Source organism: Mesoplodon bidens (assembly GCF_964165515.1).
Source record: "Mesoplodon bidens genome assembly, chromosome: 3".
Classification (NCBI taxonomy): domain Eukaryota; kingdom Metazoa; phylum Chordata; class Mammalia; order Artiodactyla; family Ziphiidae; genus Mesoplodon; species Mesoplodon bidens.
In genome coordinates, this window is record NC_138178.1 from 37230187 (window position 1) to 37359703 (window position 129517).

At 51.3% G+C, this 129517-nt stretch overlaps 7 protein-coding genes across 31 annotated transcripts; 5 read left to right on the top strand and 2 right to left on the bottom strand.

Annotated features, from left to right (window-relative positions):
- Positions 1–1358: 1358 nt before the first annotated feature.
- Positions 1359–17656, top strand: FURIN (furin, paired basic amino acid cleaving enzyme). Of its 8 annotated transcripts, none has more exons than XM_081227945.1 (16): positions 1359–1436; positions 9838–10177; positions 10557–10655; positions 10769–10864; positions 11186–11314; positions 11425–11501; positions 11797–11885; positions 12419–12591; positions 13035–13247; positions 13714–13814; positions 13936–14039; positions 14116–14233; positions 14345–14524; positions 14925–15049; positions 15142–15252; positions 15506–17656. In XM_081227945.1, exons 2-16 carry the CDS (start codon positions 10001–10003, stop codon positions 16090–16092), a joined length of 2379 nt encoding a protein of 792 aa, XP_081084071.1. In that variant the 5' UTR covers positions 1359–1436; positions 9838–10000; the 3' UTR covers positions 16093–17656. The 8 variants fall into 8 exon arrangements, with proteins under 8 accessions (XP_081084071.1, XP_081084066.1, XP_081084065.1 ...); XM_081227940.1 differs by lacking the exon at positions 1359–1436 and adding an exon at positions 4411–4496; XM_081227939.1 differs by lacking the exon at positions 1359–1436 and adding an exon at positions 5220–5322.
- A 1078-nt stretch (positions 17657–18734) lies between these two features.
- Positions 18735–29260, top strand: FES (FES proto-oncogene, tyrosine kinase). Its single transcript, XM_081227938.1, has 19 exons — positions 18735–18864; positions 19247–19468; positions 19660–19833; positions 21235–21331; positions 21462–21645; positions 23570–23707; positions 23780–23899; positions 24035–24157; positions 24291–24474; positions 24597–24680; positions 25198–25407; positions 25738–25860; positions 26211–26264; positions 27067–27185; positions 27482–27576; positions 27692–27815; positions 28062–28219; positions 28335–28457; positions 28885–29260. Exons 2-19 carry the CDS (start codon positions 19256–19258, stop codon positions 29025–29027), a joined length of 2466 nt encoding a protein of 821 aa, XP_081084064.1. The 5' UTR covers positions 18735–18864; positions 19247–19255; the 3' UTR covers positions 29028–29260.
- UNC45A (unc-45 myosin chaperone A) lies at positions 24581–81169 on the top strand. 4 transcript variants are annotated; one of them, XM_081227936.1, is made up of 21 exons: positions 24581–24584; positions 67672–67728; positions 67909–68070; positions 68303–68339; positions 68638–68813; positions 70678–70770; positions 71281–71448; positions 72924–73092; positions 73345–73515; positions 74394–74565; positions 75305–75605; positions 76414–76508; positions 76744–76885; positions 77270–77410; positions 77614–77741; positions 77950–78016; positions 78496–78609; positions 78834–78949; positions 79805–79922; positions 80032–80187; positions 80310–81169. In XM_081227936.1, the coding sequence occupies exons 2-21, from the start codon at positions 67678–67680 to the stop codon at positions 80565–80567; spliced, it is 2835 nt and encodes a 944-aa protein (XP_081084062.1). In that variant the 5' UTR covers positions 24581–24584; positions 67672–67677; the 3' UTR covers positions 80568–81169. The 4 variants fall into 4 exon arrangements, with proteins under 4 accessions (XP_081084062.1, XP_081084061.1, XP_081084063.1 ...); XM_081227935.1 differs by lacking the exon at positions 24581–24584 and adding an exon at positions 66130–66133; XM_081227937.1 differs by lacking the exon at positions 24581–24584 and having other exon boundaries at positions 67590–67683.
- Positions 37191–58173, top strand: MAN2A2 (mannosidase alpha class 2A member 2). 4 transcript variants are annotated; one of them, XM_081227356.1, is made up of 24 exons: positions 37191–37360; positions 37620–37822; positions 38679–38828; positions 39400–39657; positions 39729–39873; positions 41583–41754; positions 42204–42331; positions 42548–42721; positions 43063–43249; positions 45707–45884; positions 46194–46396; positions 46602–46784; positions 46957–47071; positions 47306–47373; positions 47539–47704; positions 48224–48460; positions 48674–48796; positions 49092–49206; positions 49468–49601; positions 49783–49924; positions 52290–52423; positions 54376–54570; positions 54728–54838; positions 55584–58173. In XM_081227356.1, the coding sequence occupies exons 3-24, from the start codon at positions 38697–38699 to the stop codon at positions 55734–55736; spliced, it is 3453 nt and encodes a 1150-aa protein (XP_081083482.1). In that variant the 5' UTR covers positions 37191–37360; positions 37620–37822; positions 38679–38696; the 3' UTR covers positions 55737–58173. The 4 variants fall into 4 exon arrangements, with proteins under 4 accessions (XP_081083482.1, XP_081083483.1, XP_081083485.1 ...); XM_081227359.1 differs by lacking the exons at positions 37191–37360; positions 37620–37822 and adding exons at positions 38289–38370; positions 52743–52817; XM_081227357.1 differs by lacking the exon at positions 38679–38828.
- On the bottom strand, positions 62576–64187 carry HDDC3 (HD domain containing 3). The gene is made up of 4 exons (XM_081227362.1): positions 64054–64187; positions 63690–63745; positions 63342–63582; positions 62576–63034 (listed from the first exon to the last, which is right to left on the bottom strand). Exons 1-4 carry the CDS (start codon positions 64163–64165, stop codon positions 62904–62906), a joined length of 540 nt encoding a protein of 179 aa, XP_081083488.1. The 5' UTR covers positions 64166–64187; the 3' UTR covers positions 62576–62903.
- A 677-nt stretch (positions 81170–81846) lies between the features above and the next one.
- Positions 81847–92192, top strand: RCCD1 (RCC1 domain containing 1). Of its 7 annotated transcripts, XM_081228482.1 has the most exons (9): positions 81847–82140; positions 82755–82805; positions 83327–83720; positions 83832–84231; positions 84410–84531; positions 87160–87255; positions 87904–88074; positions 88586–88615; positions 89186–92191. In XM_081228482.1, exons 3-9 carry the CDS (start codon positions 83546–83548, stop codon positions 89335–89337), a joined length of 1146 nt encoding a protein of 381 aa, XP_081084608.1. In that variant the 5' UTR covers positions 81847–82140; positions 82755–82805; positions 83327–83545; the 3' UTR covers positions 89338–92191. The 7 variants fall into 7 exon arrangements, with proteins under 7 accessions (XP_081084608.1, XP_081084606.1, XP_081084605.1 ...); XM_081228480.1 differs by having other exon boundaries at positions 82755–83720; XM_081228479.1 differs by lacking the exon at positions 82755–82805 and having other exon boundaries at positions 83424–83720.
- Positions 92193–98329: 6137 nt separating this feature from the next.
- On the bottom strand, positions 98330–126390 carry PRC1 (protein regulator of cytokinesis 1). Of its 6 annotated transcripts, none has more exons than XM_081228470.1 (15): positions 126195–126389; positions 114941–115073; positions 114457–114579; positions 112772–113005; positions 112526–112696; positions 111341–111490; positions 110888–111035; positions 109983–110119; positions 107575–107670; positions 106102–106248; positions 105772–105882; positions 102816–102926; positions 101415–101591; positions 101049–101090; positions 98330–99510 (listed from the first exon to the last, which is right to left on the bottom strand). In XM_081228470.1, exons 1-15 carry the CDS (start codon positions 126203–126205, stop codon positions 99439–99441), a joined length of 1863 nt encoding a protein of 620 aa, XP_081084596.1. In that variant the 5' UTR covers positions 126206–126389; the 3' UTR covers positions 98330–99438. The 6 variants fall into 6 exon arrangements, with proteins under 6 accessions (XP_081084596.1, XP_081084597.1, XP_081084599.1 ...); XM_081228474.1 differs by having other exon boundaries at positions 99422–99510; positions 101492–101591; positions 126195–126387; XM_081228471.1 differs by lacking the exon at positions 101049–101090 and having other exon boundaries at positions 126195–126388.
- Between the last annotated feature and the right edge of the window lie 3127 nt (positions 126391–129517).

A 129517-nucleotide genomic window follows, 5' to 3' on the forward strand; every position in this document is an offset into this window, starting at 1 on the left:
TGACATATAATTGACACGCTATAAACTGTACATATTTAAAACGTACACCTTGATCCATTTTGACGTTTGTGTGTACCCATGGAATCATCACCACAATCAGGATAATGAACATATCCATCACTCCCCAAAGTCTCCTCCCGCCCCACCCCTCTGCCCCCAGCCACCACTGATCTGCTTTCTAACTACATATTTAACACGAAGCTGGCTCACTCACTTCCCCACCCCAGTAAACAGAGGGTGATCAACGTGATTGTTCCTTTCCTCGATTCAGCATTATCATTAACCGTTCCTGAGAACGATGTCCTCAGGTGTCGTGGAGATGATACATAAGACTGTTTGCCCTGAACACTAAATGGCCCCATTTGTTGCATTGCCATGCCAGGCGGTTTGGGGTTTGGGCATTTTCTCCCTTGCTGCCTGCTCTCTCAGTGCATAGTCCCCAGCAGACAACCCCTGATGCCTGAAACCCTGGCACACCTACTGTCTCCCGCACCACTCCCAGTCCTCACTCCGGACCAGTGGTTCTCAGCCGGGGGCCATTTTACATGCCCCCTCCAGGGCACGTTTGGCAATGTCTGGGGACACTTTTGGTTGTCATAATGGGGGTGGGTGCGACTGGCCCCTAGTGTTTAGAGACCAGGGTTGTTGCTAAACATCCTACCATGCAAAGGACAGTTCCCAGAACAAGAATAACCTGGCCCAAGATGTCAATAGTGTGAGGTTGCAAAACCCTGTTCCAGTAACAAAACTGATAGGAAAATTCAACAAGAAGTCATGTTAACTGACTGTTTGACTTTTTTGTATCAAGAGGGAGAAGGAAGGGCAGAGCTTGTTGGAGCTGCAAGGCCAGAAGGGAGGGTGAAGCTTCAGAAGGAAGATACTGTCGTGTCTCAGATACCTCCTAAGTCTCCCAGAGGTGGTCGCTGGCTTCCTGAGGACAAGTTCTAAGGGACTCAGCTTGAGGTCCCAGGGCCCGGCATTCAGCAGGTGCTCAATGAATGTCTGCCAGACTAGACTGCACCCAAAGCACCTATTTGGTGCCCAATTGTGGGTAGCACTGCCTGGGCACTGAAGGCAAGGCAGAAGACACAGAGCCAGCAGAAGGGAAACATTAAGCTGACCAGTGACTTGGGGAGGTGGCAGAGCCAGCAGGTAAAAGGTAAGTGCGGAGCTAGCCCAGTAATTGGGAACGCGAGAAGGGCTGACCGTGCTGCAATCCTGTCCCAGTGTGACCAGATACATCACCACCACATCACTTCTAGCTCCTCCCCCCACCCACACAGACACCCTGTTTGCCTGTCCTATAAAGGAGGTTTTCCCAAAGTGGTTTAGCCAGAACTGGAAGGGCCCCGCCCAGTGATGGGATTGGAGGAGGCTGACTGTTGCCCCAGCAGCGTTCAGGAGGAACCCCAGGTGTTCTGGAGCTAGATGGTGAAGTATGGGCATGCTTTATTCAGTTTTGCATGACTTAAAATTTTAATTATCTTATTCTAAAAGTTATTGTAGAAATTCCTGAAAATGCAGGTAAGCAAAAAGAAGACAACAAAAAGCTCTCAAACCCCACCGTTTTAGAGAAAATACCAATTAAACTTTGTTGTCTGCTCTTCTATGCATGTGTGGATGTGGTGCAGACATTTTGATTAAAACCAGGTGTGGGAGGACTTCCCTGGCAGTCCAGTGGTTAAGACTCTGCGCTTCCACTGCAGGGGTCGTGGGTTCGATCCCTGGTCGGGAACTAAGATCCTGCATGCTGAGTGGTGCAGCCAAAAACAAAAAAAGAGAAAAAGCCCAGGTGTGGATGCTGCTGTGAAGGCTTTGTTTGAGGTGCCTGAGAGTGGGGCAGAGATTTTGAGAGAAAGGGACCCCCGGAGCACTCCAAGGGGACAATGAGAGTGCCTGAGGTAAGGGTGACTGGGTGGATTTTACCATAGGACAACGGTTGCTCTTGGGAGTCTCCCAGGTTAGCCCCAAATCCAAGGATAAACGGAGGACTGGCTGGCTGGACAGCTCCTCCGGCCCCCTGCTGGGAAGGTGGGAACTGGTCACAGCCCCTTTCTCCCTCAGGCCTTACCCATCAGGCCCTGCTCCACCCCACAGGTCGCCCCCCAACAAGTCTGTTGCCAGACTTCTGTCATGTGGTGCCTCCTGTCCTATTAACTGCTGTGTAAAACTGATAACTGTGATCCAGAGGCCCCTGGGCTCTTAGGGGCCCAAGTCAGTGGACCTGGGCTCTGCAAGCAGTTTAGCTCCTTCTGGCTTTTTTTTTTTTTTTTTTTTTTTCCCCCCGGTACGCGGGCCTCTCACTGTTGTGGCCTCTCCCGTTGTGGAGCACAGGCTCCGAACACGCAGGCTCAGCGGCCATGGCTCATGGGCCCTGCTGCTCTGCGGCATGTGGGATCTTCCCGGACCGGGGCACGAACCCGTGTCCCCTGCATCGAGGTGCAGACTCTCAACCACTGCGCCACCAGGGAAGCCCCGCTCCTTCTGGCTTTTAAGGCCTCAGACAAATTGTTGGGAGTGATAAAGAGAACAAAACCTGCCCACAGGACTTGTTCCAGGAGAAAAAGAAAGAAGTTGGCTAGCAGTCACCAGCTGTGGCAAGCTGGGATTCTCTCCAGAGGGCTTTTCGCAAGGAGGGTGTCTTCCACGTTCTTTTTTTTCTTTTGTATTTTGGGGTTTTTTTTGGCCACTCTGCATGGCATGAGGGATCTTAGCTTCCTGACCAGGGATTGAACCCTTGCCCCCTGCAGTGGAAGCACAGAGTCTTAACCACTGGACCACCTGGGAATTCCCTCCACATTCTTTTTAACAACCGAATCGTTGTAAAGTACAGTTGTATGGGAAACCCTAAAATAGGAGCAAGACTAAGGTGGAGATCCTCCGGAGCATGAGCTCACTCTCTCGGTCCTCTCCTCCTCCCCTTAGTGATGCACCTCTGAGCAACAGTTGAAAGAATTCTTATGCCAAAGGCAGGATTGGAGGGGCGGGCTGACGGGAGAAACTGGGAAGCTCCAGTGCGTCTGCAGGGTGGCAGCCGTCTGAGACAGGGCTAGCCCCTCCTCCTCCTCAGATCCACTGCGGCTCCCCTGGGGCCAGCCTCCAGGATGGGTGGGGCACCTAGAGGCAGACAGGATTGCTTTCTTTCCGGGTTGACCTTTCTTGTAAGTCAGAGGACAAGGGGGAAGGGCACTGGGAGACTCCGAGGCTAGATGGGACCAGCCCTGTCCCTATTTCCCCTAAATAGGGATCTCTTGCTCACAGACTTAGGAAGAACCGTGACTCACTTCCTGCCTAGGTCTGACTGAAGAAGTATTGTTTTCCCAACTGTGGCTGGTGCTGCTAGTTGGGGCCACCCCAGGGTGGCCCCTAGGAGTCTTTGCTCCCTGTGGGGGGCAGTTCCCATTCCAAGAGGGGGCCAACTGGACTTATCTCCCGGCTCAACTTTTAGGACCGCACATTCTTCCCTGAGTTTCCGGTTTTTGCACTGTTTGTACAGGTGCCCAAACAGTACCTTATCCCACTAGTTGAATATTATCTCCATTTTACAGAGGGGTAAATTGAGGCTCTGAGAATTAAGTAACTTGTCTAAGGTGGCATAGTATAAAATAGTACTGCAGGGTTTTGAACGCAGGTTTGCGGGTTGACTTGTCACCTAGTGAGTTACTTTACGAATGTTACTTAACTTCTCTGGGCCTCAGTTTCCTCCTCTGTAGATAGTGATACATGAAAGATCCCTAAAGGAAAATTGTATCCACCTTACAGGGTTTGTGGTAAGGATGAAATAATTTAACACACGGAAAGAGCTGAGAACCACTCCTGGCTCAGAGAACACGCTCTGCAGTGTTCGGTGCTCGTTTTTGTCGTTATCCCCAACCCGGTGTTGAAGAGGTCACAGGATAATATTGTTCTGCCAGGTTATCTCAAAGCGAGCAGGAAAGGATGGGCAGAGACTGCTCTGCGACCTTGGAATAACCCAGCCTGGGGAGCTTTTGGCCACATTTCCCCTCTTTTCTCTCTCAGCTCAAGCAGTGGTGGCCTCGGCCAAGTAGCACAGACGTTTTCTAGGGCAGGGACCCAGGGAGGGAGAGGAGCCGGCTGGTATGTTGCAAGTAGCTCAGATTCAGGCTCTGCCAAAGCCCTAGATCTCTTCCAGGCTCTGAGGCCTGCTAGTTGTGGTATCTTGGGCAAATTATTTAAACCTTGTGCACCTCAGTTTCCTTATCTGTAAAATGGGATTAATAATGTCAGCCTGAAAGGATTATGTAGATTAAATAATGTACATGAGAAGGAGATAATATAAAATGACTGGCCTGGTGCCTGGCAGGCGGTTGGAGTTAAAAAAAAAAGTTTTAAAAAAATTAAAAGGGGATGGGCTACTTGTTCTGCTTATCCACCTGTCTATATAAATGCAAATAAAATCGTGAGTCCTCTAACTGTAGGCGACGAGGAGGTCTGCCCAGGCGCGGTGAAGCCCGACCTCAGATGGGGTACCCCAGGTGCGTCATCCCAGGGCACTTAACTCGGTCGTGCCCAAACTTGTAGCTTAGGAGTGGGGAAGTGGGGGGAGAAGGCCAGCTTCCCCAGAATCCGGCCGAGACTGGGCTCGGAGTGACGCCTCGAGCCCTTCCCAACTCCTGCCGGGGGTTCCGAGTTCGGGTCTCCGCGGCCGTCGGCCCGGGGAGCTCGCGGCGCGAAGAGCCGAGCCCGGGGCGGGGGTGCGGGCAGTGGGGCCTGGGCGACGCGCCGGGCGGCCGCGAGGGCTTTGGGATCGCTAGCTCCACTTCCTACCTGCCCCGACCGGGAGCCAGAGGCAGCGGGCGCCCCGGAAGGCCGCAAGGCCGCCGCTCGGAGCCCGGAGCTCGGGGGCTGCGGCGCTCCGGCTCCGAACGCGGGCCCGGGGCCGGGCGGCATGGGCGGCGCGGCGGGCCAGGGCGGCGGGACGGCTGCGGCGGCTGCTGGGGAGCGCGGAGGTGGCGCCGCGAGGGGGAGGGGGCGCGGCGGCGGAGGAGGAGGAGCCCGGGCCGCCGCAGCCGCTGACAGCGGCCCGAGTAAACAAGCCGCGCCGCCGCCGCGGCCCGGCCGCTGCCCCCGCCCGCGCCGGAGCCGGAGCCGAGGCCGAGGCCGAGGCCGAGCCCTGCCCTGGTCGCCGGCCCGGCCGAGGCCGCGCCGCCGCTCCTCCCCGCCTCCGCGCGGTGACGCTGCTGCCGGGCGCGGGGACCGCGTAGAGCCCAGGCCCCGCCGCCGGGCTCTCCGCTCGGCCGAGGGGCGCCCGAGCCGCCGCGGCGCTCGCCTGGAAAAGTTTCCCCGCCCGGGCTCCCCAGGGTAAGCGGCGAGGGCGCGGGGCCCGGTGGAGGCAGCGCGCCGGGAGCCGGGCCCGAGGAGAGCCGGCCGGACTGGGCCGCTCTGCCGGAGGAGCGGGCTCCGCGGCCCGGGCGCCCAGGCCGGGGAGGGTCGGGGTCGCTGGCGCGGAGGCAGCCCGGGCCCGGCTGCCCGCCCGGCTTTCGAAACTGGCCCCCGGGCCGGCCCCGAGGATGAAGCCGCGGGGAGCAGGAAGGGCGCCCCGCAGCCCACCTGAGAGCGTCGGGCCCGGCTCGGCTCCCAGCCCTTGTAGGTGCCGGTACTTTTCCGCTTGGGGCCGGGGCGAGCCCTCTGACCTCAGGAAGCGCCAGCGGGGCCCCCGCTGGGGGCGGGATGGCGAGAGAATTCCAGAGGCGCCGGGTGCTCCCGCCTCCTGGCTGTCCTTCGGGGGCCGCCGCCGGCTCGCCCACTCCGCGGCCGGGGGAGCGCCGGGGGAGGGGAGGAGCGGCTGTTCGCGAGGCGGAGGGGATTATTCACCGCCCGGGCCTCGTCCCCGCCCGCACACCTGAGCGGCGAGACACTCAGGTGCGGGATCCGCGGGCGCTGGGAGGCTGGCTCAGGTAGGTTCCGGGGCTGCCTCCCGCGGAGGCCTGGCCGAGACCCCTGCTGCCCCCGTGGGGTGGCTGGACTGAGGGGCGGCCTGCTTGCCAGACAGGTCTTACAGCAGTCACTTGTCAGATCAGTACCTGCTTTCCCCGCCATCCCCTAGACCCTTGCCCCTGGGGGTGCAGACCCTCCTCCACCGGAGGGTGTCAGAATTCTTTCTGACTTGGGAAGCGGGAGGGGAACCCAGGTGATGTGGCCTAGTGAGGGCTGGGCAGCTGCTGGCCAGGTGTGGACACAGCATAGGAGAGTAGCCAAGCCTGACCCGTCTCAACCATAGTGGCCCAAGTTTTACGATTTCCTATATTGGGCTTCCACATAAGATCTGATTTTTTAAAGATTCTGTGGCTTAAAAAAAAAAAAGTTTGAAAACCCCTGGTCTAGCAGTTTTTACCATCTAGGAAACTGAGGCCTAGAGAGAGGAAGTGACTTAGATCACAGAGAAAATGAGTAAAGATTGGAATTCAGAATTTCAGCGCAGCCTTCAGTGCCTGTTACAGGACCTGGCTTGGTGTCTCTTTGCTGGAAAGAAAGATGGGACCAGGTTTCCCAGGCAGCCCTGTCCACGCCAGACCCCCAGTGCCTGGGAAACAGCAGCTGGACCTGGGGGAGGTTCAGTTTGGGTGCCTCGGAGTGGGTGTCTGTGTCAGGAGTTTCCTAGGACTGGAGAAAAGGGCTTTGACCTAGAACACAGCCACGAAGAGCACCCACAGGTCTCTCTGTGGCCACAGCCTGGAGCTGACTCCCATGTGAGAGGGCTTCACAGGAGGCTGGAAATACAGCAAGCCTCTGAGTTTGAGCCGAACTGGGACTCAGAGGGTGAGTCAGAGTCTGGGATGGGGGTGGGGAGAAGCCCATTCATTCATTGTTCTCAGCGCCTGCTCTTTTGGGAGGGGGTCCTCCTTCCTTCCCTCCCTCCCTCCCTCCCTCCCTCCCTCCCTCTCTCCCTCCCTCCCTCTCTCCCTCCCTCCGTCCCTCCCTCCCTCCAGGATGCTGAGGCAGGGCTGTCTGGAGGCTTCAGGCTCTGTGGAAGCCATATCTACAGCTCACCGTGGCTGGGGATGCTGAGCAGACGAAGCCTGGTCCTTTCTTGGGGGATTGGTTGGTTGTGCCTGAAGCCCGCTTTCTTTTTGGGTGCTGCAAGGTAATTAAATAATCACCTTTACCACCAAGCAGCTGCAGCTCCATCCACAATGTCCCGGAACTTGGGCTGGACGCAGATGAACCCAGTCTTGATTTGGGAGTTCCAGTACGGCTCACAGCACTGTGGTCAGGAGATGGCCTTTCTTGACATCTGGACCCAAGAGGCCGCTCTTGTGGCAAGAAGGGGAGAAGAGGGCTTGTTTCTATCTGGCTCTTCCCCTAGGGCTCCGCATCCTCTGCTAAATGAGGGGCTTGGGTTTCCTTCACCCCCTAGGGCTGGATGTCTGGCTGCCCAGCCATTGCTCAGACCAGCTTTCCGGAACTTGGTCGCCCAAGGCATCATGGGGCTGTGGCTTCCAGGCCTGTCCGGGAACCCTATGGACTCTGCCCATCCAGGGTGAGGAGGAGCTGCATTGTGGATGCCTCCTGCCATCAGCTGTCAGGTTATTTTGGTGTAAACTGAAAATACTCCAGGAATTGTGTGTTGAGTCTCTCCAGCCTGCAGGGTGGGACTGCAGCAGGAGCAGGCAGGGAGGCTGACTGTGGCTGAGGGCAGTCTCTGGAAAAGGAGTGTTCCCAGTGGTGAGCCCGCCTGTCCAGCTCTCCGGGGCCCGGGTGAGATGGGGAGCTTCATTTTGCCGTCCAGCGGAGTGGCCTCCTTTGGGGCTGGGCCCTGGGAGTGGTGGGGGCATCCGGGGCCGTGTGGGCAGGCGCTCTGCTCAACAAGCTTGGCACTGAGGCGGGACACCTCCAGCAGCCCCACCGGGACCTTCCCCAGCTTCTCCCCACCCCAGGGGCTTGGCTTCTGGCTAGCCAGGGGCCCTATGTGGGGACAGTTATGTGGCCCCAGGCAGAGAGGTCCTGCTGTCTGTTTGCTGAAGGAGGAAAAACAACACTCGGACTATTGATTCAGCTTCACCTTGGCGCTCCTGGCTCAGCAGCTAGTGTTTGCCCTGGCTGCCCGGGCTCAGATTACGCAAGGCTGGTGGGTGTGGAGCGACCGAGGGGGCTGCTGGAGGCCTGCAGGCCAGGGCTGGGTGGCCCCAGCGTTTCCCAGGAAACTGTAAAAAAAGAGCCTGAGCCCCTGACTTTGCTGATGGTGGGCCAAAGAGGGAGGGTGAAGCCACTGTGATCCCCCCTCCCCGTGCTCAGCCCCCAAAGCCCCCATCCCACCTTAGGTTACCCACTCTTTCTTGCCAGGGGCTGTGGGTCTTTGCAGGTAACTCCCTATGGCTGGTTGTGCTTTGCTGAACTAGGAAGCCCTAGTGAGCTGTGTAGACACCGCCCATTAAAAAACTTTAAAAAGCCAACATTTTATTCCTTTATAAAATATACCTGGGTAATTTGGAAAATATACATGACACAAAAGAAAATAACAATTACTTACAATTCTCACCACCTTGAGAGAACCATTGTTAGCATGTGTCCTTCCAGATTATGTTTTGTGGTTTTATATAAATATACATGTATAAATAGTTTTTTAAAAACAAAATGGGATTATAGGTACCTACAGCTTTATAACCCACCTTTTTAAAATAATTAATTAATTAATTAATTAGTTTTTGTCTGCGTTGGGTCTTCGTTGCTGTACGCGGGCTTTCTCTAGTTGTGGCGAGTGGGGGCTACTCTTGGTTGTGGTGCGAGGGCTTCTCATTACAGTGGCTTCTCTTGTTGTGGAGCCTGGGCTCTAGGAGTGCAAGCTTCAGTAGTTGTGGCACGAGGGCTCAGTAGTTGTGGCCCACGGGCTTAGTTGCTCCGCGACATGTGGGATCTTACCTGACCAGGGCTCGAACCCCTGTCCCCTGCAGTGGCAGGTGGTTTTTTTGTTTGTTTGTTTGTTTTTTGTTTATTTTTTGTTTTTTTTGCGGTACGCGGGCCTCTCACTGTTGTGACCTCTCCCGTTGTGGAGCACAGGCTCCAGACGCGCAAGCTCAGTGGCCATGGCTCACGGGCCTAGCCGCTCCGTGGCATGTGTGATCTTCCTGGACTGGGGCACGAACCCGTGTCCCCTGCATTGGCAGGCAGACTCTCAACCACTGTGCCACCAGGGAAGTCCCTATAACCCACCTTTAAAAAAAAATTATTATTATTTATTTATTTATTTATTTATATTCGGCTGTATTGGGTCTTTGTTGCTGCGCACCGGCTTTCTCTAGTTGCGGCGAGCAGGGGCTACTCTTCGTTGCGGTGTGCGGGATTCTCACTGCGGTGGCTTCTCTTGTTGCAGAGCATGGGCTCTAGGCGCATGGGCTGCAGTAGTTGTGACACGCGGGCTCAGTAGTTGTGGCACTCGGGCTCACTAGTTGTGGCTCGCAGGCTCTAGAGCGCAGGCTTAGTAGTTGTGGTGCATGGGCTTAGTTGCTCCGCGGCATCTTCCCGGACCAGGGCTCGAACCCATGTCCCCTGCGTTGGCAGGCGGACTCTTAACAACTGCGCCACCAGGGAAGTTCCTAACCCACCTTTTTGACTTTAATTCTGGCAAGCAGTTATTCAGTTGTTGCTTCTGATTTTGAGGGACTCAAGCCTTGGTCCTCTTCATCCCACTTCCGTATTCTTGCGTGTGGAGGCGGTCCTTCTGTCCATCTATCCGGCTCACCTTGGGGGGCTGGATTTTCACCCCTCCCCGCCAGAGCCCCTTTCAGGCCTGGAGTGAGCCATAGGGTGGGAAGGCAGCTTTAGTGCGTGGCTGGGGAGTGACTGACTCTCCCTCTTCTCCTCCCTTGTTCCTCTTAGAGCCGGCAGCCCTCATCCTCCCCGCACAGTCCTGCCCGTCTCGGTCCCATGCCCCCGCCAGTCAGCCCCGGGCCACAGGCAGTGAGCAGGCACGCGGGAGCCGAGGCCCTGTGACCAGGCCAAGGAGACGGGGGCTCCGGGGTCCCGGCCACCTGTCCCCCCCATGGAGCTGAGGCCCTGGTTGCTATGGGTGGTAGCAGCAGCAGGAGCCTTGGTCCTGCTGGCAGCCGATGCCTGTGGCCAGAAGGTCTTCACCAATACCTGGGCCGTGCACATTCCTGGAGGCCCAGCCGTGGCTGACAGTGTGGCACGCAAGCATGGCTTCCGCAACCTGGGCCAGGTAGGTGTTCTTCCCTCCTGCTGGCCGAGGCATAGGACATCGCCAGGGGGTGGGGCCAGTGAGGGCAGGGGTTCCAGCACCCAGAGCAGGAACTCTGGGGCTTGTCTTCTCAGGGGCATCTGGGTATTAGGCATGTTATGGGTGGCTTGTCCTGCCCTTGGGCTTCTAGCCTAAGTTGCTCAGTGGACCAGTATATCCCAGGGGGTTGAGTCCCCCTCGGCCCCCTGCACCTCCTTGCGGGGTCCTGGGTGGGGAGCAGATGCCCGCCACCCCCTGCCGTGGTGAGCCTCCCCTTGCAGCCGGTTGTCCACCCCCATCCCCCGCCTCCATGGGGACTGGCAGATGGAAAGCCCGGCTCAGTCTCCCTGCTCTGTTGCAGATCTTCGGCGACTATTACCACTTCTGGCATCGAGCGGTGACAAAGCGGTCCCTGTCACCTCACCGCCCGCGGCACAGCCGGCTGCAGCGTGAACCTCAAGTGAGTGCGGCCCCAGCCCCTCCTGCTGCCACCCTTCCCTTTCAGTTCTCAGGAGGCCTCGCTCTTCCTCCCCGCTCCTCCAGCCACACCATCTCTCCCGCACTCCCTCACAGGTACAGTGGCTGGAGCAGCAGGTGGCAAAGCGACGGACCAAACGGGATGTGTACCAGGAGCCCACGGACCCCAAGTTTCCCCAGCAGTGGTACCTGGTACGTTGCCTCCCTGGCTGCATCCATCCATCCACTGAGGGGTCCCGTGAGTGGGTGAGGCTGACTTCGAGGCCTCCTGTCCGTCTTCCTCTGTCTGCTGAGTAGTCTTTCTCCAGCCCATCCTGCTGAGCCCTGGGGAGTGCCCTCCCAGAGTTCTTTATAATCCCATGAGCCCAGACAACCAGTGGTGGCATTTGAGGAACAGGGGCGGGTGGAGAAGGAGCTTTTGGGGGTGGCAAAGGGATTCTCCAAGGTTCCTGTAACCTCACCCAGCAACCACATCTCGTAAGTGCTGGGTGACGGGGGTGGGTGTCTCTGCAGTCTGGTGTCACCCAGCGGGACCTGAACGTGAAGGAGGCCTGGGCCCAGGGCTACACGGGGCGTGGCATCGTGGTCTCCATTCTGGACGATGGCATCGAGAAGAACCACCCAGACTTGGCAGGCAATTATGTGAGGAGGTCAGGGAGGGAGGCAGCCATCCCTGGCGAGGGGAGTCCAGGGATGGTCCTGTTCTGCCCGTGTGTTCAGGCTGACCCTGATGATGGCCATGTCCTTTCCAGGATCCTGGGGCCAGCTTCGATGTCAATGACCAGGACCCTGACCCCCAGCCTCGGTACACGCAGATGAATGACAACAGGTAAGAATTAGCAGGTCCCTGGCCTCTGCTTCCCTTCTGTTTTCCTCTGAGGAAGCAGATGTGCCCTTCCTGAGAGGCTGAAGTCTTTTCAATAGTCCTGGTCTAGCTAGGTCTCTGAGGGAAGGTTCGGTTTGAGTGGAGGTGGCCATAGGCCAAGAGGAGTGGGGGTGTGTGTGGTCTGTGTACAGATGTGGGACAGCAAAGATAGAGGGGCGTGCATGTGGCCCTTCCTCCTCCTTAGGCTGCACCCACCATTCTCTGTCCACTGTTAATGCTGTGTTCTTGGCCCCGGCAGGCATGGCACACGGTGTGCAGGCGAGGTGGCCGCAGTGGCCAACAACGGTGTCTGTGGCGTAGGTGTGGCCTACAATGCCCGCATTGGAGGTGGGTGTAGGCCTTGACCACCCAGTCTTTGGGAGGACCCACCCTTCCAGTGGGATTCTTCTCTGTTCACTTCCCATCTAGCCAGTGTCTGCCACTTTCCCGCTGTGGATCCTTTTGACCGCATGACTCTTCTTTAGAGGGTTCTTAGTAACTCAAAAAGCTGAACCACCTGTGCTGGTGGCCCTGTGCTGTGGGGTGGAGGGAGTGTTTCTTAGCAGGAGTCTCCCTAACTCCTCACTGTCCACTCTGAGTCCTTACATGGCAGGCCTTGATCACCATGCTCCTTTGGGACCCCAGAGACTCATCCTAGTCCAGAATGTGTGGTTGGGGCCCAGGGACCTCTCCCCTTTTCCCCTGCGTCTTGTCTTCGAAAGGCAGGGGCTGGCCAGGGAGTTAGGGGCTCAGGGTTTCCCAGCACCGTCCTCTGCCCTCCCCTGCCCATCCTCTGGGTGCAAGGCTGGGTGTGCTCCAGGGAGTGCTCCTGGCAGCTGGACCCACGCAGCACCCCTCTCCCCGCCCTCCTCCGTGGTCAGGGGTGCGCATGCTGGACGGTGAAGTGACAGATGCGGTAGAGGCACGCTCGCTGGGCCTGAATCCCAACCACATCCACATCTACAGCGCCAGTTGGGGCCCCGAGGACGACGGCAAGACCGTGGATGGGCCAGCCCGCCTTGCTGAGGAGGCCTTCTTCCGGGGGGTCAGCCAGGTGAGGTGGGGGTTCTGGCCCCGCCCTAGACACCAGGCCCAGCCTCTGGGGGCAAACTAGGCGCTACCTTTTCCGTACTTCTTTGTGTTTTTCTGTTCCTATTTATTTATTCTTGTGTTTAATTTTAATTTACACAAAGTTTGTTTATTAAATGTTATTAAAATGTTAAGGAACTGGAAGGACAGGAAAAGAGAAAAGTAAATACTATTTACCCATAATTCCACCCTTTGGAATCACCACTCTGAGCATTTTGGTTGGTGGTCTGGGTCTCTTTTTTTGTGCAAAAAAGGATGAGATCCACCAGGGGTATCCCAGGGGAACAGGGGCTGGATAGAGAGTCCCCCGAGAAGGAGGCTCCAGCCTTCCCAGTCTCGAGCAGTGTCTTCCTGCCAGGCCTCCCCCAAGTCCTGTTCTCGAGTGACCCCAGCCCACTCTGTCCACAGGGCCGCGGGGGGCTGGGCTCCATCTTTGTCTGGGCCTCTGGGAACGGGGGCCGGGAACATGACAGCTGCAACTGCGACGGCTACACCAACAGCATCTACACGCTGTCCATCAGCAGCGCCACGCAGTCCGGCAACGTGCCCTGGTACAGTGAGGCCTGCTCGTCCACGCTGGCCACAACCTACAGCAGTGGAAACCAGAACGAGAAGCAGATCGTGAGTCCTGCCCCAGGTGGCGGCTGGGGAAACGGGGCTGCTTGCTGGCTCTGCCCGGGGCCCCCCTTTCTGACCCCATCTGCCTTCCACCCGCACGTGGCTGGGTGGTGGTGGCTAAGGCATCATGGGATGGGGGCTAGGGAGCTCTCCAAGACTCTTGGGGACTGTGGAGCCATCGATGAAGCCCCTGAGAAGACTCTCCCTAAAAACGTGCGTTGCTCTTCATGATCGCCAACCTTTAGTTCAATCCTCTGATTCCTCGGGAAACTGAGGCCCGGAAAGGGCCAGGCATCGGCCTGTCCACAGCAAGTTAGCAAGGCAGCAGGTGGGACCAAGGTTTCTTGGCCCTGGCTCCCCACTCCTGTTTATGGTGCTCAGGGCCTGTGGGCAGAGGGAGGGCAGGCAGGTGGCCCCCCTCTGGTGCCCTCCCCGCATAACAGGCCCAACATCACTGTCCTCCTGGTAGGTGACCACTGATCTGCGGCAGAAGTGTACGGAGTCTCACACAGGCACCTCTGCCTCTGCCCCCTTGGCAGCAGGCATCATCGCTCTCACCCTGGAGGCCAAGTAAGTGGGTGGGAACTGAGGCTCAACCCTGTCCCCACCAGCGCCCCCTGCAAGGCAGGCCTTGGTCTCCAGCTTCTCTCCGAAGAGACAGCCCCCAAGCCTCTCCGTCCCTCCTCTGCAGTAAGAACCTCACCTGGCGGGACATGCAGCACCTGGTGGTACAGACCTCAAAGCCAGCCCACCTCAATGCTAACGACTGGGCCACCAATGGTGTGGGCCGCAAAGGTGAGGACAGGGTTGGATTGGGGGTTGCGGGGGCCCTGTGTGCCTCCCAGCTGACCCCGCCTTCCCTGCCCCACAGTGAGCCATTCGTATGGCTACGGGTTACTGGACGCAGGTGCCATGGTGGCTCTGGCCCAGAACTGGACGACGGTGACCCCCCAGCGGAAGTGCATCATCGACATCCTCACTGAGCCCAAGTGAGGGCTGGACCCTGGCTGGGAGGGGGCAGGTGGGACCTGAGGGGCGCAGGGGTGCCCGCTGGTGCCCTTGGGCCAGGCTGATAGACCGTCATGGTGCTCTCCGCACAGGGACATCGGGAAGCGGCTGGAGGTGCGGAAGACTGTGACCGCCTGCCTGGGGGAGCCCAGCCACATCACGCGGCTGGAACACACTCAGGCACGGCTCACCCTGTCCTACAACCGCCGCGGTGACCTGGCCATCCATCTGGTCAGCCCCATGGGCACCCGCTCCACCCTGCTGGCCGCCAGGTGCTTGCCCTCTCCTCTGTCCAGCTTGTCCTGTCCCTCACATCCACGTGCATTCATTCATTGACTCACACAGCCCTGAAAGGCACCAAAAACTTTTCCACTGTTGGCATTTTGGGAAGGATGGTTTTTGTCCTATGGGACTGTCCCATGTTGTAGGAATCCCTGATTCTGCCCATTAAATGCCATGTCTGTGTGCCTTCCCATGTGTAGTACCCTTGCACATTTCCAGAATCTGGTTGAGAACACTTGGCCTCCTGGGAAACACCCAGCAGGCGTTTCCAGCCCAGCGGGGTTATGCTGCACCGGGGGGAGGGGGTGTGGTCCATGTGCTGTGGGCTCAGTGTCCCCTGGCTGGGGTCCCCCAGAGGCCTCAGGCAGCTACGTGCACCTTCCTCCCCAGGCCGCACGACTACTCTGCAGACGGGTTTAATGACTGGGCCTTCATGACGACCCATTCCTGGGACGAGGACCCCTCTGGCGAGTGGGTCCTGGAGATTGAAAACACCAGCGAAGCAAACAACTATGGTATTGGGGGTGCTCAAGGGCTAGGGATGGAGGAGGGATGCTGGTGGAGTCTGGGGTGCCGGGCTTCTGACTTTTGCCTCCCCCCTCAATAGGGACACTGACCAAGTTCACCCTTGTGCTGTATGGCACGGCCCCCGAGGGGCTGCCCACAGCTCCTGAGAGCATCGGCTGCAAGACCCTCACGTCTAGCCAGGCCTGTGTGGGTCAGTCGTGGGTGCTGCAAGGGCTTGGGAACCTGAGGCTGGGAACAGAGGGCACCTGTCCTAAAGGAGGAAAAGGAGTGTGAAGGGATGCTGGGACCCCAGGGTGACCACAGTCCTGGGGCGGGTGGGAGCTCCTGGGGATGGTGGTGACTGCCTGGGGCTGCAGGTCCACAGGCTGCCACTGTCGTGGGGCTCAGGACCCAGCAGCCATGGGCGGCTTGGCTGACGCCCACCTTCTGCTCCGTGCCGGCAGTGTGCGAGGAAGGCTTCTCCCTCCACCAGAAGAGCTGTGTCCAGCGCTGCCCTCCAGGCTTCACTCCCCAAGTCCTCGACACGCACTACAGCACCGAGAACAACGTGGAGATCATCCGGGCCAGCGTCTGTGCCCCCTGCCACGCCTCGTGTGCCACGTGCCAGGGGCCAGCCCCCACAGACTGCCTCAGCTGCCCCAGCCACGCCTCCCTGGACCCTGTGGAGCAGACGTGCTCCCGGCAAAGCCAGAGCAGCCGTGAGTCGCCGCAGCCGCAGCAGCCGCCGCCCGCAGAGGTGGAGGCAGAGCCGCGGCTGCGGGAGGGGCTGCTGCCCTCACACCTGCCCGAGGTGGTGGCCGGCCTCAGCTGCGCCTTCATCGTGCTGGTCTTCGTCACTGTCTTCCTGGTCCTGCAGCTGCGCTCGGGCTTCAGCTTCCGAGGGGTGAAGGTGTACACCATGGACCGTGGCCTCATCTCCTACAAGGGGCTGCCCCCCGAAGCCTGGCAGGAGGAGTGCCCGTCCGACTCAGAAGAGGACGAGGGCCGGGGCGAGAGGACCGCCTTTATCAAAGACCAGAGCGCCCTTTGACGAGCGCCTAACTGCCCGCCCCTTCGAGCCCATCCCCTCCTGGGGCACTTTTTAATTCACCAAAGTATTTTTTTATCTTGGGACTGGGTTTGGACCCCAGCTGGGAGGCAAGAGAGGCAGAGACGGCTTCCCACCCTACCCTTGGGACCCCGGCTGCCTGAGGTGGGACCCCGGGACCAGCTGGGGAGCAGGAGAGGGCCTCTGCCCACCCCCAGCATGCCTGCGTGTGGAGAAAGGAGTGAAACCTTTAGGGCAGCTTTCCAAGGTCCAGGCCCCAGCCAGAGTTCCCTGCGGAGTGAAGAGGGGCAGCCCTTCCCTTATGGGATTCCTGACCCGGGCTGCAGTTCTCTCCCCTTCCCTGTCCCTCTAAAGCAATAATGGTCCCCATCCAGGCAGCAGGGAGGCTGGCCTAGGGGGTATTTGAAGGAGGAGGCCACCTCTCTAAGGGCTTTTGCATCCCTGACCCCGTCCCCCACCTCTGGTGAGCCTCGGGCGGAAGCAGTAAGCGAAGGAAGGGACCAAGGCAAGGCAGGCACTTCCAGGGTGCACACGTGTGTGCACACGTGTGTTTGTTCCTTTGCCCACCTCCACTACAGCTGGCTGCCTGCTGAGCGAGGCTGGCCCGGCCCCATGCTGGTGTGCTGACCACCCTCCCCTCTCTGGCACCCTCTCCTCCTGCCAGGGCCCAAGTCCCTGTTTTCTGAGCCCGGGGCTGCCTGGGCTGTTGGCACTCACAGTCCCGGAGCCCCTGGGTGGGTGGTGGGGAGGGACGGTGGCCCAGCCGGCCTCTCCCGCCTCCCACCCGATGCTGCTTTCCCCTGTGGGGATCTCAGGGGCTGTTTGAGGATATATTTTCACTTTGTGATTATTTCACTTTAGATGCTGATTTTTTTTTTTTTTTGGTATTTTTAATGGGGGTAGCAGCTGGACCATCCACCTCCCCACACCCACTGTCCACCCTGCTGTTCCCCCCGGCTGCCCTGGCCCTGAGGTGTGGGGGTCTGCAGCGTGTTGCTGAGGAGTAGCCGAGCCCCAGGTCCTGAAGAGGCAGGCCAGGCCAGGCGGGCCCTAGGAAAGGAGGAGTACGGTAGAAGGGGCAGGCTGCCGTCCACTTCGGATGGGGCTCCTCGTGCCAAGGGCTCATGGGTCACTGGTTCTCCAAGTGCCAGGGGTGGGCAGGCAGTGGCACTGAGCCCCCTCCAACACCGTGCCCTGGTGGAAAAAGCACTGACCTGTCCTGCCCCCCAAGGCCCCCTCTTCTGACGTGCCTTTTGTACCCCTCCCATTAGGACAATCAGTCCCCTCCCGTTTGGGAGCCCCCTTTTCTTTCTCTCCCCTAGCCCCTCCTGGCACCCAGCCACCTGCCCAGGGGCGCCCCCGCCTCTCCCATCCCCCCCACCCTTGTGGCCAGCCCAGCTGGTTTTGTAAGATACTGGGTTGGTGCACAGTGATTTTTTTTTTTCTTGTAATTTAAACAGGCCCAGCATTGTTGGTTCTATTTAATGGACACGAGGTAATGTTAGAGGTTTTAAAGTGATTAAACGTGCAGACTATGCAAACCAGGCCTGGTCTCCAATGTGGTGATGTTCTTCCCAGGACCTGGGGCTGCGTCCAGAATGAGGTGCGGGTGAGGGCTGGGGCGAGTTACATGCCCACATGGTGTCCTGCCTACCTGTAAGTGCCCAAAGTCCACCTCCCGAGGCGTTCAGAGCCTTCTTTAGGTGGGGTGTGGAAGGGACAGTAGGTGGAGACAAGCTCCAAGCCCCAGGGGTGGGACTAGCTGAGCACCTCCACCCCCACAGGCCTGGACTCCAGCAGGGTGGAGAGTGATGGCCTGTGTCCAGTTGCTCAGGGTCTCCCTTGGCTGAAGTAGCCCGGCCGCCAGCTGTAGGGCTGAGGCCTTCGGTGGGGCCTAACTGGACCAAGATGGCTTTTGCTGGGGAGATCCTGAGTCCCACACTGGGAACGTCATACCTCTCCACTCCCCAGCCCAGGCCCCTCGCCTGCCACAGTTCTCCCTAGGGACAGGAAGCCCCTGCCTGGGGGTGGAGGAGCCGTGCCAGTTCCACCAGGATCTGTGCCTGAGAAGCAGGCCTCTCCTCGGGATATTTACTTGGAAATTTTATTCAAATGGAGGCTGGCGCCTGAGCTCTCCTTGGGGAATCCAGTGGGGTGGGGAAGGCCTGGCCTAGGCTTCCCCCTTCCTCTTCTGGGGCCGCCCTGGCCTGCTGCTCGGACTGCCCGCCCGCCCCCAAACCCTGGACCCCCAGACTCCCCGGCCCAACGCAATCCTGCAGCCCGGCCCTGTGCCAGGCGCCCACCGCCGCCCCCTTGGGCCGTTCCCCGTGTTCCTGGGCGCTGTCCGGGCCCTGGGGAGTGCCGGGCGCAGGCTGCTCTCTTCTGGGCCATTCTTTCCCAGCCCCCTCCTCCCTTCCGTTTCCGTGGCCGTGTAGCCGGCTGAGGCAGCGGCCTGCACTGGGCAGGGGGGCGGGCAGGCGTCGGGGGCTCCTGCCCGCCCCTTCCCCTCAGCCGGCCCGCCCCGGGGCCGGGGCCAACTGAAACCGCAGGAGGAGGAAACGCGGAATCAGGAACTGGCCCCGGCTGGTGCGGGCCTGAGTCTGAGTCTGTCCTCGGCAGCCCCAGGATCAGCTGCCCACGCGGTTAACTCCTGCCCCGAGACCCAGGAGGCAGCGGCGGCGGGCACGGGGAGCGGGGTCAGCAGGCAGTGGGCAGGGGCCCGGCAGGCGATCAGAGAGCGGGACACGGGACCAGGTAGGGCAGGGGCTGCGGAAGGGCAGGGTCCCGGGCGGCGGCTGCCTGGGGCGCAGGCAGGGGCAGCCTTGTGTGCACCTTGCCCCTGCAGCGGGTGCTGGGTGGAAGGGCCCAGGGAGGGAGGCTCCGGGAGGTTTCTGTTCCAGGGCTGGGAAGGAGACCCCTGGCACCAGGCCTCGACCTGGGACACAGGAAGCAATGAGGGCTTTCCCAGGCCAGGCCGTGTTCTGTACCCATGGCTGCATTTCAGCGGGACAGGCCCCCACCTCCTGCCTGTCTGCGGCTCCTCCTGGCCCGGCAGCCCCTAGCTTCCCTGTCCTGCCCGCCCGTCTCCAGCTTCTGCCTTGCCCCCAGTGGTGGCCTCTCCTCTCTTGGTCCCCAGGACCACACTATGGGCTTCTCTTCGGAGCTGTGCAGTCCCCAGGGCCACGGGGCAGTGCAGCAGATGCAGGAGGCCGAGCTTCGGCTGCTGGAGGGCATGAGGAAGTGGATGGCTCAGCGGGTCAAGAGTGACAGAGAATATGCTGGGCTGCTGCACCACATGTCACTGCAGGACAGCGGGGGCCAGAGCCGGGGCATCAGCTCCCAGAGCCCCATCACTCAGGTGGGATTCTACAGGGCCCTAGGCCTCCTCACCACCCTTCCCACCCTCGACCAACAAAGTCCTGTGGGTGCCGGGTAGATCTGCCCGCCCCTTCCTTTCCCGGAGCCCACTGGGGAGGGTTGGAGGTTGGGCAGGCCCAGGCGTGGGAGCCACTGTCCCCCACTCCCTGCCTTGCCCGCCCCATGCTGTAGTCCTGGGCAGAGATCACCAGCCAGACGGAGGGCCTGAGCCGGTTGCTGAGGCAGCACGCAGAAGATCTGAACTCAGGGCCACTGAGCAAGCTGAGCCTGTTGATCCGGGAGCGGCAGCAGCTGCGCAAGACCTACAACGAGCAGTGGCAGCAGCTCCAGCAGGAGCTCACCAAGGTGGGTGGGTGGGTGGCACCCGGGCTTCACCTGGTCATTTCTGCCTACATTTTGAGCTGAAAAGGGCTGGTTTTGCAAGGAACCCCTGGACTCACTGAAGAAGTGTAAGTATCTGACCACAGGCCCACCCCCAGCACCTGCTCCAGCCCAGCTTCCTCCCCTCACCCCACCTCCCGGCCCGTACGTTGGGCCGGGCTGCAGCAGGGCCTCTCTCTCCACGCCTTTTCTGTCACCCTACTGTGTGCCTGAGCAGAGTGCTGGGAGTACAAGGATGAGTGATCCAGCCATTGCCTGGGAGGAGCGCAGGACCTGTGACCTACCTCCTGCACTGCACCAGCTGGCCCTCGGGTCCGAGAGACAGTGAGAGGAATGAGGGCTACTCTCCCCGCCCTTGGCCCAGGCTGGCTTCTCCCAGGGACCCAGAGACTTCACAAGGCAGCAGTGTGGCCCCCTGACTCGGAGGTTAAGGACTGGGGCTGTGAAGTGGGTCTGCCTGCATTTGAATCCTGCCCAGCTCCTCTGACTAGAGGCTGTTTGATTGGAGCTATTTACGCGGATGCTTTAGCCTTCTTATTCAATGTGCTGGGCAGCCGCCTGCACCACACCCCTTCTACCAGAGCAAACCCAGCCTTGCTGCAGACCCACAGCGGCCCCTGGTGGCCAGCCTTCACCCACTCCTCTCTTCCCAGACGATCATCTAATTCAGGGGTCAGCCTGCTTTTGCAGGCAGTTTTACTGGAACACAGCCTTGCCCATATGTTTTCATATTATCTGTGGCTACTAAAGAGCTACAGTGGCAGAGCCCAGCAAGTTCAACAGAGATTGCATGGTCTACAAGCCTACAGTGTTTACCACCTGGCCCTTAAGAAAAGGGCTGATCTAGTCTGTGCATTTAGCTCTGTTACAGATGGGGAAGCTGAGGTTCAGAGGAGAGGAGTGGAGTTTGCCCTAAGCACCCCAGTGCAGAAACAGGCAACTGGGATGAGAACTCCGGTCTTGACCACCAGGAACATAATTGTGGGACCCAGTGCAAAATGAAAACGCAGGGCCCCTTGTCGAAAAATTATTAAGAATTTCAAGATGGCATCAACAGAGTGTTAAACCAAGCACACACGCCTGCCACTGGACCTTAGTTGCCACCAGATACCACTCTAGACCAAGGAAGGACAGTTGTCGCCTGCCCAGTCCGGCTCTCTGCTGCCCCCGGGGGCCTGTCCTTAGCCTGACTCCTCTGACCTTAACCTTAGCAGCAATGGCTAAGTCCCAGAGGTCTCCAGGCCCTTCCTGAAGGATGAACTTGGATGTGCTGTCCGCCTGGACTGCAGAACCTGTCCAGGGCTTCACCTTGGGCAGGAATCCTCTGGGGACCTGCTGTCCCACACTGGTCTCTCCTCTCTCCAGACCCACAGCCAGGACATTGAGAAGCTGAAGAGCCAGTACCGAGCCCTGGCACGGGACAGCGCCCAGGCCCGACGCAAGTACCAGGAGGCCAGCAAAGGTCCGGAGCTTCCCTCACTGGCAGGATGGGAATCCCAAGCCAGCCCAGACCTGTCCACAGGTACCCGGGGAGGGGGGTGCTACCCAGGCCTCTGTGCTGTCACCCACACCTCCTTCCCCAAACCTGGCAGACAAAGACCGTGACAAAGCCAAGGACAAGTACGTGCGCAGCTTGTGGAAGCTCTTTGCTCACCACAACCGTTATGTGCTGGGCGTGCGGGCTGCGCAGCTACACCACCAGCACCACCACCGGCTCATGCTGCCCGGCCTGCTCCAGTCCCTGCAGGACCTGCACCAGGAGATGGCGTGCATCTTGTAAGCCCACACCCTCCGACCCCCGTTACAGCCCTGAAGCCCAGAGGCAGGGTCCAGAAAACGAAGTCCTGTAAAAGTGACAAGTGTGTAGTCACGTGAGAACATGCCCTGGGCCAGTCAGTTTACATCCAAATTACATTTTTCTGGGCCCATTATTGCAGGGTTTTATTATGTTTATTGAACACCATTCTAGGCTCTGCTGTGTGATACAGCAGAGAACGTAGACAAAAATATCTGTCCTCTAGGATCATTCGTTTGTGGAGAAAGAAAAGGAAATCAATAAGTAAAGTAGAAAGCATGTTAGAGGTGATAGGTGCTATGGAGAAAAATAAAACAAGAGGATAGGGAGGCAGGGGGACAGGGCAGGAGGTTACTGTTTTATTTATTTATTTATTTATTTATAAGGAATATGTTCTTTTTTTGCCATTTTTATTTATTTGTTTGGTTGCGCCAGGTCTTAGTTACGGCAGGCAGGCTCCTTAGTTGCAGCTCGCCGGCTCCTTAGTTGTGGCACACAAACTCTTAGTTGCAGCATGCATGCGAGATCTAGTTCCCTGACCAGGGATTGGACCCGAGGCCCCTGCGTTGGGAGCGCGGAGTCTTAACCACTGTGCCACCAGGGAAGTCCCAGGTTTGCTGTTTTAAATGGAGTGGTCTGGGAAAGCCTCAGAAGTGCAGAAGTGAACCAGGGGGATTTTGAAGAAGGGCCATTCCAGAAAGAGGAATCGCAGGTGCACAGGCCGCAAGGTGGGAGAGCGCCTGAAATCAAGGAATAGCAAGGAAGCCAGTGTAGCCTTTGCAGAGTGAGGGAAGGGCAGAGTCAGACACGGGGCTGGAGGAGTCCAGGGATGATAGAGGGTCCCTCAGGCCGTTGTGAGGACTTTGGCTCTGGGTGGACCAGAAGAGCGGCATGATCTGAGCTGTCTTAATCAGGTCAGTTCGACTGCTGTGTTGAGAACAGACTTCAGGGGGCAAGACAGGACAAGGGAGACCAGGCAGGAAGCTACTGCAGTGATCCAGACCACAGACCACGCCACTGGACCTGGGCAGTAGCAATGGAGGGGAGAAGTGGTCAGGTCTTGGACGTACTTTGAAGGTGGAGCCAGTGAGAATTCCTCATGGACTGGAAGTAGGGTGTGGATAGAGCAGTCAAGGATGACTCCAAGGATTTGGCCTGGAGCCCCTGGGTGGTAGAGGTTACATGGAGAATGAGATGGGAGAAGCAGGTTCAGGAGATAAGAATAGGAGTTCATTTTTCTTTTTTAAAATATTTATTTATTTACTTTTGGCTATGTTGGGTCTTAAGTTGTGGCACGCGGGATCTTTCGTCGTGGTGTGCAGGCGTCTCTCTAGTTGCAGCGTGCGGGTTACAGAGCCCATGGGCTCTATAGTTGCGGCACGTGGGATCTTAGTTCCCCAACCAGGGATCGAACCCGTGTCCCCTGAATTGGAAGGTGGATTCTTAACCACTGCGCCACCAGGGAAGTCCCAGCAGTTCATTTTTCAACTGGTGGAGTTTGGGTGTCTGAGAGATGTCCAACAGGACATTTAGAGTAGGTGGATAGTTACATGAGACTGGAGCTCAGGGAGCTATAAGTGCGGGCTCAGCAGCACATCGATGGCTTACGTGTGTATCAGAGCCCCGGAGCCCCAGCTGTGGGGCTATGCCCAGGGCAGGCACATTTGTAGCTCACATTTACCGAGCACTTCCTCAAACCACACACTCTGCACATAGGCTCTCATTGGGGCCTTATTACAAACTCCCAGGAGACACTAAGTACCTTGCCTGTGGTCATTTGACTGGTAAATGATGGGTGGCGGGGATCAACCCCAGGGTGGGTCCAAATCCAGTGCCACGGGCCCCAAGCTTCCTAGCCTTTTCCAGCCTGAGGCCCCCCTGACCCGGGGTCCCGTCTGGGGGCAGGAAGGAGATCCTACAGGAATACCTGGAGATTAGCAGCCTGGTGCAGGACGAGGTGGTGGCCATTCACCAGGAGATGGCTGCAGCGGTTGCCCACATCCAGCCTGAGGCCGAGTACCAAGGCTTCCTGCAACAGTATGGGTAAGCCCCTCCTTGCAGCAGCTGGGTGCCAGGGCTGCTGGCCCGTGCACTGATGGGCAGTGTCCCCCGCAGGTCCACACCTGACGTCCCACCCTGTGTCACCTTTGATGAGTCGCTGCTTGAGGAGGCTGAACTGCTGGAGCCCGGGGAGCTGCAGCTGAACGAGCTGACTGTGGAAAGCGTGCAGCACACGTGTGTGGTGGTTCGGCTGGGGGTCGGGGGTAGACGCCGTCCACACAGAGCTGTGGCCAGCCCTCAGGCTTGCTTGGCCCCGCAGGGATGCATCTCAGGGGCTTGGCTCTAACACTGCCCTTCCTCTGGGCACAGGCTGACCTCAGTGACAGAAGAACTGGCCGTGGCCACTGAGATAGTGCTCAGCCGGCAGGAGGTGGTCACTCAGCTGCAGCACGAGCTCTGGACTGAGGAGCAGACCACCCACCCCCGGGAGCGGTGAGTGGGGCCCGCCTACAGCAGCCTCCTGGCCCTCCCTTCCCTCCGTCCGGCCTGCCTGACGCACTGCTGGCCATCAGCTACAGGCTGAGCCCCTCTCTCCCCCCACCCAACCACCCGCCCCTGCCCACAGGGTGCAGCTGCTGGGCAAGAAGCAGATGCTGCAGGAGGCACTGCAGGGGCTGCAGGTAGCGCTGTGCAGCCAGGCCAAGCTGCAGGCCCAGCAGGAGCTGCTGCAGGCCAAGCTGGAGCAGCTGGGCCCCGGTGAGCCCCTGCCCGTGCTGCTGCAGGACGACCGCCACTCCACCTCGTCCTCGGTGAGCCGCCCTCCCGCAGCCTGCGCCGCCAGCCCTGCCCGCCCACCGGGGGCCGCGCTCCTCATTTTCGCCCTCCCCCTCCCCAAGCCTGGCCACCCGCTGACGTCTGTCCCTGGCCTCAGGAGCAGGAGCGAGAAGGGGGAAGGACACCCACCCTGGAGATCCTTAAGAGCCACATCTCAGGAATCTTCCGCCCCAAGTTCTCGGTGAGTGGAGCCCAGCCTGGACCCGCACCTCTGCCCTTCTCTAAAGGGTGGACCAGGCCAACGGTCTCAGGGATGTCTCCCTAAGCCCCTCCTACCACGTGCTTTGGATTTAGTCGCGGGGTTGCCCTAGAGAGGAGGCTCTTCCAAGGCCACTTTTACTGGGGAGCCCCTCCCTTCCCTGGGATTCCGTGCCACCCCCGTACCCTCTTCCTCTCCACCACCCACGTGTGTGAAAGGGACCTGCAGCCTCGTTACCCCACGGCTCTCTCTGCTCCAGGAGTGGTTGGGGGCTGTGGCCTGGAGGAAAAGGCAAAAGCTTTGTTTGGGATCACCCAGCCTGGGTGAGTTTATTGCTGGCTCCAAGGGTTGCAGATGGCTCTTTGTGGCATTCGTGTGCTTTGTGAGGACGAGGAGTATATGAGAGAGAGGCGGACACCCCCCAGCTGGCCGGCCTGGTGGCCTCCGCTGATGGGCTGGCTGAGTGACCCCTCCTTGCTCCTCCTCTGTCCCTGTCTAGCTCCCCCCACCGCTGCAGCTTGTTCCAGAGGTGCAGAAGCCCCTGCATGAGCAGCTGTGGTACCACGGAGCCATCCCGCGGGCAGAGGTGGCTGAGCTGCTGACACACTCTGGGGACTTCGTGGTCCGGGAGAGCCAGGGCAAGCAGGAGTACGTGCTGTCTGTGCTGTGGGACGGCCAGCCCCGACACTTCATCATCCAGTACGCTGACGTGAGTGGGGCCTGAACCCCAGCCTTTCCCTTCCCTTCCCCTCCCTCCCCTCCTTTCCCCTTCACCAGGGAGCATAGAAAGGAGCTGCTATGTCTTAGATGTCTCCCCGGCAGGGCTGAAAGGGGCCCCAGAGACCACCCAGTCCCTGCACCCAAACAGGTGTGCGTCCTCCCATAGGACGGGGGAGCAGACTTGTTGTGCAGCATCAGGTCTCTGCCTCTCATCCCAGGCAGGCCCTTTCTCCCTGCCGTTCTTTCTTCCTCTCCTCTCCCAGGGCTCAGGCCCCCTCAGCAATGGAGGCTGTTGACCCCAGTTCCCCCTATCCCACAGAACCTGTACCGACTGGAAGGAGATGGCTTTCCCAGCATCCCCTTGCTCGTAGACCACCTGTTGCGCTCCCAGCAGCCCCTCACCAAGAAAAGCGGTATCATCCTGAACAGGGCTGTGCCCAAGGTGAGTCTGTGGCAGGACTGAGGCCCACACAGAATCAGAGCAGGAAGGGCTTTCCAGGTCCTATACACTCCCCAGGGGGCCGGCCTCCCTCTAGGTTTGGAATGTCAAGGTCATTCCCATTCCCTGGGCCACACACCCCTGGCTGGTGCTCACCCATTTAGTGCCCCTGCCTGGTCCCTGAGTCATCTAAGTGTGATCTTGTGTCCAACCCCCATTTTGCAGACCAACGATCCAAGGTGCCAAGAAATGAAAGACACAGCATTGGGAGGGGGTATTCAGTCCTTGATAGGGCCCAGCACTGCCTCCCTTCACTGACTTCTGACCCCCCCCCCGACTCCTCCCTTCCCCAGGACAAGTGGGCACTAAGCCATGAGGACCTGGTGTTGGGTGAGCAGATTGGGCGGGTGAGTTGAGTGCGTTCTGCCAGGCTCCTGGCCGCCTGCTTTTCCCCTCCCCCAGTATCACTTCCTTCCAACCCAAAGGCCGAGTGACACCAGGGCCCCACCCGCAGAGGGCTCTCAGCCTCCCTGCCTCAGTCTGAGTTCCAACTTGGACCCCTGACTCCCTGCCTAGCCACCGCCATACGCTGTCCTGCAGGAAACCGGGGGGGAAAGCACCTGCCCTGGAAGCTCCCCAGAGATGGCTCTGCCACCAGCACCCACCCCATGGCACTCACACACACACACTTCCCGCCCCACCCCTGCCTCCTCAGGGAAGAGAGACACGCTCCGTTCACATGAGCTATAAAATACCTGCTTAGGGGGCTTCCCTGGAGGTCCAGTGGTTAAGACTGTGCTTCCAACGCGACGGTGAGGTGGGGCGCAGGTTCGATCCCTGGTCAGGGAACTAGGATCCCACATGCTACGTAGTGTGGCCTAAAAATAAAAATTAAAAAAAAATAAAAATAAAATAAAATACCTACTCAGGAAAGAAGACACTTTCCTAAAAACCATAATGCTTTACCAACCCAAGCAAAAGTGATTGTTGGACTTCCGTGTCACTTCTCAGTGAACATGGTAAGTCAGAGGTGACTCTCCCTGCCTGTCCCATGTGTACACTTCGTCCCCCGACCAGGGAGCCGGGATGAGCAGGTCTGAGCATGGGGGCACTGAGGCAAGGGCCGGTGGGGACAAGGTGGGCTCTGCCCCGAGTGCAGGAGAGGACCACAGTCCAGGGAAGACAGATAGGAGCCCCAGACCGTTTCAGGGGAACTTTGGCGAAGTATTCAGCGGACGCCTGAGAGCGGACAACACCCTGGTGGCCGTGAAATCTTGCCGCGAGACGCTCCCACCCGACCTCAAGGCCAAGTTTCTGCAGGAAGCGAGGTGGGTGATGAAATACCCACCCCTGGAGGTTCCACATAGGAAGGGCTCCTCTGCGTGCACGGCAGGGTGCTTGACTTCGGAAGTGCTTGACTTCATTTCATCCTCACAACCCCACCCCCCCGTAGTGTGGAGGGGTCGAGGCTCTGGGACCCACCCAAAGTCACACTTCCAGGTCTGCTACCCTGCTCTCACCCTGCCTCAGGCTCCCTGGGCTCCTGGGGCCGACGAGGTGAATGTGTAAGGCCCCCCACCCAGCGGAGGTGGGAGCCTGAGCAGCCCTGCGCCCCCGCCCCCAGGATCCTGAAGCAGTACAGCCATCCCAACATCGTGCGTCTCATCGGCGTCTGCACCCAGAAGCAGCCCATCTACATCGTCATGGAGCTCGTGCAGGGTGAGCAGAGCGAGCTGACCTCCAGGGCTGGGGTGCGCCGCTGGGCTAGGTCTCCCCACCGCCTCCGACCCCCAGAAGGCTCATTGAGCTCCCCGTCCCCACCGCCCACTCCCAGGGGGCGACTTCCTGACCTTCCTCCGGACAGAGGGAGCCCGCCTGAGGGTGAAGACTCTGCTGCAGATGGTAGGGGATGCGGCTGCGGGCATGGAGTATCTGGAGAGCAAGTGCTGCATCCACCGGTGAGGGGGTGGGCGCGGCAGGCAGTCCCGACACCCGCCCCCCCGCCCCCGCACCAGATGCAGGCGCTGCTGCCCCTCACCAGCAGGCACTAGCTCCGGGGGTGGAGTTTGCCTCTCTGACGGACCAGGCATCCCAGGAGCAGGGGCAGCTTCGGCTCGTGGCTGTGTCTAGGGAGCCCGGGCCGGGCAGGTGGCAGGTGCTGCGTGGATATTGGCTAAGTGAGCCCCTGTCCTGCTTTCGCCCAGGGACCTGGCTGCTCGGAACTGCCTAGTGACAGAGAAGAATGTCCTGAAGATCAGTGACTTTGGGATGTCCCGGGAGGAAGCCGACGGGATCTACGCAGCCTCGGGGGGTCTCAGACAAGTTCCCGTGAAGTGGACCGCACCCGAGGCCCTGAACTACGGTACCTGGGCCTGATCCGCTCTGGCTGCAGGGCCCAAGACTGGGCATGGGTCCCACCACCTGCCCTTCTCTGGCCAATGGGTGTGGCCCACTCACGCCACCTCACCTCCTCGTAGGCCGCTACTCCTCCGAGAGCGACGTGTGGAGCTTTGGCATCTTGCTCTGGGAGACCTTCAGCCTGGGGGCCTCCCCCTACCCCAACCTCAGCAATCAGCAGACTCGGGAGTTTGTGGAAAAGGGTAAGGGAACCCTGCGGTGTGACGGTGGCCTCAGAGCCAAGCCCTCTTCCCAGCGCTCCAGCTGGACTCCTCCAGGCCTCCTAACGCCCTATCCTTCCCGCTGAGGCAGAGTAAGGATAATCCTAGAGCTACCATCCAGTGGAACCCTGTTGTGTGCCAGGCCATCTGTTTATTTCATTTACTCTTCATAACGTGTGAGGTTGGGATTCATAGGCCCCTTTTACAGAAGGAAACACTGAGGTTTGCAGGGATCACACAACTAGCACATGGTGGCTTGAGATTAGAATCTCTGTGCTTTTGGTGAAGAAACGGGGCTCCTTAAGAACACTGTACCTTAAGCAGCTCCCATTGCTCATGGCATGTCCCAGGGGCTGCCAGGGCCCCTCAGACCCCCTCCTCACGCCTGGTGTGCTGTGCCTGTCCTCAGGGGGCCGCCTGCCTTGCCCCGAACTGTGCCCCGACGCTGTGTTCAGACTCATGGAGCAGTGCTGGGCCTCCGAGCCCGGGCAGCGACCCAGCTTCAGCACCATCTACCAGGAGCTGCAGAGCATCCGAAAGCGGCATCGGTGAGACTGGGGCCCCACTTCTCAAGCCAGTGACCTCTGCAGGCAAGATTATACCTCCTCACCAGCTCCAGGTCACGCCGCTGGACAGCTCTTCATCATCCTGGACTCCAGCCAGCGGTATCTATGCTGCCGGCAGGGATGCAGCTCCGTGTCTGCTGTACATCCCTGTTCCTGCCAGGGATTCCTCTTCCAGGCAGAAATAATAAAAACCATTTGTGCCCATCAAGTGCTCTTGGCATGCGCGCTCCTCTGGAGGGCAGGTCTTAGAAGGAAAAGAGGCCCTGTACCGTGGCCGTGGGGAAGGAGGAGGACGGACAGTGTTCACAGGGCAGAACTGACATGGTTTGGTAGCTGTTGGATGTGCGACTTGGGGAAGAGGAGGAGAGATCAGGATGATATACAGGCTTCTTGACCAGATGGTGGTGTTATTTCTGAATTAGGATCCCAGGCAGAGGAGCCGAGCTGCAGGAAGTATGGTGAGTTTGGAGATGTTGCATTTCAGGGGCCTGTGGCGATGTAAGTGTGACATATAAGTCTGGAGGCTCAGATGGAAGTAAAGGCTGGCAACTGAGGTTTGAAAGTCATTAGCTTATAAATGTCAGAGACACTATGTCTGTGTACCACAGTCACATGAGAAACAGGAAGAGGAGAGTGTCAGGGGAAGTTAGAGTTCTACTCCAAGGGGACTGGAGTAGCTGAAGAGAAAGAAAATATTCCCATCTCTCAAGACAAGTTTACTGAGCAATGGGTAGCAGAGCGGGGAGCCCTCACCTCCTCCCTTAAATTCCCCCGAAACTGGGACTTCCCTGGTGGTGCAGTGGTTAAGAATCCGCCTGCCAGTGCAGGGGACACGGGTTCGAGCCCTGGTCCAGGAAGATCCCACATGCTGCAGAGCAACTAAGCCCGTGCACCACAACTACTGAGCCTGTGCTCTAGAGCCCATGAGCCACAACTACTGAGCCTGTGTGCCACAACTACTGAAGCCCATGCGCCTAGAGCCCATGCTCCGCAACAAGAGAAGCCCGCGCGCAGCAACGAAGACCCAATGCAGCCAAAAATAAATAAATTAATTAATTAAAAAAAAAATTCCCCCGAAACCTACAAAGTTATCTGAAAATTTTCTAGCAGCAATGGTGAAGGTCAAGAAGACAAAGAGGGACTTCCCTGGCGGTCCAGTGGTTAAGGCTCCACACTTCCACTGCAGGGAGTGCGGGTTCGATCCCTGGTCAGGGAACTAAGGTCCTGTATGCCACATGGTGCAGCCAAAAAAAAAAAGAAGAAGAAGACAAAGAAGTATGAATAGACTGGAAAACAGAAACCTGGAAAGATTTATAGCACCAAAGAGCAAAGCAGTAAGAACTCTGAGGTAAAATGGCCATGAAGTAGTTGATATCTATTTTCAAAGAGATAAAAGACAATACTTGTTTCAATAAGAGGAAATCAAGTTAGAGTGTGACTAAGTAAAAATACTAACAATTCAAATTGTATCTCCATTTGAAGTGGTAAAAAGCGGAACTGAAGAACTTCTGCTTCTGGGTAGGATGTGGTAGGTCCCCGCAGGTCCCCACGCCCATTGCAACAACTAGGAGGAAACATACGATGAAAATAATAATTTTTAAAGACAATGGCGAGGGGTGTTAAGAAAGAAAGAACATATGAATTAAAATTTCAAGGAGGAGAAAGCCCCTTCAAGGTGAACTGATGACGGGCAATTGTTTTCTTCCCTGAGACATTTGCTGAGATGGGACATCTCTGATAATCAGAATTGTCCCAAACAGAAAGACTCTACTGGGGAAAAAAAGAAATGGAGTTTCTGGTGCTTACAGGGACAGTGCTATGGATTGGTACCTGGAGGAACCCAAAATGCAATGCCAGTTTTCCCCCATGGAACATTTGCTGAGTTCTGGAGCAGTATGGGCAACTAGGAAGGGGCTGGGCTGGAAAGGCAGGTGTTTAGAGGGAGGGGGCCTGAAACAAACAATAATTGGTCTCCCCCTCAAGATATTGGCCAGACTTTGTTTGTTTCTTTTTTAAAAAATATTTATTTATTTGTTTATTTTGGCTGCATTGGGTCTTAGTCGCAGCACGCGGGCTCTTCGTCACGGAGCGCAGGCCTCTTTCTAGTTGTGGCACATAGGTCCTAGAGCGTTCAGGCTTAGTTGCCCCATGGCATATGGGATCTTAGTTCCCCCACCAGGGATCGAACCCGTGTCCCCTGCATTGGAAGGCAGATTCTTAACCACTGGACCACCAGGGAAGTCCCATTGGCCAAATTTTGAACCTGTCTGAGTTGGGAGGCTAAAGAGCTAACCTCAAAATCTCTTTAAAGCATCACTTGAAAGGCTGGAAGAGACAGAGACTGGCCAGGCTTTCCTAAATCTCAGAGGATGGGGGCGATCCAGGGGAGGACGGAGTTTTATCAGAACTATAACTCTGCCCCAACTCAACTCAATGCTTGATTACATCAAGGTAACTGGCTTCTCTGGGAACCCTCAGGGAGAAGTTGGGGAAGAGAATAACATCATATTTTACCTTTCTTTTATACCCAATATGTAACATACACTCAAATATTATAAAACATGCAAAAAGGGAGAAAAATGGGGCCAATACACAAGAGAAAAAATAAACTGTAGAAGCAGACCCACAAATGATAACTATGCTTGGGACTTCCCTGGTGGTCCAGTGGGTAAGACTCCACGCTCCCAATGCAGGGGGTCTGGGTTCAACCCTAGTTAGGGAACTAGATCCCACATGCATGCCGCAAGTAAAAGTTCGCATGCTGCAACTAAGAACTCCGCATGCCACAACTAAAGACCCCACATGCCGCAACTAAGACCCGGCACAGCCAAAATAAGTAAAATAAATAAATAAATAAATAAATAAATAAATACTTTAAAAATAATAAAATAACTATGCTTAATATGTTAAATGGAGAAAAAGGTGGACAAAATAGGTGCAAATATAGAGAATTTCAACAGGGTTGGAATCTATTTTAAAAGAATCAAAGGAGCAGGTAGAACTGAAAAATGCCATCTCTGAAATTACAAACTCTAAAAATTCATGGAGCTAAAGGATAAAGTCACAATCATAGAGACTGTGATCAACACACAGTCTCAGGATTAGTTCCCTAACCAGAAGACAGAACTAGTGAACTTGAAGATAGATTGAGTCTAAACTAAAATAGAGAGAGAGAAAAAAAGAAATGGAAAGAACAGAGCCTAAGAAACATGTGTGACTCCAAAATATGAGTAATTGAAGTTCCAGAAGGAAAAAGGGATGTTTGGACCAGAATAAACTGGAGATGACCCAAATGCCTACATAAGAATAAGAAAGGGCTTCCCTGGTGGCGCAGTGGTTGAGAGTCCGCCTGCCGATGCAGGGGACACGGGTTCGTGCCCCGGTCCGGGAGGATCCCACATGCCGGGGAGTGGCTAGGCCCGTGAGCCATGGCCGCTGAGCCTGCGCGTCCGGAGCCTGTGCTCCGCAACGGGAGAGGCCACAACAGTGAGAGGCCCGCGTACAGCAAAAAAAAAAAAAAAAAAGAAAGAACAAGCCATAAGTACATGTACCAACCCTGATGAATCTCAAAGACAGGTTGACAAACGCTATGTGAAAGAGTGCATACTTATGATTCCATTCATGAAGTTCAAGCACAGGCAAAACTAAGCTATAGAAAAATGAAAATAGTGGTTATGTCTGAGGGGTTCCAACAGTAAGCAGTATGAGCATGTAGGGGAACAGCTCCACTGTGGCATCCTTACAACCTTGCATGTCTCTACATTGGCCACGTAAGCAAGGCTTGAGTAGGGTGACTTGCGTCTTGACAGAATACACCACTATTATTCCTGGAGCAAGGGGACATAGTAGCCTGGAGAGGAGACTCCCTGTATTATGGGAGACCATTTTTCATCCATCTTTCTAGTTTCAGTTGAGTGCAGGGCTTTCCATTGGGCCCCCTCCTGTCGTAGAGTAAGGCCAGGTGCCATACAACTGCTTGGCCATAGTTTAGAGTTGGCTCCTTAGCCACAGAGTGACCTACCACCATGCCTCCTGTCACCTGTCCCTCCAGTTCAGTGTCATCCTGCGGCACTAGGGAGGGATGTGAGAAGCTGACAATATGCTGGTATTGCTTTTGCTTCAGTGTGAGTAATGAGCTGTCTGGATCCCCGTGACTTGTTGTTTCCTTACCAGCTGAGTCTGTGGAAGTGTGACAGGCCCACCCAGTGGCTGCAGTAGTAGATGCTTGTGGCCCTGTTAGCCACCATGCTGCGCTTAGGGACTGCTTGACCACTTGACCACTTTGGCACTTAATGTGGGGCTAAGGTCACAACCCATTTTTTGGAGAAGAGACAGGGATCTTAATATGGGCTGTCAAGTCAAGTATGGGCTAGAACTCTGGTGGACTTAGCGTCCACTAAGTGTCCACTTACTGCTGAGTTGTTTGGTGACATCAGAGACAAGTGGTCTATGACGATTGTTCCTGATCCCCAATGAGCTCCATTGGTGTTTAGCGTTGGAAATCAAAGAGGGTCTTACAGAGTTAAAGAAAGCATATGCTGGTTATTGCTCACCCTCCTACTGTGACTACAGATGGAACACTATCTGGTGAGTAAGGGCAGTCTGACACTCAGAAATGGGCTGAGATCCACTTTTACAATGAGTAAGAAAGGAGGGAAATTAGAGACAGACTTGGGCAAAAATCCAATGAAACCATAGAAGCATGGCTTATCCAACTAGCAAAGGCGAGTGCTATGCAAATTCTGATGTAAGATGACAAGGAATGGAAGTCATTTGGGTGTTAACAACTGACCCCATGCTCCAAGCCACTTTGGCCACAACCGTTCTGGTCAGTGAAGTGGATTTGGAGGAGGAAAATATACCGACAAATCAGGGCTTGTTGCAATGGGTCTTTACAGCTATAATGAAACCGTGACCTGTCCAAGATAAATTCCTGTCCTCTGATAAGCACCCTTGGACGATAATGGGAGAGTCTATCACTTCCTTTTAGTCCCCTGTGACCTCAGTCTGGATTCATATGGAGATCATGCATGCCCAGGTGATGAAACAGTCACCCAAAGTCAGATTGAACATTTGCTTGACACCAGCAGCCTATGGCTGAAACCAAATCTTCTCTTGCTCTTCGGGGATGTCTCTGGGAAACTCTTCAGCTACAGTGCAATCATTTCCCCAGAACGGAAACCTTGGCAAAGGTCAAGGTAATGCACTACAGGCCAAGGTAGGGGAAGAAACCAGCCATAAGGCCGTGTGACCTTGGCTACTATGCCAGGGGTCCCAAAAGAGGAAAGTGATAGTCTTTCCATGAAGAAAAATTGTCTCTTGTTATTGGGCTCTGGTAAGGCCATGGGGCTTAAGAGATCTGGGCTTTAACTGGGCAATTTTTGGCATTTCCTGGGGGCCAAGAAGAGGAGCACCAAGAGAGCCCCAAACTCCTGTAGAAGCATGGGGTTTGTTCTGTTTACTCTTTGACCCAACACTTTCAGCACTACCCCTGAACCCCTTCAGAGACAAACAGGACAAACTAGGTTAGAGGCCAAGGTCCCTCCATCCCCAGAGGAGACCAGAGGCCTTGTGCAGTGTGCTGGGAACTAACAGCAACCGTGGTTACCAAACATTCTCAGCCCTCCTGAACATGGTGGCACAGGCCACTGGGATACTCGGATGTGCCCAGAGGCATGGCTGAAAACTCACTCTTACTAGATTTGGAAATAGCTCTCAAATTGGACAACAGATTGAGGTAGTTTGGGGGGGGGACCTTTTTTTTTTTTTTTGGCCGCACCGTGTGGCATGCGTGATCTTAGTTCCCCGACCAGGGATTGAACCCACGCCCCATGCAGTGGAAGTGCAGAGTCCTAACCACTGGACTGCCAGCGAAGTCCCCGGGTGAGACTTTTTAAGCTAATACACACCCAAGTGGTTGTAAATAACATTGTTGAATGTATTGTGGGAATAGATGTTTGAAGTGTGTTCAAGACTTCTTTTGATTGTAAGGGTTGTTCCGGATGGAGAAGTGTCATGATTAGGATGGTGGTAATTAGGACAGGGACAACTGGTCACCTCTCCTGACCTAGCCAAGTGGTTACCAAGAAGCAGAGGGCTATGGATGGGGAAGTGGGGGGGACCACAGTCTTGATCAAGGAACTAGTGGCTTTAGGGGTGCTCAAGGAAATGAGATCTTTTTTTTAAATAAAGGAAATGTAATATTTAAATTAATTTATTTTTGGCTGCCTTGGGTCTTCGTTGCTGCGCACAGGCTTTCTCTAGTTGTGGCGAGCAGGGCTACTCTTCGTTGTGGTGCACGGGCTTCTCATTGGGTGGCTTCTCTTGTTGCAGAGCACGGGCTCTAGGCGTGCGGGCTTCAGTAGCTGTGGCACTCGGGCTCAGTAGTTGTGACTCGCGGGCTCTAGAGCGCAGGCTCAGTAGTTGTGGCGCACGGGCTTAGTTGCTCCGCAGCATGTGGGATCCTCCCGGAGCAAGGCTCAAACCCGTGTTCCCTGCATTGGCAGGTGGATTCTTATCCACTGCGCCACCAGGGAAGCCCCACAAGGCCACTTCTCATCCGTCTTCCTCGTTTCAGTTAAGTGTAGTCCTAAGTCCTCCCCCCACTGAGAGTGTAGCTGCAGGTCATAAAATTGTCTGACTGCAGTTGAGTTGGCTTCTCAGCCACAGACAGACCTACCATCGTGCTGCCTGTCATCTGGTCCCTCTGGTTCAGTGCTGCCCTGTGACAAGGGAAAGCTGACACCATGCTGGTCTTGCTTTTACTGTCTGTGTGAGTAATAGCTGTCTGGATCCACTGGGGCTTGTCATCCTCTTACTGGCTGGGTCTCATGGAATTGTGGTAGGCACACCTGGCAGCTGCACAGTGATTTGTGCAAAAGGATTTGTGGCCTTGTTAGCTACCAGGCTGCACTTAGGGAATGCTTGACCTCTTGATAGAGGGGAACTTTTTGGAGTGATGAGAAAGTGATATTTTGATCTGAGTGGTGATTATACTTGTATATCCATTTATATACATGAGCAGCACACTTAAGACTTGTGCCATATACTGTAAGTTGTATGTCAGTTAAAAAAAAAAAAAAGAAAAGAACCACCAGAGAATCAATAAGAGCTCTTGAAAATAAGATTATGATTGCCAAAATGGAAAATTCAGTAGACAGGTCGGAAGATAAATTTCCCGGAACACAGGACAAAACACAGAGACACAGAGGATGACGAACCCAGCCTAGGTCTACCACCTTAGTAACAGGCATGCTAGTTGGCAAATTAAACCTAGAAAAATGTTTCTGATGGTGATTAAAGAAATGGGAGTTAAAACGATGAGATGGGTCTGTAAATCTGGTTAATCAACCAAAAAGTTGCTTAAGCAATTTTCAACAGTTTGTAATTGGCGGTGGAAACTGGCACAACCCTTTTGGGGAGCAATAGAATGCCAAGTATCATCAGTCATATCAGTCCTTAACTTTGGCCCAGGTAACCTCACCGCTGAAAGTTTGTCCTAAGGTAATAGTTTAAAAAGAAGACATGTGGAATTCATGGAGATGTTCACTAGCGTGGTTTATTATGCTGCAAAATTATAAACAACCTAGATGTCCAGTAAAAGAACAAGCAAGAAAATTATAGGCCTTACAGGAGGCAAGCACGGAAAGGGAATGTGATTAACGCACGGTACCAACAGAAGGCAGCACCCCTTTGCCTGAGGAGCGTAACTGCATCTAATTAAGGATACCTACACCAGCACCGGGAGGGAGCTGGAAAATGTACTTCTTCACCGTTCGGTTGGTGAAATGGAGGAGGAATGTTTCTACTACTGCTAATTAATGAGCTTACTCTAGGAAGACTCAGTAAAACCTCAAGTTGCGCGCCCCTCGCGGACCCGCAGCTCTCCCAGGCCGCGTCCGGCCTGCGGCTGCGGCTGAGGCTGCGCACTGCGGACCCTCTGCCGGCGTCGGGGGCCACGGCGCAGACCGCACCGGAAGCGCCGGGCCGGCCTACCGGAGCTGAGCTAGGGACGCCAGTGGCTGGACTCGCCCGGCTCGGCGGGGCGCACCGCAGGCGGAGGCGGGGCCGAGGCGAGGAGGCGGGGCTGGGGTGGCGCGGGGGCGCGGCGAGGCTGTCCCCGCCCCGCACGCCGCTCTGCCGGGCGGCCTCCAGCGTGAGGAACCGGCGCCGGCGGCCTGGCCTCTGTGGGAGCGACTGGTGGGCGGACGCCCGCCTTTGCCTGCGTCGCTACCTCCGCGCGGGCCGCCACCACCGGGGATGTGAGGGGCGCAGCTCGGCCGGCGGGGCCCGGAGCGGCGCGGAAGCCGGCCGCAGACGGTAACGCGCTGGGCGGGCGCGGGCAGGGCTCCGGTTGCCCCGGCCGAGGCCGGGCTTGAGCGGCAGGAGCGCGTGCGGCGCTTTGGAGTCGGAGGCGGCCCGAGCTCCCGCACGGGGCACTTGCCATTGCGGTCCCGGGGCCCGGCAGAGCCGGGGAGGGTCGAGGGCCGGGTGGGGGCTGGGCCGGCGAGCGGGCGAGCAGCCGAAGACCCGGCGGCAGGTGCCGGCCCCCCTCTGAGATCCAACTCTCTCTCCCCAGCTCCACCTACTTTGGCCTGGACTCAGCCTCCCAGGGCTAAAAATATTGCCCAGAGGCTCCTGAGCGGAATAAGATCGCGTTAAATAGGGCACAACGCTGCAGAGGCGACAGAGCTCCTCAGCCCGAGGGCTGGAGGAAGACTCCTGAGCTGCCGCTCCCGCCGCCGCTCAGCCGGCAGCTAGCTGTCTCCCTCCGCCCAGCAGGCAAGTGCGGGCCGCGGGCGGTGGCGGAGGACACTGATTCTCTGAAGTTGCCCCACAGCCGAGCAGCTGTGCCTAGCTTTTCCCTACCCAGGTTATCTTTGACATCAATCACTGCTGGCTTCCAGGGGATCCCCTAAATGCTCTGTAAGCAGAGGCTGAAAGTTACCCACTGCAGGAGTCAGAGCTAACAGGGAGAGGACTCTTTATGTTAGAAACATAAGCTGTGGCTTCTTTTTTTATTCATTCTGCATTTCTGAATAAGAGAGCAGCTGTGCCAGTCACTCTTTCTGGTGAGTACCAGTCTGATGTAAGCGGGCAGGGAGAAAGGCTTTCTTGTTAGTCTCTTGGGGCTTTGTCTATATCCTTTAAATCAAAATAGATACCAGTATATTCCTCTGAAATTAGAGGCACATGGCCAGGGAGCTTGGACACCCACGTCCTTTAACTGGCTGTGTCTTTCTTGTAGGCAAGCTCTGTGGGCAGCTGATTATAATCAGGAAGTTGTATGGCGAACTCAGGAGTCACAGCTGGGAAGTTTTGTTTTCCGGGTGTGTTTTTTAATAACATCTGCCTGGGAGAGAGCATCATCTCCACCCTAGGGGCAAAACTGCTACCAGGACCAGGCAGGACCGGCCTCAGATATGCCTCTTACTAGTGCTTTCTGTGTCTCAGCCAAGAGAATACGATCCAGGTTGGGTCAGGATCCATAGCCAGTGTCGGGATTCGGTGCTTAGAAGCTTTCTTTTCTTTGGTGTTCCTCGGGAGCAGCCCTCAGGAACTCCTTGGGGCATTTGGTGGAAAGACCACCAAAGGGACTTTTGCCTGCTGGAGCTACATATGGTGTCCCTCCGGCCAGGTGTGTGTGGAGGCCAGTATGAAGCTGAAAAAGCAGGTGACAGTGTGTGGGGCTGCCATCTTCTGTGTGGCTGTCTTCTCACTCTACCTCATGCTGGATCGAGTGCAGCATGATCCCACCCGACACCAGAACGGTGGGAACTTCCCCCGGGTGAGTCATGCCTGATTGCTGATCTCTTCATACACAAATCATCTGGGATCGGGTTATTGCCCCAGCTGGAGAGTCATGTCAGCCCAGGGCAAGAACATTCCTTCCCAATAGGCAGATTTTCTAGAAACTCAAAGCTGAAAGCAGTGATGGCATAAAGAAAGGAGGGAGGGAAAATGGCAATATGTACTGCTGCTCTGTCCTCCTGAATTATTGGCAGACATTGCTAATGGATTGCAGTATCCCTTCCCACTAAGCCCCAGTGCAGTCCTTGTCAGCACAATGCTCCTGAGAGGCAACGCCAATTGTTGAGAATAGGCATGGGAGGTGAAATCTTTGCTATCCATAAGCTAGAGAGTGAGGGTACTCCCAACCCAGGTGGATTGCAGTTTTCAGTAGTGATTCACACCTCTTCCCTTACCTGACCAGAGCAATCCAGCCCTGTAGGCTCATGGTCTTGCCTTTGACTGGGGAGAGAAGGATCATAGTCAGGCTTCAGGTGGTGGGCCTCATGCAGAGATCCTTCTTGTGACATAAGGACCTGGGAGTGATTGCTTTCTGGTTTTTTTGGCAGAGTCAAATTTCTGTGCTGCAGAACCGCATTGAACAGCTGGAGCAGCTGTTGGAGGAGAATCATGAGATCATCAGCCACATCAAGGACTCTGTGCTGGAGCTGACGGCCAACGTGGAGGGCCCACCTGCCCTGCTGCCGTACTATATGTCCAATGGCTCCTGGGTGGTGCCACCAGAGCCCCGGCCCAGCTTCTTCTCCATCTCCCCTCAAGACTGCCAATTTGCTTTGGGGGTCCGGGGCCAGAAGCCAGAGCTGCAGGTAAGAGTCAGAGCTGGCAGGGACCCACAGTGCCCATGGCTGGGGCACTGAGCTGCTCTCCTGCCTGGCAGATGCTGACTGTATCAGAGGAGTTACCATTTGACAACGTGGATGGCGGTGTGTGGAAGCAAGGCTTTGACATCTCTTATAGCCCGCACGACTGGGACACCGAAGAACTGCAGGTGTTTGTGGTCCCCCACTCTCACAATGACCCAGGTGAGGGCCCAGCAGACCCTGGGAGCCAGGGTGTGGAGTGGACTTTCTTTTTTACTTTTTAAAATTTTTGTTGGAGTATAGTTGATTTAAAATGTTGTATTAGTTTCTGCTGTACAGCAAAGTGTATCAGTTATACATATGCACATATACAGTCTCTTTTAGATTCTTTTCCCATATAGGTCTTTTCAGAGTATTGAGTAGAGTTCCGTGTGCTATACAGCAGGTTCTTACTAGTTATCTGTTTTATGTATAGTAGTGTGTATATGTCAGTCCCAATCTCCCAATTTATCCCTCCCCCCTCTCCCCCCTGGTAACCATAAGTTTGTTTTCTATATCTGTGACTCTATTTCAGTTTTGTAAGTAAGTTCATTTGTACCATTTTTTTAGATTCTACATGTAAGTGATATCATATGGTATTTGTCTTTCTTTGTCTGACTTACTTCACTCAGTATGACAATCTCTAGGTCCATCCAAGTTGCTGCAAATGGGATTTCTTTCTTTCTTTTTTTATGGCTGAGTAATATTCCTTTGTATATATGTACCACATCTTCTTTATCCACTCCTCTGCTGATGGACATTTAGGTGGCTTCCATGTCTTGGCTATTGTGAATAGTGCTGCAGTGAACATTGAGGTGCATATATCTTTTTGAATTATGGTTTTCCCTGGATATATGCCTGGGAGTGGGATTGCTGGATCGTATGGTAGTTCTATATTTAGTTTTTTAAGGAACCTCCATACTATTCTCCATAATGGTTGTACCAGTTTACATTCCCACTAACAGTGTAGGAGGGTTCCCTTTTCTCCACACCCTCTCCAGCATTTATTATTTGTAGATTTTTTGATGATGGCCATTCTTACCGGTGTGAGGTGTTACCTCATTGTAGTTTTGATTTGTGTTTCTCTACTAATTAACGATGTCGAGCATCTTTCATGTGCTTTTTGGCCATCTGTATGTCTTCTTTGGAAACATGGCTATTTAGGTCTTCTGCCCATTTTTTCATTGGGTTCTTTTTTGATAGTGAGCTCCATGAGCTGTTTGTATATTTTGGAGATTAATCCTTTGTCTGTTGCTTCATTTGCAAATATTTTCTCCCATTCTGAGGGTTGTCTTTTCGTCTTGTTTATGGTTTCCTTTGCTGTGCAAAAACTTTTAAGTTTAATTAGTGCCCATTTGTTTATTTTTACTTTCATTACTCTAAGAGGTGGATCAAAAAAGATATTGTTGTGATTTATGTCAGAGTGTTCTGCCTATGTTTTACTCTAAGAGTTTTATAGTATCTGGCCTTACATTTAGGTCTTTAATCCGTTTTGAGTTTATTTTTGTGTATGGTATTAGAGAGTGTTTTAATTTCATTCTTTTACATGTATTTGTCCAGTTTTCCCAGCACCACTTATTGAAGAGACTGTCTTCTCTCCATTGTATATTCTTGTTTCCTTTGTCATAGATTAGTTGACCATAGGTGCATGGGTTTATCTTCAGACTTTCTATCCTGTTTTATTGATCTATATTTATGGTTTTGTGCCAGTGCCGTACTGTTTTGATTACTGTAGCTTTGTAGTATAGTCTGAAGTCAGGGCGCCTGATTCCTCCAGCTCTGTTTTTCTTAAGATTGCTTTGTCTGGGGTGGGCTTCCTGATGACAAAGGTAAGGGAGGGACAGTTGAAGAAGATGGTGGCATCCTCAGGGGACCCTATGTTGGCTCCCCAGGCTGGCTCAAGACCTTTGACAAGTACTACACAGAGCAGACCCAGCACATTCTCAACAACATGGTGTCCAAGCTGCAAGAGGACCCCCGGCGGCGCTTCATCTGGGCGGAAGTCTCCTTCTTTGCCAAGTGGTGGGACAACATCAATGCCCAAAAGAGAGCAGCAGTCCGAAGGCCAGTGCCAGTCGGGGAGGCAGGAGGGCTATTCTCTGGGCTCTAGGTTGGGTGTGAAGTCCTCTCCTGGAGCTGCAGGTGCCAGGGTGTCAGGGAGAGGCAAGGGGAACCTTGGCAGAGATGAGGAGTGATGGTAGCGGAGCCAGGAATGAGAAGGCAAGAACTGATTTGAGGGTCACTCGTGTTAGGAGAAATCACAGTAGTGTGAGCACAGGGAAGAGAAAGCATAGCGCCTGGCCCCTGGAAGCGCAGACAGAGGTCCAGGAATAAGCAGAGCCAGGACAGCATGGAGGTTGGCTGGAGAGAGAGAAGGGCGCATGTCTGTTGTCTTGGTCCTGGGTTTGGGTGAACTGGCTCAGTGAGGCCAGTGCACACAGGTCCCGGCATCTGGTTGGCAGGACTGAGCAGAGGGTCTCTGCCCCAGGCTGAGTGTGAGTCCTTAACTCCAGGCTGGTGGGAAACGGGCAGCTGGAGATTGCAACAGGAGGCTGGGTAATGCCGGATGAGGCCAATTCCCACTACTTTGCATTGATTGACCAGCTCATTGAGGGACACCAGTGGCTGGAGAAAAACCTCGGTGAGTCCGGGCTCAGCAGTGGGAGTCTGCCCCCATAGCTGGGCCCAGAAGACAGCAGGGGGCTCTAAGGCACAAGGATTGGCAGGGGGTGCTTCTTTTCTAGGCTAATTCCACCAGCGTGGGTGTGGTGTGATGGCAAGACGGGATCTGGGGCCCCTGTGCCGGGAGGCCAGGCCCTGAGGCATTCAGGCCTCTGGCTTCCATGCCCCTGCCCAGGTGCAACCCCACGCTCAGGCTGGGCGGTGGACCCCTTTGGATACAGCCCCACCATGCCTTACCTGCTGCGCCGTGCCAACCTGACCAGCATGCTGATTCAGAGGGTACATTATGCTATCAAGAAGCACTTTGCTGCCACCCACAGCCTGGAATTCATGTGGAGGCAGACCTGGGGTAAGGCCAGGTAGGGTGGAGGGGGGTCACAGCAGTGGTTCCCACTGGTAAAGGGCAGGGATATCAGAAATAAGACCCATCTGTCCTTTAGAGCAGACCAACAAACACTGGTGCAGACCGTCAGAAGCTCTCTCCTTCAGGTTAGGTGGGGATCACATTGATCTCTGGCCTCTGTGGAGCCTGCTGCCTGTCTCCTGGAGGAGCTGTGGGCTCCAGAGCCCTCCCTGTGTCTTTTGCAGCCTTAAGTCTATTTCACGCCTTTAGCTGGAGCAGATACACTCCCACCCCTGGCATCCCTGTGCCCAGCTCCAGGGGCTGACTGCTTGGTGTGTTTTCTATAGACTCGGACTCCAGCACAGACATCTTCTGCCACATGATGCCTTTCTACAGCTATGACGTCCCCCATACATGTGGCCCGGATCCCAAGATCTGCTGCCAGTTTGATTTCAAGCGCTTGCCCGGGGGGCGCATCAACTGCCCTTGGAAGGTGCCACCCCGGGCTATCACAGAGGCAAACGTGGCTGAGAGGTACTTGCTCCCAGACCTGGACTAGGTGTGGTGGTGTTATTTTCACTCTGCAGAGGAGTCAGGAGACCTGACTTCTGGTCTGGGCTCTGCTGCATGGGGGCTTCGGGTTCCACATTCATAAAATGGGGGTGGGCTCGGTTGGTGAATTCAGGCCCACAGCCCTTGCAGTGACAGTTCCTTTACTGTGTTTTCCTGGAAAACTAGAGTGAGTGGCTCTAAGGAACCACCTTTTCCAGAATCATTTTGTTTTCCCAAATGAGTATGTTTTCCAGTGTCCTAACAAACTGTCGGAGCCAGTGGACTGACTCAGAGGCGAATAATTCTCATATTAGATGTATTGCCTTACAACCTTCAGTCTGGTATGCCTGCATTAAGCTCGGGCCTCCTGCCTTGGCTTGAAGTCACCTGGGATCCTCAGTGCTCTGTGCACCCAGAATCCCATTCAGATCCACATTCCGTCCCGCCCAACAGCCTCCAGCCTCTGAGAAAACACACCTGTTCCCTTTGAGAGAATCCTTAGGGACCCCAAAAGATGTTGCTGAAATCAGCTCCCCTGGGAAAAGGTGGTTTAAGAGAAAGCTAAACAATTATTTAGCCAGAACTGGACTGGCCTTAAGAATATAACAAGTTGAACGGGTTTTCATGTTGCAATCCTCCGATTTCCATGATGTCTAAGAGGTGAAACATGTGACCAGAAGGGAAAGAAAGTGGTCTTTTGTTTCCAGAATCCAGAAATCTAAATGCTGATTCCAAGCAAGAATCTAGGGCTTTTAAGGCATGCTTTTTCTGAAAGCAGCAGCTGTGATCTACAGATGCCAGGCCAGGTTTACAGAGAGCAAGTCATGGGAGATTACCTCATTTTCTCCTTTAAATTTATTTATTTTATTTTTAGCTGCGTTGGGTCTTCCTTGCTGTGCGCGGGCTTTTCTCTGGTTGTGGCAAGCAGGGGCTACTCTTCGTTGCAGTGTACAGGCTTCTCACTGCAGTGGCTTCTCTTGTTGCAGAGCACGGGCTCTAGGTGCGCAGGCTTCAGTAGTTGTGGCTCACGGGCTCTAGAGCGCAGGCTCAGTAGTTGTGGTGTGCGGGCTTAGTTGTTCCACGGCATGTGGGATCTTCCCGGACCAGGGATTGAACCCGTGTCCCCTGCATTGGCAGGTAGATTCGTAACCACTGCGCCACCAGGGAAGCTCTCATTTTCTCCTTTAAAAGGCTTACAAGGATGTTAAATTAGGGGAAGTTGGTATTTGAGGAGTCCTTTCTTGAGAGCAAAATGGAACAGAACAAGCTGCACCAGCATGGCTAAGTACATTAGTGGCTGGTTGAACTGTAACACCCATAACATGCCAATTACCAGGGTGGTCTAAAAAGAGAAAGAGGCTTTAATGACACAGGTTTCTGTTTTTCTGTTGATTACATTAATGACTTGGATGAAAAAGGAAATAATAAATGTTTATGTAGAACAGTGCCAGGCACTGTTCTAAGTGTTTAACAAATATTAATTCACTCAGTTCATTGTAAATTCTCATAATACTATGACAGTAGGTACTGATGTTATTCTCATTTTATAGAAACTGAGGCCCAGAGAGGTTAATTAAGTTGTCCAAGGTCACACAGCTAGTGCATACAGAGCTAGTGTTGGTGTAGTCCAGTCCCCAAGTCCAGGCTCTTCATTCTAGGGCTGTACTGCATCACTAACTGGTGGCAAACAAAGCTGGAGTGTCAGAGTCAGGATCCCAAAAGATGTCAGTAGGTTGGGACGTGGGTTGAACCTAACCAGATAAGATTTATTAGATAAATGTAAGATTCTACCCTTAGCTTCAGCAAACAGAATAGGAAAGTTCAGGATGAGAAAAGATCTTGCTGGGCCGCATGCACAGAAAACAGGATCACTGGTGTCAGCATGGTGGGGTGACAGTGGGGGCTGCCAGACATACCTTTGTAGACACACGCTTGCTCCCACGGCAGCTCTGGCCAGACTAGGGGGTGTGGCCTGCCTTCCCCCGGACTCCCGTATTCAGCGCTGCGCCCCGCACTCTGGGATCCTGGCAGACGGGCTCCTCAAGAGAACTGCTGGTGACTGGATTCTCAACTGCTATGTAGGGACCAAATAGAGGGGCTGGGATTACAGAGGCTGATGAGGAAGCACAGGGGAATGCTTGCACGTCTTGGGTATGTCTGAGGGACCGTCATGGGGAAGGAGGACTGGTTTGTTCTCTGTGGTATCCAAGGGCAGAACTGGGGCCAGGGAATTGAAGCCACGCATCAGGAAGAACTCTCTAGTTGTTGGGAGAACACTGGGCTCCCTGGGACTGGGTTTCACCCCATGAGGTATCTACCCCCAAGCCGAGTGACTCTGTGATGAGGATGTATCAGAGGGCTCCTCTCAGGCTGGCTCTGCTCAGGATCCTATAATAATGTGAGACTCCATGTGGGGCCCGTCCCCCTTCCCACCCGCAGGGCAGGCCTGCTCCTGGACCAGTACAGGAAGAAGTCCCGGCTCTTCCGAAGCAACGTCCTCCTGGTGCCACTGGGCGATGACTTCCGATATGACAAGCCCCAGGAGTGGGATGCCCAGTTCTTCAACTACCAGCGGCTCTTCGACTTCCTTAACAGCAAGCCTGATCTCCACGTGCAGGTGTGAAGGGACACTCACCAGGGAGGGGGCCTCGGTGGTGCTGCAGCCCAGCCCTTCCTGTGAGGTTTCATGCTCCCCAATACTGCTCCAAAGCAGGGGTTCATTCCCAACTCTGGGCATAGTTTCCCTTTTATGTCACAGTTCTTTCCCAGGTTCCTCAGCTTCTCGAGGTCCAGAAGGTAGGACATACGGTGACTACTCTCTGCATAGGCAAACATCCCTGCCCCTAGCCTCCACTGCAGCACTGGGGGGCCACAATTCCCAGAAGACTCTGGAACTGATGGAAGCGGGTTTTGGGGGTCCCTACAGGCCCAGTTTGGCACCCTCTCCGACTATTTTGACGCCCTATACAAGAGGACAGGGGTGGAGCCAGGGGCCCAGCCTCCAGGGTTTCCTGTGCTGAGTGGGGATTTCTTCTCCTACGCGGACCGGGAGGACCATTACTGGACAGGCTATTATACTTCGCGGCCTTTCTACAAGAGCTTGGACCGCGTCCTGGAAGCGCACCTGCGGTGAGACCTGCCCCCCTTCCAGGCTGGAGGGATAGAGTAAGCCTTTGAGGTTTAAGGAGGGGCTGGATTGGCTCAGAAGGGACTAGAAGGGCATGGAGACCAAGACAAGTGGAGAAGGGGTGAAAGGAAGAGGAGTGGGGCTTGCAGAGTGAGGGTGGGCCCTAGGGAGCTGTATGGCAGGAGGCTGACTTCTCTCTCTGGGCAGGGGGGCAGAGATTCTGTACAGCCTGGCTGTGGCTCATGCCCGGCGCTCTGGACTGGCCAGCCAGTACCCGCTCTCAAACTTCGCCCTTCTGACGGAAGCTCGGCGCACACTGGGGCTCTTCCAGCACCACGACGCCATCACTGGCACTGCCAAGGAGGCAGTTGTTGTGGACTATGGGATCAGGTGGGAGCCCTCTCCTCTTCCCCATCAGCTCCATGCCTTGGCCCACTGTCCCAAAAGGGAGGATGCACCAGGCAGTCAGTGGGCAGGCCTGCCAAGGGCTCGCCCTGTTGGCAGGTAGACAGTCTCTCAGTGGTCACCTCTCCCATGGTCCCTCTCCTGCCCGCCCTCCCAGGCTTCTGCGCTCCCTTGTCAACCTGAAGCAGGTCATCATTAACGCAGCTCACTATCTGGTGCTGGAGGACAAGAAAAGCTACCACTTTGACCCTGAGTCGCCCTTCCTGCAAATGGTAAGCCCCACTCCTGCACCTGCTCAGGGTGACCCTCTGGTGTGCAGTCCTGTGCCGAGAACTGTGGTGCGAGGGCGTTGTCCTTCTTTTCCTTCCCGGTCCTGGAGTGAAAGATCTGTGCCTGGCGCAGCTGCTGGTCCCCATGTGGGACACGTTTGGGGGGTGGGGGGAGGCAAGACTCCGAGTCAGGCCGAGCCCCATGATAGTTCTTTTTTCCCACCCACTTCATTCTAGGATGACACCCGCTTAAATCACGATGCCCTACCAGAGCGCACAGTGATCCAGCTGGATTCCTCACCCAGGTGAGCCGGGCTGGGCCAGGCACAGAGGCAAAGCCCCTTCCTGGCTCTGGGCACCCTCCACCCCCACCCTGCCGAACCACTGAGGGATCCTTGGCCTGGCCACTGTTCCTGCTTTCACTGTTCCAGAGCAGTGGCCTCCTGGGTGAGCCTACTTTCTGCTCACAGATATGTGGTGCTGTTCAACCCACTGGAGCAGGAGCGGCTCAGTGTGGTGTCCCTTCTGGTCAGCTCACCCCGGGTGCGGGTCCTTACAGAGGAGGGTCAGCCCCTGGCCGTGCAGGTCAGCGCGCATTGGAGCTCTGCCACTGACATGGTCCCTGATGTCTACCAGGTGAGGCGGGGGCTTGGCAGGTGGGGCCCGGCCTCGGCCCTCTGTGCTGATCCTTGGCCTCTCCCCGGAGCCTCACACTGCCCACGGACACTGGCTTCCCACCCTCCTGCTTGCAACCCTCTTACTCCCCAGGTTGGGGACCAGAGTCTTGGGGAGAGGGGTTGTCCAGAGGACAGTCACTCCTGGGGTTTGAGTCTGTCCTTGAAAGGAAGGGGAAGTTTGGTATAGTATGATAATAGTAAAAATGGTAGTTATGTTGCCCCATCGTTTGTTCATTCAACAAATATTTATTGAAAGCTTAACGTGTGTTTACCATCTCATAGTTTTCCCAGTATCATTTGAGACTCATGAAAGTCTGACGAGGGGCAAGTAACATCACCTGCGCTTTGGGTGGAGGGCACCGAGGCCCCAGTGGGTGCAGGGACTTGCTCAGGCTCTCAGGGCCAGAACCCCAGGCCTGCATCCAAGACTGACACCCACGCCGTGGCCCACGCTTCCTCACCCTTCCTGTGCCTGCAGGTGTCTGTGCCCGTCCGCCTGCAGGCACTGGGCCTGGGCGTGCTGCAGCTGCAGCTGGGTCTGGATGGGCCCCGCACCCTGCCCTCCTCCGTGCGTGTCTACCTGCATGGGCGGCAGCTGTCCGTCAGCAGGCACGAGGCGTTCCCTCTACGTGTCATTGACTCTGGCACCAGCGACTTCGCCCTCAGCAACCGCTATATGCAGGTCTGGTTCTCAGGCCTCACCGGGCTCCTCAAGGTAAAGGGCCAGGGGCTGGGAGCCGGAGGAGGGCACGCATGTCGGGGGGGTCGTGCGAGCTGCCTCCGGCCCACAAGTGTGCTGCCACCTGACTCATGGTGGACCCGGGAGTGGGCCATCTGGGCTCCTCGGGGGAGGTTCGTCCACACCCTCCCGGGGGCGGGCCTGACACGCGGGTGTGGGGCCAGGGGTCAGGGCTGTGTCTCTTGGCAGAGCATCCGAAGGGTGGACGAGGATCAGGAGCAGCGGGTGGACATGGAGTTCCTCATCTATGGCACCCGCTCGTCCAAAGACAAGAGTGGAGCCTACCTCTTCCTGCCTGATGGCGAGGCCAAGGTACCCTAGAGACACCTTGCAAACCCCAGCAGGCCCTGGAGGCCTCAGGAGCAGAGGGCAGGAAGAAGGGAACGGACCTTCGTCCAGCCACCCTGCCTGCCAGGGTGCCTCGCCTGCACTGCCCCTGTGGGGGGTGGGAGACTGAAGAACGTCACCCGGGAGCCTGGGCCCGGCTCAGCCAGGGGTCTCAGCCCAGAGCCTGCTGGAAACAAGTCCTCCTGCTTGACCGTGGGCTGGCATCTCCCTGCTTTGCTCTCTGTGCCGTGGGTTCAGCAGCCACTTGCTCTTTCCCCAGCCCTACGTCCCCAAGGACCCTCCCGTGCTGCGCATCACGGAAGGCCCTTTCTTCTCAGAGGTGGTGGCCTACTATGAGCACGTTCACCAGGTAGTCCGGCTTTATAACCTGCCAGGTGAGCTGTGCAGACGAGGAAGGTCGGGGAGGAGGTGCGGGCTCCGTGGGCCGTGCCGTGCTCTTCTTCTGCCTGTCGTCTGTCCGTGCAGCTATTCCCAACAAACATGTCATTTGAGATGCGGGTGATTCTTAACTCTCTTGGAGTAGAGCTTGGCTAGAAATGCTGGGAATTGCCCGGGGCTTGGGCACAGCCTCTCCCAGCCCAGTCTCTCAGGCTGTGGCTCACGCCACTCGGCCTCTCCCTTTGTCCTGTGCCCAGGGGTGGAGGGGCTATCTCTGGACGTGTCATCCCTGGTGGACATCCGGGACTGCGTCAACAAGGAGCTGGCCCTGCGCCTCCACACAGACATCGACAGCCAGGGCACCTTCTTCACGGACCTCAATGGCTTTCAGGTGATGCCTCAGGCCTGGGGCCCCAGAGACTGTATGGAACAGAACTTGGACTGTGTTTACTGCCTGCATCACAGGCCCTGGCAGGTGATCTGCTCTGACGGAGCAGGAGGAATCGGAGGCAAGAGTGATCCGGGCCAAATGGTGCTCGGATTCTCTTGATCTGCTGGCCTTGCCCCCGCAGGTGCAGCCCCGGCGGTATCGGAAGAAGCTGCCCCTGCAGGCCAACTTCTACCCCATGCCGGTCATGGCCTGCCTCCAGGACACACAGAGCCGCCTCACGCTGCACGCTGCCCAGGCCCTGGGCGTCTCCAGCCTCCACGATGGTGAGGGAAGCAGGCGCTCTTTGGGGGGAGAGGGCAAGATCGAGAAGCCCATCCCCGCCACCGAGGCCCGTCCTCTCTGTGGGCCTCTTCGTCTTTCCTGTCCGTCAGTCACACACCAGCGGGAGATGAAAGGAAGGCAGACACCTGCTGTCACCCTCTCCCCTGGTGGAGGCAGCTGTGGAGGTGACTGGGGGTGGGTGGCCTGTTGGATCCCCTCAAGAAGCATCAGGGTATTGAAGGGTGATTCTTAGCTGAGGTGTGCAGCCACCTTCTCCTGACAGGGATGGCAGTAGGGACAGTTGGAAAAGTGTCGTCAGTGTTATAATGAAATATTTAGCAAAGGAGAAAAATACGTCCTGCCTTCCTACCAATGGTCATTAAAAGAGAGAATGACAAAAAAAAAAAGAGAGAATGACATTCTTAAGAATCTAAACGAGGGCTTCCCTGCTGGCGCAGTGGTTAAGAATCCACCTGCCAATGCAGGGGACACGGGTTTGAGCCCTGGTCTGGGAAGATCCCACATGCCGTGGAGCAGCTAAGCCCATCTGCCACAACTGCTGAGCCTGTACTCTAGAGCCCGCGAGCCACAACTACTGAAGCCCGGGTGCCACAACTACTGAAGCCCGCGTGCCTGGAGCCCGTGCTCCCAACAAGAGAAGCCACCGCAATGAGAAGCCCGCACACCGCAACAAAGAGTAGCCCCCACTCGATGCAACTAGAGAAAACCCATGCGCAGCAACGAACACCCAACGCAGCCAAACATAAATAAATTAAAAAAAAAAAAAAAAAGAAAACGAGGACATGAGGAGACTGACCTGGAGCTGGTCACACTGGGCCAGCCCAGGTGGCTCCCATAGCCTCAGGGTAAAGTGAACAGTTTGCACTTAGTGGCCTCTGAGGCCTTCAGGTCGTCTGTCCTTGGGGCAGAGCCTTTGTGCAGGACTGAGCCAAGAGTGCCCAGTCTAGGCTCTGCAGGGCCGGTGACGAGCACAGTGGGGACTTGACTCCCTTCTGGAAGGCATGAGGCTCTGCTGCCCCTTTGCCCAGTATCACTCCAGTTGTAGAACTCTTAGCCCAGTATCCTCCCTTGGTCTCTGCCCTTCTGGAAAACAGTGTGCTAACAGGCGATTGTTTTACATGCAAGGGGTCCATTTTAGGATTTGGTGTGCCTTTCTGTGGTTGCTCAGGGTAAAGACTGAGGAACTACGTAAGTCAGAATCTGGGCTGGGGTGATGGGAGTGCAGATAGAGCCGTCTGTATGGGCTCCTCTCAAGAGATTCTTGAAAAAAAACAGATGCTGGGAAAAATCCTCATTCCAACATATGTCAGCTTTGAGTGAGCCCCTTCCTCAGGCATATTTTTATTTTTAATTTATTTTTGGCTGCGTTGCATCTTCGTTGCTGCGCGCGGGGGCTACTCTAAGTTGCGGTGCACGGGCTTCTTATTGGGTGGCTCCTCTTGTTGCAGAGCACGGGCTCTAAGCATGCCAGTTTCAGTAGTTGTGGCATACGGGCTCAGTAGTTGTGGCACACGGGCTCAGTAGTTGTGGCACATGGGCTCAGTAGCTCCGCAGCCTGTGGGATCTTCCTGGACGAGGGCTTGAACCCATGTCCCCTTCATTGGCAGGCAAATTCTTAACCACTGTGCCGTGAGGAATGTCCCCCCAGACATATTTTTAAAAGAAAGGAAAGGTTAGGGACTTCCCTGGAGGTCCAGTGGTTAAGACTCCACGCTTCCAGTGCAGGGGGTGTGGGTTCAATTCCTGGTCGGGGAACTAAGATCCCACATGCCGTGTGTGGTGCAGCCAAAAAAAAAAAAGCAAAAGATCCTCTGCCATCTCTCATCTGCAGGGCAACCCCATATAACACCTAATCTGAGCCTCTGCCTGATATGCCATCTGGCTGTCCTCTTGCTCCCTCCTTTTGACAGACGCGGCAGGCAGACCTGGAGTCTGTCCCCACATAGAACCAGGGCCGGAAGCATGTGTTCCAGTCACAACAAAATCCGCCCCACCTGAGAAAACCTGCCCCGGGTCAGGGCCTCTGCAGCAGCTGCTGAGGGCTGTTGTGTTTGCTGTTCACTTTGTTGTATGTGGCCAGCCTAGAGACGGTTCTCTGCCTGGGCACCCAGGCTAGCCCCCACTCCTGAGCTGCGGAGCATGGGCAGTGAACTGCCAGGGTCACAGTCCTTCACTCAGCCCCTTCCAGCTCTAGGTTCCATGGCGGCTTTGTGTCCTGAGTGACTCAGCTTCCAGCCAGTTCCCTGGGCTCTTCCCTTGGGGCTTTGGTGGGCTGCTGCTTCCAGAGGTTGGTGTCTGCTTGGGGGTGAGACAGGCAGGCTGGGGGCTCACAGCTAACTTCCCTAGGCCAGCTGGAGGTGATCTTGGACCGGCGACTAATGCAGGACGACAACCGGGGCCTGGGCCAAGGGCTCAAGGACAACAAGAAAACCTGCAACCATTTCCGTCTCCTGTTGGAACGGCGAACCCTGGGCAGGGAGGTAAGTTCTGGGCCTCCCCCTAGGGAGACAGGTCAGGCTAGGCCCTGTGGGTGGCCCTGGGGTTCCAGCCTAGGGCTTGGGGAGCGTACTAGAGGTGCGCAAGGGTAGTAAGAGTAGGGCCTGATTCCCGGGTTGGCGGGGAAGCGAGTCTGCTGCTTTGCTGCTCCATCTAATGCAGCCTGACACCTCCCTCTCCACAGCACCCTGTCGCCTGTGCCCTCCTCATGCTCATCTCCCACCTTCCCACCCCCACCCCTGTGTCCTCTAACCTGCTCTGCTCGTGCCCCGCTCATCTCATGGCTTTCTTTGCCCCCACCAGCCTGGCTTTTTCTCCAAACTGGCAGCCATGTTTAGGGGCTTGATCTTTCACAGCAGCAGGAGCGGGCACCGAGAGGTAAGGGCCAGCGATGGGGTGTTGAAGTAGTGTTAGTTATTTGTAGCTGGAGTTGGAGCTGGCGGATGGCAGAGCCCGCTGCTCCATCTGCCTGTCTGGGGCTCAGTCACTCACTCATCAAATAGCTGCTGGGCACCCGCTATGCTGTAAGGACTGAGAGGGCTGCAAATGCATAAGATACTGCCTCAGAGCTCTAGGAATTGACTCGTGAGTATGGGTGGGGGCCAAGCTATGTGTGTGAAAATAGAAGGTTGAAAAGGGGTATGTCCACTGGTCCTGAGGAGTGAGAGAACATAGTGGGCCAAGGGGATCAAGGACAGGTTCCTGGAAGAGGTGTCATCCACGCACGTCTTTGATGAATGGGGGTCTGCCCTACACACTTGAACTGAGGCACAGTGTGGGAGGCAGGAAGGAACATGAATGGGAAGAGCCGTGAGTTCACTCAGCTAGACCAGAGCCGCCTGTGCAGTGTGATAGCCACTAGCCACATGTGGCCACTTAAACGTATTAAGACAAAACACAATAACCAATTTGATTCTTCATTCAAACTGGCCACATTTCAAGTGGCTCAGTGGCCACAAGTGGTTAGTAGCTGCTGTGCCAGTGCAGATATAGCATAATTCCCTGATTGCAGAAAGTTCTAGTGGCCGGTGCTGGGCTGCCATGGGGGTAGGTTGGGGCAGACTGTAGTGGGCCTTCAGTGCCTGGTGAAGAGTCTGGACTTCCTCCTGGGGGCCAGTGAGGGATCTGAGCTGGGAGAACACTGTTGGGACTTTACCCTAAGCATGTCAGTCCCACAACAGGGACTCAGGTGGATCTTCAGGGAGACCGGAGGCAGGGGTGACAGCTTAAAGGCTGTTCAAGCAGGAAATTTTGGTGGCTTGAAATGAGCCATGGGAGGGAGAAGCCGGGGGTGGACGTGAGGACACTGCCGAGGTGGGAATGGAGATCGTGGCTGAGGGAAGTGCAAGATTCTGGACAGTAGGAAGGCGGGTGGTGCTAAGAGCAGAAATCCAGAATATGGAAGAGTAGCTGCCGTGGGGGAAAGTCCAGCTTAGGCCCGTGAGTGTGACATCTAGGTCAGCCATCTAAGGAGTAGTCCTCAGTCAGCACAGCTGTGGGGACTGCCAGGCCCGAGTGTCAGGGCTGGTGCTGTGGGTACGGGGTCGAGCTTGAAGCCGCAGGGTTGCCCCAGAGACTTTCTCCATCAGAGGCCCATCCTCCATGGTGAAGCATCCGTCTGTCTGTCTTCCATTCTCCTCTCTGCACTGAGAATCTCTGTGTGACAGGAGATGTTGCTGAGGGGAGTGTGTGACTCACGGTGGTGTTGTGGAAGCAGAAAGCCTCCATAGTTAGAGGATCGCTGGCCTGGTGAGGTAGCCCTTCCTAAGCTGTGTCAGGTGGGAAGTGACCGCATTTGAAGAGTCCTGGAGTCAGGCACCCCTTGTATCCAGACACATCAGGGAAGCTCTCTCCAAAGAAACCAACCTGGATGCGCTGTTATCCTCCTGCTCTCCCCGCTCCACTTCCTCACCCATGTCTCGGGCCAATCTTTCAGGTCCAAGATGGCCCCTCTACCAGCTACCCATCCCTCCTCAGTCACCTGACTTCCATGTACCTGAACACCCCTGTGCTCGCCCTGCCCGTGGCCAAGAGGCAGCCCCCAGGCCCTGCTCTGTGCTCATTTCATCCTCTGGCCTCCTCTCTGCCCTGTGACTTCCACCTGCTCAACCTGCGGACGCTCCAGGCAGAGGTGAGTGTCCCGCTCAGTGCTGACCCTCGGGGCAGACCCTGCCCTCCTCGCCCAGACTCCTCCCCTTCCCAGCCCTGCCTGCCGGGCAGAGGCGCTGCTACACCGGTGAGCCCTGCAGAGACCCCCCTCTCTCCACTGCCCTGTGGTCTGTCACCAGGATGATAGCTTGCCCTCAGCCGAAACTGCGCTACTCTTACACCGCAAGGGTTTTGACTGTGGCCTCGAGGCCAAGAACTTGGGCTTCAACTGCACCACAAGCCGAGGCAAGGTGAGCAGGGCCCAGGTGCGGGAAGGGAGAGGAGGGCAGGGAAACAGAGCACTGGTGATGGCAAGCTGAGAGCTTGGTGAAGCGGCAGTGAGGCTGGGCAGCGAGGGGGGAGGTGGCAGGGTTATTCTGGGGCTTTACGGAGAGCAAGGGAGAAGCTGTTGACATGTGTTTTCAAAGCCTCTGAGGCGTGGCAGGGGCCAGTTCCAGGCAAGGTGTCCAGGTGGAGAACTTCTGTTTCATGTGTATGGACCTCTATCAAACAAACGGAAACACCAGGAATTAAAAACTAAAAGCCATCATACTCTGTTCATTGTTTAAGGCTGGCACTGATAGATGCCTCCGTGTGCTGAGCACCAGTGATTCAGAAGTGAACCAAGACATGGTTCCTGCTGGGGGTTCCCTGGCGGTCCAGTGGCTAGGACTCAGTGATTTCACTGCCTTGGGCCAGGTTCAGTCCCTGGCTGGGGAACTAGGATCCCGTATACTGCATGGCACAGCCAAGGAAAAAAAAAAAAAAAAAAAAAGGTCCCTCTCCTCAAAGAGCTCACAGCTCAGTGCGGCAGTTCCTACCCTAATGTCTGTGGACAGGCTTCAAGGTTGCACAGACTCACCTGTGTATGTAGGCACCTTGCTGCAGAGAGGCCCGTAGCTTTTGTGACATTCATACAAGTTATATAGAGGAAGAGCAGCAGCATCTGGTGTGTCAGCCCCCAGCACTGCCCTGCGCCTTCTCTCCTCCCCACAGGTGGCCCTGGGGAGCCTCTTCCGTGGCTTGGATGTGGTTTTCCTACAGCCAACCTCCTTGACATTGCTGTACCCCCTGGCCTCGCCCTCCAACAGCACTGACATCTATTTGGAGCCCATGGAGATCGCCACCTTTCGCCTCCGCCTGGGCTAGGGCTTCTTGTGGCCTGAAGAGAAAGTTCATCCACAGAGACGGCCTTTTCACATAAGATCGGGTTGGACAAGCCACCCCGGGTCTCCTGTCCTGATCTACCTCTCAGAACTGTGACAGACTGGGCTCTGCCCTCATTTTCTCTTTATCGTTGCTTCTGTGTTCGGGGGCAACCCACAGCCCAGCGTTGGGTGGATAGGGCAGGCGCCAGTGAGATGTAGGAGAGAAGGCCCTTGGTCAGAGTGGGTGGTGCCAGCCTCTGCTTTGGGTTGTGCGTGTTCACCTAGTTGGGTGCAGGCTCAAGCACCCATCCTTTCCCCTGAATGGGATGGAGGAGAAGCAGGAGAGCCTGAGTGGGTAATAGCCCAGCGTCAGGGTCACAGTAGGCAAGAGCTGGCTCTCGGGGAGTCCTGTGGTTGTGTAAGGGCTACGTGTCCTGGTGTGACAAGCAGGAGCAGAGCGCTGCCAGGAGGAGGGGGCTGGGGCCTGCGAGTTAGCAGTGGGGTGGAAGAGTAGCGGGAATCGCTGCTTTCTCTGACGGCTCCACTCTTAGTGCTCCCTGACCCTCACGCCCTGGCCAGGCGCTGCAGTGTGGCAGGAAGGACTCGTGAAGACTGTCATGACTGGAGCTCATGGGACACTTCAGGTACCAAAACCCCATCTCAGACTGGGCACTTGGTCTGTGTGTTGATTTGTGGAATGGTGGCAGAGGCCACCCTACTTGACTCCTCTGTGGTTCCTGCACTCTGTACACCACTGTCCCAAAGAGCTGCTTTCCATCATGGGGGCATTTGATCAGGCATATTTCCTTTCCCTGGAAAGAAAGTGAAGCCTCCAGCTTGCGGTGGGCAACTCGAGAAAGCTTTCGTCATCATTCCTACAGTCAGCCCTGAAGCTTCGCCTTGTTCATCCTTCGACAGAAGTATTCACTTCCTGGCGCGGGGACTAGGGAGATGTACACTAAATTAGGAGGCACCGTGGCTGCTCATTAGCCTTCACTGCAGCTTCGATTATTAGAAAAAAATTTATGATAGTCTCTAGGGATGCTGAAATGATATTTGGTAAAATTTAAAATCTATCCCTTATTAAACTCTTAGTAAGTTAAGATTACAAAGAAACATCCTAACCTAGATAAAGGTGTCTCTATCTTAAACCAACAGTCAGTGGCATTCTAAAGGGTCAGATACCACCGGCATTCCCAGTAAAGTCAGAAATTAGTCAAGGACATACTATTATTTAGCCGTGTTCTGGCACTACTAAACCCCTGCAGTGTGGCAGATGAGAGATGAGGAAGGGTTACAGAACGTCTGACCTGTACAATCCAACAGGATCAGCTGAAGACCTTAACAGAGCAAACAAGGCACATCACGTTTCTATAAAGATTCTGGTTCTCTCCAAATCAGCTCATAAATTCAGTGTATTCCAGTGAGATTGGGTACTTTTTGGAATTTAATGGGTTCTGACATTCATTTGGAAGGGTAAATGTGTGAGAATACCAAGAGAATTCTGAATGACGGTGAGTCCGGGGCAGTGGTGCTCCGGTGGGTAAAAGACACTTGTCCTACGAGATTTCCCAGGGGACTCTCGACCGACCATTAGGTCAGTCAGTGTGACCTGGAGTGGGATCAGACTGCTGGAACCAAAGGGAGAGCCTAGCATCAGACCCAGGTGTGAGGGGATTTGGTACAGGACCCAAGGAGTATTTTAAGGGGGAAAAAGATTGACTATTTAATAAAGAGTACTTTAAGATAACTGCCTATCTATTAAAGTAAGAGTTCTCTACCTCACAGTTTCCACAAAAATCAGCTCTAGAGAGAAAAAACAAAAAAATTACAGAATTACTGAGGAAAATATAGGATATTTTTATACCTTTGGTGTGGGAAGGTGTTTTCTAAACAACATGAAACCTAAAAGATATAATAAGGGAGAAGATAAACAGATTTTACCACCAAAAATATATTGAAAGTTTGTATATGATGGAAACCACCAAGGTTAAAACACAAATGACAGATTTGGGGGAAAATATTTGCAGCACTTCAAAAATTGGTGAGTACAGTTACTTTAGGAGAATAGCTTGCTTTGGGCTCCTTAGGGCAAGTCACTGGGGCCTGGTAAGCAGCGACCTAAAGATTCAGCAGTGGGCAGCTGAGTTCTTCCAGGTCATCCAAGGGCATTGCTGCCAGCACCAGGCCAGGGCGCATGGAATCCTGTCTATATCATAGTGAAAGAATGAAGATTATCAGTGTGAAGTGCTTAGCACAGTGCCTGGTACATATAAGAGCTCAGTAAATATGAACTGTAATCATATTAGTAAAGGATTCTAAGCGGTTACACTATAGCAGGCGTTATTTGCAAGTATAATGTAACTTGTAATCAAATGATAAGGGAGAATCTGTGAACCCCCGAGGAAATTAGCAGAATAAAGGCTGTTCTCTCTGGAGGTCTTAGATGTGCAGTGAAGTTATTCATCTGCCAGGAACTGAAATGTTTACTCCTACACACTGGCCTTTTAGAACATAAGGCAGCATTGCTCAAGGTGTGGTCCAGAATCACCAGAATTCCTTGTTGAAAGTCCAGCTTCCTGGCCTGCCCTAACTGGGGCTCCTCCTTCAGCCCACAGGCTGAAATGGGCATCTGTGCGGCAGAGCCACGGATCCCGGAGACCGACCTGTAACGAGAGCAAAAACCAAAACCCTCTCTTAGTGCACGAGAAGAAAGACAGGTTCCTTGGCAGAACCTATTGGACCAATCTCTGGGAGGAGGAGCCAAAGAACCTGCATTCTTAACAAGCTCCCAGGTGAGTCTTCTGCACACGTAATTTGGAAAGGGGCCTACTATTTTAAGGCTAGCAGCAACCCTTTCCCACGGGGCTCTGGCCCTGAGGCCTCACAGTTCTGAGGGTTACATCAAAACCGGAACCGGATCCCTTATGTATACTTGAGAAAGTGTTTGCAGTTTGAAAATTTTTGAATATACTTTTCAGCTTCCATTTCTTAAAGGACACGTGATTTTACAGTTATTTAGATCCCATTTGTTGAAAGTATTATTGTCTTATGAACTCTGATAACTGTACCACCTCCATTCTGACAGACTTCCCTTTATGGTATCAAGTAGGAAAAAAGATACCTCTTTTGCCCTTTGTAGAAAAATGCACCTTTCCAGTTCAAAAATGTTTAAAGATTAAATTATGTGTATATGTAATTCAGCTTATAAAATGTGATGTGCAGAAAACTACAGCCTTTGTAGAGACCATAGGCTAAAGTGTTGGTCTGTTTCTTGGATCAATGCCTGGAGTTAAGAATATAAGTAAATTAACCTATAAACCATACTCTGGAATTGGAAAGAACTTAGAAATCATTGTGTCAATATAATTTGATAATCTGACACACACAATTTCTAATAAGCTATTTTGAGTGTTTTTTTTATTTTTTATTTTTTGCGGTACACGGACCTCTCACTGTTGTGGCCTCTCCCGTTGCGGAGCACAGGCTCCGGACGCGCAGGCTCAGCGGCCATGGCTCACGGGCCCAGCCGCTCCGCGGCATGTAGGATCTTCCCGGACCGGGGCACGAACCCACGTCCCCTGCATCGGCAGGCGGACTCTCAACCACTGCACCACCAGGGAAGCCCTTGAGTGTTTCTTAAAAAAAGAAAATCAACCAGGGACCTTAGGAGTAAGGGAGAACTCAGGCGGAAAGAGTGAGCCCAGGGGCCAGACACCCTTTGCCCCAAGAGGGCCTGCTTTCAATGCAAGATCCTCTGTTAAGTAATACGGAATTTCTCTTCAATTACAAACATGTATGATGTTAGTTCTAGAAGGGCACATAGAGGCCATTTAGTCCAACCCTCTCATTTTACTAATGAGGAACTGAGGCCCACAGAGGTTACATGAGCTCACCTATGTCAGTGGCAAAGCCAATTAAATGTTCTTTCCAGTATGCAATATCGATACCAGGTTATTGAACAAATCAATTTTCAGTGACATAAAACACATTAAAAAAAAAAAAAAAAACGGAAGCAGGACATAACAGAAGCAACTTCAGCCACTGGAAATGGATAGGATTCTGTTCCTCTCTGCAACTCTCCATCCATAGAATCATACTGTTTCCATGAAGAAGGGAGGGCTGTACGGCCAGCTGGAACCATGAAGAGAAAGGCAGACTCAAAACTGTAAGAGCTGAGTCCCCCCAAGCAGGGTGGGCCAGGCCCACACAGTGCTCTTATTTGGCTTGCCTAGGGGATGGGTATGACCTGTGTGGAGAGAGTGGCATCTTTACCTGAAATTGACCTGCTTACCACACTCTCTTGTCACTGTGGTTAGCTAATGACACTCATGCCCTCACAGAGAAAGGAAATCATAGTCTGGGTGGTAGGAATGAGGCTAACCATCCCAAAGAGATCTCTGAACTAAATTTTTGTTTCTCCCTAACAAAAATGCATACAAACACTTCAAGGAGCAATTCTCATAGAAAAAGATAGATGAGAGACCAGATCCTTCACAACAAACCTCAATTTTACTGAGGGTCAGTGGGAAATATGATTTGATCATAATAGTTGCCAGGACCAAGTGCTGCAAAGAGTGTCCATCCATTTTGGCTCCTGACTTAGACCTCCCTAGTTGAGAATAAACCTGGAAGGAAAGAACTCTGAAATTAGGTAGTCTAGGCACAGGAAGCCTATGTGGGGTTGGGGATGAGGCCTCCTTGGCATTTGGAACATGACAGGGATGAAGATGGAAGACACAGCATTGGGTGTGGAGGCCTGAGAAGCTCAGTGGGGGAGAGACAGGTTTTCTTGTCAGAATGCCTGGGGACTTGCATTCAAACTAGATGAGTAAGCACACCTGTACTGTTGCCCCCTCAACTCCTAATGCCTGAGAATGCTAAACAAAATATGAAAAATGGAAAAGCAAGGGACTTCCCTGGTGGTCCAGTGGTTAAGACTCCGTGCTCCCAATGCAGGCGGCCTGGGTTTGATCCCTGGTTGGGGAACTGGATCCCACACGCATGCCGCAACTAAGACCCGGAGCAGCCAAAATAAATATTTAAAAAAAAAAAAGTAAAAGCATGGTCATACTCAAAACAAGAGGAAATCTCCTTTGACTAAGAATGGAGAGAACAGCTACAGCCACGAACAGAAGACGAGGCCATGCAGCTCCAGAGAAATGGAGACCAGTTAAGGACAGATCCTCAGAGTGGCCAGGAATCTCTTTGTTGTCATTCTAATTCTAGGCTGGAAGTAAACCGTTTGATTCCCAGCCCAGCAAAAGCCAAACTAAGCATACAAGTAAATTGTGAAGCCCCCTATAATCAGAGAGTTAGGGTAGTAATGTATTAACATTAATTTCCTGATGTTGATGGTTGTAGTTTGGTTTATACAGGAGAATTTCTTTGTCCAAATACTAAAGTACTTAGGGGTGATAGGCCATCAGGTCAGCAAGTTAATCTCAAATGGTTCAGGGGAAAAAGTTACTTATGTTGTACTTCCAACTTTTCCAAAAGTCTCTGATTATTTTTAAAAATTATTGAATAAAAAAAAATCCAGTATATTGGCTCAGATCAAACAGGTTATCTAGGGAGGCCAGACTCATAATCCAGATCCACTAGCCTCTTCAGACTTGATCTTTACTATGTCCAGTGTGGTTGGAGCTAACCTCAATTGTGGTCATTTTTGTCTGGTTAAAAAGGCCCAGCAGGGGGCCTCCCTGGTGGCGCAGTGGTTGAGAGTCCGCCTGCCGATGCAGGGGATACGGGTTCGTGCCCCGGTCTGGGAGGATCCCATATGCCGCGGAGCGGCTGGGCCCGTGAGCCATGGCCGCTGGGCCTGCGCGTCCGGAGCCTGTGCTCCGCAACGGGAGAGGCCACAACAGTGAAAGGCCCGCATACCGCAAAAAGAAAAAAAAAAAAAAAAAAAAAAAAAAAAAAAAAAGGCCCAGCAGTGTGGCAAAAAGAGAGAGGGATTCTGGTCTGTTGATCATTAACAAGTCTTCTCACCTCCGAGAGCTTCATATTTCATCTCAGTAAAATGAGAACAATAATCCCTACCCTGCCTATCTCATCTGGTTATTATAAAGAACAGATGAGGTAACACATGTGAAGAGGTTTTGTAAAACATCAAGCACCTCGTGACCACGAAGTGGCCTTTGACCTAACAACTTCCTCATCCCCACAGATGTACCCTTTTCAAGTGGGCTAATAGGCCTCAGCTGTTCAGCACCGACCAAAAAACCGATCACTTGGGGATCCCTTCAGGCGGACACCTTGAAAATCTCCGCCCCCTCACCCAGACCCCGCCCACCGTCGGGCTCCAAGGGTGGGTCAGTTCCCGGGCCACTTCCCGAAGCACCCGGAAGTTCCTGTCGCTCAGCAACCAAAGGAACCCGAGATGTGAAGACGGTGAAACTGGGCGTGGGCTGCAAACCTTGGCAAGTTTCCGTTGCAACCCGGTGTTCGAGGGACCCGCAGTCCCCCACCGGCCCTATCGTGTTGCTTCTGGGGACTCTCCCGTGCTCAGCAAGAGCTACCAGTAAGCAGGTTGGCACTCCTTTCCAATGTATCTGTCAACCCATCCAACTTTCTTAATGAGGAAGCCTACCAATTTTTGAATACCTGTGTGTCAGGCACGTCACATAATCCAGCCCTGATAATTAATTACACAACCTATCTTACTGATAAGGAAGCCAGTCTCCGAGGGGTTGTGGCCCTCAACCCGAGGGATCTGTCCCAGGGGCACACAGTTGGAACCCTGCCCTACTGAAGGGCAGATATCCCCCCTCCCCCCATCGGTTCCCCACTGGGGAGGCTGGAGAAGGAGCAGCAGCAACTCAAACCTTTATCCAAATGTTTTATTTTGCATAATGACTTTTGAACTAGCGTTTATATATAAGCCCAAGTCCCTGAGGGGCCAGAGATCCCACCATGCAATCAGACCCAAGGCCTGGAGAAGGGCAGTGAATGCATTAGAAATGGATGGGGCGCATCATCCCACAATCTGGGGCTCAGCTTAGTTGGCAGATCTTCAGAGTGAGAAAGGACACGTGTATTTGGTCTCTAATATCTGGGCTAAGTGAACCAGGGAGGAAGCTCGGGAGGCACCGAAAGGCTGAAGTATGAATCTTCTCTGGCCTGGGCAAGGATGGAGTCTGTGCCACTGGATGGCTCCAAATACTGCTCAGAGTGTCAGCCCCCGCTCCTTAAACAGCTGCTTTAGAGCGTCTTCCAGCTGTTGGTTTGTCCCCTGAAGCCCCTTCACCACCTGTGCTGCCCACTCGAAGTATTCCTGGACTCGGTGTTCGGACCATCCTGCATAAGAATGGACAGAAAACTGCTCATGTTGACGTCCAGGAAGGCACTGGATTTTGCCCACTTCCTGGAGGGCTTGGTGCAGGGCTGTGAGATGAGTTCCTGATGGACGGATTTGTTCTGAAAACTTCCCCTTTGCCCAGCTACTGCATTTCTAGTGTATGAAAGAAGATCAGAGTGGTCTACTAAGATTAGTCTAGGGAATTAACAAGAACACCCGGGATTTTTTTCAGTGGAAGTGACCAAGCTGTGCCTTCAGAAGGTGGATACCCCTCCCCTTCCCCTCAGAGCAGGTGGAGGAGCATACCCTCTGGGGTGCAGCGATTCAGGTCCCTCAGATTGTACAGCTTGTCTGCCAGCTTCACCAGTTTAGCCCCGGGGCTGCTGTGGGGTGCCTGCTCCACCTGCAGCCGCTTTCTCTCCAGCTTGGGCAGAGTCTTGTCATCTGTTACCTCCTCCACCAGACGCCGCACTTGTGCCCCAAAGTGCAGCTCCACCTCATCCAGGGTGGTGTCTGTGTCCTCCACCGTGTCATGGAGCAGGGCTGCCTGGGGACAGGCTCCCACTCAGTCCTGTGACGCCTGCCAAGGGGAACCCAGAGCTGAATGGGGCCCCTGACCCGCACCCCAGCCTCCTAGCAGAGGAGGAAAGTTACCTGTAACACCACAATGTCAGAGATTCCTGCCTCGTGGGTCAGGATACGAGCCACACCTGACGGGGCAAAGCAGGAAGTCAGACAGGAGGGAGTCCCAGGGCGGCGTGTTGTGGGTTTTGTAGAGCCGGATGTGGCCCCTCACTAGCTGGGTGACCTTGGGTAAGTCCTTTACTCTTTTTTGGATCTTCACTGTACAAAGGGAACAATCAAGCCTACCGCCCCGGGTTGTGGTGAGTCACGAACAGTGCCTGGCACAAAGCCTGGTACGGACTAGGTGCTCGATGAGGTGCACGCCCTCCGCGTTCCCTTCCCGGTCCCCACCCCCTAGATGCTACAGCCGTTGCTCCCCCGGCGGCGCGCCCACCGATTGGGTGATTGATGTAGGGGGTCCCTTCGGGGTCCTTCCGCCGCTGCCATTGGTGCTTGCGAGCCGCGAAGTCAGCAGCCTCCAACAGCTGGGCCGCCTCGGAGCCCATCGCGCGGGTGGGGCGGGCGACTTCGGTCCCAGGAGCCCGGGGAGCGTGGACCGAGCGTCCACAGCGCCCCCTAGCGCCGCGGAGGCCTGAGGATTGTGGAGTCTGGCCCAGAGAGTTTCTCTGGGGCTGACGTGAGAGCCCTGGGTGTGTGGGAAGCTGCCCTCAATATCGCAGCCCCTGGTTAAGTGGGCTTTGCTGGGGGTGCAAGAAGAATATGGCCTGGCTCTGGGAACCCACATCCTGGGGGAAGGAGGAAAACAGACAAAGACATAAGACAGCAGCCTCACAGTGTGTCCAGGGCAGGAAGGCACAGGGGACTGGTAACTTGGAGGAAGGGCAATTCACCTGGCCTCTGGACCAGAGACAGCTTCTCCCAGGATGGCCCTCTCCCGCCATGACAAAACAATTTTCAAGCCGTCAATGCTCTGAAAATTCTCAAAGCGCTCTAAAAATAGTTCTTGTGCTTCCCTGGTGACCGCAGTGGTTAAGAATCTGCCTGCCAATGCAGGGGACACGGGTTCGAGCCCTGGTTTGGGAAGATCCCACATGCCGCGGACCAACTAAGCCCATGTGCCACAGCTGCTGAGCCTGCACTCTAGAGTCTGCGAGCCACAACTACTGAGCCCACGTGCTACAACTACTGAAGCCACAACTACTGAAGCCTGCATGCCTAGAGCCCGTGCTCCGGAACAAGAGAAGCCACCGCAATGAGAAGCCCACGCACCGCAACAAAGAGTAGCCCCGGGCTTCGCTGGTGGCGCAGTGGTTGAGAGTCCGCCTGCCGATGCAGGGGACACGGGTTCGTGCCCCAGTCCGGGAGGATCCCACATGCTGTGGAGCGGCTGGGCTGGTGAGCCATGGCCGCTGAGCCTGCACGTCTGGAGCCTGTGCTCCGCAACGGCAGAGGCCACAGCAGTGAGAGGCCTGTGTACCGCAAAAAAAAAAAAAAAAAAAAAAAAAAGAGTAGCCCCCACTCGCTGCAACTAAAGAAAGCCCGCGCGCAGCAACAAAGATCCAACGCAGCCAAAAATAAAATAAATTTATAAAAATAGTTCTCCCTGCAAGAATGGCCTGGTTGCTATGGGCATGGGAGCCTCACCTTTGGGCCCAGAAGACCCTAGTGCTTAACCTTCTGGAAACTGGAGCCTGCACTGGGAGCCCTCCCTAACTATTTCAGACTTAGGCTCCCAGGCAGCAGTGTTGTTTCTGCAGGAACTGTCTTCTTTGCTGTCAGGAACTGGGAACAAAATCTGCATTTCTTTCTTGTGCCGTGAGGGTTCCTGCTTCAGTCCCCAGGCACTGCTGTGGGCCCCTTATGAGTGTTGTCACTGCTGTTCTGGGAGCATGACGTTGTTAGGCCTCAGTAGACACTGGAACAACACAACACTGCTGGCTGGTGGCCTCTGGCCTTCTCGAGAAATTCCCTGTCTCAGCAGACAGCATCTATGAAGTATGAGATTTGGTAAGAGAGACCTGGAGACCCTGGAAGAGATTTTCTTGTGAAATGGGGTTGGCTGGTTGCTAAGTATACTCCAATCAGATTGGTAGCTTTTATACTTTGGTTGGTAGCTGGGGTCAATGAGGGCTCAGGGGAAAAGTTAATGAGAGCACTCATGCTTGCTTTTCAGCTAGTCTTGGTGGTTGCCATGACGCAGAAGTTAGAGAGGGAAGCTCCAAACGCTGGAACTGAGGTCTCTGGGGCCTGAAGTGGAACAATCAGAATTCCCATGGCTTCCATGGCAGCCTGAAAGTTTAGAGTGTATAGAGAGAAACATATTTGGTTCTTAATGCTTGTCTGTTCTTCAGGCTAGTGGCTCAACTTCTCTTTCATTCCTCATTCGGTCTTCTAGCCTTCTGAGCCTTTTCCCCTTCAGCTTAGAGAACCTTAGGCAGCTTGGAGCCACAATCCTCCCATTTTCCAATAGAAGATAGAAACTCAGTCACTTTCATCTCTCTCTAGACGTCTGTGACAGAGAAGCTTCAGGTTTGTGTTAATGGTGCTTTGGGGCTTTGATTTTATTTCCTTACTGCCTGCAGCCATGGCTTAGAAGTAGAGATGTTGGGATTTCTAGGACCAGGGCTGAGGTGGAGGTGACCTCTCATGGGCTTCCAGAGGAGGCCAGGCCCTTTGCTGACAGGCCTGTCTGTGGGGCTACTGCTGCTCTTCAGCTGGATGATGCTTGCCCAGCCGACCTCTCTCTCAGGTACAGCACTCTCCTCTGCCCAGCCCCCCATCCAGTACCCTACTCTTTTATCAGGGTATAGGCTACTCTGGGGAGCTTGTGGGGAGGAAGGAAGCCTGCCCTTCTGATAATGGTTGATCCCTTTTATTCTCCAAAAGGGGTGGAGTGGGGTGTGGGTAGATCATTCCTGCCTCTTGCCCCTCCCTTCAGCTTTGGCCCACCACCCCCACTTGTGCCAGACCGCCTGGGATGCTATGGCCCTCGCTACCCCGGTTTCTTCTGTCCTCGGCTCTCTGATACCCCGGAGGAAGCCTACTGCTGCCACCTGCAGGCTGCAGGGGGCTCCTGCACTCGGTTTGAATTTGAGGCCTTGCACCAGGTCAATCTCTCTGCCCTTCCGCCTCCTCCCGTCTTCAGGTGAGAACTCCAGCCCCAGAGCCACTGGCACACTGACGGCGTGTTCCAGTACCTGAGGCTCTGTCCCTAATTTCTGGGGTGGGAGGCTTGTAGCTTACAGACAGTGGAGGGACAGATCTCAAACATAAAATCACGTAAATACATGATTACAAACAAATCTGTGAAGGAAAAGTTCAGGGGGCTGTGAAAGCAGGTGACAGGGAGTCATTGTAGGTGTTGTGTGGTGGGTGGGGTGGGACGGGTGTCAATACTGAGAGGATCTTGTATTCTGGATTACACGTATTATAGTCGGGGTTTTCAATACTGAATCTGTCCACGGATGGCTTCAGGGTACCTGTGAGCTCCTTGAATTTGTATCTTCAAATTCTACACTTTTCTGGATAGGGAGTTCTGGGCTTTCTCCAGACTCTCAGGGGCTCTAACCCATAGGCTGCAGTAGCAAGAGCGCGGCTTGGGCCAGCATCCTGATACTCTCCCCTCTGCCATAGGGGCCCGGGCCCGCTTCTAGCACTGGGCCTTTACAGCCTGCTGCTCGTGGCCCTGATGACTGCAGACCTCGTGCACTTCTGCCGCGGTCGGGGCCGGGGCCGAGATCTGGGCCGGGACCTGGGCCGGGACCTGGACCAGGACCAGACCTGAGCAGCCACGGGCGCCCCTCTCGGTCCTCCGCCGCGCGCCCCCTGGCGGTCTCGGCGGGAACAGACTAAGCGCGCCTGGGTCTTCTCTGCGCCTGCGGACCCGGGCCGAGCGCCCTGGCCCTCTTCCCGGCGTGCTCTCGCCTTGGCCCCGCCCCTTCTCTACCGCCGCCTCTGACGCAAGACTGGGGCGGGGCAGCCGACGGCGGATTCCCGAGCCTAGACCCACCCCTCTCCAGAGACTGCGTCTGCGCGCGCCCGGGACGTCTGGTGCGCGATGACCGTGAGTGGTCCAGGGACCCCCGAGCCCCGGCCTCCCGACCCCGGGGTGCGTACCCATCCCCCTGCGCCATCACCACTTCGCACCTGCTCTAACCATCCTCGGGCCTCCTCCTCCCTCAATCTTGGCCCTCCATGGGACTCACCTGCGACCCCCAGTCTCCTCTGCCCCTAGCTCCCCGGGTCACCCTGAGCCCACCCCGGACGTTTCCACCCCTTCCCTCCACAGGCCAGCTCAGTGGAACAGTTTCGGAAGGATGGCAACGAGCTGTTCAAATGCGGGGACTACGAAGGCGCCTTGACGGCCTACACCCAAGCCCTGGGTCTGGGCGCAACGCCCCAGGACCAGGCCATTCTGCACCGGAACCGGGCCGCCTGCCACCTCAAGCTGGTGAGCGAGCCGGCTGCTCTTCCCCTGGCCTGCCCGGACCCCTGTTTGCGCACCTCACCGCTGCTTGGGCCCCGACTGGACATTCGCCTTCTCAGGCCACCCACACTTGTTACACGTCTTTTGGGTCTCTAGGTGGTGGGGGAACCTGGTGACTAAGGAAAACAACTTTGTTGCCCACTTGTGCCCGAAAAAGGAGATGACCAGCCTCTCAGGCCTGTTCTTTCTTTTACAGGAAGATTACGACAAAGCAGAAACCGAGGCATCCAAAGGTAGGGGAATGTGGCCCTTGTGTGGAGCTGTGGGACTTCTGGGGTGGGCAGGGATTCTGGGACCACTGCACCGTCACTTTCTCCTCCTCCTTTCACCCCTGAAACACATCTGCCTTTTTTCTTTCCCACTTGCCGGGGCATTTCCTTTTCCACAGCTACCCTCACCTTTTCTGAGGCTGAAGTACTGAGCCCCACATCTGTCCCCCCACCTTCCTCTGCCCCTCGAGATCTTTCCCTGCTGCTCTTGCCTGGAGATGGTGGCCTCATGGGTGCTGACAGAGCTCCTGTTTGTGCTCAGCCATTGAAAAGGACGGTGGGGACGTCAAAGCACTTTACCGGCGGAGTCAAGCCCTAGAGAAGCTAGGCCGCCTCGACCAGGCCGTCCTTGACCTGCAGAGATGTGTGAGCCTGGAGCCCAAGAACAAAGTTTTCCAGGAGGCCCTGCGGAACATCGCGGGCCAGATTCAGGAGAAGGTGTGTGAGTAATTGAGAGAGCGAGGCATTGACCAGTGGTAGAGGGGCACTGGTAAATGGATCTGGATCAAGTGTGTAAACACAGTTCTCTGGAAGGGGGATGCTGATGGCAAATGACCTTATAGAATGATGCTCAACCTTGCCAGTGGTTACGTAAAAGCAAATTAAAAGAACAGCAAGGTGCTGTTCTTTTTGGTGGTCTGTTTGGCAAACATTTAAAGTTTGTACACATTGCTAGACGGAGGGAGACACACTTAAGGGGTGAGGTTGCGGGAGGACGTGGGCTCGTTCATGACTGCTGCAGGGGATGTAAATTGGTACAGCTCCTTTGGAGAGTCCTTTAGCATATCTTTGGAGTATAATTGCTTTACAATGCTGTGTTAGTTTCTGCTTCATAACAAAATGAATCAATTATACATATGTTCCCATATCTCTTCCCTCTTGCGTCTCCCTGGCATATCTCTTAAAATTTTAAATGAGCATGTCCTGTGATTCAGTATGTTTACTTCTTGCTATCTCCCCTAGAGAAGCCTTGCCCGTGTACACAAGCAGGTGTGTGTATGTTTGTTTCAGCCTTGTTTGTAGTAATGAAAAATTGGAACTTGCCTAAATGCCCAGCAGTAGGGTAATGGCTAAATAAACTGAGCGATATCCTTACTACAGACTCCTACGTTGTAGTTACTAAGAACAGGCAGATCAACACATATGGACGTGGAAAGCTGACACTTGTTAAGTGAAAAAAAAGCAAAATATATAATAACGTATAGTATGATACCGTTTATGTTAAAATGATCCCCACCCCCCAAATGCACTCAAAATAATACCATGTTTTTTCCACGGGTACAGTTGGGTATGTAAACACAAAGAAAAATATTTTAAAAGACGTGAATCAAAATGATGACAGTGTGACTGCTAGGGAAAGGAATAGGATCGAGAGGGCTTTTCAAAAGAGATTTTGCTTCATCTGGTTGTTTTTTTAAATAGACATTGTGTGATACACATATTAAAAAATTAATTTAGGAGAAAATAATCTAAAGATTGTCATGAACTATTATCAAGCTTGAATTAGCCAGATAATTTGGTGTTAAAATGCTGACCCAGTGGAAGCAAGTAATACGATGGCAAACACCTTCTCAAAAGGTTGAGACCTGGGAAAGCAGGCTATTTTACTCTCAGTGTCAGCTCTGTCTGATCAGCTGGGGCTGCTTAGAACCCTGTGTTGAGAAGGATTAGGAAGCAGGTTGCCTGGGCCTAGGAGAACGTGTTGTGACATGAACCACGTCTGCCATGGCTGCAGGAGGGGAAGAGGGGAGCGGCACACATGCTAGGCATGTACTGCTATCCATGCCCAGGACCCTAGGGAGGGAGAGGGCCTAGGATGAGCTTGGTCATTCAGATTATTTTTTAAAAAACATCAAAAAGAGAATCCTTGACTTAAAAGGCGTGTCAGCAGCTACCTCGTGACTTGCTGGCTCCCTTGCAGGAGGTGTAAATGCTGGTTCAGCACCACGGGCAGTGCACCCAGGCTGCCACAAAGTACATGGCCCCCCAGGAGTGGGTTGCCTCATGGCTAACAGGACGCCACCCCTACTGAATGGTCCTGCCTTCAGCATCAGTGCTGCTCCCGCTGCCCAAGTGGGAAATAGCTCAGAGAAGAAAACAGCTGCGGGGAGTTTGAGAGAAGCTGCCAGGCAAGTCTCTTCCTGCCCAAGGTAGCTTGGTGCGAGGCCTAAGCCCAGGCATCCTTCTGTGCCTCCCGGAGTCAGGAGCCAGGCCCTGGGAGGAGCCAGAGAGAACAAAGAGGGAACGTGTTGTCTCCAGTCAAGAGAGGCAGTTCCTCCCATGCTTTGCTGATTTGTCGTAGGTGAGATACATGTCTTCGACGGATGCCAAAGTGGAGCAGATGTTTCAGATATTATTGGACCCACGAGAAAAAGGCACTGAGAAAAAGCAAAAGGTATGGAACTGTGTGAGTGGGAGCTGAACTCCCCCAGTGCTGCCCACCTGTCCCTGTGTGCTGATGTTTGCCCTGGGAGCCCCTGCTGGCCTGGCCTGCTGCACATCGCTCCTTAGCTCGGGCAGCTGGGCTCACAGAGCCTGGGTGGGAGCTCAGAGGGCCTGGGGCCTAAGTGTGAGCCAGGGAGAGGGAACCAGTGTTCCCGAAGCACCTTGTTGGTGCTTAGGTCCTGTGCTAGGAGTTGGGTGTATAGAGGTGACTGAGGCACTGTTTTCTGCCCTTCAGGCTTTTCTGGGGACTCAGGACTCTATTTATTCTAACCCTCAGTGCCAAGAGCAAGCTCTTTTCTCTACTTACAGAAGAGGAAGCTGAAGTTCACAGAGGTTAAGTTTATGGCCAAAGTCACTCAGCTGCTAAGTGGAAGCAGTGAGGTCCAGAGCTCAGGGAGTCTACTCGCCCTGCCCCGTGCCATGTACGGTGTTCACGTTACGTGCACTTCCTTTGATGCAGGCATCTCAGAACCTGGTGGTGCTGGCCCGGGAGGATGCTGGAGCTGAGAAGATCTTCCGGAACAACGGGGTTCAGCTTTTGCAGCGCCTGCTGGACACGGGAGAGCCCGACCTGATGCTGGCGGCCCTGCGCACACTAGTTGGCATTTGCTCTGAACACCAATCACGGGTGGGTGGGGCGAAGGGTCTAGTTACTGCCTCAGTCAGTCTGTCCATCCACTCTTCCACCTCATCTTATAAGGCAAAATATAAGGAGATACGTAACGAGAGGCAAAATTAAAATGACACAAAAAGACCAACATGATTTGGGACAAAGTGGCCAGGAAAGAACGAAAGCAGCCCACTGACACCCTGAGCACTTGTTTTTTTTCATTTATTTTATTTTTGGCTGCGTTGGGTCTTTGTTGCTGCGCACGAGCTTTCTCTGGGTGCGGCAAGCGGGGGCTACTCTTCGTTGCGGTGCATGGGCTTCTCGTGGTGGCTTCTCTTGTTGCAGAGCATGGGCTCTAGGCGTGCGGGCTTCGGTAGTTGTGGCTCGCGGGCTCTAGAGCACCGGCTCAGTAGTTGTGGCGCACGGGCTAACTGCTCTGCGGCATGTGGGATCTTCCTGGACCAGGGAACTCTCCTGCGGCAGATCGCAGAGACACCTGGTCATTGATCCCCTCATTGTCCGTGTGGTAAAAGCAAGCTGCATGCGGAGAACAGGGCACCTGTCCTTCCCCTACCATCAAGCTGGCTTTTCCCTTGGACGGGTCCTCACGGTGCTTGACGTGGTCAGTGATGTGACCTACAGCATCTTTACCATCGAGACCAGATATGTAGGGCAGGACCATGAGATGGTTCTCAGTGTAGACTGTGGGTGTCCTGCACAGACAGTTCAGCAAGAACAGCCCTGCCCCAGGCCGGTGTCACAAAGTCCATGCTCTGGCTCCTGCCTGAACTGACTGGACCTAGGTAACAGGGACTTGACCCTTGGTTGCTTTTAGAGGAACCCACAGTTCCTAGATCAGGGGTGGAAATGTGAAACATTCTATGAACACTTCAGGCCAAGATCGGGCTCTATTTCTGGGTCTCCCAGGACTAGGAACGGTAAAGCCATGTGAATTCCACCTGCCTCCTCTAGCCTTCCTGCCCATCCCTGTTGTGAATGGGGATGGACCCAAGTAGACCTTCGGGGTTTTTCCAGCTCAGAAATGGGTGCAGAGGCCTTGTGGTTCGTTCCATGTATGTCCACGTCCCCAGGATGTAGACAGAACCTCAGGGTTGGTATCAGGGAGGAATGAGGTGTCCCTGGGCCAGGTAGTAAGGTAGCTTTGTCCAGGCTTATGTTTCTCCTTCCTGGGGAGACATGAACCAAAGCAGCTGCCTTCAGAGCCACAGTATTCCTTGTCTTCTCTGATTGGAGCCGAGGAGAGAGAGAGAGTGGGGGAGTCCCCTGGAATGTTTCTTTAGGAAGCCCTTCCAACAAGATAATCCTGGCATTGCCGTGGCCTCACCCTCAGCAGGCCCACTTTGCTTTCACGGGGAGCTGCTCTTTCACCCACATGTTTTCTCCCCTCTGGCTGCCCTCTCTGACCCCCAGTTAGGGATCTCCATGGCTGCCCTTCACCAACTGGAAGCTCTGCCCACTTCTCTCCCACCCAGACAGTGGCAACCCTGAGTGTGCTGGGAACTCGGAGGGTGGTCTCCATCCTGGGCGTGGAAAACCAGGCCGTGTCCCTGGCTGCCTGCCACCTGTTGCAGGTTATGTTTGATGCCCTCAAGGAAGGCGTCAAGAAGGGCTTCCGTGGCAAAGAAGGCGCCATCATCGTGGGTGAGTGGAAGCAAGTCTGTGTCCTGTGGTGTGGCTCTCGTGGAGAGGAAGGGGCTGATCCAGCCAGGCCAGCTGCAGCCGCAGGTTGTTCAGGAATACGGGTTGTTGACAGTATTTTACTCGAGGTTCTAAGTAGCCAGGGCACCTCTGGGGAAGGCTGGAAGCCAGCGCTCAGGCTTCAGGTCCCCTCTCCCTACCAGGGGACTTGGGGCTAGGCCACTGGAGAGCCCACTAGTGTCTTCTTGTCACCAGATCCTGCCCGGGAGCTGAAGGTCCTCATCAGTAACCTCTTGGAGCTACTGACTGAGGTGGGGGTCTCAGGCCAAGGCCGAGACAGTGCCCTGACCCTGCTGATTAAAGTGGTGCCCCGGAAGTCTCCTAAGGACCCCAACAACAGCCTCACCCTCTGGGTTATCGACCAAGGTAGGTGATAGAGTCTTAAAAAGAGAGAGAAAGGGAATTCCCTGGTGCTCCAGCGGTTAGGACTGTGCGCTTTCACTGCCGAGGGCCTGCGTTCGATCCCTGCTCCGGGAACTAAGATCCTGCAAGCCGTTGTGGCGTGGCATATAAGTAAATAAATAAATAGGTAGATAGATAAATAGATAAATAAATACAGAGAGACAGAGAAAGATCAAGTGTGTGTTGCATCTTGCTCGGGTAGCTGGGCCTGCTCGTCTCCAGGAGGGATTGCCCCCAGCGTGTGTCTGCACTGAAGTGCATGCGGCCTGCGCTGTACCCTTAGGGAACATTGGCCCCTTCAGCCGCGTTCGTGTGCACGTGCACGCACATCGAGCGGGCCCACGAGCAGGTTACCAGGGAGGCCGGGTCAGCTTTCTGTATCTGAAGTTTTTTCAGTGAGTGTGTGTTACTTCTATATGCAGGGAAAATATTTTTCAGGTTTAACATATAAGTTCATACTGCTCTTTTCCCCTTAAAAGGTAAATTAGGAAGGGTTGGCAAAGTCCCAGCCTGAGTACATCTGTTGGGTACTCATCTTTTCTTGTTATCCCAATTATCCTGTGAGGCGTGGGTGTTGTTTTTCCCTTCAGTTTTACAGATGAGGAACCTCCAAACCCTACAGCATTCACCCCCATGGGCAGGGCCTGCATGCAGACCTTACTTCTGAGGTCCTTCCCTGACCCCACGCCTGCCCCTAGCCCACCAGCTTCTGTGAGCCTGTCTGCTCTCTGACCTCGTGCAAGAGTGGACCTGCCTTTGCATGCATCTCCTGGGAAACCTCTTCCCTTTGCTTATAGGGGTTGGAACTCATGTTCTGCTGTCTAAATAGGGTGTCTTTTCAGGTCTGAAAAAGATTCTGGAGGTGGGGGGCTCCGTGCAGGACCCTCCCGGGGAGCTTACAGTGACAGCAAACAGCCGCATGAGCGCCTCCATTCTCCTCAGCAAGCTCTTCGATGATCTGAAGTGTGATGCCGAGAGGGAGAATTTCCACCGACTCTGTGAGAACTACATCAAGTAAGGGAAGCCTCCTATTGCCAGGGTTCCTGTGAGAGTTCTGACTCTTTGGGGAGGGACAACGGTGGAAGGTTTCCCACAAGGAGAGCAGCCTTGGGGAGGACTAGCAGGGGCCAGACACGGTGTTCCCAAGGGCCACATCTTGTTCCAGAGTGACCTCCCCAGGGACATTTCTTTCTCAAATCAGTTCTCTAGTGCAACATATGTCCTCAAGCACATACTGAGCACTTACTGTGTGTCCGTTCTGACACAGCACTGCAGCATGACAGTCCTTAAGGAGCTCACAGCTAGGAGAAGACAAGTCAGGAAATAAGCAGCACAAGTTCAGATCTTAGTACAGGGAAGGAGACAAACAGGGTGGTGTGAGTGAGAGTGACCTACATTAGGTGGCGTGTCATCAGGGGAGGCTCGAATGAAAGCCTCGATAAAGAACGCCAGTGACTGCCTAGAGGATGTCCTAGTCGTCCCATTGGCAGCTTTTCTTTTCTTCTTCTTTTTTTTTTATTTTGGCTACTCCACGCGGCTTATGGAATCTTAGTTCCCCGACCAGGGATCAAACCTGGGGTCCCGGCAGTGAAAGCCCAGAATCCTAACCACTGGACCACCAGGGAATCCCGGCAGCTTTTCTTGCTGTTGCTGCCCAAGTAGTGCAGATGCCCGGCCAGTGGAGGGGAAGGGAGGGAAGGAGAGTCCCCTTGTGCTGGCTTTGATGTGACAGCTGCCACCCCGTACCCCTCAGGAGCTGGTTTGAGGGCCAAGGGCTGGCTGGGAAGCTGCGGGCCCTCCAGACGGTGTCCTGCCTCCTGCAGGGCCCGTGTGATGCCGGCAACCGGGCCCTGGAGCTGAGTGGCGTCATGGAGAGTGTGATCGCTCTGTGTGCCTCGGAGCAGGAGGAGGAGCAGCTGGTGGCTGTGGAGGCCCTGATCCACGCGGCCGGCAAGGCCAAGCGGGCCTCATTTATCACGGCCAACGGCGTCTCGCTGCTGAAGGACCTGTACAGGCGCGGCGAGAAGGACAGCATCCGTATCCGGGCGCTGGTGGTGAGACGGGCGGGCCTGGGCTGGGCAAGTGGGCAGCCAGGCAGGGGCCCCAGGCTGGCTGGTGTCTCAGGGTGCCACCCCAGCACACGCTGGGTGACGGTATGGGACGTGCAGGGCCTCGTCGAGGCCGGAGGCAGGGGTCCTGGCTCCTGCTACCACAGGGCTCATGGTCGAGTCAGGGAGATGAGCCTCATACAGAGAGGACACCTGAGAATGCAGGGCGGCCCGGGCTGCCCCCTGCGGGCAATGGGAGCGGCTCTAGGAGGAGATGACGGAGGACACGCTGGGCAGGCGGGTCAGAGGGCTGTGTGGACAGGCTGGGCCGGCAGGCGGCCCCAGGAGCGGGTGGTGTGGGGACTGCCTGGCCTCCCTGAGCCTGTTGCAGCCCTGCACCTTGAGGAAGCTGGTCCTCCTCCTTGGAGCACTTAGTCCTGGGTTTCTCCATTCCGTGAGGATCCTGGCCTGGGCTGAGGTACCCGTCTTCTCCCCACACGGATCTTAGCTCCATCTGTAAAGAGCTTCCTTCTATGACATGGGAAGGAACAGCAAATCCCAGTGCAGATCAGGAGGGGTTGGGGCCCAGGCCAGCACAGTGGTCAATATGTCAGTCTCTACCAGATGCCATGTCACGTGGCCACCCCAGTAGGTGATCTTGCTGCCCCGTGCTCCAGGTGGTAACCTAGTGGCAGTGTGCATGGCCTCCAGAGAGCCTGGCAGAGTGCCCGGGGGGGAGCCCACGCCAGCTGTGGAGGAGCCCTGTTCTGCCTCCGTCCCTCGGCCAACAGCTGGTTCTCGCCTCTTCCACCAGGGACTCTGTAAGCTCGGCTCGGCCGGAGGGACCGACTTTAGCATGAAGCAGTTTGCTGAAGGCTCCACACTCAAACTGGCCAAGCAGTGTCGAAAGTGAGTCATTTAGCACTGTTGTGGCTCCTGACCTGTCAGCCAAACCTCCAAAGAGGAGGCGGGGGGCCTCCTCACTGCCCTGTCCTCCCCTAGGCAGACCCTCCTGCGCTGCTGCGTGAACTACTTCTGTCTGTGGCGGGGATGCCCCAGCCCCTGGCTTTTCCCCCTTGGTCCTGGTGTGCCCCTCCTGTCCCCCCACCTTTCTGATGGTCATCTGTCCCCTGCATGCCCCCAGGTGGCTGTGCAATGACCAGATCGATGCAGGCACTCGGCGCTGGGCGGTGGAGGGTCTGGCCTACCTTACCTTCGATGCTGACGTGAAGGAGGAGTTTGTGGAGGATGAGGCTGCGCTGAAGGCTCTGTTCCAGCTCAGCAAGGTAGCTCCACGGGTTCCTGCAGTCGTCCGGGGACACTGTCTAGGATTAGAGCTTACAGGGCTTTCTTGGCAGATCTTGGCCAATGGCTTTTGTGACCCCAGAGAGGGGGTGCTGGTAGCCCGAGTGGCCGCTCTGTGTGGCCTGGGCATACTGGCCTGCGCCAGCAGGGTCGGAAGGGACGATCTCTTAGGAGGAGTTGGGGTGGTCAAGTGTGTGACGTGAGCTCCCAAAGTCTGGGGCCACCCTGGGGCCTGGGCGGTGCCCAGATTCATCCTGGTGCCCGTGTGGTCCAGCTGAGCGTAGAACTGGGAGCCTGGGCAGCGCTTATCCCGGTGCTGCTCTTCCCCCTGGGATGGCCGCTGATGGCCCCTCTGCCCCCGGCAGTCCGAGGAGAGGTCGGTGCTCTTTGCGGTGGCCTCGGCGCTGGTGAACTGCACCAATAGCTACGACTACGAGGAGCCGGACCCCAAGATGGTGGAGCTGGCCAAGTACGCCAAGCAGCACGTGCCCGAGCAGCACCCCAAGGTGAGGGGGCTGCTGGGAGGGGTTTGGGTGCCTCCGTGTCACTGGGGCCAGTTGACCTGAGACATCCACAGCAGATGAGCCTTCTGTTTAAGCGGGTTTCCTTCCCTTTGTTTTCATGTTCATCAATTTGTGGCCGTGAGGAGGGTTCCCCTTTCCCTGCCTAACCAGCCGAGGCCCCTGTGCTCAGCTGCCTCCTCCCCCAGGACAAACCGAGTTTTGTGCGGGCTCGGGTTAAGAAGCTGCTGGCGGCTGGTGTGGTGTCGGCCATGACATGCATGGTGAAGACCGAGAGCCCTGTGCTGACCAGTTCCTGCAGGGAGCTGCTCTCCAGGTGAGCCTGCCCCAGCCACACCAGACCTGCTGCAGCCCGTCAGCCTCCAGGCTGCTGATGGAACTACAGCGGGAGCAGGTCCTGGTGCCGTGGGCCCCTCGGAGCAGGGGGCCACCCGCACGGTGCCCTTCCTTTGCTGAGCCCAGGAGTGGAGTGTCTGCCTGCCAGAGCCCGGGCCCGCCCATCCAGCACAGCCTTCTCCCCACAGGGTCTTCCTGGCTTTGGTGGAGGAGTTCGAGGACCGCGGCACCGTGGTTGCTCAGGGAGGGGGCAAGGTAAGCGGGCTTACAGGCTCCTTCCCGATGGCGTATAAAACATCACTGAGGGGCTGCTACACCAGAGATCAGTGTTGGGTGTGGGATGGAGAAGTATTATTAGTGACCAGCAGGAATGTCTTCCTGCTGAGTGAGAGATGCTGGGGTGGGTTGGGGTGGGGTGGGTCTCTTCAGAGCCCCGGACTTTGTGCCTATTAGGGTCCGGAGCTCTCCTCCTTTCCCTTGTGTCATTGACCTCCATGGCTCTGGTGCCGGGCACAATCCACGTCTGTCCCTTAATAGTTGTTTCGGGAAGTGTTTGGGTAACTTACTGGGAGGCCTCAGAGAGCTGAGAGGGTGGGAGTGGGAGTATCATTGTCAAGCCTGGGGAGAGAATGGCGGGGAAAGGTGAGGGCAGCACAGTCAGGGCCTCAGAGCCTCGTGGTTTGGGCCTTATGTTCCCGGGCACGTCTTGGACACTGATGGGCTTGTCCCTACAGGCTCTGCTCCCGCTGGCCCTGGAAGGCACTGACGTGGGGCAGACGAAGGCAGCCCAGGCTCTTGCCAAGCTCACCATCACCTCCAACCCAGAGATGACCTTTCCCGGTGAGCGGGTGCGTGTCTTTCTGCCCCAGCGCTGGCCTGTCCTCCACCCCCTCACGGGGCCCTGATGGCCTTTGACCCGGGCTGCGGCTCCTTGGGGAAGTGTCAGCTTTGCTGAGCCCTGGGGGTGGGAAGGGCAGCCTTCTTTTGGGGGCTGGACTCCCTCCCATCTGCAGGGCCGGTGGGGTTGGGGGAGCTGGGGCACGTAGCCCTGACAGGTGGGTGCATATCACAGATCTACGAGGTGGTCCGGCCCCTCGTCTCCCTCCTGCACCTCAACTGCTCTGGCCTGCAGAACTTTGAGGCGCTTATGGCTCTAACGAACTTGGCGGGGATCAGCGAGAGGCTCCGGTAAGGTCCCTTGGGATGTGGGGCCTGGGCAGAGCATCATGGTTTGGACCATCTCCATAAAGCACTTTACAGCGTGGAAAGCACTCCCCAGTCACTCACTTATTTGCTCCTCACGGTGACTCCCCTGCATCTTACAGCAGAGGAGACAGGCCGAGAGGCGTGACTTGTGCAGTGTCCCGTGAGATAGCAAGGGACTGGGCGATGACAGCGCAGGCCCTGGAGTCAGGCTGCCTGGGTTCAAATCCTGGGTTCACTGTTTATTAGTGTATAACCTTACAAGTAACTTAACCCCTCTGTGCCTCAGTTTCCCCCTCTGTGAAATGGGATGGCTACAGTACCTAGCTCATGGAGGAGCAGCAAGGAGGATTAAATGAGAAAATACATGTAAAAGCATTTACTACATAGGTGCCTGGCTCCTGGCAATGTGCCCAAACAGTACAGATTAGCTATTACTGCTGATTGTGACCTTGGGCCACTCAGTCTCCTCTTCTGCAAAATAGTAATAATGATAATCACACCTGCACCTTCACAGTAGGGCTGTGGCGAGAATTAAGTAAGGTTGTCCGAATGCTGGGTCAGGGTGAGGGCTCGAATGTTAGGTGTTAGCATTGCCATCATCACCACCTGGGTCCCCTAACTCCTACTTTAGAGCATTTCCCAAGGTCCCGTGCTATTTCCTAGGCCCGGTTAGAAGGCTGGAAACCACTGCCTGGTGGTTTCATCCCTGGTGCAGGTGGGTCTTTGGATATTGCCCAAGGAAATCCTCGGCCCCGGGTTTGATTGTGTGGGGAAACGGGTGGGGGTGATGGATGCCAACACTCTGGTGATGCCGACCCTCCACCCTTGGCCCCACAGGCAGAAGATCCTGAAGGAGAGGGCTGTGCCCATGATTGAGGGCTACATGTTTGAGGAGCATGAGATGATCCGCCGGGCAGCCACCGAGTGCATGTGTAACTTGGCCATGAGCAAGGAGGTGAGGGTTGGTCCAGGAGGCTGTCATGACAGGCAGGCACGCAGAAGTACCTGTCCCTGGCTGGGCTTTGCCCCAGCTAACCTGGTGCACTCCCCGCTTCCGGCCACAGGTGCAGGATCTCTTTGAAGCCACGGGCAGTGACCGGCTGAAGCTGCTGGTGCTGTACAGTGGAGAGGACGATGAGCTGCTACGGCGGGCAGCTGCCGGGGGCCTGGCCATGCTCACCTCCACGCGGCCCTCGCTCTGCAGCCGCATCCCCCAAGTGGTCAGTGCCTCTTCTTGGTGGGGCAGGGGAGGTGGGCCAGGAACCCCCAGCCAGGGTGTGTGAGTGAGTGCCCTGCCAGGGTTCCCTGATGCTCGGTGGTCACGCTACCCTGTTTCCTGCAGACCACACACTGGCTGGAGATCCTGCAGGCCCTGCTTCTGAGCCCCAACCAGGAGCTACAGCACCGGGGCGCTGTGGTGGTGTTGAACATGGTGGAGGCCTCGAGCGAGATTGCCAGCACCCTGATGGAGAGCGAGATGCTGGAGATCCTGTCAGTGCTGGCTAAGGGCAAGGAGAGCCCTGTCACGAGGGCCGCTGCCGCGTGTCTGGGGAAAGCAGTGGAATATGGGCTTATCAGACCCAGCCAGGATGGAAATTGAGGACCTGCCTCTCACACACGCTACCTATCGCAGCACAGGGAACGAGGACAGACATGGCCTTGGCTGGTGGGTGCTGGGGTGTCTCCTGCCCAGCTGCCCTTTGATGTCCTCTGTTCTGAGTCAGGGGCCACGTTCACAGCCCTGCTCTGCCAGCACTGCCTCCAGCCTCACGCAGCAGGGAACTTTTCCTGTACTACTTAGACAGCTGGGAATGGGGAAGGCACGTCCTAACTCAGTCTGTGGATTCCCTGCACTGGGAAGGACCCAGCTGTGAGCCTCACCAGCTGTGAGCCTCACCTGAGCCTGCTGGCAGGACCACCCCTCATCCTCTAATAAAAGTGTGTGGAACTCAAATATGTGCCCCGTCAGTGGGCAGGGAGGGCTGGCTGTGGGCCAGAGCGTGGAGCAGGAGCTGGGCATGGCTGAGCGTGTGTGGGCAGCTTTTCAGCAGCACAGCCACCTCTGTGGAAGGAATCCAATGAATTCCCACCCCAGGGCCCACTGAATTGCCTCTTAATCCTTGTAGAGGGCCAAAGGGTAAATGTAAGCAAATCAATAAAGTATCCAGTCGCATGGAAACACATGCGTTAGGCTTTTCAGTACTTTTTGCCTTTATTTATTTATTTATGGCTGCTTTGGGGTCGTCCTTGCTGTGTAGGCTTTCTCTAGTTGCGGTGAACGGGGGCTAACGGTGGCTACTCTTCGTTGTGGTGCGCGGGCTTCTCATTGCGGTGGCTTTTCTTGTGGAGCACAGGCTCCAGGCACGCAGGCTCAGTAGTTGTGAATCGGGGGCTCTAGAGCGCAGGCTCAGTAGTTGTGGCGCATGGGCTTAGTTGCTCCGCCGCACGTGGGATCTTCCTGGACCAGGGCTTGAACCCATGTCCCCTGCATTGGCAGGTGGATTGTTAACCACTGTGCCACCACGGGAGCCCACTTCTGCCTTTGTATTGAGAGTTTTCAGTGACCTCCAGTCAGGCAGAGCTCGGGATCTGGGGGTGGGAAAGCCCTGAGGGAAGCTCCAGTAGCTGAGCGGGGTTGGAGCTAAGCTTGGACCGCTGCGGGCATCCCCACCTGCTGGGCGGGTGTTCCATCCCCACCTGCCTGGGCGGGTGGTCCCTGAGAGCCTGCTTCCGCTGTCTGCAGAGCGGACTAAGCCCAGCTTGACTCTCATTGGCTTAACGGAGGTAAGTGACAGATCCCGAGCCAATGGAAGGTAAAAGCTGCCCAGCACCCGCCTAATTTGGGTGCTGCTTCTAGGGCCTCAGACCCGCGCGTGTCCAGTAGCGAGCTGCCGCCATCCCAGACTGAGAGGACTGACAGGCGGCGCCCGTCACTGGGGTCGCTAGTCGCCAACCCCTTAGTTCTTTCTGATCGTCCCCCAAGTGCTTCTAATACTGACTCCGCGGCCCCGCGCGTGCCTGCGGAGGACGGGACCATCTGGCCCAACGAGCCCACGCCCACCGAAGGTTTCGCCCACTCCCCGCCGGAGGCCGCAGCGGCCTAGCGTAGGCCTTGGGACCGGTTTGATCGGGCTAGGACTGGACAGGCCGCGGCGGGGATCGCCCGAACCGAGGTGAGCTGGTCCCAAGGCTGTCCTCCCCGCGCGGTGACGTCACCACTCTCTCTGGTGATTGGCCCCGGGGAGGCGGCGGCAGCCAATGGGCGCCTCGCTCAGGGTGCGGCTCTTCAAACCTTTCCCTCCTGCGGCTGCCAGCCAGATCCTGGGCTGGCTGGTGACTTGTTCCTGCCATCGGAAGGAGCTGCCTGAGGGGGTTGATGGCACAGGGTCAAGATTAAGGTCAGAGGCCTCCTAGGGCTGGGATTTGACCCGGAAGCGGTAGGAGCCCAGGCCCGGGTCAAGGAGAGACCCCGGACCTGACTTCACAGGCTTGAAAATGCCAATGAAATTCTGATCAAGCCGAACATGCTGTACGGAAAAAGTGGCCTTACCGTGCCACTCGACTGTGCGTCTGTCTCCCCACTTATGCGTGAGCTCCTTGGAAGTAGACATCGGTCCTTCTCAATTACTTAGAGTAAGGGATCAATAAATGCATGTGGAACGAATAAATGACTAGATAAGGTCCAGGTGAAATTGTGTTTATATAGGTCCCTGAAAATCCAGTGGTCATTTTTATCAATTCTAAGTACTGGACTTAATAAGCTGATACCGTGTGCTTACCATGGTAGGTGCCAACACTTGAACCCTTTATTTGCATCTGTTCCAAACAGTTCTACAAGGTAGGTACAAACATCACCTCCCCTACTCCCCAGCTTTGTGAAACTGAAGAAATTGAATTGGATTGAGAGAGCTTAAGTAAATTGGCTGAGGACACAGGCACTGGTAGCTGCAGAGGCAAACATGTGAACCCTGGAACTGGTCCTAACCCGTACAGGGCATTGTCTCTCAAATGCTCTGCCTTCCACTGGTGGGAAGAGCACTGTATGTGGAAATGATGGGCCTTGAGTTCAGCCTTCTGCCCCTCTCGGTCCTAAGCTATGTGACTGTGTAAGGGTTACTTTCTCTGGGAGTCTCCGCTGTCAAATGGGGGCAATTCTAGTTCCCAAGATTACATGGGGTAATGTGCCTGGCATTGGGAATTTGGAGGGGGAGGGACTCAGATCCTAGTCCAACGCCTAAGAGAGAAGCCATTTAAATACCTCGTGCCCACTTTGTGGGACAGCGAACTTGCTTGAGTCAAAAGGGAAGGCAGGGAAAGTCCCCCACTCTAGACAGCTCAGAATCTTCCTAGATCTGGCAGGACTTTAGCCAAGGCTCCCGCTCAGCGAATGTTGGTTGGTGGAACGCACATCGTCTGCCTCTGTGGTTAGGAGGATGGCATTTCCCCCATTTTACAGGTGAGGCAGCTTCGGTGTACCGCAAGGGCTCATCTGGAAGAATCTCTTCGAGTTCTAGCCTTAACCCTCCGTCCCGCCGGCCGCCCCAGCCAGGTCGCAGCCAGCAGAGGGCGCTGCCGGGCATGGCCGAGGAGCGTCGCGGGGCCTGGTTCGGCTTCGGTTTCTGCGGCTTCGGGCAGGCGCTGGGCTCGGGGCGCGGGCGCCAGGTACACAGCCCCGAGCCTCTGAGGGCGCCAGGCGCGGGCCTCGATGTCTGCCGCGTGAGCGCGAGCTGGAGCTACACCGCCTTCGTGACCCGTGAGCGCCTCCTTCCGGCCCCATCCCGACCCCAGCTCCGGGTGCGTGTCCCGCCCCCAGCCCCGGGTGCGTGTCCCGCCCCTTCCCCAGCCAGCTGTCCGCCCCCCGCAGGTGGAGGAGGCCGGTTGGAGCTGTCTGGCTTCGCGGTCGGAGCGGCGGGCGGCTGCAGGGACGCGTGGGCGTCGGAGGAGCTCCTGGTGGTGTTGCGCGCGGGGCCGGGACCCGGGGCCGGGACGGAGCTGCAGGCCTGGGCGCCCGGTTCGGCGCTGCGCGGGGAGCCCCTCTGGGCCCAGACCGTGCCGGAGGCCGAGCGGGAAGACGGACCGGGCGGCGATGAGACCCAGGCTGGGCCGCTGCCGCTGCTGCCCTGCGCTCGCGCCTACGTGAGCCCGCGGCCGCCCTTCTACCGGCCTCTGGCCCCGACACTGCGGGCGCGCAGGCTGGAACTGGGCGCTGAGCACGCGTTGCTGCTGGACGCGGCGGGCCAGGTGTTCTCCTGGGGCGGGGGCAGGTGAGGTGGGCCGGCTGGGCTTTTGCGGCGATGACGGGGGGTGGGGTGGGGGGGGTGCGGGTAAGTGTGGCTCGGAGTGGGAGGTGAGCATACAGGGGGCAGGAGAGAGCGATTGGGGAGGGAAGGGGAGGGAGACCCCTTGGTGTGACTGTAGTTGACTAGGGTCTCCCTTGCTCAGGCACGGACAGCTGGGCCACGGGACTCTGGAGGCAGAGCCGGAGCCGAGGCTGCTGCAGGCGCTGCAGGGCCTAACCATGGCTGAGGTGGCCGCAGGTGGCTGGCACTCTCTGTGTGTGAGTGGTGAGTGACCTAGTGCTTTTCCAAAACCAGCTCAAGGTCTCGTAGGCGCCAAACCTTCCTCCTTCTCTCGCAGATTGATGGGTGCCCTAGCCGGGCCTCCTCCCAAGCTCCTCCCACATCAGCCAGCCCAGTCTTTCATGACCCCCTAACGCCTCTCAGATTCAGCCCCTCTGCCGCCACCATCACCCACTCGCACCCGGACTGTTACAATTGTTTCCTGTCTTCTGTTACTCGTCCCACTACCCCTCCCTTCAGTCTGCCTCCAGCCAGGGCTGTCTTTCTAAAATACTCCCCAAGGGAGAATGAACGGGTAAGGGGCAACCGAGCTAAGGAGAAAAAAAAGGCAGCAGTAGCCCGGGTGGCCGTGATGTGTGGCACACAGTGGACACTTGGATGCCCACCGGGAGGAGGAGGATGGTGAGTGTGAGCTCTGGTGGTGCTACAGCTGGTGATCCAGGACCAGAATGAGGAGTTTCACCTGAGATTGTGTTCACCACTCTGGCAGGTGATCCAGGTGCAGCTGATTTCTAGGCTGTTGGGTGCGGCTGGGAGCGAATGATCTTTGCAAGGATTTGCATTTGGGGCTCTGGCCGCCAGTTATATCGTTACCGACCAGGTCCTGATGCGCAGCAAGCCAGACGCTGAGATGCCAAGGTTTACAGCCAAGAAACAGTTTGTTCACAAGGCAGCCAAGCGAGGAAATGTGAGAATAATAAGTCTCAGATCTGCCTCCCTGAAGGGAGTTGGGGTATTTATGGGATAAGCAGGGTGGTCTTAGGCGTGGGGAAAGGTGATTGGAGGTAGGGAAGAAGGTTAGGTAGTCAGTGCTCTGAGCAGGCATATCTGGGTCACATGCTTCTGCATATTCAAAATGGAGGTGCTTTGGGAATTCCCTGGCGGTACAGTGGTTAGGACTCGGCGCTTTCACTTCAGGGGCCCTGGTTCAGTCCCTGGTTGGGGAACTAAGATCCCACAAGCCGCGCAGTGTGGCCAAAAAAAAAAAAAGTGGAGGCGCTTAGCATGATCTGAGGGTGGAGTTTTCCAGCCCTCTGACATCAAAAGGCCATCCACTGGACATCTGCACAGGCCCAGTTTTAGGGTCAGTGGCCCCAACTAGTCCCCAGCTGGCTTTCACTGGGCAGGAGCTGACTCCAAGTTCCTGTGAAACAACTGAGTTGCATGAAGCTGGGAAGGTATGCAATTAAAGAGGAAAAAAAGAAAAATAACCAAAGTGAACTTAATCAATGAAGGCACTTAACAAGCAAAGGGGTTTTTAACAGGCTGTTCCCTCATCTGTTGTTCTGTAAGAGAAGTTCAAGAATTTCTGTTAGTTATCAGCTTCTGTTAACGCTATGGGGCATGGTTTCACCAGGGGTCTTTAAAAACTACTTATGCCTGTACTGTCCCGTCCATATTCACATGTAATGGGCCTGGGTCGGCAGCCAGGCTTGAGAATGAGTGGGCTGGAGGGAAGAGAAGAGAGGGCTGGAAGGTGAGCCCAATGCGAAGTCTCGCACTAAGGTCCAAAAGGCATTTGAGGCCTTGGTGTTGCGTGGTTGGAGCACGGATGCTTCAGACCAGACCTCCCAGGTTCAAATCATCACCCTGCCCCTCGTGATCTTGAGCAGAGCACCTAACCTCTCTGTGCCTCAAGTTTTCTCTTGAATAAAATGGGGATATTGTGCTTAAAACAGTGGCAACAGAATAAGCACTTGATAAAAAATTAGCCACTGCTGTTAGTGAATTTTTAGCATAGGGCTGTTGCTCCAATCAACCAACTCCAGTGCTGTTGAGAGCTTCCAGAGGCCTTCGGGGGAGGGGGAGGGTGCAATGGGTAAAGGGGGTTGGCTGGATGGTGACAGATGAAAACTAACCTCTTGGTGATAAGCACACTGTAGTGCATACAGAAGTCAAAATATAATGCTGTACACATGAAACTTATATAATGTTATAAACCAATACCACCTCAGTTAAAACAACAGTTTTTTAAAAGGCCTTCAGCAGGACTGGTGGCAGGTAGGGCTGACGAAAGGGGCCTGGGCTCAATGGATGTGAAAAAAAGATCACTGGGGAACTTCCAGGGCCACATTTCCAAACTGCACGTGGGGGAGTGGGGGGTACAATTTAACAAAAAAGGAAAAAGTGAAAATGGAGAGGAAGAGCCAGCAAGAGACTTCCTTTAAGAATAGGGTGGGGCTTCCCTGGTGGCGCAGTGGTTGAGAGTCCGCCTGCCGATGCAGGGGACATGGGTTCGTGCCCCGGTTTGGGAAGATCCCACATGCTGCAGAGCGGCTAGGCCCGTGAGCCACGGCTACTGAGCCTGCGCGTCCGGAGCCTGTGCTCCGCAACAGGAGAGGCCACAACAGTGAGAGGCCCGCGTACTGCAAAAAAAAAAAAAAAGAATAGGTGACCTGAAGGCACTTAAGGGGGAAGGGGCCCTGTTGAGACAAGGAAGCTGCTGGGGCCTGAGGGAAGCACTTTGTTTGCCTGGAGTGCTGACTTGGGCCGGGCAGGCAGTTGTCTCTAGGGAGCTAGTGGGGTGTAGTGGAGTCTGGATGGATGCACATGCTTAAGAGGTGGAGGGGGCAAACACAGTCTGTTAATGGGGCCCCTTTATCTCTCTTTCAGAGGCCGGGGATATTTATATCTGGGGCTGGAATGAATCAGGGCAGCTGGCCCTGCCCACCAAGAGCCTGGCAGAGGATGGAAAGACGGCCGCAGAAGGTGAGAGTCAATTCTTTTTTTTTTGGATATATTTTATTGAAGTATAGTTGATTTATGTTGTTAATTTCTGCTGTATGGCAAAATGATTCAGCTATACATATATATATATACATATTCTTTTCCGTTGTGGTTTATCACAGCATATTGAATACAGTTCCCTGTGCTACACAGTAGGACCTTGTTGTTTACCCATTCTATATATAATAGTTTACATCTGCTAATCCCAAACTCCTAATCCATCCCTCCCCCACCCCCCTCCTCCTTGGCAACCACAAGTCTGTTGGTGAGGGTCAATTCTTGATTTCCACACGTTTCTGTCATTCCTGACTCCTGGCCATATTACTGGCCTGAGAGCCACAGCCTCAAAAGGGTGTGTGACATCCTTGGGACCCCAGGACACAATGAAGGACTCTGAGCCCCTTATGAGAGGGAGCACGGCAAGGCTGATGCCAGTGTCAGCACTACATGCCCCACAGACGTGTCAACTCCAGCACTTCCCAGGGAATGTGGGGTTGGGAGCGATGGCCCGAGCTAAAGCAAGTGTGTCAGCTGTTGTAGTGTATGAGTCAGTATATGAATGAGGGTTAGATCAGCGCTCAGTGAGTGTTCAGCATCATTATCATCATCACTCTTATTACTTCTCTGAAGCCTCAGGACTGAATGAATATGGTTCTGAAGTGAAGAGAGTAGGCGGGGGTGAGGATGGAGCCCCCGCCCCCTTCATAGCTGTCCAGCCCTTCCCGGCTTTATTGGACCTCCCCCTGGGCTCAGATGCAGTCAAGGCCAGCTGTGGATCCCGGCACACAGCGGTGGTGACAAGTGAGTGGGGCTGGGTAGGCTGGTTCAGGATGGAGCGGGAGGTCCCTCCACCCCGCTCTCTAGCTGGTGGCTGCAGAAAAGGGTGTGGTCACCTAAAAAACTACCATTTTAATTAAGCATCTTTGACATGTACTGAGTAGCTGCCCCACTCAGTACACTCCCACGGGGCTTTAACAGTGGCTCCCCAGCCTGTCAGGCCCCAAAGGTTCTTCCTTCTGGAGGGAAGCTAGTGTTGCCAGCCTTTCATCTGACAGCAGGGCTGTCCTAAACTCAGCAGCTGTGAGTTGCAGGCCAATCAGTCCGCATATAGGGAGGTGAACTTTTTCAGTTTGGATCCTGTATCATCCCAAATGTGACTAGACAGTTGTTAAAAAGAGAGAGCATATGTTTTGCTACGCCAAGTGAGTCTCACGGTGACCATAACATGCTGTCAGGCCGAGCTAGACAAATGCCTAGTCAAAGAGCAGTGGTGTCAGCCCCTTACTGTCCTTTTGCTGTCCTTTGGTTGCAGGAACCGGGGAGCTCTACACCTGGGGCTGGGGTAAGTAAAAGGTTTGCTTTTGTGATGCTTAAACCAAGGGGAGGAAAGACCTGGGAGTAGAGGGCAGGTGACAACAGCCATGCAGAGAAGTGGAAGCAGGGGGCTTGGCCTGACCATTGGGACTGAAAAGCTGTCTACTCCCTTCTCTGGAACAGATCTAGGCACACTCAGAGGGGCAGAGACCAGACAAGAGAGAAATATGACAACATGTCAGTATTTCCCATCTACCTTTCTGAAAAAGTATTTGTCTTAAGGGAATATTTAGCCAGCAGTCATGAAACATCTTTTGGTCTGGCACTGGGTAGAGAAAAAGATAAAATAAAAATCTCTGCTCTGAACATCTGAGCTTAGGAGTGGGGAGCCTGGAGGAGCATCTTGCCTCTTGGGGACCTGTGGAATTGCCTGGTCCTGGAGGCTCTGTGGTGCTGGTCTCCTGAATTCACCGAGCAGACACCAGCAGAGTGGTGGCTTAAGCCCAGCACTTCAGTCAGTGGGCTATTTTTCCTTCCTGGAGGGGAAAAGCCACAAGGCCCAGTGGAGAGGATGGCAAAGCAGCTTATTTCACTTTAGGTAAATATGGACAGCTTGGCCACAAAGACACGACCAGCTTGGATCGGCCCTGCCGTGTGAAGTACTTTGTAGATAAGCAACTCCAAGTAAGGACCGTGAGCTGTGGGCCCTGGAACACCTACGTGTATGCTGTGGAAAAAGAGAAGAGCTGACATGTATAGATAAGGGCATAAAATAAATGTAGAGTGAAAAATTATGAAGCTAACACCTGTGAAACTCCCCCAGGTCAAGGAAAACCATTGCCAGCACCCCAGAGGCCCCGCATTTGGCCTTCCCTATCACAGCCCTCTTGCTCCACCTTAGAGCAGGCAGCATTCTCAACTTTGTCTTCACATTAGAAACACCTGGAGGGAACTCCCTGGCAGTCCAGTGGTTAGGACTCTGCGCTTTCACTGCCTAGGGTGCGGGTTCAATCCCCAATCTGGGAACTAAGATCACACAAGCCGCATGGCACAGCGTGGCCCAAAAAAAAAAAAAAAGAAAGAAAGAAAAGAAAGAAACACCTGGAGATTTGAAACTGGATGCCTAAAGCCAGCATTGCAGACACAATGAAATCAGAACTTAGGGGTGTGGAACCTAGATGTGGGTAGATTTTTTAGGCTGCCCCACCCCCAGTGATTTGGAGGTAGTGCTAAGATTGGGGACCACTAGAGGTCATCTCCTTTTGTTATTCATATACCTGTTATCATTTTGACTCATACCATTCCTGTATGCATCTTTATACAATATAATTTGTCTGCTTTTGAACTTTAGGTAAATAGAATCATTCTGTGTATGTTCTTTTATGTCTTGTTTTTCATCAGCACTGTATGATTCATCTGTGGTGTCGTGCAGTTGATTCATTTTTATTGTTATATGGTATTCCATTGTATGAATTATACCTCAAGTTATATATTCTCTTACTGATAGTAATTTTTTTCTTATTGAGTTAAAATACACATAACAAAAAATTTACTATCTTAATCATTTTTAAGTGGCATTAAATACATTCACATTGTTGTGTAGCCATCACCACCATCCATTCCCATCTCTTTTCATCTTGTAAATCTGAAACTCTACAGCTATTAAACAATAACTCCCTGTTCTCCCCAGCCCCTGGCAACCATCATTATACCTTGTGTCTGTCTTTGTGCTCTTGACTACTCTACGTACCTAATATAAGTGGAATCATACAGTATTTATCTTTTTATAAGATAAATATTGAATTATTTCACTTGGCATAATGTTCTCAAGGTTCATCCATGTTATAGCATATTGCAGAATTTCCTTCCTTTTTAGGCCTGAATTCCATTGTATGTATATACCACATTTTGTTTATCCATTCATTGGTTGATGGACACTTGGGTTGCTTTCATGTTTTAGCTATTGTGAATACTGCTGCTATGAACATGGGTTTACAAACATCTCTTTGAGACTCTGCTTTTAATTTTTTTGGATATGTACCCTAAAGTGGAATTGCTGGGTCATATGGTAATTCTATTTTTAATTTTTTGAGGAGCCTACATACTGTTTTCCACAGTGGCTTTCCCATTTTACAATCCCACCAATAGTGCACAAGTGTTCCAATTTCTCCACATCCTCACCGAACACTTTGTTTTCCGTTTTTTTGACAGTAGCCATCCTGATAGGTGTGAGGTGGTATCTCATTGTAATTTTGATTTGAGTTTCCCTAATAATCAGTGATGTTAAGCATCTTTTCATGTGCTTATTGGCCATTCACATATCTTTTTTGGAGAAATGTCTGTTAAAGTCCTTTGCCCATTTTTGAATCTGGTTTTGTGTGTGTGTTGTTTTAGGAGTTCTTGATGTATTCTAGATACTAACCCCTTATCAAATAAGTGATTTGGAAATGTTTTCCCCCATTCTGTTGGTTGCCTTTTTACTTTGTTGATACTGTCTCGATGCAAAAAGGTTTTTTAATTTTCATGAAGTCCAATTTGTCTATTTTTTTGTTGCCTATGCCTTTGTTGTCGTATCCAAGAAATCATCACCAAATCCAATGTCACGAAGCTTTTGTCCTAAGTTTTTCCAAGAATTTTATTGTTTTAGGTTTTATATTTTGGTCCTTGATCCACTTTGAGTTAATTTTTGTATATAGTGTTAGGTAAGAGTCCAACTTCATTCTTTTGCCCGTGGTTATCCAGTTTTCCCAGCACCATTTGTTGAAAAGGCTGTCCTTTCCTCACTGAATGGCCTTGGCACCCTTCTCAAAAATCATTTGATTATATATTTGAGGGTTTATTTCTGGGCTCTCTATTCTATTTCATTGATCTATATGTCTGTCTCTTTTTATGTCAATACTGTTGTGATTACTATAGCTTTGTAGTAGGTTTTGAAACCAGGAAGTGTGACTCCTCCAGTTTTAGTCTTTTTCAAAATTGTTCTGTCTGTTGGGGTCCCTTGAGATCCTATTTGAGTTTTAGTGTTTTTCTATTTCTGTATAAAGGTCCTTGAAATTTTAGGGAATGCACTGAATCTATAGATTGCTTTGGGTACTACTAACATTTTAACAATTTTTTTTTAATTTATTTTTTTTGGCCACGTCGGGTCTCAGTTGAGGCACATGGGGTCTTCATTGAGGCGTGCGGGATCCTCCGTTGTGGCACGGGCTCTTCATTGTGGCGCTTGGGCTTCTCTCTAGTTGCAGTGTGCAGGTTTTCTCTCTCTAGTTCTGGCGTGCAGGCTCCAGAGCGCATGGGCTCTGTAGTTTGTGGCACGTGGGCTGTCTTGTTGAGGCGTGCGAGCTCCGTAGTTGTGGTACACGGGTTTAGTTGCCCCACGGCATGTGAGATCTTAGTTCCCCAACCAGGGATTGAACCTCTGTCCCCTGCATTGAAAGGTGGGTTTTTACTACTGGACCACCAGGGAAGTCCACTTTTAATGACATTAAGTCTTCCAATCCATGATCATGGGATGTGTTTCCATTTATTTATGTCTATAATTTCTTTCAGGAGTGTTTTGTAGTTTTCATTGTACATGTCTTTTACCTCCTTGGTTAATTCCTAAGTATTTTATTCTTTTTGATGCTACTATAGAGTCATTTTTTAAAATTAATTATTTATTTTTAAAAATTAATTATTTATTTTTAGCTGTGTTGGGTCCTTGCTGCTGCACGTGGGCCTTCCCTAGTTGCGATGAGCCAGGCTACTCTTCGTTGTGGTGCGCAGGCTTCTCATTGCAGTGGCTTCTCTTGTTGTGGAGCTCTACGCACGCGGGCTTCAGTAGTTGTGGCTCATGGGCTCTAGAGCACAGGCTCAGTAGTTGTGGCGCACGGGCTTTGTTGCTCCGCGGCATGTGGGATCTTCCCAGCCCAGGGCTTGAACCCAGGTCCCCTGCACTGGCAGGTGGATTCTTAACCACTGTGCCACCAGGGAAGCCCTGGAATCATTTTTGTAATTTCCTTTTCAGATTGTTCATTGTGTATAGAAATACAACTGATTTTTGTGTGTTGACTTTGTATCCTGCTCCTTTACTGAAGTCATTTATTAGTTCTAACAGCTTTTTTGTAGTCTTTAGGATTTTCTACATATAAGATCATTCATCTGCAAAGAGAGATACTTTTACTTCTTCCTTTCTAATTTGGAGGCCTTTTATTTCTTTTATAACCTAATGGCTCTGACTAGAACTTCCATTACTGTGTTGAATAAAAGTGGTGAAAGTGGGCATCCTTGCCTTGTTCCTGATCTTAGAGGAAAAGCCATTGAGTATTATGTTTGCTGTGGGATTTTCACATACGGATTTTATTGTGTGGAAGTGGTTCCCTTCTTTTCCTATTTTATTGAGTGTTTTTAATCACGAAAGGGTGCAGAATCTTGCTTTTTCTACATCAGTTGAGATGATCATGTGTTTTTTTTCCTTCATTTTGTTGATGTAGCATGTTACATTGATCATCCTTGTATTCCAGGAATAAATCTCACTTGGTCATGATGTATAATCCTTTCCAAGTGTTGCTGAATTCTGTTTGCTAGTATTTGCTGAAGATTTTTTTCATCTATGTTCAAAAGGGATATTGGTCTATAGTTTTCCTGTAGCGTCTTCTGGCTTTGGTATCAAAGTTATGCTGGCCTCCCTCACAGAATGAGTTAGGAAGTGTTTCTTCCTCTGAAATATTTCGGAAAAATTTGAGAAGGATTGGTGTTAGTTCTTTAAATATTGGGTAGAATTCACAGTGAAGCCATTGGGTCCAAGGATTTTCTTTCTTGGGAAATTTTTTTTTTAATTATTTTTTTTTTTTTTTTTTTTTTTTTTGCGGTACGCAGGCCTCTCTCACTGTTGTGGCCTCTCCCGTTGCGGAGCACAGGCTCTGGAAGCGCAGGCCCAGCGGCCACGGCCCACGGGCCCACGGACCCAGCCGCTCCGCGGCATGTGGGATCTTCCCGGACCCAGGCACGAACCCGCGTCCCCTGCATCGGCAGGCGGACCCTCAACCACTGCGCCACCAGGGAAGCCCCTAATTATTTGTTTATTTTTGGTTGTGTTGGGTCTTCATTGCTGCGTGCGGGCTTTCTCTAGGTGAGGTGAGCAGGGGATACTCTTTGTCGCAGTGCGCAGGCTTCTCATTGTGGTAGTTTCTCTTGTTGCGGATCATGGGCTCTAGGCACGCGGGCTCAGCAGTTGTCGTTTGTGGGCTCTACAATGCCCACTCAGCGGTTGTGGTGCACGGGCTTAGCTGCTCCGCAGCCTGTGGGATCTTCCCGGACCAGGGCTCAAACCCATGTCCCCTGCATCGGCGGGTGGATTCTTAACCACTGTGCCACCAGGGAAGCCCTTTCCTGGGAAATTGTTGAGTAGTGATTCAATCTCCTTACTAGTTATAGGTCTATTGAGATTGTTTATTTCTTTCTGATTTAGTCTTGATAGGTTTTGTGTTTCTAGGAACATGTCCATTTCACCCAGGTAATCTGATTTGTTGGTGTACAATTAATTGCTCATAGTACTCTTTTTAAACATTATTTATTTATTTATTTATTTGGCTGCACCAGGTCTTAGTTGCAGCATGTGGGATCTAGTTTGCTGACCAGGGATTGAACCCAGGCCCCCTGCACTGGGAGCAAGGAGTCCTAACTGCTGTACTACCAGGGAAGTCCCCACAGTACTCTTTTAAAACCCTTTTTTCTTTCTGTGGAATTAGTAGTAATGTCCCTGCTTTCATTTTTTTAAATATATAAATTTATTTATTTTTATTTTTGGCTGCGTTGGGTCTTCCGTTGCCACACAGGGGCTTTCTCTAGTTGAGGCGAGGGAGCTACTCTTTGTTGCAGTGGTGGGCTTCTCATTGCAGTGGCTTCTCTTGTTGGGGAGTACAGGATCTAGGTGTGCGGGCTTAGTTGCTCCATGGCATGTATGTAGGATCTTCCTGGACCAGGGATCGAACCTGGGTCCCCTGCACTGGCAGACGGATTCTTAACCACTGCCTCACCAGGGAAGTCTCCTTGCTTTCATTTCTGATTTTAATGACTTGTGTCTTTTTTCCTTAGTCCATCTAGCTAAAAGTTCATCCATTTCATTGATCTTTTTAAAGAACCAACTTTTAGTTTCACTGATTTTCTCTATTGTTTTTCTATACTGAATTTCATTTATCTTTGCTGTAATCTTTATTTCCTTCTTTCTGCTAGCTTTTGGTTTAGTTTGTTTTTTTTCTAGTTTTCAAGTTGAAAGTTAGATGGCTGACTTAAGATCTTTCTTGTTTTTTTAACGTGAACATTTACAGCTATAATTTCCCCTTAGCACTGCTTTTGCTGCATCCCATAAGTTTTGGTATGCTTTGTTTTTTTATTCATTCTAAGTATTTTCTAATTTCCCCTGTGATTTCCTCTTTGATCCACTGGTTATTTTTAATTAATATTAAATATTAATATTTATATAAATATAGATGTTAATATAAAAATAAATATTAAGCCCCGGCTAGCGGGGGCTACTCTTCACTGTGGTGCGCGGGCTGCAGTGGCTTCTCTTTGTTGCGGAGCATGGGCTCTAGGCACGTGGGCTTCAGTAGTTGTGGCACACGGGCTCAGTAGTTGTGCACGGGCTTAGTTGCTCTGCGGCATGTGGGATCTTCCCGGACCAGGGCTTGAACCCATGTTCCCTGCATTGGTAGGTGGATTCTTAACCACTGCATCACCAGGGAGGTCCCCAGGACTATTTTTTCCAAGTCTTTGTCTAATATAGCTGCCATTAAGTCTTTTTCAGGGACAATATTCTGGTGATTTATTTTCTTTTGAATGGGCCATACGCTAATGTTTCTTTGCATGCCTTGTGACTTTTTTGTTGAACACTGGACATTTGAATCTGGTAGTATGGTAACTCTGGGAATCAGATTCTCCCCCTTCCCCAGGGTTTGCCATTGTTTTGTTTTTCTGAATTGTCGTAGGCTGTCTCTGTACCAAGGATCAGCCTGAGGTGTAAATGTAATATCTTTTCTGAGCCTTTCCTTAGGTATTGTGGTCACTTTCTAATTTTCCCCATATATGCAGATACTTATGAATGTCCTAGTCTTTAACATCTGACTCCCAAAAGGGAAAAAAAGAAGGGGGAACATAAGGGCACTGATCTGTTAAATTTCCTGGAAGTCACTTGGGTGGTGGGTTGCTAGTACCAGAGGGAGGAAAACAGTTCTCACAGAATGGTGGTTGTGGGTTACTGGCTATCTGGCGGCTCCCTGGAGGACCAGTGCAAGAGCTCACCTTTGTTTTGCCAGACATAGTGTTCCCAGGGCTGGGCAGCTTTTGCTGAAAATATTTAAAGGCACAAGTATTGCCTGCAATAACCTGGACAAGGGAAAGATCTGGGAAGAAAGAGGTTGGGAAAGGATATAATAGGGAGAAAGGCCTTTTAAAAGGTCCCACATCATACTGGGGAATCAAAGCATAACACATGCCCAGGGCTGGATATTTGCTCAGAAATGCCTGAGAAAATAATAAGCTTTCATGTCTAGCATTCAGGCTCCACACAAGCAGGACTGAAAGCTAAGGCAGAGTTGTACACAGCCTGGCTAAGCAGTAAAGGGTTGCTCCAACACAAAGCCAATCATCTGTAAAGAGTGTATTTTTTTTTCTCACTTTTCTTTTTATAAGTGAGTTTTGCAAGGTTGCAGGATACAAGAGCAATATACAAAATCAACTGCTATATGTACCCAAGCAACAACCAGAAATTCTAATTAGAAAATACCATTTACAATAGCATCAAGAAACCTGAAATACTTTGGGATAAATCTGACAAAGATGTGAAAGATCTGTAAACATGACCTACAAAATACTGAGAGAAATTAAAGAAAACCTAAATAAATGGAGAGATATGCCTTGTTTGGGGGTCGTCAGTTCTCCCTCAGTTGGTCTACAGATTCAATGCAATGCCAATAAAAATCCTACCAGATTTTTGGGTAGAAATTGACAAGCTTTTTTCCTAAAACTCATACAGAAATGCACAGTAACCAGAACAGAAAAAATAACGTTTAAAAGCACCAAGTTAGAAAACTAACATTACCTGATTTCAAGAATTCGTATTAATCCTCAGTAATTAAGGCAGGGTAGTACTGTCATTAGGACAAATAGATTAGTGGAACAGAAATGTACAGTGGAGAAGGTTTAGCTTTTCAGCTAATAGTGCTGGACAACTGGCTACCTGTATGCAAAAAGAATGAACTTAAAGCCATACCTGGAGCCATACAGATAGATGATACAGAGAGCCAAAATGCATCAGACGTAAATGTAAAACTGAAAACTTTAAACTTCTAGGAGAAAACCTTTATCATCTTGGGTTAGGTAAAGATTTCTTAGAGTAACAGCAGTACAATCCAAAGAACAAATGGATTTCATCAAAATTATACCTCTGCTCTTCAGTGACACGGTTGAAAGAATTAAAGCAGCCTGAAATTAATATAATGTATCTCAATTATACTTCAAGAAAACAAAAAGAAGCCACAGATGGGCACAAGATCTTTGCAAAACATACACCTGGATAAAAGAACTTGTATGCAGGATATATAGAGAGCTCTCAAAACTCAACAGTAAGAACACAGCTCTGGAATTCCCTGGCAGTCCAGTGATTAGGACTCCGCACTTCCGCTGCTGAGAGCCTGGGTTCGATCCCTGGTTGAGGATCTAAGATCCTATAAGCCACATGGGCACAGCCAAAAAAATAAAAAACAAATACAATTTAATTTTTAACATGGCCAAAAATAGTAAACAGGTACTTTACCAAAGAAGATAAGAATGATGGCGAAAAAGTACACAAAAAGATGTTAAACGTCATTAGGGAAGTGAAAATTCCAACCACAATGAGATACCATTTCACAGCCACTAAAATGGCTAAAATTATAAAGACTGACCATACAAAGTGTTGGAAAAGATTGAAGAAATTGGAACCTTCAGGGACTTCCCTGGTGGCACAGTGGTTAAGAATCCACCTGCCAGTGCAGGGGACACGGGTTCGATCCCTGGTCTGGGAAGATCCCACATGCCATGGAGCAACTAAGCCCGTGCACCACAACCACTGAGCCTGCGCTCTAGAGCCCACGAGCCACAACTACTGAGCCCACATGCTGCAACTACTGAAGCCCGCACACCTAGAGCCCACACTTCACAGCAAGAGAAGCCACCACAATGAGAAGCCCACGCACTGCAATGAAGAGTAGTCCCCACTCACAACTAGAGAAAGCCTGCGTGCAGCAACAAAGACCCAACACAGCCAAAAATAAATGTTTAAAAAAAGAAGAAATTGGAACCCTTATACCTTATTAATGAGAATGTAAAATAGTCCAACCACTTTGGAAAACTGTTTGGCAGTTCCTTAAAAAGTTAAAACATACACCTACCATATGTATGATGCAGCCATTCCACTCCTAGGTATTTAGCCAAAAGAAAATATATCTCCATACAAAGACTTGTACATAGCAATGAAACCAGAGTTTCCTAATAGTACCTCAGCCTCTTTATACATCAGGATTTAGGCTTTTTATTCCTCTAAAAAAACCTCTTTTCTCAGGATAAGAGATGTTCGTAATTTCGAAACACTCAAAAGAATGTGAAAATCATACTCCCGACTAAAAATTTCCTGTATGTTCTTTTAGTCTTTTCTGTTTTCCACAGACAAAAACCAACCAAAAAGTGACATGGGGAACAATGAAAACACACACCACAGGATATGTCTCTGAAATATAAGTACACACATTTTAATTTATTTTTAAGAATATTTATATTTTAAAATCAGGACGTTTATATGTATGCCTGAACAGCATGGCTGACACAGACCAAATCCACACTGGTAAGCTTCCAAGAACCATTTACTGTGCTGCCAGTAGTACTGGTGCAGGCAGACGGAGAATAAATAATAGTGCTTTGGGGAGCACAGTAGTGACTGATACATAGGGTAGGTAAAGAAGGAGCCTCATCGTGGATGCTACAGCAGGAACAGCTCCCCAGTACTGATATGTGCAAAGTTCCAGATCTCCACGACAGAAACGGCCCAACCCATCCAAACAGCCTCCCAACTTGGCTGGCAAGTGCAGAGGGTGGAGGAACTCAGGCACAGGGGGCACAGGGATGGGGAACTGGACCCAGAGAAAAACTGAAGCAGCAGAGTTCAGACAAGTACGTGTGTTCACACACATACCCCCACAGCACTGGCCTATATAACAAAACTGTACACAATTTAACAAAGGTGCTCCCAGCCTCCCTGTCACCTCTTTGGCTGTGAGTCAGGCCATCCCAACTTCTGACACACAGACATCTTCATCAGGAGGAAGGCTGTCCTGTGTGGTGGGGACAGGCCTTTAGGTGAGAGCAAAGCTACTGAAGCTATAGCATTAACTGAACATCCCTAAACAAAAAAGACGTTAATTGCTAATTATAAGTGTACAAGCCAAAAACTACTTCATGTACCATACCCCAAGCTTGGGCATAGTCAATCATTTAACTACACAATGGTCAAGTAAAACAAGCCCTTGAGCATGCTTTAGCAAGTACAGTTACGGGGTAGGGAAAGAAATTAGGTTCGATGTGCTAAAATTTACGCTTACTGCTATGAACTATGTTTTAATGTATTTCTTGAGTCAAAATAAAACCAAGTGTCTAAGGACATACTAAGCTTATGATGGACTCTCATCTGTAACTCATTCACTTCTGTAAGTTAGGCCCATGGTAATGGAACCTGTCCAGGCCTTCAAGCACATCTAAGCTGAAGAAACATTAAAGCCACCCCTGTATAATTAGGCACAGGGCATAGGAAACCTTAGCTGGATGACTGATCAGGGCTTCTCAGGACTGGATGTTGGTTGAATTGAGGATTCGAGAAGTAGCATCAGATTTGGAAGCCTTTGAAAGTTCTTGCTGTTGAAAAATAAATAACATCAGTGGCGTTACTGTCCCCTCTCGTACATCCCCTGCCCTTGTAAGCACAGGTGAGTGTCAGCATACAGCCCCGCACAGGCTGTGTTAGGAACAAAAGGGGAGGGACTCTGAACATCTTAGTCACAGATTAAGCATGTGTACATATGCCCCTTGATCCCTTTCCTCAGCCAGTCCATTCTATTAAAACCTCACAGAATAGAAATCCCTTATATTTCACAAAGTACTCTCTGAGTTGTCAAGCTAGGTAGGCAACAAGCTTTGGTCTTTTGAGCCCTTTAGGAAACAATGGGCCAGAACATATATCTACCAATCCCTGGGGCTGAGGGCCTTGTAACCTGCTGGTGATTTGATCTCATGCTGGAGCACATGGTATAGAAGCAGAAGACAGAGCAGGAATGACCACTGAGAAAGGACAGATGTTAGTAGAGGTTAGTCTACTGGCTTCAGTGCTGCCTGGTGGAGTCTACCAGCCATAGCAACCAAAACCAGAAGAATCTCCCTCAGCCTAGCCAGAGAGAAACAGATATATGTAAGCAGCAAGTGGATGAAGTGGGCTTGGCTGAGCAAACACACGAGAAAGCTGGACTCTGTCCAGCAATCAGCTAGCCAGAGTGACAAATACCCACCTTCTATAGGTAGAACCACCCCTGTCAAGTAACTTGACAAAAGTAAAAGAATATAAAGCTAGCTTCAGTGCTCAAAATGAACGATAGCCTTGGGCAGCTGTCACATTCTCCATCACTGCAGCAAGAGAGTCGATGCCCTAGGCTTTAACTCAGTATCCCCCACAAAGGTGAGGGGCAGGCTTACCTCTCAACAGCTAGATACTGAGGGAAGAGAGAACACACATTGTTAAGGAAAGCGCACTGCAGTTAAGTGTTGGTAAATGTGGAGTACGTTACTAGGAGCTGAAGAGCACTGTGGGAAAAAATTACTTTCTTCCAGTGCCTCATATATGCTTTAGCAGCTCAATGTGGTGGAAAATAGGCAAAGGCAAAGAAACGAGCATTGGCTAGCTCAGAGTAGACAGAAAGTTGGCAGTTCAGCTCTGAGGGGTTAGTAAGACATATATATACTCCAGGAAGTAATCAGCACACAGGCCAAGAACCTCATAGGCAGCACACAGCTGGGGCTCCCCTCCCCACGTGGTGGGGCCTCTATTCCTTGCAGCACATTGGAGGCCTTTAATGTCACAACTGGGGAGGGTGAAAGTTTTCTGTTGTGAAATAACATGATAAAAAAACTTTGCCTGACTTTAGATGGGGCTGAGAATCCAATTCAAGTCTGAACAAGTTAATCGGCAGGTTAGTCAGTCTGTTGGGAACTTAAGCCAGATATTTATTATTTCTGAAGTCTGTATTAGGAATTCCTGCTTCCTTTGTTAAAAAAAAGGTTTTATGATAGTACAGCTGAGATTATTGGTTAGTGTAGCCCTGTGCCCAGATGGGAATGAAGCCAGCAGATGACAGATCAGTCTGGAAAAGGGACATGGGAAACGCAGGGGTTGCCATACAGACCTGAAGCCCAACAGTGGAGCTGTTAGAGAGGGACGGATCCTCCTAAGAACGAAGAATTGAGACAATTACCAAGAACTCCACCAAGAGAGCACCAGGCAGTGATGAGAAGGCTCACCTCCTGCAGCCAGGGAATGGTATTTCTTACGCAGAAGGATCCAGGTCAAATGTCTGCCTGCTGCTGCCATCTTTCTTCCTATACACCACCCTTAACCCACCCCACCTCACGCCATGGTCAAGTCAGGAAAGGGATTCTCAGCCTCCAAAGAACTGCCCTAACTAATAGCCTGGGTGCCCTTGGGAAGATACCCACTCTGCCCCAACTGTGTGCTCCCCAGGGACTGGTAGATATTAGAAAAGGTGAATTACCGCAAACTCAGAATAGGTGCTGGCAACAGAATTAATGCTGAAGTTGCGTCGTGGGGGGGTCGAGGCAGGGTACCCACCGCTGAGGATGCTGCCATTGAGCTCCAGGTTCTCCTTGTTGGCTCCATGCTTGATGCCACGGGGTGTTTTTTTCCCCGAACAGGTGGAAGTGGTGACTGGCTACAGAGAAAAGAAAGATCGACCAATGTATCATCCTTATAATGACCACACACACAAATTATCCAAGGCTGATACCATCTTTATATTATTCGTGTGTCTGTAATCCTATACTTCTGGCTTATTTTATTTTTAAAATTTTTATCTTTTGGCCACGCCGTGCGGCATGCGGGATCTTATTCCCCAGCCAGGGATCAAACCCACACCCCCCGCGTTGGAAGCATGGAGTCCCAACCACTGGACCACCAGGGAAGTCCCTACTTTTGGTTTAAAAACATACAAATTCTTAATGATCTGCAGAACCCTTATCTTGAGCATCGTCTGTAAAATACCTGAAAGACTGAACACATTTTAGCACGCACTCCTCACTCCCTCCTTGGGTGAGAGTACCTATCTGCATCTAGTTGTCCAGTGTCACTGGGCTGGAACCCACATGCAAGGACCTCACTCAGTAGCAACTGAAGACCAGGCTTTGAACTAAGCCTATGGAAACTCTTCAGTTTCCCAGTCACATCCCAGTGCTTCCTGTGATACCGGACGGGGCTCAAAATGACCATTCTCTTCTCTCATTTAGTTTTTGACAGATTAGCTAGCTTACATCTGTCAACTTTCAGCATCTCGATAACCGAATCCAGGGATCTTAGAAACTGGAACAAGTTAGGTGGGGCCCTGTATGGCTGAACCATACTGACTCCTTTTTGTCAGCTCCATCTTAGGCCTACAGTCCCATCCCCTCCCCTTCCTGCATGACTGAGCTTCAGCTTACAAGGAATGAGGCCAAGCCAGATAAGTTCCCTATCAACTTTGACCCTTGCCTTCATCTGCTAAGAAAACTGGAAGAATGCCTTTTGCTGATGTAGATGATTAATGGTCTTGAGACCCTGGCAGGAGGAAAACCACCCAGTTCCTGTCACTACAGATGTGCTCCTCCCTAGTAGTCAGATTCTGTTTTTAGCTTTGGCCCCCTTAAATCCCCCCGTATCTCTTTCGCGCTTGAGTGCAGCTGCAAATGCCTCTGGGTCATTGTCTGCCCGATCCTGCCTGTATGCAAGTTACCCACAATAAACTTCATAATTGCACTTTATGAAGCTGCCTGCTTTGTTTTTCGGCCTCAAAGTTCCTTCTCAGTCCAGAGGACAGTATTCAATCTCTCCACCTCCCAGCAGTCCCCGGAGTACATAGGTTGGGGCAGTGTCGGGGATGTGCTTGTACACAGAGCATACTAACCTTGCTGCCAGAAGGTGGAAGGCGAGACACGGGGGAGCGGCAGACTGTCCCCGAAAAGACAGGCCGAATGCTGCTGTTGGCCGTAGCATTGGACACAGTGGTAGTGTTCAGCTAAGGAGAAGAAAAGAGATTACTGATGTGAGATGACATGCTTAGCAGCCCATCCCTACACTACAGAGAGTGAGGATGGGAAGCAGTCTAAGATTGTTTTTCATGGTGAAGAGCTTTGAAGACACCTGTGAAAAGCGTTCACTGTTCCATAAAATGGGACAACCATTTTGTTTCCAAAAGTTAAACAGACAACTATCATAAGACCCAGCCATATCATTCTTGGGTATTTACCCAAGAGAAATGAAAGCATATATCCATACAAAGACTTACATATAAATATTTATAGCAGCTTTATGTGTGGCAGCCAGAAAACTAGAATTAAGCCAAATATCCATCAACACAGGCAACTAGATAAGCAAATTGTGGTATATACGTCCAATGGAATACTGTTCAACAATAAAAAGGGGTAACCTACCGATACATGCAACAACAGATGAAAAAAGTCAGACACAGAAGTATATATACTGTATGATTCTATTTATATAAAATGTTAGAAAATGCAAACTAATCAATAGTAACAGAGCAAAGCTGCAGTTGCCAGGAGCTAGTGGGAAGTGGGTGGGGGGAGGGAAATGGGTGGTAAGGGAAGCAAAGAGAAAACAAAGGGGCAAAAGGAAACTTTGGGTGTGATGGGTATTGTTCATTGTCTTGATTGTGGTGAGGGTTTCACGGTGCATACATATATCACAGCTTATTAATGGGTACACTTTAAATATTATGTGTCTACTTTATTCACTAAAGCTGTAAGCTTTTTCTTTAATTGGAAAAACTCTAGGTGGATTAAAAACCTTAAATGGGATAGCAAGACTATTCAGATACAAGACACAAACTAGGAAATACAACACAGGAAAATATCTGTGTGCCTCAGGTCCTGGGTAGGTTATTTGCAAGTACAAGCCATTAAGAAAACAGGTTGAAAACATTTTTACTATATTAAGAACTTTTTGTTCATCAACAAAACACCATAAAGAGTAAAAAGACAAGCTACAGGGACTTCCCTGGTGGCACAGTGGTTAAGACTCTGAGCTACCAATGCAGGGGGCCTGGGTTCGATCCCTGGTCAGGGAACTAGATCCCACATGCATGCCGCAACTAAGAGTTCGCATGCCACAACTAAGGAGCCCACCTGCCACAACTAAGACCCGGCACAACCAAAAAAAAAAAAAAAAATGACAAGCTACAGAAGACACACACAAATGCCGGGAAAAGCTACTGTAACACAACCGACAAGGAAATAGCATCCAGAACATACAAAGAATTCCTATAAAATGTGCAAGAAGGAAACAAATGTTCCAACAGAAAAACTGTCAAAAACTTCTCAGAATAGGAAATCCAGAAGGCTAATGAACATGGCAGAAGGTTCAACTTCATTAGTAATTAGGAAAATGCAAACTAAAATTTTAATGAGACATTACTTCACACCCATCAGATGGGCAAAAATTGTAAAGTCTGAAAATATCACATGTTGGCAAAGATTGGAGCCAGCGTAGCACTTAGGCACTACCACTGGAAGCGTACACTGTTATAACTGCTTTGGTATCACAGACTGAATGATCAGTGCAGCCAGCACTTGAGAAATGTTTGAATGCAGCACTCTTGAGATCATGGGCCGTATCACTTTATCTTTGTGTTCTCAGCATCTAATAGAGAGATTCTCAAACTTTTAATGAAAACAAACCTTTCGAACTTCCCTGGTGGCACAGTGGTTAAGGATCTGCCTGCCAATGCAGGGGACATGGGTTCAGTCCCTGGTCCGGGAAGATCCCAAATGCCGCAGACCAACTAAGCCCGTGTGCCACAACTACTGAGCCCACGTGCTGCAGCTACTGAAGGCTGCACGCCTAGAGCCCATGCTCTGCAACGAGAAGCCACCACAATGAAAAGCCCGCGCACCGCAATGAAGAGTAGCCCCTCCCTGCTCACCGCAACTAGAGAAAGCCCACACACAGCAACAAAGACCCAACACAGCCAAAAAAAAACACCTTTCTAGAATTTTGTAACACGTTTTAAAAATTTCGTCACATTATTTTCCTAATAAAAATTAAGTACCTAATATCAAACAATAGGGAACTAGTTTAGTAAATGACACTATGTCAAAAGAATAGAATATATAGCTAAGAATGAGCATGTTATTTGAAGAAAGTTTGATGCTATGAAAAAAAAAATCACAACCAATACCAACTAGGGAAAAAGCAGAAATCAAAATTATATGTGATCTCTATTTTGTGAAAATACACTATTTTAAAAAGCTTTTTACAGAAGCAGGAAAAACACCAAATATTCTCATTGGTTCTCCTGGAGTTACATTACAGGTGATTTTTAAAACATTTTATGTGTTATAAAATATGAGTTGCAAGGGAAAAGGAAAATAATGCTCCACTTCATTTATTAAAGAAACGGTTTTAAAAAAACAAAGGAAGAAAGAAAGAAAGAAAGAAGGAAGGAAGAACTCCCTGATTTCCTGCTCTAGAGATTAACGAGTATTAGGTATCCCATTTGCCAGGCATAAAAGTCTTCTTTCACATAGTGCCATGGTCACTTGTTGGAATTACAGAATGAACCTCTGAAGGTTCTCATCATTACAGAATGTTGGCAGCTGCTGGCTCCCGAGTTTAATCTGGGACTCAACAACTGGCACACATCAAAGCTGGCCACTCCTCGACTGTCACTGTCAAGACCCTACTCAGGATTGAACTGCAGAATTGCATTCACACTGTCAAATGGACTCAACCTGGAAGGCTAGAAAAAGTCTTTCCCATCTCTGCAGGACAGAAGGCAAGAGATGGGCAGAGCCCTAGCCTCAAAAATGCCTCAGACATGGCAGTTCATGCAGCCTTTTGTTTACCTTGCGCACTTTGCCTGGCGTGCCAGGTGCCAGTCCTCGCCGCTTGCTGGGTGTTCGCGGAATACTGCCATAGAGCATCTCTGTCTCAGTTTGCTTCTTGTTCTTTAGTTGCTATGTGAAAGTCAGAAGCAAGAGTGACAAATCCCAGAAGGAGAACAGGTCTGGGATGGGGGCAGAGGCAGGGCCAGAAATCTAGCGCAAGTCTCTGCACCCAGAGCTAAAAAGAGCTGCCATGAGCTACTCCTTCTTCATCCAACCTAGAGCCCTGGCAGAGACTCTGGGCTGCTCACTCATGCTGTCTTCTCCTCCTCCCAAACTGGGTTCACTTACTCGTTCCTGCTTGGCTCTCTCTTTCTCCAGTCGGTGCATCTCCCACTGTTCTGTTACGTACTCCATGAATTTCTGCCCATTCACCACAAATGCCTTTGAATGCTCCTGTTCCCACATTTCAATCCTTGCTTTCAACTCCTCTTCCAACTGAGACCAGAAACAAGGACATGTTAATTACTTCAAACTTTTGGTGTGAAGCCCAAAAGAAATGATTCTCCCAAAGAATGCCTCCTCCCTCCCCAGAGTATCATTAGCCTGACTTCAGGTAGCTGGACCCACGTGGCAACAGGTTGGAGCGGCCAGAAATCAGTCTTGGGATGGTTCATTCATAATACACATGAAGGTGGGAAAAGGCGAGAACCCAGAGCCTGACCACTACAGTTTTGGCGCCCAAAGTTGGAGGCAGCACTGGGGGAGACCAGCAACATTAAATATGCAGTGTACGCTAGAGCGGCACTATCTGGGCTCCAATCTGGAATCTACATCTTACTGGCTGTGAAGAGGTAGGCAAGTTACTTAAGTTCTCAGTGCCTGTTTCCTCATCTGTAAAAATGGAATTAATAATAGCAACCTCTTAAGGATGTTGTGACAATTAAATGAATTAATAAAATGGAAAGCACTTGGAAACAGTATATGGCACTTAATTCAATAAATGTTAACTATTATTATTAAAATAGAGAATAGTGGGCTTCCCTGGTGGCGCAGTGGTTGGGAGTCCACCTGCCGATGCAGGGGACACGGGTTCGTGCCCCGGTCCGGGAGGACCCCACATGCCGCGGAGCGGCTGGGCCCGTGAGCTATGGCCGCTGAGCCTGCGTGTCTGGAGCCTGTGCTCCACAACGGGAGATGCCACAACAGTGAGAGGCCCGCGTACCGCAAAAAAAAAAAAAAAAAAAAAAAAAAAAAAAAAGAATAGTAATGAAGTCCAAAACACTTTCTCAAAAGGTTACCTTGTGTTACGGGCTGAATTATGCCCCCTGCCAAATTCATATGTTGAAGTCTTAATCCCCAGTACCTCAGAATGTGGCTTTATTGGGACACAGAGGTAATTAAGTTAAAATGAGGTCATTAGGGTGGGTCCTAATCCAACATGACTGGTAGCCGTATAAGAAGATTTGGATACAGACACAAGCAGAAGGAAGCCCATGTGAAGATACAGGGAGAAGACTACTGTCTGGAGCCAGGAGAACAGCCTCGGAAGGAAGCAGCTCTGCTGACACCTGGATCTCAGACTTCTAGCGTCCAGAATTGTGAGAAAGTGAATTTCTGTTGTTTAAACCACCCAGTCTCTGGTACTTTGTTATGGCAGCCCTAAAAAGTTAGTAAAACTTGATATTCAGTTGCTTGTACTAGGTAGGCCCAGTATATACTTATTATCCTTTACCTAAGGAAAAATGATTCAAAGCAAGAGATATACAAAAAGTGAGGCATTTTGTAGCCAAGCACCAAAAACTCTTTCAGTAACAATATTACCTTAGGGAGTGTTTTTTGGAGCTTGGCTCGCTGCTTTTCTTCTTTTAGAAGATTTCCTCCACGATTTGTAAATCGACTTGGATCTGAAGCTTTTCTCTGTGAAAAATACATTTTAATTAGAGTGAACCCCCGACAGTCAGACCAGTCACGTCTGCTAAGAATCCTCACTCTCATAAACAGATACATATTTCTGGGGAGACTTCAGAATTTTGCATTCCCATCCACTTTTAGCAGTGAGAAATCGTGGCTTTCTAAGGCAGGGAGTGGGGTGTGAACACTCTAAGGCATATTCAAGATCATACACTGGGGTGCAGGAAAACTAGTGTTTCCTTTTTAGTCTAAAAAGTAAGACAGGCTTTAATATTTAATGCACAATGTCACTGGCTCCCTTCCTGAGTTCAGATGTCACCAACAGGAAATGGGGTATGCGGAAGGACAAGGGGGAGGTCTACACTCAGAGGGTTTGGTGGTGGCACCCCTACTTGCCCACTCACTTCCAGCATATTGAGACAATGCAGCTTAAATATGCTCAGTTAAGGAGTTTATAGATAATCTGGCTTTTATTAAATTAACCCTCACAAAATGGACAAAAAATGTAAAATGTTAGGGTTCTTATTCTTTTTAACTTTTCTGTTTTTTGTTATTCTACAGTGTATACAGTATATCAGAACAGTAATATAAGTGTATAATTTGTAAATATAAATTAGGTGAATACACTAAAATTGGGGCAGATAATCAGAAAAGTTTAGAAACAATCTTGACAATTTGGGGGCCAAACTGATAAATTCTATTTCCTTTCCAGACTGCTTGATTATGAGCAATAACTAAAAGGAATGGTAATTAGTTTCTTATTTTTTCTTAAATACCGGCATGTAAACAAGGGTCGCTTATTTGGCTCTTTACTGTCGCGCGCGCGCGCGTGTGTGTGTGTGTGTGTATACACATGGTTTTTTTTTTACACTGAAGTATAGCTGATTTACAGTACAAGTCTCAGGTGTACAACACAGTGATTCACAATTTTTGAACTTTATACTCCATTTATAGTTATTATAAAATATTAGCTATATTCCATGCTGTACAATATATCCTTGTAGCTTATTTATTTTATACATAATAGTATGTACTTCTTAAACCCCTACCCCTTTATTGCCCCTCCCCCCTCCCCCCTCCCCTCTGGTAACCATTAGTCTGTTCTCTGTATCTGTGAGTCTGTTTCTTTTTTGTTATATTCACTAGTTTGTTTTATTTTCTAGATTCCACATATAAGTGGTATCATACAGTATTTGCCTTTCTGAGTTATTTCACTAAGCATAATACCCTATATTATGGTATGGGGTATAATACCCTATACCATAATATAGATCCATCCATGTTGTTGCAAAAGGCAAAATTTCACTCTTGTTCATGGCTGAGCTCTTTATTGACTTTTATTACTCCTTCTTGCTTTCAACCAGAAGTAAGGAGTAACTGAGGACTAGAACACTTGCTCTTAAACAGCTGTGAGCTCTCACAGTTTTTTTCCACTTCTGAGTCCTAGTTTCTCGCCTGGAAACTTGAAGGAGTTAAACTCCAGATTCTCTAAAGGCCTGTTCAAGCTCTAATAGGACAAGTATGAACCTGAGAATGAGTCTCCTTGAATTTCGTGCCCAAGGTGCTTCACTTGCCTCGTCCTAGTCCCAGTTCTGAGCTCTAAAATGCTCTAAGGGAATCGATTTGTGCTAAGTCTATCAAAACAAAAGGAATTCAGAGTACACAAATGTGCTCCAAATACCCAGGCAATTTTCTAAGATAATAACAAAAGTTGGAAGAGTACAGGATGTTCGTTGCCTGCCCCAACAGCCATTTTTCTCTCCTTCCTTAGTAATAGAACCTGAATTTATCTGCGATAGTGATTCTCCCAGCCTCGCCAGTAGTTGGTGTGGCATTTAAGCAGAAGTGCTGTGAAGAGAGCCTGGGAAAACCTCTTAGAGGGGGTGGAGGAGCAATGCCTTCTGTGTTCCCTCCTCCACCACACTGCCTGAAATGCTACGGTGGGAGCTCTAGAATCACCCTGGACCGGAAGGTAAGATCCACCCCGTAGTGGTAAAGGAGCTATGAGCTGGAGAAGCCTGGGACCCCCTGACTGTGGAATAGCCATATCTGCCTTGCACTGCCTACCTTTAGACTTCCTTTATGCAAGAAACTTCAACCTTACTGAAGGCATTAGTTTTGGGGTTTTCTCTTACATGTTTCTGCATATAAGCTTGACAAATACAGATGGGTTAGCAGTAATTTACAGACTTAATGATAAAGATGGTATTAGAAACCTGGTAAAGAGCAAAGGAAGCAGGCCTCTGACTCTATACAGGGAATGCTTTCTTAACACTTCACTGTACTCTAAGGAAAACAGACAAAAACTAAGGCAGTACCTCGAACTCTAAGAAAAGCTTCCAGCTTTCTTCCCACTTCTGGACCCCTTCAAAGAGTTCTTTGTGAACCTCATAGTAGTTTCTTAACCGCACAATCTCGGCATCATGGAGTTGGAGCAGATTTTCTGTGTAGTCCTCTGCAAGATATAGGCCCAGTAGTTTTAAAAAATCCCTCTAGTGTTTAGTATCCCAATTTACTAATCCTTACAGTAAAAATGATACACGAGTAAGTGTATGTTGTGGATAATAAAAGCCAGGTTTGTCTCAATCAGTCTGGTGGTACTAGAGACTAAGGGACTAGGGTGTGGACTAAAAGGACTAAGATTCTCAAAACTCTGTCATCTCTTGCCTTGTCTTAGGTTTCGTTCATATTCTTCCTTTCCACCCTGCCCAACAGAGGGCTGAGTCACAGAAAATGTCCAAAAATGTTGAATTTAGTAAAGACGGCTTCATCTTTATATTCAGTTCAGGTCAGACTAGAATTCCATTGGGCCCTGGGGTCATACCTCGTGGGCTCAAATGTGGGCTCTGCCATTTACCTGTTGTGTGTCTCTGGGTTAGGTTGTTCAACATTTATGTGCCTCAGTGTACTCATCTCTTGACATGAGAATTAAGTCAGATAATCCCGTTAAGAGTCTGACATTGCGCCTGGCACAGAGTAAGCACCTGCTAAACTTGAGCTTCACAACTACATGCTACAGAGATATACTGCTTCAGAAACCAAGAGATCCCTTATTTCCCAATAGCATTTGCAAATGCTTATTTGAACGGGAATGGCAATTTATGCTGAATGGCCTGGAAAGGTAGCAATGTCTGTTCAGTAGAGGAAATACTTCCCAGTGAATGTCTGCACTTGTAAAAGACAAGTGAGCAGGCCACATGAAGAGCGACGCTTCTGTACGAACCAGAATAGTAAGGGGCAAAAGCTTGTCTCTGCTCCTGGCTATAAAAACACTGGTCCCAGTACTGAGCCAGCTCCACTCGTATTGCCTCAATCACTTTCTTCATGTTTTGCATTTTCAGTTCTTCCAACCGATCCACTTCTAATTGCAGCTGAAACAAAGAGACCTGTTAAAAGTGCTTGTCATACTTGTATATTCACGTAGGTGTGCAAAATATTTCCCCCCTTTTTAATAAAATTACAATACAAAACCACAGAGGTAAGTCAACACTCTTTATAACAATGACATCATAGGAGCCAGAAATCTAAGAAACATACGCGAAAGATAAAAGATGAGCAGGCTACTGCCACTCTTTTCTGACGCTTGTCTTAAAAACAGGCTCACTCAAGGCAGAAGCTGGTAAAGACATCAGACTTGACACCAAAATGCTGACCCAGCGCCCTTTGGGTTTCTTACCGCTTTCCGGACCTTGGCCTTTGACCCAGTCATAACTGTGGCCACAGCTTCTCTCTCTTCTGCAGGTATTTGCAACCTATCCCAGAGTTCTCGTATCTGCGCACGCAGCCCCTCACACACTGCTTCGTTTTGTGATTTTCGCATTTCCAGCTGTAGCAAGGAAAGCCAGTGGTTATAGCAAAGACAGCAGCACAGAGAAAACTGGCCCTCTGGCTTCCCACAGAGACACATCTGTACCCACATGGAGAAGAAGCACTTTTACAAGACTGTGAAGAGGTGTGTTTTCATGACTTCTGAAAACAAACTGTAAGGCTGTCATTATGGTAGGATCTCAGACCCCAAGAATTAGGATTCAAATTTTTAATTAAAAAAAATTTTTTTTCAATTAAACACTAAGTTAATTCAAATGATTATTATTATTTCATCCAAAATCTCAATTTCAGGGGATTTCCCTCATGGTCCAGTGGGTAAGACTCCCTGCTCCCAATGTAGGGGGCCAGGGTTCGATCCCTGGTCAGGGAACTAGATCCCGCATGCATGCCGCAACTAAGAGTCTGCATGTTGCAACTAAGGAATCCACAGGCCGCCACTAAAAAAGATCCTGCGTGCCACAACAAAGACCCAGCGCAGCCTAAATGAATGAATGAATAAACATTAAAAAAAAAAACAACTCAATTTCACATTCTCAGAGCTATATATAAATTAAGGTTTTTGTTTAAAAAAAATCAAGGTTGTGTTTCATATAATACTATTATTATTATTATTATTTTTTTTTTGGCTGCATTGTGTCTTCGTTGCTGCAGGCAGGCTTTCTCTAGTTGCGGCTAGAGGGAGCTCCTCTTTGTTGTAGTGCGAGGGCTTCTCATTGTGGTGGCTCCTCTTGTTGCGGAGCACAGTCTCTAGGCGCGCAGGCTCAGTAGTTGTGGCACACAGGCTCAGTAGTTGTGGCTGGCAGGCTCTAGAGCGCAGGCTCAGTACTTGTGGCGCATGGGCTCAGTTGCTCTGCGGTACGTAGGATCTTCCCGGACCAGGGATTGAACCCGTGTCCCCAGCATTGGCAGGTGGATTCCTAACCACTGGGCCACCAGGGAAGCCCTATCTCATTATCTTAAAGGAAAAAACTGCATTTTTCTCAGACTGCTGGATACTATGGAGATCCCAGGCCATAATTTGAGTAGACATTACCTGCCGTAGCAACTTCTGTAGTGTTGCAATATTTTCCAAAGATAAACAAAAGGCATCTTCATCTTCACAGACCACATCTCTTTCAAAGCTTGTGTCTGGTGTGTGTTCTAATTCTTCCATACACAGTATAATCTGTCTCTTTATGTTGACAAACTCCTCACGCCTAGATGCCTATAAAAAAAAGAAGATTACAAGATACCTAGAGGAAAGTCAAATGACTTTTAGGAACTATGAATGTAAGCACACCTTTGTTTCCCTCAAAGTTGCCACGTGTTGTCTAAACTGGCTCAGCTCTTCTAAGCTGGGAACTGAGGTGCTGTCAATGTCATAGTGGGGCATGCAAAGAATTTCACACAGTTCTTGATCTTGTTCTTGAAGTAGTTTCAGTTCTTGTTTTCTCTCCTTTTTCTGTTTTCTCATCAGTTCTACCTGAGTGCGCAAATCCTTTTCTAGCTGCAAGATGGTCGTCTCTCCGTCTTCCTGTATGAGACAATGTACTATTGTTAAGGTTCCAAGAGGATTTCTTCAAAGGAAGAGAAGACAACGAAAGAGGACTAGGATGACAGACTTTTAGTTAAACTTAAAAATAAATCAACTTACAGCTAACAGAATATGGCACAAAGAAGGTCCCCTAACAAAGGTCCCCAGTAAGGAGAGGTACCAGGGCACTTTTACAAGAGGTAAAAATTGGTTGAAAAGCTTATTTTGAACTAGCTGTAGGGTAGTATATTTAGCTCCTAACTAACTGCTTATCCCAATAACCCTAAACATCACTCAACCCATAAAAATCAATGTAGTGCTCCTTGCTCTACTCCTAACTGATACGCAGGAGAAAAAGAAAGTGGCAGTTGTATGTCCTATAAATTTTATTCAACATTGGTGAACTAAGAACTGTCATATAATTTAAGGGAGATGTACCACTGTACATCTAACTTCTCACCCAATTTCATATTGAAAATTTAAAAAAAAAGACTAAAGAAACTATTTGTCCAAAATCAATGATATTTATGCCATTTGTGTTGATTTCAGGAAGCTCTACTGATGTCACAGTCTGCCTGACTGCTCTTGGCTACCAGAAGTGAATTAGCCTTAGCCCTTTAGAGACAGTCTCCTCCTCCTAGGCTGACTCCACTGTGATACCCAGGCAGTTCTTTCTGTAACAGGGAGAGGGACCTGAGACCTTATTGGTACCACATTAGCCACTGTGTGCTGTCCTTGCACCCACATCTATTCTAATTACCTTCCCAATCTCCACGTTTGTCTTCATTTTTATGATCCCAACACTGTTTTTACCAGTTCTAACCAGGGATATGTTTTGGAGTCCCTCTGTCATCCATGTCATGCTTGCTGGTGTCCTCATTCAAGTCCGATTTGTGCTGGACTACAGGACAGCAACCTCTCAGCAAGGTACACAGATAAACATGGCATGCCCTGAATTTGACTACACTCTCTTGATATTCCAGCTGGGAGACATCTCTTCTCAAGTGGCCATTCTGGCTCGTTCAGTGATGTGTAGCTTTCGGGTATGAAAAAATCCACAGAGGCGGGTTTTTTGGGTAACTTTTCTTTATATTACTAGTCACTTTTGTTTCCTAAGTAGCTCTCTTCACTTTCTTTCAAAGAAAGAATGGAATGATATCATCTATGCCTAGCTCAGAGTTTAAAAAAAATTTTGTGTCCTACGAATTGATAGTAAGAGGCTTGTTTTTGATTAAAACATTGCAACACTTAGCTGCTTCACCTCTCAACAGGGCAACTCTTCACATAAGTGAAAATTGCTTTGCTGGAACCTAGTAACTAGGCAGCACATTTCCCCCATTTCTCATGTCCAGTATCAGCCCTACAAGGAAACTTTCCACCTGTAGCCCCAAATCAAAGTTCTTCCCTAAATCTCAGACCCAAGCAGGATCCCCTGAAACCCTGCCATGTACCTGAAATGGCTCGACATGTAGCTCACTGCACAGAGTGTTCAGCTCTTTTTGGCAGATGGCTATGCTTTTGATGAGCCTTTCCTTCAGGCTTTCCTCTTCAGCAATCATCATATCCAGGAGGTCCTACGAGAGATAAGACAGTCCCATAAAAGTTTTGGGTGTTTTCTCCATTGGCCTCAAACAACAAATAACACCAAAACCCTCATAATTTCAAATTTTAAAGGAAGGACTTAAACAAAACCAGGACTTCCCTGGCGGTCCAGTGGTTAAGATTCTGCGCTCCCAATGCAGGGGGCACAGGTTCGATCCCTGGTCGGGGAACTAGGATCCTATATGCTGCATGGTGCGGCCAAAACAAACAAACAAACAAAAAACCAGGAGGAGCCTGTGACATCCTAGTGTCACTTCTATATGCTATCTTAGATGAGACACCAACATCCTTATCCCTGTCCCACTACAAAGAGATCACTATTACTCAACTCACCTTGATATGCTTCTTTACAACCTCAGTTCTTTGTAACCGCTGGTCCTCTGGAATCCCAATCAATTCCCATATTTCCCGAAGGTGATTCAGGGCTTTCTGGAGACATACTATGGACTCCTCTGCCAGCACCTCACTAAAAAGCAAAAGAGAAGCCAGCTACATGAGCCACTGCCTCCAGACTAAAAGCAGTATTTACAGAAACTAAACAAACTAGTTTCGCAGTGGGCTCAAGGCCAAAACAAATTGAAAACAAGCATTCAGCTTAACTCATCTTGAACACTCCCCTATCCTTCCCCCTCCAAACACCACAACACTGGCAAAGCAAAATCCAGTATCATATTATCAATTCAGTGTGGAAATTCAATCTTCTGAAAAATACTCAGAATCTGGACTTTGATCAATGATTCTACCTATGGCAGTACAATACAGAATTTTACACGCTTTTATTAAAGAAAAAACAGACAAAAATGTCAGCTCCTATAAAATAGCCGGCAATTTATTGCGATTTTGTTACTCATTTTTTTCCCTTCCTGTTTTTTTAAGCTATAATTGACATATATAGCACTGTATAAGTTTAAGGTGTACAGCATGATTTGATTTACATACATCATAAAGTAATTATCACAATAAGTTTAGTAAACATCCATCATCTCATATAGGTACAAAATAAAAGAAATAGAAAAAAAATTTTTTTTCCTTGTGATGAGAACTCATAGGGTTTACTCTCTTAACAACTTTCATAAATAACATACGGTGGTGCTGGGACTTCCGTGGTTGTCCAGTGGATAAGGCTCCGCACTCCCAGTGCAGGGGGCCCGGGTTTGATCCCTGGTCAGGGAACTAGATCCCGAGTGCATGCCACAGCTAGGAGTCCACATGCTGCAACTAAAGATCCTGCATGCCTCAAGAAGACCCGGCGCAGCCATCCATAAATAAATAAAATAAATAAGTATTTTTAAAAATACAGTGGTGCTAATTATATTTATCATGTTCTATATTACACCCCTAGTACTTATTTATCTTAAAACTGATTCCTTATAACCTTTTGACTGCCGTCATCCAATTACCCACCCCCAGCCTCTACCTAAGACTCTAATCTCTTTTTCTGAGTTTGTTTTTGAAATATAATTGACCTATAACACTATGTTAGTTCCTGTTACAGAACACAGTGATTTGATATTTCTATACATTTCAAACTGATCACCACAATAAGCCTAGCTATGATATGTCACCATACAAAGATATTACATAGTTATTGACTATATTCCCACACTGTACATTTCATACCTGTGATGCATTTATTTTGCAACTGGAAGTCTGTATATCTTAATCTGCCTCACCTATTTCTTTCCTCCCCCTACCCCCCACCCCTCTTGGCAAATTCCTGTTTGTTCTCTGTATCTATAACTGTGTTTACATTTTATTATGTTTGTTCATTTGTTTTATCTTTTTAAATTCCACATATAAGTGAAATTACATGGTATTTGTCTATCTCTGTCTGACTTATTTCACTTAGCATAATGTCCTCTAAGTCCATCCATGTTGTCACAAATGGCAAGAATTCATTCTTTTTTTATGGCTGAGTAATATTCCAGTGTGTGTGTGCATGCACACACACATATATACATACACACACAAACATACACACATATTCTTTATCCATTCATCTACTGATGGGCACTTAGGTTGCTTCCATATCTTGGAGCTGCAATGAACATAGAGGTGCACATATCTTTTCGAATTAAGTGTTTTGTTTTCTTTGGATAAATACTCAGGAGTGGAACTGCTAGATCATATGGTAGTTCTATTTCTAATTTTTTTTTTTTTTTGGCAGTACTCGGGCCTCTCACTGTTGTGGCCTCTCCCGTTGCGGAGCACAAGGCTCCGGACATGCAGGCTCAGCGGCCATGGCTCACGGGCCCAGCCGCTCCACAGCATGTGGGATCCTCCCGGACTGGGGCACGAACCCGTGTCCCCTGCATCGGCAGGTGGACTCTCAACCACTGCGTCACCAGGGAAGCCTCTATTTCTAATTTTTTGAGGAATCTCCATACTGTTTTCCATAGTGGCTACTCCAATTTATATCCCCACCAACAGTGCACAAGCGTTCCCTTTTCTCCACATCCTCACCAATACGCGTTATCTGTTGTCTTTAATAATAGTCATTCTGAGAGTTGTGAGGTGATTATCTCATTGTGGTTTTGATTTGCATTTCCCTTTTGATTAGTAATGTTAAGCATCTTTTCATGTGCCTGTTGACTATCTGTATGTCTTCCTTGGAAAAATGTCTATTCAGATCCTCTGCCCATTTTTTAATCAGGTTGCTTGTTCTTCTCAATGTTGAGTTGTGTAAGTTCTCTGTATATTTTGGAATATTAACCCTTTCTCAGATATACTGTTTTCAAATATCTTCTCCCATTCAGTAGGTGGCCTTGTTGTTGTTCTTAAATTACAACTATTAATTTACAGAATGACTAAAATTTAAAAAATAATCAGGTGTTGGTGAGTATACAGAAAAGCCAGAACTTTCATATACTACTACTTGGAGTGTGAATTGGTACAACCACTTTGAAAACTGTTGGCAGTATCTGCTAAAGCTGAACCCAGCAGTTCCATGTCTACATATGTAGAAATGCACACATATGTACCAAAGGTGTGTACCAGAATGATCAAAGCAGCACTACTCATAATATCATAAAGGTAGAAACAACCTAGATGTCCATCAACAGAATAGAGAAACAGTACATTCCTACAATGGAATAATACAGCAATGAATAAAAAACATGGGTGAATCTCAGAAACATCACGTTGAACTATGCTAAATGAAAGAGGTCAAATGCAAAAAGACTACATACTATATGATTCTACCTTATGAAATTTTAGAAAAGGCAAAACTATAGTGAAAGAAAGCAAATGAGCTGCCTGGAATCGGGACAGGGGATCAACTGCAAAGGGGCACAAGGCAACTATTTTTAGGGTGACAGAATGGTTCTAGATCTTAATGGTGATGGTGATTACATAACTATACACAGTGACCAAAATTCAAACTGTACATGTGAAATGAGTCAATTTTACTGTATGTAAATTATACCTCAAATCTTAAAGAAAAAAAAGGGAGGTAAAAGAAACAACTAAGATGGAAAAACAGAACAAAAAGTTGGGGAAGAAGAGGAAAAACAGACAGATAGGCAAGCATCTATCACTACGTGATTCCAATTATACAAAGTTCAAAAACAGGCAGAACTAAGCTTTGCTTTGAGAAGTCAGGATAGTGGTTGTCATTGTCCTGGGAAGTGGTGACTTTTGGAGAGGGCACAAGGAGGGGTGGTTACACAGCGTGTGCTGACTTTATGAAAATCTATCAAGTTTTCACTTGACCTGTGTGCGTTTCTGAATATATGTTACACTTCAATTACAAAAAGTTTATTTAAAAATTATTCACTGATGGGCTTCCCTGGTGGCACAGTGGTTGAGAGTCCGCCTGCTGATGCAGGGGACACGGGATCGTGCCCCGGTCCGGGAGGATCCTACATGTCGTGGAGCAGCTGGGCCCATGAGCCATGTCTGTTGAGCCTGCGCGTCCAGAGCCTGTGCTCCGCAAGGGGAGAGGCCACAACAGTGAGAAGCTCACATACCGAAAAAAAAAAAAAAGTATTCACTCTTTATCTGAAGCACAAATTTAACTGTGTACCTTGTGTTTTATCTTTCAAAAAAAACTTTAGTTTTCTTTTTTTTTTTTGGCCTCACTGCACAACTTGTGAGATCTTAGCTCCCCGACCAGGGATGGAACCTGTGCCCTCAGCGATGAAAGCACAGTCTTAACCACTGCCCGCCAGGGAATTCTCAAAAAAACCTTTACTTTAAAAATGACAGCCCTTAGTCTGCTTCACACAGCATTTAAATAACAGAGATCTTCTCTCCTTTCTTGGTACACCTGGATAACAAAGAGACCACTCTGGCACCAGAGAAACTAAACTCTGGATGTGCTTTTCTATCAGTCAGCCAGGAGGCCTCGAACAAGTCACTGAAGCTCTTTGTGTGCAAATGATGAGGACAGGGGCTCTCACTGGCCCCTTCTGTCGCAGCATATTCAGGGGTTCTGAATCACCAGCCTAGATCTCCAAGAACATCAGTTTCTCCATAAGTTTTTTTTTCTTTTCTGCTCACTTCTTCCTTCCTTCCTTCCTTCCTTCCTTCCTTCCTCTCTCTCTCTCTCTCCCTCCCTCCCTCTCTCCCTCTCTGTCTCTTATTTATTTTATGTTATTTTTGGCTGCATTGGGTCTTTGTTGCTGCGCTGGCTTTCTCTAGTTGTGGCGAGCGGGGGCCACTCTTCATTGTGCTGTGCAGGCTTCTCATTGCAGTGGCTTCTCTTGTTGTGGAGCACAGGCTCTAGGGCGCACGGGTTTCAGCAGTTGTGGCAGGTGGACTCAGCAGTTTTGGTGCATGGGCTTAGTTGCTCCACAGCATGTGGGATCCTCCTGGACTAGGGCTTGAACCCGTGTCCGCTGCATTGGCAGGCGGATTCCCAACCTTGCACCACCAGGGAAGTCCTCCTTAGGTTTTAATATATTCACATCCAAGACATTTCTCTAGCCAAGAAATCCCAACTCAAAGGTTGCCTGTCCTAGTTCAAGAAAAGCTTCTGCAGAAATACCAGCTGCCTATACCAGATGGCCAATTATCAATACCCACATAATAGAGTATTTAAAAGAATTTACAGGGACTTCCCTGGTGGTCCAGTGGGTAAGACTTGGCACTCCCAGTGCAGGGGGCCCGGGTTTGATCCCTGGTCAGGGAACTAGATCCCACATCAGGGAACTAGATCCCAAGTGCATGCCACAACTAAGACCCCGGCACAGCCAAAATTATTAAAAAAAAAAAAGGGCTTCCCTGGTGGCGCAGTGGTTGAGAGTCCGCCTGCCGATGCGGGGGACACGGGTTCGTGGCCCTGTGTGGGAGGATCCCACATGCCGCGGAGCGGTTGGGCCCGTGAGCCATGGCCGCTGAGCCTGCGCGTCTGGAGCCTGTGCTCCGCAATGGGAGAGGCCACAACAGTGAGAGGCCCGCGTGCCGCAAAAAAAAAAAAAAAAAAAGAATTTACTGTACTCCATTTTAGAAATGTTAACAGGTATCAAGGTATTTAATATAATCTCAATTAACTGAAGTTTAACTAAAGTGCTTCCTCAGACAAATAATCCCTTTGCACTTCACTTTTAAGACAAAAGAACCAACAAGTCAAAATCCTAATTTTAGCATTTTATGTAAAATAACCTATACAAGAGGGATTTCCCTGGTGGCGCAGTGGTTAAGACTCTGTGCTCCCAATGCAGGGGGCCCAGGTTGAATCCCTGGTCAGGGAACTAGATCCCACATGCATGCCACAACTAAGAGTTGGCATGCCACAACTAAGGAGCCCACGTGCCACAACTAAGGAGCCCACCTGCTGCAACTAAGGAGCCAGTGAGCCACAACTAAGAAGCCAGCGAGCCGCGACTAAGGAGCCCATGTGCCACAACTAAGACCCAGTGCAACCAAATAAATAAACATTTTTTTAAAAATTAAAAAATAAAATAACCTACAAGAGGACTTCCCTGGCAGTCCAGTGGTTAAGACTCCGTGCTCCCAGTGCAGGGGGCCCAGGTTGAATCCCTGGTCAGGGAACTAGATTCCACATGCATGCCACAACTAAGAGTTCTCATGCCACAACTAAGGAGCCCACCTACTGCAACTAAGGAGCCCACCTGCTGCAACTAAGGAGCCAGCGAGCCGCAACTAAGGCGCCCGTGTGCCACAACTAAGACAGTGTAAACAACCCAAATGGCCATCAACTAATGAACAGGTAAATATGATATACCTATACAATGGAATAATATTTGACAATAAACCTTGAAAACATTATGCCAAGTGAAAGAAGCCAGTCACAAAGGAGGACATATCATGATTCCATTTATGTGAAATATCCAAAATAGGCAAATCTATAGAGAAAGAAGTGGATTAGCAGTTGCCTAGGGCTGGGATTCAGGGGAGGGAGGTGGGTGGGAAAAGGGGATTGACCGCTAATAGGTATGAGTTTTTTTTTTTTTTTTTTTTGCGGTACGCGGGCCCCTCACTGTTGTGGCCTCTCCCGTTGGGGAGCACAGGCTCCAGACGCGCAGGCTCAGCGGCCATGGCTCACGGGCCCAACCGCTCCACGGCATGTGGGATCTTCCCGGACCGGGGCACGAACCCGCGTCCCCTGCATCGGCAGGCAGACTCTCAACCACTGTGCCACCAGGGAAACCCCAGGTATGAGTTTTTTAAAGGGATAATAAAAATGTTAACTGACTGCAGTGATAGTTGCACAACTCTGAATATACTAAAAATAATTAAATTGTGACATGTTAAATAGGTGAATTGTATAGTATGAGGATTGTATCTCAATAAAGCTGTTATTTAAAAAAATCTGGCACATAATAGAAAGTTGTGAAATTTGTGACTTAACTTGAAAAACAGATATGATTGCTAACTCATTTAGTCAAATTACTTCTACAAAATAAAATGACATGAAATTGGGATAAAACTCATAGATCTCAAATTCAATTAAAACCAAAACAAACACCTATACAGCAGATGGACTGCTAAACTCCAGCAGATGGGCCTAAACACAATTTGTTATAATGAAAAAGTTAACCCTCCCTTGGAGCTGATTACTTTAACAAGTGTTTGGAATTACCAAATATTCTAGAAGCAGTTCTCATGACAGTATAATTTTCTTTTTTTGAATTTTATTTATTTTTTATACAGCAGTTATTAGTTATCTATCTTATTAGTTATCTGTTTTATACATATTAGTGTATACATGTCAATCCCAATCTCCCAATTCATCCCACCGCCCCCCACGCCCCACCGCTTTCCCCCCTTGGTGTCCATATGTTTGTTCTCTACATCTGTGTCCAGTGAGTAAGACTCCACGCTCCCAGTGCAGAGGGGCTGGGTTCAATCCCTGGCCGGGGAACTAAATCCCACATGCATGCCGCAACTAAGAGTTCGTGTGTTGCAACTAAAGATCCCGTGTGCCACAACTAAGATCTGGTGTGGCCTAAATAAATAAATAAATATTAAGGGGAAGAAAAAAAAAAGACAGCCAGAATCTCACCCCTCCCCACTTCTGCCTTTACCTCCCTGGTCCAGGTCACCACTATCATCTCTTCATCTGTACCACTGCCCTGGTCTTTTAATTGGTCTCCCTGGTTCTGCCTTGGCCTCCTTAAGCTTATTGTGTGCACAGAAGCCACAAGCCTCCATGCCCTCAAAATCCTCCAGTGATTCCTTATCTTAGAGGAAAAGCTTCTGCCTTTACAAAGGCCTCCAGAGCCCTTTAATCTACTCCAGTCACACTGGACTCCTTGCTCTTTTGGGAGACCACCGGGCACTATCCTACCTCAGGCACTGGCATTTGCTATTCCCTCAACCTAGACTGTCTTCCCCTAGGTGTCCCATGGCTTGCCCCTTGCCGCCTTTAGGTCTTTTCTCAAAGATCACCTTCTCAGGGAGGCCTTTCCTGACCAATCTCTTTAACACTGCAACTCCCCTTTCCCACACCTTCAGTACTTATCCCCTTTCTCTGCTTGATTTCTCTCCATAGCACTTATTACCATTTAATGTAAAATTTGCTTACTTATTACATTTTCACTTTGTTATTAAAATGTAACCTCTAATGGGCAAGGATGTCAGTTGTGTTCACTGCTGAATCCCCAACACTTAGAATGGTGTCTTATATATAATAAACATTCAAGAAGAATCTTTGAACAAATAAAGATGTTTCAAAAAAGCTGTATGATCTTACGATGCCTGAGTGCAGTCACTGTGAATAATAATTATCATGGTATACTACTCAATCTACAGATCTAATGTGATCCCTATCAAATTATCCAGGACATTTTTCACAGAAATAGAACAAATAATCCTAAAATTTATGTGGAACCATAAAAGACCCAGAATTGCCAAAGCAATCCTGAGGAAAAAGAACAAAGCAGGAGGCATAAGCCTCCCAGACTTCAGACAATACTACAAAGGTACAGTAATCAAAACAGCATGGTACTGGCAAAAAAACAGACATTTGGATAAACGGAACAGAATACAGTGCCCAGAGATAAACCCATACACCTATGGACAATTAACCTTTGACAAAGGAGGCAAGAATAGACAATGGGGAAAAGACAGTCTCTTCAGCAAGCAGTGTTAGGAAAGCTGGACAGCTGCATGTAAATCAATGAAGTTAGAACACACCATCACACCACACACAAAAATAAACTCAAAATGGCTTAAAGACTTAAATATAAGTCATGACACCATAGAACTCCTAGACAAGAACATAAGCAAAACATTCTCCTACATAAATTGTACCACTGTTTTCTTAGTTCAGTCTCCCAAGGCAATAGAAATAAAAACAAAAATTAACAAATGGGACCCAATCAAACCTACAGGCTGTTGCACAGCAAAGGAAACCATAAAAAAATGAAAAGACAACCTACAGAATGGGAGAAAACATTTGCAAATGATGCGACAGATAAGGGCTTAATCTCCAAAATATACCAAGAGCTCATACAATTCAACAACAACAAAAAACAAACAACCCAATTGAAAAATGGGCAGAAGACCTTAATAGACATTTCTCCAAAGAAGACATACAGATGGCCAGCAGGCACATGAAAAGATGCTCAACATCACTAATTATTAGAGAAATGCAAATCAAAACTACAGTGAGGTACCACCTCACACTGGTCAGAATGGCCATCATAAAAAGTCTACAAATAACAAATGCTGGAGAGGGTGTGGAGAAAAGGGAAACCTCCTACACTACTGGTGGGAATGTAAGTTAGTGCAGCCACTATGGAAAACAGTGTGGAGGTTCCTCAAAAAACTAAAAACAGAGTTGCCATATGATCCAGCAATTCCACTCCTGGGGCATACACCCAGACTAACTATAATTTGAAAAAATACATGCACCCTTATGTTCACTACTTAACAACAGCCAAGACATGGAAACAACCTAAATGTCCATTGACAGATGAATGGATAAAGAAGATGTGGGGCTTCCCTGGTGGCGCAGTGGTTAAGAAACCACCTGCCAATGCAGGGGACACGGGTTCGATCCCTGGTCTGGGAAGATCCCACATGCCATGGAGCAACTAAGCCGGTACGCCACAACTACTGAGCCTGCGCTCTAAAGCTCGCGAGCCACAACTACTGAAGCCTGTGGGCCTGCAGCCCGTGCTCCACAACAAGAGAAGCCACCACCATGAGAAGCCCACGCACCACAACAAAGAGTAGACTCCGCTCGCCACAACTAGAGAAAGCCCACGCGAAGCAACGAGGACCCAACACAGCCAAAAATAAATGAATAAATAAATAAATTTTTAAAAAATAAAATAGTGTTTTTAAAAAGAATATATATGTGTATAACTGAATCACTTTGCTGTACAGCAGAAATTAAACACAACGTAAATTTCAATAAGACTTTAAAAATAAATAAAAGCATAAAAAATGTTACAAAAATAATCATCATGGTACAATTATGTAGTGCCTTTCTAAACGGTTTCAGGTAATTCCCTAAAAGGTGCAAAGTTGAGACTTTTTTCTTAATACATCACTGAAAAACTGAGGGTGCTTACAAGAATACCACCCAAGAATACAGAGGTTGAAAAGGGGGGCCAATTTTTCCAGTCTCTTGAACCTAAGTCACTAGACTGGAAGATATCCCAAATGACCCTCTAAATGATTTCCTACCTTCTGGCAGCATTCTACTGATACACTGTCCTATTTTTTCCTAAATAGCTCTCCAGAGAAGCTTTGTTAAGCTCCTCTGTACAACCTGCTTCAGAAATCGACAGCCAATAGTTAATTCAGTGACCATTCTGATAACCGTGTTCCTCAGGCATACTTCTCATAGTCCTCTCTAAATATGAATACCTGAAATCCAGATTACCTGAAAGTCTGGTTTTGTTAGTAGAGTAATTCCAGTTGCTGTTTTAACGCCTAATTATATCTGTCGGCCTGGAACCAAAGTTAATTGATAACTTTTCCTCCCCCTTCATTTACTTTCTTGAAAGCAGTAGGTGCCTGAACAATCCAAAAACTGTTAATGGACTTGGAGTAAGAGTTTCTGTAAAATGTCATTTAAAATTTTACTAGTCCTCAGAATGCGTCATTAGCTGAAACGCACAGCAGCTTAAATGTGCTGTCTGTTATATAAGATATTTGTAATCCACAACCTTACACCTGAGATCTGTTTTTCCAGTGGTACCAGTGATTTGTACTCCATTCCCATTCTCACGAGGGCAAGCATTTGAAAAAGAACGGTCGGAATTAGTAATCATGGAAGGAGGAAACTTACAAAGCCATACATCAATCAGTTTGACTAATAACTATAAATTATTTAATAGTGAATCATCACAATGCTTCACCCACTACTTATAGAAAATAAGGTTAACATCTGCATCGCTTTTAACACAAAAGTCCTATGCACCGGCATTATTTTTATTTTAGAGATGAGCAAGCTGACATTCAACATTTTTGCCCAAAGTCATAGGCTGGTAGGGGGCAGTGTGGTGCATCTGGTCCCAATTTCAATTCCCAGCACTGCCTGAGAAGTTGTTAAAACGACGGGAAAAAAATTCCTTTATCGGAGTTTTTCAGCTTGCAAGAAAACCAAGCTATCTTTCCAATTCAAGTAAAGTGTTAACACTGCAACGCAGATACATCGAAAGCAACGATAAATTAAAAACTGCACGTCTTTATTTAAAGAAAAACTAGAAACACTGACCATAAAAGACTCAGGACTTAGAACAAGCCGTCGGTGCCAAGCAGCAGCACCTGAGACGCTTTGCTGGGGAAGAGGGTGGGGCTCCCGGACGCCAGCTCTGACCGCCCCGCACCGGGGGCGCCGCGGGCCCGCCTGGCCTCCCGCCGCTTCTCCCGGGCACCTGCGCTCGGCCCGCAACCGGGCGTCGGGGCCTGCGGGAGCCCGCGGCCCCGGGGAAGGCGCACGTCAGGTCTGGCCTCCACCCCGCCAATGGTCCGCGGCCCGTGCACCGGCTCGCCGCTTCCCAGCCGTGCCTGGCTTCTTCCAGCCTCACTCGGGCGCCCGCTGACGAGACACCCAGGCCCAAGGCCTAAGGCGGCCTCTCGGACTCCGCCCAGCCCCGCCACCGCCCCGCACCCGGGACCGTCACCGATCCCTCCCACGCCCCCTCGACTCCCCCACAACCCGCACCTTCTCCTCATGGCGGACGCTCCAAGCAGGCGGGTGTCGAGGCCCCGACCCTCTCCACGCGGGCCCGAACGCAGCAACTACCCGCAAGCACCGGCGGTCTCACTCCCGGTAGCCGATCCGCGAGCCGTTAGGCCTGCGCAAAATTTCAAACCGAACCAGGAGGCGGAGGAGCCCCGCGATTGGTGCCGCCTCCCGTGGCTCCTCGTGAAGCCCCGCCTCGCCCCGCCCCTCGGCGCGCCGTGGCTAGGGGCGGGGACTCGCGCACTGGGCGTGGGAAGCGCTCGCGCGCCGGCGGGAGACTGGATCACTGTGTGCGCGTGCGCGTGTGCGCGGTTCTCTTGCCTCGCTTTGCTGTAGCCGGGAGGGGACGTCCAATCGTCGCGAGCCGGCAACCTCCTCGGAGTTCCGCCCGGCCCCGGCGCGGTTTTGATTCGAAGTGCGCGTCGCCGCCCACAAACCGCCCGGTGTCTGGATCTCCCCGACGTAGCGCGTAAACGGCTTTGCCGCCCTCAGCCGGCGGGGTGACATGAGAGGGATTAACAGAAAAGCCTGGCGCCGTAATTTGTTTCCCTTGCTCATTCAGGCAGCAAGCCTGGGGACCGAGCAATTTCCCCACATGTAGGAAACCATGACTTAAAGGGAAAGGGAAGGGACGGACACTGAACCCTGCTCACCGGCCTGGTACCTTTCTAGACAAGTGATCCCATTTAATCTCCCCAACCATCGCGCTAGGTATTTTCGCCATTCTACAAAGGGAACTGTCTCAAAAAGGTCTGAGTGACTTGCCCAAGTAACGACGGGTAAATGAATGGAAATTACCTGGATCGTGGTTTTCTTTCAAATTACCTGGATTTATATAATTGTTATATAAAAATTTGAAAACTCAAAATCGACAAAGCACTTTTGTATCCTTGCTACATGCCTTAATGCTTATATATCACTTTTTCCTTTTTTCATGGTTGTGTAATATATTGGCGTGTAGATTCATAATTCAACTACTTTGCCATCGATGGATATTTAGGTTGTACTTTGTACAAATAAATGTCTTCATACCTAAATCTTTGCATTTTGCATTATTTTCTTAGGGTTGGTTCCTAGAAGTGTAATTACTTTATGCTCCCTCTTCAGACAGGCTGTATTTATTAATTTGCCCTCACCACCAAGGAAGCCTCACTGGAAGAGTACCCTCCTCACCCTCAGCAGTATGGAGTACTACTGTCCTTTTAAACCTCTTTGCTAGGCAAAAAGTGGCATTTCCTTGTTTGATTCATATTTGCTTGATTATAGCTGAAATTGCACATTTTCCCCATGTGTATTGGTCAACTGTAACTTCTGTGAATTCTCTTCATTTGTCTTTTCCATGAAGGAAAAGTAAAGGATGTCTGTTTGCTTCACCTTCCGGACTGTGTTTTTCTCACTTTCAGAAAAACTTCATTGGTGCTTTCAACATCCTTTAACTCATGAGCAGCGTGCCAAACATCTGCACTAGTGTGTGGCCTGCAGGCACCACTTTTTAAATTTACTTGCACTCTTTGTTGATTAACCTGAGAGTTTTCCAGAAAGCTTCAAAAAGTTGTGATCTTCAGACAGGTTCCCAGGGCCACGGTTGTAAGTATCCAGAGACAAGATGATTTTGCTATAATGTGCTTTACACTGTAATTCTGAAGCTAACAAAGATCCCGCGGTCAACGGTCATAGAACCGTTGGAAGATATCAATTCAGAACACATACTCAGCATGTAAAACACTCTGTAATGTGTATAAAAAAGGATCATTTTATATTTCTAGTGAACAGCACTGTTCTAGAATGCACTGCCACTGTTTATTCATTTGGCCATAGAATTTTTTCTGACTGCCACATATTCTTTCTACAAACTAACAGCCCTGTCAGCAGTGTCTTTGATCTTGCACACTAGCTTGACTTAGCACTGTCAAGATTCTAGCTAGATACTTGCGGTACTGCATTTTCCTTGGAATTTGCACTCACAGCATTATCATTCTCCTATGGAAAGAATACTTTTGATGATCCAACACCACAGGTTTGGATCTTTCTTTTAAGAAGTGGCATGCAAGGCAGAAACAGAGACACAGACATAGAGAACAAACGTATGGACACCGAGGGTGGGATGAATTGGGAAATCGGGACTGACATATATACACTAATATGTATAAAATAGGCAACTGATGAGAACCTGATGTATAGCACAGGGAACTCCGCTGTACAGTAGAAACTAAGACAACATTGTAAAAGAACTATACCCCAATTAAAAAAAAACACGTGGCAGCACTGTGGATTGGGCAACAGATAGGAGGCAGAGCTTGGGAGGGACAGTTTTGCAAAAGCCCAGGCCAAAAACAAGTACCTCTGCCATGGGGATGGTGAGAAGATGAACCAGAAGCATTTAGAAATAATGGGTAAGGGGACCAGCTGAATGTGGGGGATAAAAAGAAAAATATCTGGGGTCAAAGATATAATTTCTTTTTCTTCTTTTAATTTTTAAAATTTTATTTATTTGGCTGCACTGGGTCTTAGTAGCGGCACGCGGGATCTTTGTTGCCGCATGTGGGATCTTTAGTTGTGGCATTCGAACTCTCAGTTGTGGCATGCATGTGGGATCCAGTTCCCTGACCAGGGATTGAACTCGGGTCCCCTGCATTGGGAGCACGGAGTCTTAACCACTGGACCACCAGGGAAGTCCCAAGGATATAATTTCTTGCATGAACAAAACTTGGGTAGATGATGAGAATGTCAATGAAGGAAACAGAGGAAGAGGAGCAGATTTAGGGATCCCAAGTGGGGACACGAGGTTCAGCGTGAGAGTTTATTTTTGACATGCTGAGTGTGAACTGCCCATGGAACGACCAGGTTGTAAATAATCGTGTGAATCTCAGCAGTGAGTGAGACAAAAGTTTGGGATGGGCAAGTGGATAACAATAAAGGACAGAGACAGGAGATGAAACAAAGGAGGATACACAGAGAGAGGAACCAAAGGAGATGGAAGTGCAGCCTAGGAGAACGCAGGAGGACAAAAAAGTGTGTCATGGAAGCTGAATATGAGAATTACAAGAAGGTAAAGGGGATCACCAGTGAGATCAACTTAGAAGACGACCACTAATAGATGTGGTTAGTGTTCACAATTTTTAAAGGGTAAAGGGAAAGAAAGGTCACTAGAATCAGCACTTAGGAGGGCACTGGTAACCTTTACAGGAGCACAGTTTGCCAATGCCTGAAATTGCTCTAACAAGGGACACAATCTTTCATTCTGCAATAAGAAACAAAAGGCTTAAAATTCAAGCGACTCCTTAAGTTAAAATAATAGCAAG

Coding starts and splice junctions, on each gene's coding strand:
- MAN2A2 (XM_081227359.1), top strand. CDS start 38,697: ATGAAGCTGAAAAAGCAGGTGACAGTGTGTGGGGCTGCCATCTTCTGT. Junction 39,874..41,582: donor CCACTCTCACAATGACCCAG/GTGAGGGCCCAG, acceptor TTGGCTCCCCAG/GCTGGCTCAAGACCTTTGAC. Junction 52,424..52,742: donor GGCGAACCCTGGGCAGGGAG/GTAAGTTCTGGG, acceptor TGCCCCCACCAG/CCTGGCTTTTTCTCCAAACT.
- FURIN (XM_081227945.1), top strand. CDS start 10,001: ATGGAGCTGAGGCCCTGGTTGCTATGGGTGGTAGCAGCAGCAGGAGCC. Junction 10,865..11,185: donor TTCCCCAGCAGTGGTACCTG/GTACGTTGCCTC, acceptor GTGTCTCTGCAG/TCTGGTGTCACCCAGCGGGA. Junction 14,525..14,924: donor TCCACCCTGCTGGCCGCCAG/GTGCTTGCCCTC, acceptor CTTCCTCCCCAG/GCCGCACGACTACTCTGCAG.
- HDDC3 (XM_081227362.1), bottom strand. CDS start 64,165: ATGGGCTCCGAGGCGGCCCAGCTGTTGGAGGCTGCTGACTTCGCGGCT. Junction 63,746..64,053: donor CTACATCAATCACCCAATCG/GTGGGCGCGCCG, acceptor TTGCCCCGTCAG/GTGTGGCTCGTATCCTGACC. Junction 63,583..63,689: donor CTGACATTGTGGTGTTACAG/GTAACTTTCCTC, acceptor GCCTGTCCCCAG/GCAGCCCTGCTCCATGACAC.
- FES (XM_081227938.1), top strand. CDS start 19,256: ATGGGCTTCTCTTCGGAGCTGTGCAGTCCCCAGGGCCACGGGGCAGTG. Junction 23,708..23,779: donor GGCTTCCTGCAACAGTATGG/GTAAGCCCCTCC, acceptor TGTCCCCCGCAG/GTCCACACCTGACGTCCCAC. Junction 27,816..28,061: donor AGCAAGTGCTGCATCCACCG/GTGAGGGGGTGG, acceptor GCTTTCGCCCAG/GGACCTGGCTGCTCGGAACT.
- RCCD1 (XM_081228480.1), top strand. CDS start 83,546: ATGGCCGAGGAGCGTCGCGGGGCCTGGTTCGGCTTCGGTTTCTGCGGC. Junction 83,721..83,831: donor CTACACCGCCTTCGTGACCC/GTGAGCGCCTCC, acceptor CGCCCCCCGCAG/GTGGAGGAGGCCGGTTGGAG. Junction 84,232..84,409: donor TTCTCCTGGGGCGGGGGCAG/GTGAGGTGGGCC, acceptor TCCCTTGCTCAG/GCACGGACAGCTGGGCCACG.
- PRC1 (XM_081228469.1), bottom strand. Junction 111,491..112,525: donor TACAGAAGTTGCTACGGCAG/GTAATGTCTACT, acceptor TCCTTGCTACAG/CTGGAAATGCGAAAATCACA. Junction 102,927..105,771: donor CGCCAGGCAAAGTGCGCAAG/GTAAACAAAAGG, acceptor TCTTCTCCTTAG/CTGAACACTACCACTGTGTC.
- UNC45A (XM_081227936.1), top strand. CDS start 67,678: ATGACCGTGAGTGGTCCAGGGACCCCCGAGCCCCGGCCTCCCGACCCC. Junction 78,950..79,804: donor GGGATCAGCGAGAGGCTCCG/GTAAGGTCCCTT, acceptor TTGGCCCCACAG/GCAGAAGATCCTGAAGGAGA. Junction 79,923..80,031: donor ACTTGGCCATGAGCAAGGAG/GTGAGGGTTGGT, acceptor TTCCGGCCACAG/GTGCAGGATCTCTTTGAAGC.